We start from the raw sequence: 144,179 nt of genomic DNA on the forward strand, positions 1-144,179 counted from the left end.
TTCTCCCTCTCCCCCTCACCCCACTTGTGCTCTCTCTCTCTCTCTCTCTCCCCCACTCTCTCTCAAATAAATAAATAAATAAAAGCTTAAAGAAATAAAGTGATATTCTTGTTGACTCTACTGATACATGGGAACTTAAATATTAAATAATGGTAAACAGAAGAGGCAGAACACAGAAGCACTAGTGAGGACTAATTAGAGGTAGTTTCTAGTAACTGTAACTGCAACCATGTGCATTCACCAACTTGGAAGTGATTTTAGAGTAAGGCGGGCTTTGTGGCTGCATAGGATCTTTTTTCCTCTGTGAAATGAGGGAGCGCGATGGGCAGAGGGAACTGAGGAGGTGGAGTCACGTGACTAGAGGTTGCGTTCCATTATGCCATTTACCTTTTCCAGACCTTTTCATGAAAAACACTGAGGATTATCTCAATTATTTTTTTCTGACTATGTGAGGAATGTCTTCCTCGCCACCGACATGATTCCAAAATGTTAATGGTGTTACGATAGTCCATTCTGTTGAAATGTCAGAATCTCAACGACTCTCTTCTTGGGGGACTTTGTTTCTGTATTTTATTGTTGTAAATTACTTTCTAAAGAATGCCTTGTACAGACACTGCAGCCCACATTTCTGATCACTTTTTAGGACTGAGTCCTTAAAGAGGAGTTACCAGGGCAGAGAGTATGATTATTTTCAAGGTTCTGGAAGCTCATTGCCAAAGCAACTTCCAGAAAGGTCATATGATTTATATTCCTCTCTCACTACACCTTTGTAGCATCTGGTGCTATCAATCTTCCTATCGTTTTTGCTAATTTGATAAGCAAGAGGCTGTATCTGGCGACTGTCTTTAATTTCTCAGATTACTTTTTTATGGCTGAATAGCTTTTCGTATGTGAATTTGGCAGGCATTTCTATTTCCTCTTCTGTAAATTGTCTCTTCATAGCCTTTACCCATTTTAAAATTTTGTTTTCTTATTGATTTATACAGATATCTTATGTAGTAAGAATATTAGTCTTTTGCCTGTTATGCGTAGGACTCACACTTTTCAGTTTATTGTTTGCTTTTATTTTATTCTTTTTATCTGGACGTTTAAAATCTTTGTGTGATAGAATCCGTTAGTCTTTTCCCTTAGGACTCCCTGTGTTGTTTTGTGCTTGGAAAAATGCTTTACCCGATCTCAATGCAGAGATTGGATAAATAAATATTTACCTACCTTTTCTTAGAGTAATTTTTAAAGTAATTTTTGGGTATTGTAATTTCGACGTGTTTGGCATTTATTTTATTTTGTCATGTGAAATGAGGGTTTAGATGTTTCCTGCCCCTGGAGAGCCAGTTTTCCTAAAATTACATTTGAACAATGTATCCCTTTTTCACAGACTTGTGATACCTCCTTTATTAACTGTGAGGCTCTTATTAAAGGGCAGATTTTAGAAGCTCTAAAATGGAAATAATAATCTGTGACCGGGCACCTAGAGTCGTCACGAAAATCGAATGAGATAGATCTGTGTGAAGCGGTTTCGCAGATTCTGAAACATTCTACAAATGCTTTGGTGGCTCACAAAATTGAGGAAAGGAAAGCAAAAGTAGATGCCAAAGTGCTCATCATTTTTGTACAGAAAACACACATGATGATGTCCAGGCAACGATGGATGCCCTAGGGTTGGAAGCACCATGAGGATTGTAAGGCCTTTTGTATTTTCCCGTTCCATGATTGTGTCTCTCTTTGCTCATATTCACATCTTGCCAAAGCCAGGAGAGGAGAAGGTGGACTGTTCTTTTCCCCAAGTCTTATAAAAATGGGGAGAAAATGGTTTTGGGGGGAAAAGGGTGGGAGGTTACAGCACAAGAAGAAATGAACTGCAGAAATTAAATTCAGGCACGGTCTAGAGATTTCGCTGTCCTTGTGCCCCAGGTCTCCAGATGACAGGTGGCTGGGTTCAGCAACTCAGTCAACTGCACAACAATGGACTGAGAGTCTGCTGTGAGCACTGAGCGAGGGCTTGGTGAGAGACACGTGCCATAGGACAGACTGTCACGTGTACAAGGAAGGCAGACCAGCCCGTGAAAAAGCCAAGGGCACTAAGGCAATACACAGCCAAGGTCCAGATTGGGTCCCAGAAGAGCCAGTGGGAATTGTAAGTGCTCCTGGTGATGCGAGGTAGGAAGAAAACAACCAATGAAGAGAAGGGCATGAAGAAATGACAGCAGTAGGCAGGTTCCAAGTGCAAAGAAAGATGGCCTGAGATCAGGTTTAGGTGCAATCCCCCCACCCCCAGGGGGTGGGATGAGAACAGACGGGTCTGCAGAGGAGAGGTAGTCCCATGCTGGGCTGGTGTGGACACTCTGAGCAATGAGCAGATGTGTTTGTCAGTTTCTAAAAAAAAAAAAAGCTGTTCCTCAGGAGCAGAAACTTAGGACCAGGAAGTGGGTTTGCCCAGAGAAGTTTGAGCAGAAAAGAAGGCGTGATGGAAAAACGGTTGGACCTTTTCATGGCATTTTAGTTCATCATGCACACTCTTTTTTTTTTTTTTTGTAATGATTTCATTTATTTATTTGAGAGACAGAGTGAGAGAGAGCATGAGAGAGGAGAAGGTCAGAGGGAGAAGCAGACTCCCCGGGAGCTGGGAGCCCTCATCATGCAAACTCTTAGTCCAAAGGGGTCTTCAGAAGATTACACGCTTCAGGGCTGAATCAGCTCTGGCCTGGAGTACTCCTGATGAACTTCCTCTGTGAGTTTTCTGGAATACATATCTCCCTTGGGTTTGACAGCGCCCCAGGAACAGAAAATGACCGACACGCTTACTTCCTTATGGATGTGAGCACATCCAAACCCACAGTACCTCCCTTTTTCCTCTTCCGTTTCAATACAAAAACAGTCATCGTGCTCAGTATTCAGAAAGCTGTGGGTCTAGATGGGGAATTCTTAATTTTTTTTTTTTTTTCGCAAAGGACAATGGTGGAAGAGCTAATATCCACTCCACATGGCCATGGGTAATTTTTTTTCTGTCATCTTTAAGGATGATGCACAATGTGTGAATATGGCCCACAACTGAGGCCTAATTATGATTCTCCAGTGAGAGTGCTGCATTTTGGAGGAAGTCTTAACCGAGCACTTAAGCAGTAATGCCTCTGAGCACGCCACTGTGGATTTGGAGGAGAGCTTCGATTCCTGCACCGGGAGCAGACGGCTCCCACGCTGCTCCCACAAGCACTTTTATCACCAAGTTATTAGACCATTATGGTCTACGATTGTCTTTTACCGCCTTTGATTTTTTCTGTTGTCAGACGTGGGGAAAGTGATGTGTAATATGATCCAAAATGCTCTTGTTTGTTTTAATCTACTGTTTTAATATATTATGGCTTCCTGCCATTACCCTTCTCTGGCAGGGCCCTAAGGCCCCTTGGAGATGGTGCAGGCCTGGAATATGCTGGGCAGTTTGGGGCTTTGGCCCAAAGTATGGACATGCATGCTCCTGCCACTCAGGGACTCCGCCGAATGAATGCTGGAGGTCCCCAGGAAGGAGAATGGCCTGGGCACTGGACAAGTGGAAGTGGTCCCCCCAAGGATATCTCATAAGCTCTGAGTACCAGCCAATGCTTGCATGACTTTGGGGATCACAAGTAGGCAGAGAGACAGGCTGAGGGGGCAGGCAGAGAGAGGGGGGAACAGGCTGCCCACTGAGCAGAGAACCTGATGCAGGGCTCGATCCCAGAACCCTGAGATCATGACCTGAGCTGAAGACAGAGGCTTAGCCCACTGAGCCATCTAGGTGCCCTGGGTCCAAAGCCTTCTTGGGCTTGAGGTGGTTTAGGTCAGTTTCCCGAAACCCAGCTTGGCATCGTCAAAAAGGGATGCCTCCAAGAAGTGTTTCAAAATAGTAGGACTTTCATGGGTTAGGGCATGGTGCCTGGTGATTTGTGACAATTGTATGAGACACTCTAGTTTTGGCTCTGTCCCTAACTGGGCAAGTCCCATTGCCATTCAGGGCCACTGGGCCCTTATCTCTAAAAGAAGAGTGTGAGACTTAATGACCCAGGGTGCTTTCATAATTCCCAACCTTTTCCTGTAGACCCCGTCTCATCTTGCCAGGCTTCCTGGTGGTGCATGAGTACTTTGTACATGGGAAGCTGTTGGCTTGTGAAGGCTGTGACCAAAGCTATCTACGCCTACTTTGCTTTTGTGAGGATCATCAAAGTCCTTCTGGAAAGTTCTCTGGGAGAGCTGGCAGAGCCTGGTCCACTCTGCATGCCAGCCTGAATGCTGTCAGGGAGGCTGATCACCACTGTCGACCCTTAGCAGTCAGGCCCTTAGAATAAGACACCTGCCTTGAACCATTCATTTAATCCCCAATAGGGGAAGGGGTATAGGGAACTGCCAGTTCACAGGAACTGAGTTCACCATCAACCACCACCATTGCCCTGATGCAGGTGAGGGGCCAGGTCATGTGTGCAAACGCACACCCTCCTGGAGGGAACCCATCATGGCTTCCTGAGTTAGTCTGCTGAGCGTTTCCTGCGTAAATACCAAGAGCAATCCAAGTCGGCGAAGGAAACAAGCAGCACACGGAGAAGACGGACGTGAAAAATGACACCCAAAGGTAAAAAAATATCTCAGGAATGAAAAGAGTGTTTTTAACTGAAGTATAATTGATGAAAGAAGTTTTAACAATCTGATGAGAGTCCTCAGAGAGAGCCAAGATCTCGTACCCACAAAGAAAGAACAGGCTGAGACGAAAAGAAGCCTGCAGAAACAAAAAGAATTATTGAAAAGAAAATATACGACTGCCAGCATAAAAATCAAATACAATGGCTGAAGATGAATTTCACGAACTCTCTCAGAACAGAGTAAAATGGTGAAAAGATGAAAAATACAAGAGGAAGGGGCGCCTGGGTGGCTCAGCGGGTTAAGTGTCCGGGTCTTTGTATTGGCTCAGGTCATGAGCTCAGGGTCGTGGGATCAAGCCCTGCCTTGGGCTCTACCCACAGCACAAAGTCTACTTGTCCATCTCCCTCTGCCCCTCTTCACTGCACTCCCCCTCAAATAAATAAATAAGTGAAATCTCTTAAAAAAAAGAGAGAAGAAAAATACGAGAGGAAGGAGCGCCTGGGGGGCTCAGTGGGTTAAAGCCTCTGCCTTCAGCTCAGGTCATGATCTCGGGGTCCTGGGATCGAGCCCCGCATCGGGCTCTCTGCTCAGCAGGGAGCCTGTTTCCCCCCACCTCTCTGCCTACTTGTGATCTTTCTCTCTGTCAAATAAATAAATAAAATCCTAAAAAAAAAAAAAAAGAGGAAAATTAAGACAGAAAATATCAGTACAAGAGCTCCAGCCTTTAAGTAATGAGAGGTCCAGAGAGAAGTGATGACGTAAATTATGGTATGAGCATCTAACAGAAAAACACAAGTTTTAAAAATTATAAGTCATACTAATTTCTAGGCAAGAAAGTGGGAAAAACACCCACATCTTTAGGTGAAGCGATACAGCACAAAGATAAAGAGAAAGTTCTAGACCTGCATTGTCCAATGGCCGGAGGCCATGTGTGGCTCTCGAGCACTTGATATGTAACTAGTCTAGATTGAGATATGCCACAACTACAAAATACACACTAGACTTCAAAGGCTTAGTAGGAGAAAAATAATGCGAAATATCTAATAAATAAGTTTTAACTTTTTTTTAAAGATTTTATTTATTTATTTGACAGAGATCACAAGTAGGCAGAGAGGCAGGCAGAGAGAGAGGAAGGGAAGCAGGCTCCCTGTTGAGCAGGGAACCCAATGGGGGGCTCGATCCCAGGACCCTGGGATCATGACCTGAGCCGAAGGCAGAGGGAGAACCCACTAAGCCATCCAGGCGCCCCAAGTTTTAACTTTCTTAATATGGCTGCTAGAAAATCTTTAAATTATGTATGTATGAAGTTAAAAGAGACAGTTTTCCAACCATGCTGGGTTCTGAGCAAATCAGAATCTTTATGTACCAAGATATCTTTCATTAATACACTTATTTGAGGGTGTCTTCTCCCACGAGTACAGGAGAGAGAGAGAAGCAGCTATGGGCCCAGGAAAAGTGGTACTCTTCTAGATTTCAAATGGAAAGCATCCCAGGGTGACCTCTCCAGCATAACTAAAAACCCAAATTAAAACATAAAGGAAGTAAACCCTAAACATTGCTCCAAGACTAGAATGGGGATCATTTAATAGGTAGGACAATTAAGAAGCTGGGAGCTCGGGGCGCCTGGGTGGCTCAGTGGGTTAAAGCCTCTGCCTTCAGCTCAGGTCATGATCCTGGGGTCCTGGGATTGAGCCACACATCAGGTTCTCTGCTCTGCAGCGAGCCTGCTTCCCTTCCTCTCTCTCTGCCTGCCTCTCTGCCTACTTGTGATCTCTGTCTGTTGAATAAATAATAAATAAAATCTTAAAAAAAAAAAAAAAAGCTGGGAGCTCTTAACCCAATGAGGAAGAAGAGTTAGGTATTTTTTCTCCCCCTTTTGGCAAGAAAAAAGAAGCACAATTAGAAATGCCAAGAAAACTAATGAAAAACTAGAGAAGAAACTTTTTTAAAAAAGATTTTATTTTTTTTGAGAGCAAGCAAGCATGAGAGGGAGGTGTAGAGGGAGAGGAAGAGGCAGGCTTCCCACTGAGCTGGGAATCCGATGTAGGACTCAATCCCAGCACCCTGGGATCATGATCTGAGCCGAAGGCAGATGCTTAACCGACTGAGCCACCCAGACACCCCTGAAGAAGAAAGTTTTGCTTCAACACAAAGTAGCAAAAATGTGTCTCGATCTTGAGTGCTTGATGGAATAGAAGAAAATCCATCTAACCTTAGCCCTTGGGACATTCTCCTTTGAGAGGATCAGTGACATATTTTTCAATGGAGCTAACCACCCAATTTCTTTCCTTTTCTTTTCTTTTTTTTTTTTAGAGAGTGAGAGAGAGAGTATGTAAGGGGAGGGGAAGGAGGAGGAGGGACAGAGGGAGAGGGAGAGAGAGAAACCCAAGCAGGCTCCATGTCCAGGATGGAGCCCGACACGGGACTTGATCTCACAACCCTGAGATCCTGACCCTACCTGAAATCAGGAGTTGGATTCCCAACTGACCGAGCCCCCCAGGTGTCCCCAATCGCACAATTTCTGCTGTGACTAATGACTATGAATCGCATTCACCCAATCACATTCACACAGTCATAATTAAATGGTTACTAGTTCCAGTTTTTATAATCAAAACAGAAGCCTTAATTGATGGTATAGAAAAGCAGGCATGTGCAAACAATTGACAGGGTAAAGGCAATGCTCCTGTGAGTTCCAGTTGGCAGCCGGGTGCGGGAAGGAGAGTGAAGGGTGCGGCTTTCCCCGTTTGACTTCGGGATGAGGCAAGAGATACCGGGTAGGGAAGGTGGAACAGAGAGGATGATGTATAAACGTGTGTGTTTAAGAGCATCAAGGCCACTGACAGAGGGAGTAAATACACTGGCGTAACTGACAAAACTCAGAGGAGGGAGAGACGAGGGGACCTGTAGGGTCAATTCTTCCTCTCTCCCAGAGAACAGAAATGACTTGATGTTCTCTACCCTCGGGAATTCCAGAAATTGAGATCTGGGCATATTATTTAGAATTATGGTAGAAACCTGGCAGAATGAAATACCAAAGGTTAACAGGGGTTTCCTCCGACCTGTGGGACTTGGGTGGAGGTAGGGAGGGTGAGACAGATGATTGTACTTTTCATTTGATGCCAGACCATGTGGTTTGAATTTTTAACTCTATGCATGTATTATCTTAGAATATCTTAAAAGTACACACACTGGGGAGGGTATGTGCTGTGGTGAGTGCTGGGAATTGTAGAAGACTTATGAATCGCAGACCTGTACCCCTGAAGCAAATAATACATTGTATGTTGATTGGCTTTAGTAAAGATACAAAAAAATATGTATTTATAAAAAATTGGTGCTAACAATCGGTGTAAAGAAAGCCCTAATTCAAGAATTGCTTTTCCCTGCTGGTGACGTTTGCTAGCTTGAGTCTTTAGCTAATGATGTATTTCCTTGTCCTTTGGGGAGTCCCTACTCTGCGGCTGAATTCCTTTTCTTTCCGTGGACACTCTCCATCATTCTAAATCAACGCGTGCACTTAACGGTGCTATTTAAGCCTTAATAAATATTGTATCAACATTCACAGGGGATGGTATGGAGAGATGGGAGTTCATGAGAGACAGACTCTCATCATGGCCATTGTGTGTGTATTTGTCAAAGAGATGGGCACAGAAAGGAAACAAATTTTCACCGAGATTCTGGAAAATCTGCTGGAGAAACTCACAAGGTCCTTATACATTTCCTCCAGAAGGGGAATAAGGCCAAGGGCTCTCTTGGCTGCCCAGGGCTCATGCTTCTGGTCTCCAACAAATGCACCTTAGTCTGTGTCTTGCATCAGGCTTGTAGGATCTGAGTGTTCTCAGCAACGTGGTCATCAGGGGCCACAGCATCTGGGCGCTTCTCAGAGCCTTCCCATGGGACGTGGTGCCCCGCCTTCGTGCCCTCCCAGCGCTGGTGCTTGCCCGAGCCATAGGATGGCATGTTCCCCCAGAAGCTAGCTAGCGCTTCGTGGCGCAGACTGACCTGAGGCCCAGGGCCCTGCTTCTCCACAGAGCTCCGCTCACACCTCCTCTCTACTTTGGTCAGTCCTCTGCCAACTAATGTGCCGCTAACACTTGTTTGATTCTTGACCTCGCTTCTCTTGCTTGGTTGATTGGCTCTTGGCTCCTCTCCCCAGTGGCCCTGATCCTTCCTAGTCTTCTCATTTCCCACTTGCCTCTAGATCTCATGTCCTGCCATATACAAGATAAGATGCCGGTGATACAAATATGAATACGATTCAGCCCTTACTGTCAAGCCAGGAGAACCAATCCCTCTCTCTCTCTCTCTCTTTCTCTCTCTTTTTTAAAGATTTTATTTATTTATTTGAGATACAGAAAGAGAGAGAGAGCATAAGAGGGGAGAAGGTCAGAGGGAGAAGCAGACTCCCTGTGGAGCTGGGAGCCCGATGTGGGGCTCCATCCCAGGACTCTAGGATCAGTGACCTGAGCCGAAGGCAGTTGCTTAACCAACTGAGCCACCCAGGAGAACCAATCTTGAATAGAGGGTTGGAAGTTTCATTTCTACCTGTAGACCTCCTGGGAGGTAAGAGGGGCTGGAGATTAAGTTCATCCACCAGGGGACAGTGATTTAGTCCATCATGCCTGTGTAATGAAGCCTCATAAAAATCCAAAAGGAGAGAGTTCAGAGAGTTTCTGCTGGACATAGGGAGAGACAGGGAGAGTGGTGTGCTGGACAGAGAGGGAAGCTCCATGCCTTTCCCCCATACCTTGCCCTACCCATCTCTTCCACCAGGCTGTTCCTGAGTCCAGTGAGTAAAAGTTCTCTGAGTTCTGTGCATTACTGTAGCTAATGAGTGGGACCCGAGGAGGACCTGGTGGAACGTCCAGTCTGTGGCTGGTGGGTCAGAAGCACCGTGGTTAATTGGTGTCGACAGGGAGGGTAGTCATACAGCACTGAGCCGTTACCCTGTGGCATCTGATGCTGTCTCTGAGAAGACAGTGTCAGAATGGAGTTAAATTGTAGATGCCCCACTGTGTCTGAGAAGTGCTTGCTTCTGGGATGTGTGGGAGCCCCTCCTGCACTGGAATTTGGGCATAGAACTCCATTAGTACGTCTTAGAGCATTTGCTTAAAACACAGTCCCGTTACTATATTAGGTTATTTAACCATATTATGTATGTACCTTGCCTCTTGATGGGATTATGAACTTCTGAAGGAAAGTGGACCACGTTACACTTCGCACGTGGCATGGCTGCTAACATAGGTGAGGGGCCCACGTGCAGAACACCCATAATTATCCGTGAAAGGAACAAGGAGACAATGTACTTGTGAGAATAGACAGTAAGTGCTATGTTGTCCGCACTTTTACCAACGGGAAATCTCTGGGAGTGGGCGTTTTGTTTTGTTTTATTCTCTCTTGCAAATCGCTGAGCACAATCACTGAAATTCAGCTAAAGGGCTGCCACATTTGAAAGAGGTCTGGGGATGCCTGGGTGGCTCAGTCGGTTAAGCCTCTGCCTTCGGCTCAGGTCATGATCCCAGGGTCCTGGGATCGAGTCCCGCATCAGGCTCCTTGCTCCGCAGGGAGCCTGCTTCTCTCTCTGCTTCTGCGCGCTCTCTCTCTCTCTCTCTCTGACAAATAAATAAATAAAATCTTAAAAAAAAAAAAAAAGAAAAGAAAGCGGTCTGATCAAAACGCAGTCTCTGTACGGCTTCTCCAGTGACTTCAGCTCAGTAAAAACAAGCCTAGGGGGGAAGATAAACCTTTTCCTGAAACTTCACACCGGGAGAAAGTGGAAAGTTTCCCAAGTTTCTGAGAAATGACTCGTAGCTCCAAAGTGGAGTTTGATTAGGAACTCGAGGAGCCAACGGTGGCTGGCAGCCATGGTGGGGCTGTTGGGAAACCCAGGTACTGAAAGTAGGCTTGGAGAGCGAGAGACAGAAATGCGGATCTGCACGGAATGCAGCTCCCAGATCCCCTGTGACACGGAAACACTGGGAGGCAGAATCCATTTCTCACCGCCAGGTGATGCCTGCATTTTCTACAGGCTGGAAGCACAGAGGTAGGTAGCTTTCAAAGGTCTCCAAAAAGGACAGGTAAATAGCCTCAAAATCATTGCTTTTGCCAAACCATTCTCCCTGGCCTCTTTCCTCCGCTGGAGAAGGTTTGCTGTTTCCATCCACCCTTCCGGCCCAGGCTACAGTTTTGCAAGCCGAACTACTAATCGGTTTGTGATGGAGTCCTGGCTCAGGAGGCGGGGGAGGGGGGCTGCCAAGAGATCTAGGGCCAGTGGGGTCAGGCCTGGGTGTGGCAGTCAGCACGGGGACCCGCAGGCCTCTGGGAAGAGCCTGAAAGAACAGTGAAAGGGCATCGAGGCTAAATTGCGTGTGCTTCAGAGTTTAGCAGAAGGCCCGCTCTGCATACACACTGTGTGTGTGAGTGTATGCGTGTGTGTGTGTGTGTGTGTGTGTGTGTGTGTGTGTGTGTGCATGCTATTGATCCGATGACTGTTTTCTGTTTGCTTGTTTGTCTTTTCCTGTGTTGGGGACTAAAGCATATTTAGAAAATGCTGTGCGGAACTGCTAGGACTGGAACTTTGCTGGGAACTCTGGGACGGCTGCCTCCAGGAGATGAAGAGCGACAGGTGAACTATTCAAAAACACAGGGCTGCCCCTCTCCCGTGGAGCTTGGAAAGCCCGGGGGTGGGAAGGGAGCGAGCTTCGACTCTGTGGCGGCTGGCTCCTAGCCTTGGTCTAGACTTGAGCTGAGCTGGCAATTCTGAATATCTGGGAAACCAGGAGTAGGGAGTGGATACAAAGAAAGACACCTCGTTCCTTCAGTGTGACTGCCTGTAGTGACCGCCTTCCAAAGAGGATGGCGTAGAAGGGGGAAGAAAGCAGCTTCCCAGAGGGGAAAACTGATAACACTGCCTGGAAGCGGGGAGTGGGGGGGTGGGGGGTGTCTGCCGTGACCAGCCAGGGGGAGTTTCAGTGACCATATAAACCCTTGATTTGATGTGAGGAGGATGGAAGATGGCACTTTACTTCTGTGATCTTCCTCCCCCAAACCCTTAATCCTGGTCTAATCATAAAGGAAACATCAGACAAATCCCAATGGAAGAACAGCCTACGAAATTCGTGGCCAGTACTCCTCAAAACTGTCAACATCATTAAAAATAAGGAAAATCTGAGAAACTGTCTCAGCTTAGAGGGGCTTAAAGAGACACAACGCTTAAATGTAATGGTATCCTGAAGGAAGAAAAAAGGCTATTAGACAAAAACTAAGAAAATCTGAATAAGATATGGGCTTTAATTAAGAATAATGTGCCATTATTGAACCATTCATTGTAGCAAATGTACCATCCTAATATAAGGTGTTAATAAGAGGGGAACCTGGTTATGAAGTATGGGGAAACAAACTCTCAGGACTATCTTGGCAATTTTTCTGTGAATCTGAAACTCTTCTAAAAAAGTAAAGTTTAGGGGCACCTGGGTGGCTCAGTCATTAAGGGTCTGCCTTTGGCTTGGGTCATGATCCCAGGGTCCTGGGATCGAGCCCCATATCGGGCTCCCTGCTGGGCGTGAAGCCTGCTTCTCCCTCTCCCACTTTCCTTGCTTGTGTTCCCTCTCTCGCTGTGTCTCTCTCTGTCAAATAAATAAATAATTTTTTTAAAAGTAAAGTTTATTTAAAAAATTAATGTCCCCATGAGAAGATTCTCAGCATTCTTGGTCATTAAGGAATTGCTAATCAAAACCGGAATGAGACGTGACTTCACATCCAGTAGGACGGCTATGATCAAAGAGACAGACAATAACAAATGTCAATAAGGGTGTTCAGAAACTGGAAACTGCACACGTTGATGGTGAGAATGTGAGGTAAGGCAGCTGTCAAGACAGTTTATCCCCATAAAGGGTATCCTTTTCAACAAATGGTGCCAGAAGAATATGAAAAGGAGTAAAGCTGGACCCCTGCCTCACTCCATATGCAAAAATGAACTCAAAGTGGATCAAAGACCTGCACAAAAGAGCTAAAACTATAAAACTTAGAAGAAGGAGTACCTGGGTGGCTCAGTGGGTGAAGCCTCTGCCTTCAGCTCAGGTCATGATCTCGGGGTCCTGGGATCGAGCCCTGCATGGGGCTCTCTGCTCGGCGGGGAGCCTGCTTCTCCCCTCTCTCTCTGCCTGCCTTTCTGCCTACTTGTGATCTCTCTTTCTGTGTCAAATAAATAAATAAATAAATAAATAAATAAATAATCTTTTAAAAAATTAAAAAAAAACTTAGAAGAAGAAAACATAGGTGTAAATCTCTATGACCTTGGTCTAGGGAATGGTTTCTTATATATGACATCAAAACTACAACCAAAGAAGAGGCTGTGTGAGGTGCGGGGAGCAAGAATGAGCTGGAACCCACGGGGTGAGCTGGAATCCTCATCTGTCCCTGTCTCCAGACCGACCTCCCTGATGAAGATGGGGGAAAAGCTGATGCCCTTCACCATGGAGCCTAGTCACCTGCTGATTTAGAGCAGCCGAAGGAAGATGTGGGACAGGAGTGACAGGATGGGCATCTGCCCCCTACAAGCAAGGAGAATCAGCAGATCGGCAACCCCATGTTTGATCCGCAGCAGTGCTAGAGCCCTGCATCAACCTTCTTACTTTTAGCAGAAAAGATGTGGGGAGCACTGCTTTACTTCTGGCTTCTAGATCTTCTGCAAAATATCTCTTATGGCTCAGCTAACCCAGAATTAGGCAGGTAAGGAAATTCTGGGGAATAAGGATCTAAGCAGACACATTTCCAGTCTACAACAGGACCCTAGCGTCCTCTCAAAGAGCTCTTCTCCACTACCGAGCCCCAGTATCAGGAGCCCATAATGTCTTATCTCTTCTGGCGTTCTGTTTCTGCCACTGCACTTACTGTTCCTTGCACTTATTACTCTACATGCTCCTTGGCTTAATGATTTATTAAATATCTCCATGCTACCTGCCAGCTGTCTAGAAGCAAGGACTTTGTCTGATTTATTTCTGGATCTTTAGGATCTAATAATCATGATGATGAAGATGTTGAATAATGGTAATCATCTATTTCTTTCATGTGCTAGGACCACTGTAGTGTTTATGGATATGAGTTTTTGCTTATTGAACATGGAGCCCAGTACCTGGCAGAGAGTAGGTGCTCTGCTTCTGACCTGGATGCCTATGGGATGTCCAACGGGATCAGCTCAGTTGCCTAAAGACACGTGGGAGTGGATTAAAAGGGTAGCCTAGTGGTTATCCCTTATTTTGAGAGGGCAAAACTCACTAGAAAGTGACTTGGAGTTTTTGCAAAATCCTTTTTCTGACCCAAAGGAGCTATTATTCTAAAAAGGTTTTTGTCTTTACCCACCTCTGAGAACATTTGGCCCTCAAAGCACAGCTATTGGGAGCACAGTCCCCTTCTGGGGGCTCTCTGCTGTCTGGCCAGGCCCTCTGACACCCCTAGATGGTCTTCTGGGCTGCTTAGTCCCATCTGCCTGACAACCAGAGCCCGTTGTCTGCCACTCACTAACTCTGCAGGAAGGGACTTCAGCTTCAGGACATTGGAGATGGCCATTTTCAGAGTGGAATGTTTTTGAACCTTCTTTAAAAGTTGCCTACTTTAAAGACTCGTTGCTCATATATCACTGGTAGGCATCTATTATTTTTGGTTATATCACTTTATTGATCCCCACATCCCATGGGCAAGCTGAATGACTTAAGCATGAGTAATATCACAGAGGAGCACCAACACCTTTAAGAAGAGTCTGGTCTCCGATGTGCTTCTGTTTCTCTAGATGGTTCCTCTTCATTTATACTTGAAGCTGTTTTTGGAAAAAGGAAACACCCTGCAAAACTAAAATTACCTTAGAAGTTAAGAAAACACGTTTAATAAAAGGAGATACCCCGCGGCCTGCCAAAATGGATGGTAGCACATTCATGGGTGGAGGAACTTCTCCTGGGGTAGAAATCTCTCTTTGGGTCCCCCCATTTCTTCTCTTCTGCTCTGCATTCCCTGTGGACTTGAAGCATCACAAGACCTACACTCTTGATCTCCTTTCGCCTCTGCTGGACTTGCTGGAAGATGCTGAGCAAGCTGAGGTCCAGCCAGGAGAGAGGCAGTTGAGCAGTGGTGGGTGGTCATGAGAACTTGTGGGCAGAAAATGGTTTTGGAAGCTGCCCTTGGCTCTGGAATTGACCTCACAGCAGAACTTAGAGAACACTGATATTTCACCTTGGGCAATTTTTCTAGGAATGGAATGTCCCTAATTGTAGATAGGCCAGTGTGTGGGGGAGGGTAGAGGACTTTGATGCTCCTTGTCAGCCTTCCTTTGCCATAAAATCCACTGGAAGAGTATTTTAGATCTTGTGAAATTTAAGGCTTATGAACGTATGTCATAAGATTTAATCCGTATGGGTGACCTTGATCTTGGATATTGTGGTTGGAGTAATGTTGAAGACAGTTTTGGGGACACAGCCACCCTTGATACACCTCTGGAAAAAGAGGCTATAGAACCCAAGCCCTTACTTGCCAATTCCAGGCCCTACAGCATTATAATAAGTGACACACCATCTTTCTCCTTCACTCTCTTCTCTTTTTCCCTTCCCCCTTCTCCTTCCCCACCTCCTGTTTCTCCTCTTAGCTCTTTATCCTCTTTCCACAAAACGTTAAGAGCAAATTATAAGAACATCTAAAATGAAGCAGAAAAAATATAAATGACTAATTAATTAACTATATAACCAAGAGGTCTTGATCAAAGTTCAAGTGTCCAGTGACCAGGCACACTTTCTCATACTGACTGTTAATGGATTGAGTTGTATTCTCCAAAAACTCATATGTTGAAGTCCTAAGTGTTGGTACTTTTGACTGTGAACTTATAGGGAAATAAGGTCATTGCAAATGCAATTAGTTAAGATCAGAATAGGGGAGGCCCCTAAGGCAGTATGCCTGGTATCCTTAAAAAAGGGGGAATTTTGGATCCATACACAGAGAGGACATCCTGTGAACACATGAAGGTAGAGATTGGAGCCATATATGTCTACAAACCAAGGAAGATGAAAGATTGCCAGCAAACCACCAGAAGTTAAGAGATGAGCCAGGGAGAGTTCCTTTCCTAGAACTTTCCAAGGGAGCATGGTCCTGCCAATACCTCTGGACTACTGAGATAATAAGTGATTGTTGTTTTAAGCTGCTAAGTTTGTCTTAATTTATTATGCAGCCATAGAACACTAATTCAAACCCCAAATCTTCAGTCCCAGATGACCAGCCATATTCCAACAGCAGGGTGGGAAGGGAGCTAGGCTAAGCAGGTTGGGGTGGCCTGAGCCATTATAATTGGGGGCATGGAAAAAAGGGGCTACCTCCTTTGATGGTGTTGTCTCTTGTTCCATGATTTGCTTTCACTCTATTTTTAACATCTGCTTGTTGTCATCATAAACATTGTGCTAATGAAAATATCCTTGGAAAGATATTAGTTTTATAAGATATGCTCAGGAATAGCAACAACTTCCCAACTTTCTATCTTCAAGTCGGTTCATACCCCATGTCCATCCCCAACACAGGCTGGGGATGGCTGTGTTCTCCTCTTGGGGGACATATGGCTCCCAGCACTGCCTCCCATACTACCGGGTGGACTCAAACACCCAGAACCTTCAGCCTTTGGCCAATTTGGATCCCACTTCTTGTGTCACTGAGTCACAGTGTTAGTTTGGCTTATGTCTTAGATATTTAAAGAGGATAGAGCCTCTTAATTTTTTTTTTTAAAATCTCTGATCTTCAAGAGCCCTATTCAGGTGCTTTGGGGGAATAGGTCAGGAACTTAGTCTTATCATTTAATACCAGCTCTGTCTCTTACTGTTCAAACAATCTACTTTAGGAACTAGTTCAGTCTTATAGATTTCTTCCCTTTTCCTTCCTCCTCCCTGAGTTAGTGTCTACTTTTGTTAGGGGAGGGGAGAGTGGAGTGGAGGAAGGCATATCAGTAGGTGTGTTGGGTTAGGTTCTCTGGGAGGAAGACCTGAGACTCCAAGGTCCACAGGTTTACCAGGAAGTGCTCTTGGGAGCAGCCACTGGGAGGGGCAAGGAAAACAGGATGGAGAAGAGGGAAAAGTTGGCTGGCGGTTTGGGGGAAAGGTTCAGTTCAGGAGGATTATATTAGGAAACACCGTTAGTCACAAATATAATGCATGTTCTCCAGTTCAGCTCTACCAATAAAATGGATTAAAAAAAAAAAAAAAGACTTTCATTTCTGTGTCTCATTTCTCAATTAGTTCTGAGTTTAGGAGAAGACAGGAGGATTTTTTATTGGTCTGAAAATCCAGCCAGAGTGGTGAAAGAGAAGGTAATGTGACAATAACTATGACAAAGACGGTGAGGATCATTTAGTGCTCAGAAGAGGTTATTCAAAAACAGTTCCATAAGGAGAGGTATTTGTAGCCTCTGCTCGTACCAACACTGGCTGCTTTCTTTGTGGTTTCAGTTTTGTAGCTCTATTAGCATCCTTTAAAGAGTCATTCTTGGGATGCCTGGGTGGCTCAGCTGGTTGAACGTCTAACTCTTGATTTCAGCTCAGGTCATGATCTTAGGGTCATGAGATTGAGCCCCACGTTGGTCTCTGTGCTCAATGGGGAGTCTGCTCGAGATTCTCCCTCTCCTTCTGCCCTCTCCCCACTCACATGTGTGCACTCTTGCTCTTTCTCTCTCTCATAAATAAATAAATCTTTAAAATAATTAAATTAGGGGTGCCTGGATGGCTCAGTCATTAAGCGTCTGGCTTCGGCTCAGGTCGTGGTCCCAGGGTCCTGGGATGGAGCCCCTCATCGGGCTCCCTGCTCTGCAGGAAGCCTGCTTCTCCCTCTCCCACTCCCCCTGCTTGTGTTTCCTCTCTCGCTCTCTCTCTGGCAATTAAATAAATAAATAAAACCTTTAAAAAATTGAATTAAAATTCACTTTTGTGGACACTTTGAGTACACACAGCCAACAATGAACTCTTACTCCCACTCCGTATGCTTCTCTGTGGTTGAGAAGTCCCAAATCTTAGGTGTCCACTCCCTAGAGTTCCAAGAGCATGTCATGGATGGAGTTCCCCAAGGGCGAAATGAAGACTCGGAAACGGCAGCCAGTTCCTAGTAGCCCTAAACTATGGCATCAAGCTGTGAGCTCATTGTATGGAGATGTTGGAAGAGCATTTGAAATGTTTACCTTCACTTCTACCCATGTCTGTTCCTTAATAATCAGGATTTCCTATTGAAAGAATGTAGGAACAGGGGGTCCCCGGCTGTGAGAACTAGTCTAAGCTCCACTAGGAACTGAAGGAAACTACAGAAATAAGAACTTCGCCTTGGAGTCAGGCTGCTTGCTAGTGACCCGCAGCAAGTTACTTCATCTCTGAACACCAGTTCCTTCGAACTGTAGTAGTTCGAAGTATAGTAGTATAGTAGTTGGGAGAACAAGACGAGATAAACCGTGTGAAGAGTTTAGCACAATGCCCAGCACACAGTAAACAGCCATCCTCCTAAGCTGTTATTAGATGAGGGTGAAGAAGGTAATTTAAACTCTTAGTACTTAATTATTCATTGGGAATAATAAGACCTGCCCTATAGGCTGTAGAGAAAAATGAGATGAATAAAAATAAATGCAGTGTAAAATGTTATTATTTATATTGAAATTAACAAATGCTATTCCATCTTTTCTAACATAGGATGTGGATAAAACACAAACTTTTGCTGTAATGACAGTGACTTTTTTTTTTTTAAAGACTGCATTTATGTATTTATTTGAGAGAAAGATCGGGGGGGCACGGAGAGGAGCAGAGGGAGAGGGACAAGCAGACTCCATGCTGAGCACAGAGCCTGACGCTGGGCTCGATCTCATGACCCTGTGGTCATAACCTGAGCTATGATCAAAGTCAGACACCTAGCCAACTGAGCCACCCAGGCGTCCCATGACTGTGACTTATTTTAACAGATGTTAGCAGAGATAGTTTGGTGTGATTTGTGTCAGTTTGTTTGTGCTTCCGTCTGGGGGCAGTAAGTTGTCTTAATCAAGGGTGTACAGCCGTGGGTGGTCAGTGAACATCGTTTCTGAAAGGTCTCACTCCGGGGCAGCTACCACTCACACCAGTACTTCAGCTGTCCACATCCCAGTCAACGCCCAGCTCGGCTAATTAGCATACTGAACCCAGAAGTGGAGTTTTATTTTATTAACTAACTAACTAATTAATTTTTGTGTACAGAAGCAGAGTTTTAATGGTGAAAATAGTAGACTATCAATTATCATGAGAAATGTGACAAAAGGATTTTGTGTTAGGTAAGATGGAAGGTATTTAAGACAGTGGGTTGGAGAACCCCTCACACCCTCTCCTGCAGGCATAAGGTGTCAGAATCCAGGGAAACCTTTAGCCTGCACAGCTGGGGAATATCCAGGAGGTCTGATACCTAAGAGACCTTGTGTTTCAACCTTGGTTTTGGAAGTTGCTTCTTGTCTGATGCTGCCCAAGGGCTAACAATAGCCTGCCCCTGGAATGCTGCTGGGTCTGCGTAGGGTATGTTTAGAGCTCCCTACAGGACAGAGAACTTGGGCTTCATTGAGGTCATAGAGCAGGCAGTATGCCTAGCGTAGTGACTAATTTGCTCAATAGAATTTATTTAATTCTAATAATGTGTGTCACAGTGTTTGGTCTTAGGCTCACTTTCTGTAAAATCTGACAGGGAGTTTTGGGGAAGTAGGTAACTTTTGCCCATCTCAAAGCCACCAGAAAGAGCCTAAATGTTGTGCGTGACCAAATTGGCTTAGTCAATTCATGACAATTTTTATGAATAGTCTTTGCATGGTAGAACAAGTGAGTTTACTCTTCTACTAGTTACATTTCTATTGTCAGGGCTAATTGTTAATTAATGCTTTATGATGTGGTGGGCTTTGCTGCAAGTACCAAAACATGCCTCACCTTTCCCTTGGGGAATCCATGTTTCAATAGGGACTTTCACATGGACTTTGAAAACTCACAATCCTGGGCTCAAATCCTGGCTCCACTAGTGTTACCTACGACAACTCACCCAACCTCTCTGAGCCTCAGACTTCGGTTTTTTTGTTTGTTTGTTTGGTTGTTGTTGTTGTTGTTTTGTGAAATGATAGCTGTCTTTAATAGCGCATATCCATATGTACCACATTGCCTAATATTCCCAATAACTTTGTGAACTAGGTAGGGTAGTAACACACTGTTATATTCTTATTCCCAATATATGGGAAAACTGAAAATTAGAGAATTTAAGTGACTTTTACATATTGGTAAGTGGTAGACCTAGGGCATGAATTCAAATCTTCTGACTCAAAACCTTGGTTTCCCTCCTGAATCAGAGCTAGAGGTAAAAATGAAAGCCTGATTCAGAGATCTAAATATTAATCATCTGAAGAGAATACTATACATTAGAGGTTAGTTACGCAGGGGGAGGCATGTCATCTCTTCCCCCAAATCTAGATTTCTTGGCCATGCTTGAGCTGTGCTTGGTTGAGCTTGTTAATAAAATGTAATATGTAGAAATCTATAGGAGGTGAGAGAAGCCTTTTTTTTTTTTGATCAACCCAGATTAGAGTGGTCCCCACTTCTTCTGAATTCTTGGCATTTAAAAAAAAAATTGTTTATGCCACTTATTTGGAATCTAGCAGAGATGACTATAGAGTAGTAGTGACTTCATGGTCTATGTTTTATCAGCCCAGAGAAAGCATGCCACACTAATCTCCAGGTCCTTGTGGTGCAACACTGAATGACTAGGGAGGTACAAGAAGATCAACTCTGAGGTCTAGGTCTGAAGGTTGGTTCTGCTGCTTCCTCCTTATATATATTGCTACATCCCCACTCTATTATTTGTGAGAGGGCCATGAGGAGCCCTGCCCCAGCCTGCTGCACGGGGTTGCTGTGCTGTGCAAGGAGGGAGGGTTGTGGAGGTGACAGCAGGATGAGTGCTTCCAGCGTGGGCTACCACCATTATTAGCACCTTCCAGAAATAATTGTTGTCCATGAGAAGTTGTGGACTGACCACTGTTTCCTTGTGTTTGGTGGGTATACAGGGATTTGTTTATTCCTGCTTTTTATTTTCCTTTCACAAGTACTCCCCCCCGCACAAAAAATAGACCCATTTAAGGAGGGAAGAGTCCAGGAAGCAGATAAGAGTAAGAGAGGGGATTTGTCAGGACTGTGGCTAATAATTTTGGGTATTTTGACTTAAGGATACCCCATCCCATCAAATGGCTTTAACCAAAAGCTAGACAGATGGCCTCATGAAAAAGTATTTTCCTCAATGAGCCCAATTCAAAGGGCCATTCAAAGGGTCCACCTAGACTGTGAATTTCTTTTGTTTCTGCTATCCTGACAGGGCTAAAGTGAGACCAGAGGTCTCTTATCCTTGAAATTTTCCAACTTTAGCTATTGCTTAACATTCTGAGTAACACTGATGGATTATTTGAGGCAGCAGATATCAGAGGTGGAAGAGGTTTTGGAGATCATTTAGTTTAGACTTAGCCTAGCATGTTTATTCTCTAAGATGATTTTCTCTGTCCAGTAGGCTGAATAAATAAGGGCAAGCCATATGGGGACAAAGGATGCCAATAGCAGATAAGAGGGATTCCATCTTAGAGCCAAAGGCCATGCTGTTTCAAGATCTCCACGATTAGCCCCAAGGTTGTGCTAGGCCCAGGGCTGTTACTTGCATGTGGCTGGGGAAGCCCAGAATTCCTCCAGAGTGTCCTAGCAGGAAGAAGTCCGTGCCTTTCCAGTGCTTCCCACCAGCTCTCCACATGGAACGATCGGCTTGGTGAGCAGACACCAAGAGCTGAGACTAGGAGCTCATCTGCCAAGAAAGTGTCTAAATCATTTGGTCTGTGGCAGATTTTTTCAATTATATAAAGTCAGCCTATAGGTGATACCTACACTGCGAGTTTGGAAATTATCAATAGTTTTTTCATAAAATGAGTCCAAGGTGTTTGAAAAAGTTGGCACAGACTAGGGTTGGGGTTGTGGAAAAAAACAGAGACAGAGTAGGCTTTACAGTAGTATTTTACAAGTTTGCCTGGACATTGGACTCTCTAGGAGAACTTTAGAACATGTAGATTATAGCAGATTGCAAAAAAGGACTGCATTATTCCACTCCTCCTTTGGCAATGTGATTATGCACCTCTTCCCATCAAAGGTTAGAGTCTCCTTCCATTCTTCTCCCTGTGAATCTGGGCTAGACCTATTACTGTTTTCTTGGGTCAGTAGGATAAGACAGAAGCAATTATACCAATTCCATTCCCAGGCCATAAGGGGTCCAAAGAAATACCATCCTAGACCAGCCAGTCCCCCTGGGGAGCTGACATGTGGATACATGAGCCAGACAAGACCAGAAGAACCACCCATTTGAGACCAGTCCAAATTGACAACCAACAGAACTGTGACCTATAACATGGGTGTGTGTGTGTGTGTGTGTGTGTGTGTGTGTGTGTGTGTGTGTTTGAACATGTTTGTTTCTTTAAGTCACTATGTTTTACAGTGGTTCATTATATAACAAAAGCTAATGATACATAAATGGTTGGGGTCCTTTCAAATATGATTGGTCTGTGATGAACCTAAGTTCAGTATATTTTAAAAGCTCTCTAGGTGATTCTAATGTAGATCCGGAATTGGAAACCACTAGCCTAGATAAAGGAACTTAGTGCTTTGTGGGCTGGGTTTTAGGTGGGTCTTCTACTTTAGGCCAAAGGTTTACCTAATGAACTCCTTTGCAGCTTGGGGATACTTAAATTTAAAATGAATAAAAGAACTCTTTAACTCATTAACTTTAAAAAAATAATGAGTCAAGATATGACCTACAGGAAATTATAAATATCTTCAAAAATTTTAACAAGAGATGTAAAGGACTTCAGATATAACCTATCCTAACCTTAACCTTGTTGGAGAAATTGAAGCCCAGAGAGTTTAAGGGACTTGCTGAAAACTATATAATTTACAGCAGAGCCTAAATTCCACACAAGGTCTCTGGCCCCAGATGTGTGTGTTTGTTTTCATTTGTTTCATATTCTATATGGTGACAGTAAAGTGATACCCTTTTTGAGTCACCACATGTGACCTCATAAGGAATCTGTACAAGGACAAATTTAGGCTAGGTCATCTCTAATGTTTTAATGGGTTAAGAATAATTCAGTCTTTACAAGGCATCCCTAACCTTTTGTGGTTGATAACATGATTGACAGATTTGTTGATTATAAAATGTGCCTCACATCCTGTGAGAGGTCATGAAGTTGTAATCCTACTAAGCCGAGCAACCTTACTGTTCTTTAGGAAACTACAAGGGGAGGCAATAGGAGAAGGATGCTTAATCCTTTCCATGAAAAGAGAAAGAAGCCAACTGAGCCATGGTCAATGGATGAAAGCAGTTTATTTGACATTAATTGCAGAATTTACAGCACTACCATTTAATGATAAGAATAAAAATAGAATCCAGTGTAAGCAATGTTGTGGACAAAACATCAGGGCAGGAAAGGAGCAAAATTGAAAATGCAATTAACACTCAAAGAAATCTTGCAAAGGACTGGGAGCTTATCAAGGGGTGAGCAGCCCCTTGATAATGGTGTGTGATCCTCATCCCCACCAGGATTTCAGGGCGGTCACTGAACATATACCCTGTTGACCATCCCTGGGATATCTTTCAGCACAGTCTGACTTAACATGTCTGAGATGGGGCGAAATCTGTGTTAGAAAATGCTTTGGAACTACAGCTTGGGGTGTAAGAAAAGAAGAATGTGGATTAACTAGTGTGTGGGTTTTCTTTTTCAAAACGGAAGGGAGTGCAAATTTTAGGGGGGGGGTGTTTTCCTGATTTTCAATATAAGAGGTGATGTCAAAGGGACTGACTAAAAATAAAGTTTAAAGCTTTCCTCTGTGATTTTCTTGGAGAAAATATCTGAAAAACCAAGAAATAGGACAAGAGATGTGCATGTGACTCTTTGATCTCTTGTCCCTTTGGAATCTGGGCAGAGACCTGTGAAAGGTAGTTGGGTTTCTACTACAGGACTGGGTTTCTAGAAGAGCTAAGCTAGAAGCCACGTGGCAGAGCATGGGTTCTGAACGAGTACAGGGGGTAGTAGCCACTCTACAGCCATTTTCCCCATGGCTTCATAAGTCTCTTCCTTACATTTTAAAACTTTAAATAGAGCTGGGGCAGATCCTTCTCTCTTTTCCTCTTCCTCCCTTCTCTTAATCTTAGTCACTTTTTAAACCATAAGACAACCAATGGATTGCAAGGAAGGATTCAAGCCCCACAAGCCAGCATGTGAAATTAAAAGGTGTTTTAATTCCCCGAATCAACATTTGAGGTCAGGGCCTAAAGGGAGAAAATAGCTAGGACTTACTCAATGCTGAGAACAAAAGCCCATGAAAGAAAAGATCCTAGAACTTCTTGTCATTCACTTTGGTGGAAGGATAGTTTCTCTACTAAGGATTCATTGACCAAGAAAGAATCTACTGTAACTGTACTAATAAAATATTAATTTGGATAGAGCTATTAGAATAGGAAAGATGGAAAAAATCGGCCATGCTCTTTCTCTGCAGTCCAGGAAAACACCTTCTGGGAGAAAAGCAAAGGATGGAGAAGAGAACTAATTGAAATGTTGGTCAATTCCTAATGATATCTGTCCATAAAATTGTTTGGCATCCTAGGCTGGGAGAGAAAGGCCTGAACTGCCCTAGGACTTGAGGGGGGGGCGGATAAGATCTGGTGGTTGGAGATATGGATTAAAAGAAAAGCCAATGCCGATACTATGACCACATCACCCCAGTCCCTGCCTGCCAAACTTGGATGTTCTTTATGATTTTTTTAGTGTGAGAGTTGTCTTCCTGTTTCAGGAATTCCAATTGGACAGATGTCTTACAACCTCACATGGTAAAAAGTTCGCTGACACCATTTAGACACCAAATAATTTAGCAAAGAAAGGAAATTATATTCTGCCTTCAAGGAAATATCAGTTAATGGTATGACTACCGACCCAATAGCTAGTCTTTGAATACTTCACCTTTTTTCCTAGGAAGCATAATCTGAAAAAATTTTATTCCTGGGTAGACATAATCTGAAAAAAACCTTCACTTTCTTCCTAGGTAGTCATCATCTGAAAGTTACTTCACCTTCTTTCTAGGTAGTCATAATCTGAAAAAACTTTCCTAGAGAGTAAACTAACTCTTGAGCTAAATGCCAAGTTGAGTCAAAGCAAGGAAGATGGGGGAAACTCCACGTTCTTTTTTTTTAGTAGGACTTTCCAGAAGAGACAGGCCTGTTCTTGGTTGACTCAGCCTATCCCCTATAAAAGATCAATACCATGGGCGATGTACATTGCCCCTCTCCCTCAGAGAAGAGCAAGGATCAGAGAGGAGGTGGGGGTCTCCTTTGCCTTCTGGTATCCTTCCCGATCAAAGACCTGGGAATAGCTAAAATACAAATTAGAAACAAGATGGCAGAAAACCTATTAATATTTTTGTTTTCTCAATAACTGTATACAAAGTTATAGATAAAATAGCTAAATTACCAGGATGCAGAGAAAGAGTGGTAAGGGGGATTCTGTTTTGAAAGAGCCCCACTGGATTGTGGAGACCTGGATGCTTTACAGTAGTCAAGATGGTAAAGCCAACCAGATGGCCCACCCATTGTCCTGGCTGATAGAGCCCAGCTTGGGGAGAGATGAGATCCTGGAGAGCCACCGAAGATTTGGGATTGCTATTTTTTCTTCCTTCCCTTTCCTGTACAAATTGGGGTCTGTTTTCATGCTGGCATGGGCTCAAGACCAAGGGATCTCAGAGAAGTGCTGGGGTCGAGAGAGAGAGAGAGAGAGAGAGTAAGGTTAGTGAGCTTGGGCCCAGCTCTCTTTAAAGTGACACTCAGGCAGATCTCTTCCTAGTGCCCAAATCTACCTTCTAGCCCATGACCTTGATTTCCCAGTCTGGGCCCATGTTCCCCCATGACAGCAGATGTGAAATCCAGGCCAAGCTGAGGGAATTCCATAGTTCTGTGTCTCCAAGGAAAGGACATCCACTGGCACAAAGCATTGAGTAAAAACCCTTTAATAACAAAATAACATTCACGATGTAGCTACTTCAGTTGTCTGAAAAACTCAGCTTACACTTGATTCAACATATCACTTTCCACAAAAGTTAAAAAAAAAAAAGACATAAAATGGCATAACAAAATATACCTTGAGTTTCATAAGACAAGTCTTCTTGGCAAATCCTAGTGAGCCAGACCCAGGCGTTGCTTGTAATAAAAAGGGCTGGGCACGCTCATGTCTCAGACACTCCTCTGTTTACTTTGGATCGAAGATGCATTTGAACTTCGTAGATATTACAGTATCTGCATCAGGAGGAATAGTTTGTGGGTTTGTGAGTGTGAGGAGAATTTCACTGAAACAAATTATCTGTTTGGTTTATTGCGGAAGATCATATAAAGCTTTCTGGAAGATCGAACACTATTACAATCATTAACTGTCTTACAAAAGCCAACTTAAAATTCTGATATCCATTCCCATCTTTGGCAAATTAATCAGGGGAAAAATTAAGAAGAATATGTATTACAAAGCTTTTGTGATCACAATCTACTTTATAAGGTCAAATAAAAAATGTTTGTTTCTCTTATTAATGAAAGCACATTCCCCCAAATTCTCATTGACTGGTATTCTGAATGCTCTATTTTTGGTGGTTTCTGATATTTTACAGAGCAGACCTGGTTCTGCTTTCCCACCACTGTCTCCCAAACTGCACTCTCCTGTGCGGAAGAAAGGGGGCTGGGCAGTTGGTTTGGTTTTATGTCAAGCACAGTGGTTTGGGAAATCAGTACAAAACTTGAGAATGAGTTTCAGACCCCAAATGTAAGAAAGAACAAGTTTGCCCAATCCACTACAACCGTAAAATACTTTCTGAGATAGAGAGGCTTCAGAAAACGGGGGAGTTTAAGCCAAGTTGGTTTTCCAAAACTGGGGTTCAAAACTTCTTATACTCCCTTTAGGATAGGCGAAACCTTGTCGGGTAGGAAACAGGGTCACCTCTGACCCTCAAGAGGGAGAACCATGAGATGACTGCACAGGGGATGTTTTGGGGGAATGGCCATCGATTTTTACCTAAATCACTGGGTTGTCCAAGAGAAGGGGAAAAAAGCCCAGAATAATTACTGATATGGACACCATTTGAGTTGTTTTTGAGAACTGACTTGTCCACAAAATACAGGAAGAAACTAAGCACAAAGTGGCCATTCCCAAGCAGAGATGTCGGAGAAGCTAGGGCTGGATGATTTCACATCTTCATCTACATGGTCAGTTAGGTCTGAGGTCATGAACATAAAACCAAAGGGACTCCTTTTCGAGGAAATTAAAAATGCAGAGTTGAGTTGTTTCTTCCACGCTTGTTTCCAACCCCTTCTCGAATATAGCAATACTGCTGGGCTCTGAGGATCTCAATTTGTGGAATGCACGTTGGTAACTCAAACTTGGAATGACCTTTCTCCTAAAATTTGAACTCGATTCAATTGGACTCATTTTGAAATCCCAACAGACGTCAAGGTATTTTTTTGAGGTGAGACATCTCCCAATAAAACCAATATTACCAATGTCTGAGGCTGAACTGTGTACATTTTCACAGTTTAATGTATACACAACTGTTCCACAACGGCTAACAAACGCTCGGCACCCATGCATAAATAAAGTCCATTGAACGAAAGGGGAAGATCTAGTTCAAAATGAAAAATGTTGCTATTAAGACCACAATGCATCACACTGCTAAATTTTTAGCCTCATGCATAAAATTATAGCACTGATTGGCAGTTGCTAATTATAATACTACACTGTTAACACAGAACAATTAATTGTTCAGACCAAGTAGCACAAATGTAGAAAATAATTTTTTTTTTCCGACAGAGCAAATGAACACAGATTGTTTCTTCAGCAAAATATGAAACTGTAAACTTTGGGCTCATTCTGCAACTTTCCCCAATCCAGAATAAATAAAATCCAAAGGGCGGGGGGGAAAAGAACATACATTTTTTTTTTTTTTAAGCGCACCTTTTTGTCTATTACAAAAGCACAACCTAAAACGTATAAAGCTTTTTTTTCTTTTTTCTTTTTTTAAATCACAGTTACCAAAAGAAACAGTGAATAATTTATTACATACGCTATAATAACATTACTCTAAACACTAGTATCTATGAGGTATATCTGAGAAAATTCAGTAAGGATTTGCGCGGTCTGCATTGCCATCGTGCCCAGATTCATATTAAAGCTTTGGAACCGTGAAAAACTAGAAAAGGGACAAGAACGGGGGGGGGAGGCAGAGGGAGGAGACAGAGAGAAAGAACCTTTGGTATTAGTACAAATCTTGTTCTTTGCAGGGTTGCATTGCAAAGCACCACAGTACAATGAGCGCACCCATTTACCGTATGGAGGCCCAGATGAAGCTGAGGTATTCACAGAAAGGATTAAAAAAAGCACAGAGAGGTCCAGACTGGCTAAATCATTGCTTTGGTTCAAGCAAGGCACTCGTCCTGTGGTTATGTCACACTTTGCAAGTGAAGCATGAGGCTGGGCTGGGGGTGGGGGATTGCTGAGGAGGGGTCTGCCAACCGGGGATGTTTTCTGTGTTCAGGCTGCAATTGCTCTCGCTAGGTTCCCTCTTGAAGGGGAGGGGAGCGCGGTGTGTGTGCGTGTTAGGGGGAAGGTGGGGTGTGTTTTGCTCCTAGGGGAGCACTTTGTTGCCCTCCCAGCAGATCTTCTTTATTTATGTCTCTCAGGTATTCTGAGGATTCTATTTTTAAGAGGAATTAGGGAAGAAAACCAAAGTCATTCGCTGTCTGGAAGGAAGGCCTTACCAGTTTGCCTTGTCTGGGAGGGGGAGGATGGAGCTTGGAGCTTGTCTGGACCAGAGAGAACTTGCACCTCTGTCTGTACTGGAAACTGCAGAAAGGGGTTAGGTGTCTCCTAGGCTGTCAGTCTGTCGTCTCAGTTCCTCCACTAGCTAGTCTTTGGATGCATGGGCTGGTGGGTTGAATGGTCTTTTCCCTTCTTAGCTTGTCTGACGGTCGTTTCAAAAGCTCAAAGATAACTACAGTATTCGAAGTGAAAACTACTAGTCCTCAGTAAACACAGACTAACGGTGGATCTTTGCACACGTCTGAAACCCATCTGGTCCAAAGCTGAGAATGATTCATTGGCTAACATACAAATCACTCCGATGAATGGGTCTTAACAGTGATTTAATCTTTTAATGGAATCAAAAGAAACTTAGAGAAGACCCATTAATTTTATGAATAAGAAGGGAAGAGAGAAGTAACTTTAATCATTTCTTAAATTGGCCCATCCATTTCTCTGAAATTCTAGTGTCATCTCTCATTTACAATGAATAATCCTTAAGGACCTACGGGTGCAAGGCTTAACCTTCTCATAAATACGGAGCTGGCCTAGAAACAAAGCATCAACACCCACAAGCCCAGGGGAATAGGACAGAAGCTGAACAGCATCTCTGGCACGTGTGCGGTGATGACGCCTCCTTTCTCTGATAAATATCACCTAAAAATATCTCTAATATTGAAACTCAACAGACCAAGAAGGAACTTTCTCTTCTCACTGAATTAAATGTTTACATTAGCAACACTTTGTGATGCGGGGACTCAACAGGGGTCACACAGATCGATGCATAACTTCCGGGCTCAAAACCCCTCAGTGGGCTTGAATAGTTCAGGAGTGGTCGCCTTTCCAGGCAACTGATCCTATGTGACTTTACGTTGAGATTCTAACCAGACAGACATGGAAATGCCCGTGGCTACTTCTACAGAGTGAAAAGGTTAAGGGAGAAGTCCCAGGCCCCACCCACTCACTGCTAAAGGACAGCCCCTTTCCCTTTGCCAGCATGTGGCCCATCTCGTGCCAAGGGCACTCTGAGCAATGGGTCTAGCCCTGGAGCTTGCCTGGGCTTTGCCTCTAGACGGTTGACTTGGACAACTATTTCACTCCTCCAGGCCTCTGGGGCTTGGACTAAAGGATTTCTAAGGTCCCTTCCAGCTCCTTCACTCAATGATTAGAACCTATGGTTCAGGACATTAGAAATCTGTACTGGGATAGCTCCAAAGACAGGACAGAGGTCATGGCTAAGAATGAAGGTCACTTCCAACCAGTCTTCTTCACCAATTTGGAATTGGAATTTAAGGAGTCCAATTACAGCAGCATCTGAACTTGAATCCTGAACGTGTGCAGGGGACCACGAACACATGAGAGAAACACAGAAAATATCCCTTCCCAAATTAGCAGCCACCGCCACACTGACAATTTTTTCTTTGGGGTATCTGAGCTGTGGCTGTACATACCATATGTCAGAGAGAATAATTAAAATGATAAAAGAGCACAAGCAAAATGCAGACCGCACCGAGAAAGAAATCTTTGGTATCTTTGGTGTCGTCAACACGATTAAAATTACAAATGGAAACAGTCAGTGAGGTAGCCTTCTTTGGTTCTCACTAGAAATAGAAATTTTTTCTTTTTTTTTTTTTTTTTTTCTGCTTTTTTTTTCTTCCCTTTTTTGTTTGGTTGTTTTACACACACACAGAGTTCATTCTTGGAAGCAGCTAGTGTAAGGGTTTCTCTCTTTTTGCTGTTATGATCTTTGAAAACTTATTTTTTTTTTCCAGTTTCTGCAAAGAAGCCCCGACATCCAGGCGGGTGAAGCAGGGTCTCGACATGTGTTTTCTGAACGCACAGGTTCGGGCTGAATAGTCATTGCTCGTCCACAGACTTTACTCTGTTGTTCTCACAGCAAACAAACTGCAGTGCTCTCTACTGTTTTAAATAAAAACTATAAACTATACAGTGCACCTTTCATAGATGCTGAATAAGTTAAATAAATAAGTTACGATAGGAAGGCTCTGAGGGCCCCAATAATTAAAAGGTGACGTTTGCCTGGGACCAGGTGGGGCTACAAACTTAAATTAAATAATTTAATAATCATTATTTAAACTATTTTCAAAGTTAATTCAAGAAGGAAAAATACCTTGTTTTTTTGTTTTTTTGTAACCTGTACTTCTTTCCTGTAACAGAATTTCACTGCTTTAGAAAGCAAACCATCTTTCAAGAGAATTCTAAAAGAAATTTTGCATCTCTGATGCACCCTTGGTCTGTGGTTCGATAAATAAGCACGAGGAGTAAAATCAACCTAGGATGACATACTAATTACCAAAATCCTATACATTTGTATGCTAGAAACTAATTCAAATAAATTAATTACATTAATGGTACATAGCCTGTTGGGTCATAACCCAAAGAGAGAAGGGGAAAAAAATTGTTTCCTTTTGATGGTCTTCATTTTTTTTTTTTTTTTGATGGACAACATGTATAGCCTCTTTCGACAGTCTAAGGGAAAATAAAGCAGGAAATCATAACCTCTGAAACTTCCTCACGTTCATAAAGACCATTTTGATGTGACAAGCACGCAGAAAAAAAAAAATCCCCATTTCCCCTCTAGCTGGTGCAACCCTCACCACACCAGATCCCATTGTCTCAACCCTGGAAACCAGAGCCCACTTTTCTCCTATGAGTTTGCACTTTGCTATTTTTTTTTCTTTTTTTCCTTTTTTTTTTTTCTTTTTTCTTTCTTGTCCTTTTCCAGGTCTTTGGATTTAGCTGTTGTTATGAGAGATCCAGAATAAAGCTATTCAACCGAAGTCCTCAAGCAGATGTGTCATTCTTACACAGATGATTAAACAATATCCAAGGTTTCTTGAAAGTTGAGTTTATCTTGGATGTGCCCAAATGAAAGTAATTTCAAGTGTACACCATGAAGATGCTGGGATACTTTTCTTTCCTGCACTTTAGTCTTCAACGATATAGTAAAGAAAGCAACGTACATTGTAGAAGTCTCGCATACATATACAGTGTTGAGGGGTCACTTGAACTCATTAGTTGCAACAGGGGACAGTATCTACGTATGGCGATGTCTGTTCACAGTCTGGACACCCACAGGAAATGTGGGTTGCTTCTAAGGACGGCTGTGAGAATACATGTCGAGAGATGTCTCTAAATCCATGTTCATCCACGCTGACAGACTAGAGAAGCTTCAGACAAACTTATCTCCCGAGGTTTACACTCTGTGAAACGTCTGCTGCTGGAGATGGAGCAGAGTGGAAGGCTTCCATGGAACGAACAGACCTGTAGCGATGTATTTTTTTCCTACACACATTTTGTCTGCTAAAAGGTCTCAGCTGGTTGATCCCAGTCAACCAAACTCAAAAACCTATAAGGACAGCTTGGGCTCTAGCTTTAACATGTCTCAGACTGTCAGAGTCCTTTTGGTATCTGAGAACAATGAGCATTTCTGGTCCCTGTGGGATTCATGCAAAATAGCCCATCGGCCTCAATGATAGGCTTTGTGTTAACCTCTCAACGTAAGGCCTTATATTATTTTAATAATTATTTTGGTATTTAATAACACATTCTGAAATTTCTAAAACAAACCCCTCTCCCCGCCCCCTTGGGAAGAAATAAATCCTGGGCAGAAAATGGGCATCGGGACAGCCATATCTAAAGCCGACGTCATTAATTTATGAGACTTATATAACGAACCATCCCTTCTTCCTTTAGTAAGGATTTTGGGGCCTTATTTGAAAACTAGAATCTCCTCTTGTTTTAGAGGTGACTTGGTCTTAGCTAAATGTACAAAAGTATTAAGCTATCCAGTCTTGCATGTGAATATTCAAAAGTTATGGACACACCAGCCCTATCCCTTCCTTCTCCATCATTTCCTACTCACTCCTGGTTAGGCTAACGAGTCCAAATCACCCAGCAGCAGCAGCAGCAACAACAAGAACAACAAAAAATCTCTGATCGGTTAAGAACCATGTTAGTTATTTCCATAGGACTTGTCTTTGGGCTTTGGGGTCAAACCTTAACCACACATATTACCTCTTTTTCTCAGCTTTTTAATATAGTCCATTCTTCTTCAACAACACTGGGACTCAGTCTGTTCTTTTTATATTTTTTTAAAAATTCCTGCTATACAACCTGTGGAAAATCTGAGTTCACCATAAAGTTACATTGTCAGGACCTTGCGGTAATGGTAATCGGACACTTTAGTAATTCTACCAGCATTTTAAAAGTGGTCATGATTTTTTTTTTAATTTGTTCAACTTTAATTTACTGACCTTAATAGGCGAGTGCCCAGCACAGGTAAGAAGAAATGACGGATCATCTAAAAAGTATGTATATTTAGCTTTCAAATACACTGAATTATAAAAATGCATATATATATATATGTGTGTGTGTGTGTGTGTGTGTGTGTGTGAGATTTACCTTCTGAATTTTGATTTCACTTTAGTTAGAGATGAAAATTAGCTTAAATTTCTTATGCCCACAGTTGCCAGGAGCCTGTAGGCAAAGCTGTGGAGGAGACGCTCTGATCTCTCCAGAGAAAGTGTCCTACTGAGTCCTTCATTCCTTTCTCTCTCCTGTACCTTTAAGTGGTACAACCTATCATTTTACATTTTGGAAAAGCCTTTATATATCAGAGTGGAACTTTTATTGTTGTCACTGTTTTTCCTTTAAAAATGAAATAGACTGGCTCTTTTAAAAATGTTCCCAGAATGAAAGGATTATGTCCCCAGTACCAAAATCATGTTGAAAACAAAAGTAAAGTGAGCCTATTTCCCTCCAGAAATAGAGAAACGTTATTTTCCCACTCAATAGCCTTTAGATTTCTGCCACCTCGAGAGTGTGAATTTTGGTTCAGAACTGTCCCGAACTTCACGCTGTCCCCTTTGTTCCTAATGGCTGAGGGTGCACCTGGACTTTTTCTTGGATTGAAGAAACAGATCCTCACCTATAACTAAGTCCAAACGGTTATTTTCTCTGAAATTATTAACTTAAGTAAATTTTAGAAATGCTTGAGGAAACCCACTGGGTCAAATTTCATCACCTTTTAATTGGTGATTTCTTTTTCAGATTTTTTCTTTTTCACATTTTTCACAAATTGGAATTCTGTAGGGCTGACCATTGTGATATGTACATATAGGAATACACACGTGTACACGCATGTATTCATACATGTCTGTAAATAATTGTCTAAAAGCAAGCACCTCTCTCTGGTATGACATTATCCAGTAAGAGACATTTACATCTGGAGGGAAGTTCTTGTCTTTTGTACATTAGGATGTCCTCCTCGGGTCACCGGGACCACTGAGGGGGCGGACGTGGCTACAAGAGCTTTTATTGGTATTGAAATCTCAGGCCACAAAGGCAGGCTCTTTGGGTTTTGACATCTTCAGGGGTGCCCGAACCCAAGTGGTGAGATTAGTGTGCCGAAGGATCACTAACCAAAACCGGCAGGTCTGTTCCCTCAATCCAATCTCCAGAACATTGGCCACAAGTCACAAGGATTTTATGTAGAAATCACCAACTGGGAGCATTCCCCGGCAGAAGTACACTCTTTTCTCCGTTGTTTGACAAAGGAAACATGGGATACGAGAAGAGACAAAAGGATACAGGGCAAAGTCCTGGGACATCCCAAAGTAGGATGGAATACAAGAGCCACGGAGAGTCGCATTCCTTCCCAGCTCTGCGGCTGCTGTCCCTGCAAAGAGAGACCCCCATCTCCCTCGCTGGTGGGGAGCGAGGAGGTGGCACCACGGATGATGGGGCTCTGGGGAGCAGGACGCTGGGCTTCTCCCCAAATCCTGCTTTGCATTTTCCCTCCAGGATGGAGATAAGCCCCCGGTCGGTACTGCTGCCTCACTCCAGGGCCAGCCGTGGTTGCACACAGGCTGGTCAAAATACCAGGGAACGGCCGCCCTGAGGAAACCCGATCAGCCATTCCAACAGGAGCTGGACTTCCCCTATGAGAAGTCCCTTTGGTGGACCTGCTCCCTGAGGAGATCAGCAACCCCTGATGGGACAGGGTGGCTCCTGGAGAGATTTCTGGGCTGGCCTCATCTCCACAGCTAGTGGGACCGGACCCCCCGAGGCTTCCCAGCAGTTACAGAAGACAAGCTCCCTCCTGGCCCACGGGTGGGCCAGGTCTCATGGACAGACCTCACTCTCCACCTTGATGGTGGTTGAGGCATTCGTCTAGAGCTGACTCCAAATACAAATAAAGCTCATTTGTGCCACGAGTCCATTTATCAACAGGTTAAACGCTGAAATGCTTGACTTTCAACTTTCCTGGGAATTTTCACAGAAATCTGAGTACCCCAAATCATCCACAGTGGAAAACGGACTCTGGGATGGCATGAGAAACGAGCAAAATTCGGAACTAAGGCCTAATAAATGAAGCAGTTGACCAAAACCAGACATGGACTTGGACAGCAAGAATCTGGGGTTATCACCAATGTCAAGTTGAATCTATATATGTATTCATATATTATATATATATCTCTTTCTTTAGAAATGCAACTTTACAGCTGAATTTTAAAAAGCTAATAGAAAAGTAGAAACTGGCAATTATTTTTACGTTTCCCCCCCCACCCGCAAATGAAGCCATTAGGATGTAGCAATCACATGAAAATGAGGCTGTTGATTCCTCTATAAATTCTTTGGTTCTGTGGTTCAGGAGAGTACGTGTCACCAAGACCCCTAACCCTGACCCTCACTCCCCTTCCCTCCCCTGATGCTGAGACTCTGAACATAGAAGGAACCAAGTCTAAGGGATAAGCAAAGAACATTCAAGTGACATTATTCCCCTTGCTCTGAGGAGTAGAGGAAACAGATCAGTATCCCAACATCTTAAACTTGGAGTCCATGGAACCTTCTGGGAGATTCCAGGTTGGGGCAGAAAGCCATAAAACAAAATTAAAGGGAAACAATAAAATCAAATCAATGGCCCTTGCCTTTTGTTGCTCAGAAACAAAATTGATTACCTTTACACAGATCAATGACGCTATTAGTATTTTAGCCAGACAAGAGGAGATACTGAACTGAAACAAAAGATATGAGAAATCCTCGTCTTTGGTATTGTAGCTGTTGAGGTTTCTGTTGTTCTGTTCCGTGTTCTTTTGAAAAACTGCATAGGCACAAATTAAAGACAATCTTCAACTTCACGATTACCGATGAGTTGTCAAGTGAAGCAGGAGCCACCGAGGCTGTTCCTTATAGCTATTCCTGCCTCAACCCTTTCTTTAAAATCTGCTTCCAAAAAATGTCCTAAGAGGTCTGTTTACACACAGTGTGTCTCGCTGTTTTTTTTGTTTTTTGTTTTTTTTTCTGGCGTGCTTCCTTCTTGGTGATGGTGACGTTCACTGATTTACGTATTTATTTATTTATTCATTTTAATGGAACAGTTTTGTTTGTTGCAGAAGTAGGTGCAGAAAAAGTTTCTTTGGTTTCGATTAAGTAATTCATAAAAAAGTCAGTCTCAAGTGTCTGTAAAGAATCATTGCAGCGTTTGGCTTGCTTCGAACACCCCATGGGGCCCACCTGGGGCCATTCACTGGTAAATACGCACATCGTGACCTTCGCATCTCCCAGAGTTCTGCGGGCGCTCTTCCACGTGCCATGGGAAGGTGGCAGCCAGGAACCAGAGCTGGCGTGGCTAAGCCACTCCCTGGGTGGCTGGGCTAGCCGGTCTGCTCAGCCCGATGGTGAGCCAAATGCAAGAGCTGGATGCCATTTGGAGTTGCAGAAGTTTTCTGATTTCTAAAGGTAATCACAGTATTTTTAGGCTAGAAAATGGCAAGTAAGAAATGTCTTTGGTTTGCAGTATTCTGCTTCTTTGGTGTGCTGTGTTTTCTCCAGATTTACTCTGCGGTTTTGCAAGGGTGATTCGACCATGGAAGAGATTTGGGACTAGATGACCCTCATGAGTAACACGTATGGTGGTTTGAATTACTTTTTTTTTTTTTTTTTAATTTTCTAGCTAGAAAACACTGAAAAACGGCCCTATCAATGGGATGGATGAGGAAACAACCGAAATGCGAAAGAGCGAGAATGATTTGTGTTAATGCACAGTGGGAGGAACCAGGTGACTCTACTAACCAAGAAGGACACATCGATGACCTAAAACAATCTAGATCTTTGAAAATGCTGCATTTGCTCCATGTACCGTAACAGTTAAATTGGCCTCCTGAGTGTGCGTCTGCATTGTGTACAAACAGAATTTGTAGCAAACTGCAAAATGTGCTTGAAGCCATATTCCCAACGATTCCCTAATGACTTCACAATCAGCGTCTTGAAAACCCAGATGCGGTGAATCCAGAACCTTCCTTACTTCTCTGTTTATCTACGTTGTGCTTGATATGTTGAGCTCAAGAGAACTGATTTTTTTTTTTTTTTGATGGATCCAAGACCACGTGAGATTTCCAGGAGGTAAGGAAAAGAAAATCGTAAACTGGATCAACTTAAAGCTTTCCAAACCATTCAATGGAATGATGCCTGAGTTGGAAAAACAGGTCCTCGGATTTTTTTTTTTTTTAAATTTCTGTATTTAAAAGTTGTGCTCAGTAATTATCATTCTGATGTTTTTTATGTTATGGCTGTGAACTTTGGTGTACTGTGGTATGATGAGGCTAAGCACTGGGAAAGCAAATGAGGTCATTCTTGTTGCTAGAAGAATCTCTCATGGTAGCATCTTGGGAGCCCAAACTCAGAATCCTTACACGGGCCAAATTCCCACCGTGACACGTGGGAACTCGGACTGCAACAGGGCCCCAAGTGGGACTGTTGACACCTAAAGAGATCCTGAGCTTCGCTAACACCATGCTGAAGTCAACCAGCTCCAGGAAGCCCCCCCCCCCAATTTGGATTTCTGGGATGCTTAGCATGCTCAGAGGACAATGTCCGGTTCAAAGAGATTCATTTTCAGCTTGCACTTGGACTCCGTAGCCATGAAAAACAAAACAAGAAAAGAACACCTGGCCTATGATTACAGCTAGAATAGAAGTTTCTTTTCAAGAGAATTGTGCTTTCAAATCACCAGTGAAGGGCCCCAGCTAAGAATCCGGTGTCTTTTTCCTTTGTGTTTTCTTTTGTGTTGGTTGTCCTCACCTGGAGGGGACCTTTGCCCACCCGAGAGTCCTTCCATCACGCTTTGGTACAAGTGCTGGAGGTGGACGAGGAGCCCCCTGTGCTCAGATCGTCCTGCCACTTCTCCAGGCTGCGGCGGCGGGCGTTCATGAAGAAGTTGCTGACGGTCGTAAGCTCCAGGCCCAGCTGCTGGGAAATGGTGATCTGCATCTCTTTGGACGGGCGTTTGTTCTCCTTGAAGATGGCAAAGAGTGTTCGGCGTTGGAGGTCGGTGAACACCAGGCGGGATTTCTTCTGGGAATTGTTCCTGTCTTTGTTTGGTTCTTGCTCTTTGCGTTTGCACGCTTGAAGGGAAAAAAGAAGAAGGAGGGAGTCAGTACGAGTGTGAGAACCAGCCCCTGAGAAGGTGAGCCATTGAAAACATTGACAGAGTCGTACAAGGGGATGTAAACCGTTAAACTTTATTGTGCGCGTTGCCCAGCTGTCAATAACCAGCCTTCCCCGTTCGCCTCCCGGTGATGGAAGGCACCAGGGAATGGAGGAGGGAGGAAGGGGAGAACGGTGGGGCGGCTCTCGGCGGTCTGCTTTTAAACCAGTGGCAGCCCCCTGCCTCCCAGCACACCCTTAAAATTCTTCATCTCTGAAATCAGGCACTGTGAAGAGAGTGAGGACTCCAGGTCCCCAGCGGGAGCCTGGGCAGGCAATTCCTCTTTCATATTCAGCTTCTAGAAGTGTGCACGACTGAGCTGAAAGGACTTTTTGGAGTCAAAACTTCAAAGTGCCTTATTTTTTCAAAATCAAAGCTTCTACGCATGTGATTCCAAAAATTGTTAACAGAACGAAGGTAGAAGTGACAGAATGATGGTATCATCCCAACCCAAATCCCTTTCTTCCAGACTTTTGAAAAATTACGGAAAAACGAAACAAAACCAAAACAAGGAGGGAAAGGCCCAAAGAAATTGGTTGAGCCCACTTCACTCCGGGTAGTTTGAGGTGAAGCCAGTACAAGAGGACAGGGCTGGTGGCGGCAGAAGCGGCCCGACTAAGGGGACATGAATTAACTGATGTGTCGCTATCTCTGCCTTAGCCTACGAGTGCCTGGAAGGCAGGGAGCAGGTCTGCGGAATGTTCCCAACTGGCCCGTTTGGGAGCCATCGACCTCATGGAATGCCTGGGATGCCGAGGTCACGTGCTGCCCGGACTCTTTCAGGGGGTCTGTGTGCTTCACCGACCGATCTGGGTCTCAGAAAAGAGCCTCATACGGGCGAAGTAACATGCGGCTTGCCCGTCAAGAATGTGAACATGACTTTTTTTAGAAAAGATTTTATTATTTATTTGACAGATTGAGAGAGAGATCACAAGTAGGCAGAGAGGCAGGCAGAGAGAGAGGGGGAAGCAGGCTCCCTGCTGAGCAGAGAGCCCCATGCGGGGCTCGATCCCAGGACCCTGGGATCATGACCTGAGCTGAAAGCAGAGGCCTAACCCACTGAGCCACCCAGGCGCCCCAAGAACATGAACATGAGAACACCTGCTCAAGTCGCTGGAAAGAAAGCCCAGCTCACCCAGGGGCGTTGTGCAGCATCAACAGAGCTAACCCGGGAAAGGCAAGGAGGGAGCAGAGACGCTCCTTCTTGCATCAAACCCTACTGGACGTTCTGGGCCCAGGTTGGACATTCCTTTGTGCACTGACACCCCCCCACCCCAGAGTGAGCACTCTGGGTGCTGCCTGGATGTCTTCCCACACCTTGTAGCCCTGGTTTGCCAGTTTGACATCTGAGCCCTGGGTCAGGGCGTGACCTTCAGCAGGGAGCCGCTTGTGTGGGCGGGCGGTGGGGGGCGCTGCTGTTGGAGTAGGTGGGGGGCGTGCGGGTGGGATAACCTTCCCATGGATGGGTCTTACAATTTAACTTGAAGACCAGCATGTAGAGAGATCGCCCAACTGGCCCTCCTTCCCGGGGGCGCTCCCTGCCGTAAAAGAGTCACTCCCAATACAGGAAAAGTGAGGACACATTGCTTTGCTAAATGCTTTCTCTCTGATTTTTTTCCTTCTTCTTCTTCTTTTTTTTTTAAAAAGATTTTATTTATTTATTTGACAGAGAGAGAGAGATCACAAGTAGGCAGAGAGAGAGGGGGAAGCAGGCTCCCCGCTGAGCAGAGAGCCCGATGCGGCACTTGATCCCAGGACCCTAAGACCATGACCTGAGCCGAAGGCAGAGGCTTAACCCACTGAGCCATCCAGGCACTCCCCCCTTTTTAAAAAAGGTTTTATTTATTGATTTGAGAGAGAGAGACAGAGCACAAGCAGGGGGAGAAGCAGAGGGAGAGGGAGAAGCAGGTTCCCCAATGAGCTGGGAACCCAACATGGGGCTCCATCGCAGGACCTGGAGATCACGACCTGAGCCGAAGGCAGAAGCTTAACCGACTGAGCCACCCAGACGCCCCTCTTACTTTTTGTAAAAAATAAAAAAACAGTACCTTTGAAAATGAAATATACTCCCCTCCCGCACACAGAGACCAATGAAAGCAATTTGTTTCCACATGAAAACTCTTTCTCTTGGAGGGTCGGACTTCCTCAGAGAAGGCGAGCTTCCCGGGCAACGGAAGCAAAAAGGCCGAGATGCTGCGCACCTGTTCTCTCCTCACAGGCGCATCGCACTAAAGGCGGCCTCCTCATTCATCCCTACCAGGATCTTCCGTTTGGGTTGGATTCTGTGTGTTTACCACACCCTATCTTCAGACTCACGCTCTCTGGTCCAATCTCCAAGCCTCCTCAACACGGCTTCTCAACCTTAAAGATGCCCAGGGGTCACTGGAGACTCTGGGGCAGGCGGCCGGGGGCGGGGCCCCAGAAGCTGCATCTCTAATGAGCTCACAGGTGATGCCGGTCCTGCTGGTCCACCTGCCACAGCTGACTCCCAAGCACACACCTGACTTCTAAATTCCCAGAGGAGCACCCTGATGGCAAGGAAAGCTCTGGAGCCAGGGGAGTCTGGATTCACAGCGGGGCTCCTCCTCCAGGGCCTTGGGACCCCAGTAAACTGCTTAACCCCTCAGAGCCTGTGTTCCTCATCCAACGGAAGGAACGACGCTGACCGCAGAGGTCCAAGAGGGCGTGACAAGCGCTCCCTCCTCACCGTCCCTCTTACTGCATTTCCCCAGGAATCCTGAGGAAGCCGGCAGAATTGTTCTCATTTTAAGTTTTTTTACATTTTTTATTTTATTTTTAAAATATTTTATTTATTTATTTGCCAGAGAGAAAGCACAGGCAGGCAGAGTGGCAGGCAGAGGCAGAGGGAGAAACAGGCTCCCTGCAGAGCAAGGAGCTGGATGTGGGGCTCCATCCCGAGACTCTGGGATCATGACCTGAGCTGAAGGCGGCCGCTTCAGTGACTGAGCCACCCAGGCGTCCCGAATTGTTTTCATTTTAAAATGAAATCAGTAGAGACCTAGATTGGGTAAGTCATTGACCTGAGGTCCCATTCCAAGTCTGATGCAGACCCAGGGTAAGAATCCAGTCCTTCCCTCTCTCCAACTTTCTTTCCTTCCTTCCTTCTGTTCTCTTTCTTTCTAAGATTTATTTATTTGAGAGAGAGAGAGAGCGAGCATAAGCAGGGGGCAGGGAGAGGGAGAAGCAGGCTCCCCACTGGGCAGGGAGCCCGATGCGGGACTTGATCCCAGGACCCCGGTACCATGACCTGAGCCAAAGGCAGACACTTAACTGACTGAGCCACCCAGGCACCCCTCTCTCCGTCTTTCTCATCTACAGAAATAGCACCCACGTCGCTGTCACATTAGAGGGGATCTGTTCACAGGGCAGCCTCTGGGGCTCCGCCCCCAGACATTCTGGTTTTCACCCATGTGGGGCAGGGTTCTGGAATCTGTGCTTTTACAAACCTCCCTGGGCCCTCCTGAGACATGGGAACCAGCATGCCAGGTCACAGACTATTGTCCCCACCCCAGTCTCCTGGGACACCTAGTGCCAAGCCTTCCTCGGGAGGATTCTGCATCAAAGGTGGTGCACGGTGATCTCCTGATAACAAGATCTGAGCAAGTATCCTCTACAAACATTGGCTTGCCTCCTGCCTTGTCCTCTCTTTGGTCTTTCCTGAGAAGACCCGGTGTCCCAGGTGGGTGACCTCAGCGGTGAGTGTTGGGGGGGGTGTAGAGAGGAAGAGGGGCAGGAACAAGTTGGTTCTGTCAGGCAGATACAGGCTGCGGTCATCCTGGAACCTGCTGTCATCCCTTGACACCTGGCCCCACGGATGCAGTGTCTTCAGTCCTTCAAGGCACCAGCCCATCCCACACCACAACTGGGTCCTCATCCCTGAGTCGTAGAACGCAAGGGCTGTTGGCTGGCCCGAGGCTGTCACTGTTCACGTGGGGAGCTGGAGGCCCAGCAAGGTGAGCCTGAGCGGAAGCCGAAGGGTGGACCCTTGCAGAACCTCCTTCCCATGATATCTTGGAGCGGAATGTGGGGGTAGAGATGGAGATTCTCATCTTGCAGTGGGTGAAGTTTCAGGGACTTGCTTAGGGGGACACAACTGGCGCTGGAGTGAGGACATAGGCCCAGAGACCCCTTCCCAGCCTGCCTAGTGTCCCAGGAACCCGTGAAGTAAGAGGAAGCCAACAGGGGTCAGACTCCTCGGCACCCCCTGCTCTGGCCCTGAAGCTTCTCACACTGTGGGGTTTTGTCCCATGAATTCAGGCACCTGTTGGACAACCTCTTCTGTCTGGGCTGGATCACGCCCACTTGTTTTTGGAGAATTCAGCCCTGACCATGTGCTGCAGAATTAGTGCTGGAAGGTCGCTCGGGCTCCTGCATAATGGCCTCAATTGATGGGAAAGGAAAATGTCTCATAGAAGCGAGCTCTATTCCCAAGACTTGAAATGAAAGACTTTGTAGTTTTACTTTTCTTGGGCAACTGACAGAGGGCAAGGCCAAAATGGATGAGGGCCTGGCAGTTCCTACGGACCCAAGTGCAGAGCCCAGTTGTGTGACCTGGGTGTGGTCCCCCGGCCTCCCTGAGCCTTCCTTTCCCAAGCGCTCACCGACCCCCGACATGGCTACCCAGGACCTTCCCACCTTGGTGATGGATTTGCTTCATGGGCCTCTCCCTCTTTCTAGTACCGTGACTCTTACTGTCCCAAACCGAAGGTAGATGCTCTTTTCCTCAGTGACACCTGTTCCTCTCTCCTCTGGCAGGCAGAAGAATTACGGAAATATCGGCTGTTACCCGCAAGCTTAATATACACACCTGTGTTAATATACACAACCCGTTCTTCCTGCAAAGGCCCACACTGGGCAGGTGCCTCTTTTGAGGACACCTATCCCACCTACCTAGTGGAGAGTGGAATCAGGAGTTTCTTTTCCCTCCCAGACAAGACGCTTTGGGGTTGGAGCTCTGTGACCACCACCTCGCAAGGATCCTAGGGGGGCGCTCCTGAGTTACCCGCTGGCGGAAGGCGGCACGGGGCAGGCAGGACCTGATTTGGTCTCCAGGGGGTGCAAACGTCCGCCTCCCCTGGCTTGTCCTTTTATCTCTGATCTTTCAAATTGGATGTGTAAACCCCTGTCTCTCAAGTTTCTTCCCAGCGTGTTGCTTCTCTTTTCATGAGTTTTCAGTCCTGTCCCTGTCCTCCAGGCACCCAGCAGCTCTTCCCACCTCTGCCCTAGCCCTCGCTTACCCTCCTCTGCTCCACCCCACTCAGCACCTCCCCGCCCCTCCAGCTTCCTGTGTGGGCCAGCTTGGCCCTGGAGTCCTGCGGAAATGGCCTTGGCCTTGCAACCCTCCTCCCTGGAAACCACAAGCACACAGGACAGAGAGGTCTTTGCAGAGGCCGGTGGGAAGGTGAGCTGCTGAGCTCCTGGAGAGGAGGGGAGTCCTGGCTCTGACAGCAAAACAGGACGCTTGGGGCTGGGCAAGGGGGAGCCAACTCCAGAGGGGACTCCGCAAGGAGCAGCAGTCTCCGGTGTAGGCAGAGAAGGATCTATCTGCCCCTGGAAGGCCTGCTGCCCCCAGCTCCCCAGACTCCCCTCTGCCTGCTGGCTCATGCTGAGGGCGCCTGCTTTAGCTCAATCAGAGGGGTGGAACCCCTGCCAGACTGACTGCCCTCCTTCCTCTTGGGAAAGGAGTCATTTTAAATTCTCTGCAGCAGGGGCGCCTGGGTGGCTCAGTGGTTTAAAGCCTCTGCCTTCGGCTCAGGTCATGATCCCAGGGTCCTGGGACCGAGCCCCACACTGGGCTCTCTGCTCAGTGGGGAGCCTGCTTCCCCCTCTCTGTCTCTGCCTGCCTCTCTGCTTACTTGTGATCTCTGTCTGTCAAATAAATAAATAAAATCTTTTAAAAAATAAATAAATAAATTCTCCACGCAGCTGTCCTGCCCCTTAGTGTAAATGAGGAGAGGCTCCTAGAGCAGGCTTTGCAGGGTGGGGGGAGCAGAGGCTTACAGTAAGCAGGTGCCCCCAAGGGGGCAGAGCTGCCCCACAATGGGAACTGAGGCAGACTAATGGCAAAATTGGCCCCAATTCTTCCCTTCCCAATATTTACACCCCTGCAATGTGACTCAAATGCCCACCCCCATCCCCCCAGCATGAGATGGCATTTGCTTGTCTTTGCTGGGGATCTGGACTGGCCAGATGGTTTGCTTTAGCCGAAAGAATGTGGCCGAAGTGACAGGGTGGCAGTTCTGAGCCCAGGCCTCGAGAAGCCATGTGCTTTGCTCATGCTCTTGGAACTCTGCCTGGTGGCCACGTAGCAAGCCCAGACCCACCCGGGTCAGCGGACTGCAGGTGCAGGAGGGGTGCGGCTGAGACCACCCCAGCGGGGGCCCCGGAGCAGCCGAACCGCCCAGCTGACCCACAGACCACAGCAAAAATAAACATTGATGGCTTTATGCTACTGGTTTTGTGGTTTTGCATTATGTAGCCTTGTTGTGGTGATAGATACAGAAGCCAAGGGAGAAAACCTTCGCATTCCTGCCCAGGGAAAGTCAAATGTCGGATAAGAAGTCTCCGCCTGAAATGGAGACCTGGTTCTCAGCTGCATGACCTTGAGTCTCCGTTTCCTCATCCACCTCATGTCTAAAATGGGGGTAGGAATGCTCACCACTCCGGACATCAGGAGGCCAGCTGTAGCACTTGGAACACAGTAGGTGCTTAGTAAATGTAAATATTCTTTCTCCCTTCATAGAAAAGGAAGAAAAAAGGTGTATAAGAAGGTAAGGTTAGGGGCATCTGGGTAGCTCAGTCAGTTAATTGTCTGACTCTTGATTCCTGCTCCGGTTATGATCTCAGGGTCGTAAGATTGAGCCCTGAACCAGGCTCTGCGCTCAGTGCAGAATCTGCTTAAGATTCTCTCTCCCTCTGCCCCTCCCCACCCATGCTCGCTCTCTCTCAAAAAGAAATAAATCTTTAAAAAATTAGCAGTTAAGTTTAGGAATTTATAATTTCAAATGGTTTTCCAAGACTTACTTAATGGTAGATGTACTGCCCAGAGAGCTAATGGTAAATAAAAGGTTAAAGATATTTGTTTTCTTTGTGAAGTTGTCTCATGGTCAGTTCCCAGCCTCACAGGAAAGGTAAGACCATGATGTGTGGGGCGCCTGGGTGGCTCAGTGGGTTAAGCCTCTGCCTTCGGCTCAGGTCATGATCTCGGGGTTCTGGGATCGAGCCCCACATCAGGCTCTCTGCTCAGCGGGGAGCCTGCTTCCCCCTCTCTCTCTGCCTGCCTCTCTGCCTACTTGTGATCTCTGTCAAATACATAAATACAATCTTAAAAAAAAAAAAAAAGACCATGATGTGTTTTCATATATGTGTCAGAGATCCTAATAGGCTTGGGACCACTGCTGTTTCCTAACATCACGAATTTGTTTCCAAATACATTCTACATATGATGGGTATTGTTAGCCCCTAATAAATAATGCAGAAGGGTCATGTTCTCCTTGCATTCAGTAAAAACTTTCCCTGAATAGTTCAATGTGATCTTGCCAGGGTGCGGGGTGGGGGTGTGGGAGGAATTCATGGGGGTGTGCACTTGTCAACGGTCACTTGACCTCCAAGTATACGGGTTTGGAAAATCTGCTAAGGAGAATCAATGCCCTCTTTCAGATGGAGAGCCTGAAGCTGCCCACTTAGGAGGGCTTGTGCAAAGTTGGAGAGCGACTCTCTCTAGCAAGGAGGGAACACACGCACCAGGGCTGGAGCTCAGCTGGAAAAATCACCTGGGTTGTACAGGAAAAACCAATGACAAGCGTAAGTTCATATACATAGCTCCAACCTTGTTCCAAGAAGCCTATGGGTTTTCCTTTTTAAGTTTTTATTTGAACTCCAGTGAGTTACCATACAGTATGATATTAGTTTCAGGTATACAATATATTGATTCAACACTTCCACATATGACCCCGTGCTCATCACGACCAGAGCACCCCTGCATCCCCATCACCTCTATAGCCCATCCTCCTACCCACCTCCCCCCGGTAACCATTTCTGTAGTTAAGAGTCTATTTCTTGGTTTGCCTCTCTCTCTCTTTTTTCCCTTTGCTCCTTTGTTTTGTTTCTTAAGTTCCACATATGAGTGAAATGAGATGCATGAAAAGACGCTCAACATCACTGATCCTCAGGGAAATGCAAATCAAAACCGCGATGAGATACCACCTCACACCTGTCCGGAGGGCTAAGATCGACAACACAAGGAACAACAAGTGTTGGCGAGGATGCGGAGAAAGGGGGGCCCTCCTGCACTGTTGGCCAGAAGGCAAACTGGTGCGGCCGGGTGGGGAAACAGTATGGAGGTTCCTCAAAAAGTTGAAAATATTACTACCTTACGAGCTACCAACTGCACTACTAGGTATTTAACCAAAGGATACAAAAATACTGCTTCGAAAGGATGCTCACACCCCAGTGTGTACAGCAGCATTATACACAACCGACAAATGGAAACAGCCCAAGTGTCCACTGACCGATGAACGGATAAAGAAGATGTGGTGGATATACACAATGGAATATTACTCTGCCATAAAAAAGAATGAAATTTTGCCATTTGCAGTGACATGGATGGCACTAGAGAGTATTATCCTAAGTGAAATAAGTCAGAGAGACCTATGGGGTGCAGGTAAGAAGGAGGTAAACTCCATTTACCTCCTTGCTCTGAGGAGGTCCAGGAGGGTCTCCTGTCTTTGGAACTAAGGATATGCAGATATCCAAGAGCTTTGAAAACAGTAACAGGATCCCCCACATTCAAATAGGGAAGCAAGAATAGAGATGCTACATACTCTGATGGTACATATTTAATGTTCCAAAAGCCATCAATGTTGATAAGTCTTAGCAATGCAGACTTCTCAGACCGCAAAGACTATGAGCTGGCACATTGCTGCAGGGACAGGGAGAAGAGGGGTCTGACGCACAAGACTGAGGGCTCCAGCTCTACACATTGGCCCCTGAGGGCCAGGGTGGCACAGACCTGTGAGGTGGGAGGGCTTGATGGGGGGGGAGGGGCCGCAAGGGACACGAGCTCCTCAAATCACTGAATTATTGGGCGCCGTCTAAAATTTGGAAACTATAAACAGTTTGCACTTAAATGCTTTGCAGTTTTCCCTGCCTCCCTCTGATTCCTGACCTTGGTCCTGATCACTACAGAGCCAGTAAGGTGAACTTGGCCCCTGAGAGCTAAACTCTTAACTTCACTCTGGTTTCTGCAAATGTCCCTGGCCTGAATCAGACGAGAAACTTAATGGCTTTATCTCCAGGTTGGGAGCTGGCTTTCCTCACGGATCAGATGCCAGTCCACTCAGACCGTGGAGCCAGTGACATCCAGACTGCCATCCATCTGAGAGGCCAAGAGCAGAGACGGGGAGGACCCGCCGCACAAATGGACTCAGAGTCACTCTTGGCTGTTGCGTTCCAGCCTTCCATCATTCCCTTCGAACTGGGAGTGCAGACAAAACCCTGGCGAGAAAACCCTCTAAACCATTTGGCAGACTTTCCTGGACAGGCCTGGCAGTCCAGGTTGAAGGACTACACAGCAGGAAGAAAGCTGTTCCCTGGGGATGGGGTAGTGGGGGGTGGGGAAGGGGAGAGAGAGAGAGAGGGAGAAGGGTGAGAAGCATCCACAGAGCATGGGGGCCGTGCCCACGTGAGCACACACAGACACCCCTCATTCAGGAGACCTCTTCGGAAGGGGTTATATCCAAAATGCAGAAATGCCAGCAGTCCCAGGAGGTTTGGGGTCACCCCCGAGTGCCTGAGCCACCCCTGAGGCTTCACTCCAGACATGGGGCAAATTTCTGTCCACCTGGGTATCCCTGCAGTACCCTCTTCCCGTCTGGAAATGTGGACGATACATGATAAATCTCTGGGGTGCCTGGGTGGCTCAGTGGGTTAAGTCTCTGCTTTTGGCTCAGGTATTCTGGGATCGAGCCCCGCATCGGGCTCTCTGCTCGGCGGGGAGCCTGCTTCCCTTTCTCTCCGCCTGTCTCTCTGCCTACTTGTGATCTCTCTCTCTGTCAAATAAATAAAATCTTAAAAAAAAAAAAAAAAGAAAGAAAGGAAAGTCTCTGCTTCTCCTCTATCCCGTGCCCCTGCCTTGGCTTGGGTGTTGGGAGGGTTATCATGACAAGTGTTAGAGCAACTCCCTGATGTCCATTTATTGTCAAATGAAAGGCAGTCAGCCAGCCGCCGTTCTTGTTTCCTGCGCCTCAAAGACATTCTCTGAAGGAAACAGGTTTTATTTCCTGTCTTTACTTTTACCTTCAATACAAAGGCACTGGAGGGGACTCAGGAAACGGGGGTCCTCAGATGCCTGACAACTTTTGTAGGTAGCAGGAGAGCCAGAAAAAGGCCCAGGTGGCCCCAGAAGGTGAATCTTGGAAGGAGGGCACCAGCCCTAGGCCCGTCCCGCAGTCCAGCGCTCCCCCAGCTGCTCCTAACAGCAGGTTCTGCGCCCCCAGAGCTGAGGCGTGCGCACCCGACGTGCCTTCAGCTTCTGCTTCCCTTTCAGCAGAAGCCCGGAGTGCAGAAGGGACCAAGTTTCTAATAGCAGATGTTTCAGGACAGCTGGGAAAACCACCGAGTGCCAGAATAGCAAGGCTTTAGAGACCACGAGGTCCCATCCTTTATCCTGGATGGGGCAGGGTGAGGCTCTCAGACAGGCCACGCATAGCCCAAGACTGAGCACAGCTAGTCCGTGTGGAGTCCCGAGAAGCCAGTTTCTCTCACTTCTACTCCAGTAGGACTTTCCTTTCCCAGCTGGATATTAGAATAAGTCTTTTGGGGGCACTTGGACTTTGAAATTATAATTTCTGGTGATTAATTCTGCTGATGACAAAGGAAGAGCTTTCCTTCTGCAGCACAGCTGCATTCCTGCAGGCTATCTAGGAAGTCGTGAGTTGCTCAAACGAACACTTCATTCTGGGTAGAAACCTCTGGCTGAAAATGGCTAAGGGAGCCAGTGAAGCGGAGCCCAACTTCCCACTAAAATCATCTCAAAAAACCGAGAGCAGGAGGTAAAACTCGCCCAACTGAAAGCCAGGCCTGTAGTCGACCTGTATGAGGCCATCTCTGAGGAACGTTCAACTCAACACGAGGCCAGTGCAACTAGGTTGAAAAACAAGATCTGAATTGGAAAAACAAAATAAAACACAAAAAACCCCAAAACCTGTTTCCCCCAATTGTTCAGAAATTCAAATCAAGCAGCCAGCACTTGTCTTGGTAGGTCCGTCCTGAAACAGCCGGAGTGCTTTCCACTCCCCTCACCTACCCATTGAGAACTGGAACTCTCAGGAAATAATCAGGAGAGACAACCTGGGGGCAGGGGGCGGAAGAGAAGCACCAGCAGTGGTAGGTCACAGCGTGGAAGGCTGAGTTTCCGAAGGCGCTCTAGGCGAGCGAGGACAAGAGGAGCGGTGCGGGGTATGGGGGCACGGGGACTGGGGTGCGGGGCGTGGGGACGGATGCACGGACGGTCTTCAGCAAGCAGAGCTGAATCCAAGGCGGTCCAGCAGAGCCAAACGAGAAGAAAGCTGGGCGGATGTTAGGAGCTGGGTAGGTGTGTCCATTGGCCCTTCCATGCCGGTCTCAGAGGGTGAGTCCATGGACCTCCAGGAAGGATGTCGTCAGGAAAACACCGTTTCTGTTAACCACATCGGGCCTGATGGGGTTTTTCTCATTTGAGAATGAATCAGAGGAAATTCTTCTGATAATATCTTATAGAAACTTAAAGAGTATTTTAGAGTATCATGTGGTATCTCAATATGATGTAAAAGGAGATGGTTTCTATGAAACAAACAGAAAACGGTTAAGAAAACAGAACTCTCTAAGTAACAGTATGTAATTAAAAAAAAAAAAAAACAAAACCAAAACAGTATGACGAGGTGAGAAAGATAAAAACTTGCAGGAGAATGAGAAATACACAGCACTAGAGGAAGCACAGAGCAACACTGACGGCGTAGTCGCAATGCTAGAATTTCTGTCAGTCCGTGGTCTTGCCTGTAGCGAGACATTCTCAGGTACATGCTGACTCAGAAAAGTGTGTCTACAGACTTGATGAAAAGAAAAATAACTGAAGACACATTCTAGCTTATTTGGTATACGTTCAGAATTAAAAGCTCAAGAATGTTCTATTGCCCTCAAAAAAGAACTGGCTAACAGCCCCATGTGGCTATGAATACCCCTGAACTCAACCCAAACATCCAAAGGAATATCCTTACATGAACAAACGTCGCCTCGGGAAAGCCTACAGCAATGAATCTGTCTCCTTTTCCAACAGGATCTCAGTAATGTTTACAAACAAATAATTTCATTATTAATGTTTTTCATTATTTGAAGTATATAGTTTGAATTAAAAAAATCCTCTGGAGAAGTAGTTCCCTCTTTCAGAGTGAAACACCAGATTCATAAGTCCAGTTAAAAATGATTTCGGCGGGAGGGGCGCCTGGGTGGCTCAGTGGGTTAAAGCCTCTGCCTTCGGCTCGGGTCATGGTCCCAGGGTCCTGGAATCAAGCCCTGCATCTGGCTCTCTGCTCAGCGGGGAGCCTGCTTCCTCCTCTCTCTCTCTCTCTCTCTCTCTCTCTCTGCCTGCCTCTCTGCCTACTTGTGATCTCTGTCTGTCAAATAAATAAATAAAATCTTAAAAAAAATATTTCATGTATGTCAAATAGACAAAACAGAAAACAACTATGCCTATAACAAGAAGAAAAAAACTAGAAGGAAATGCCTCCGAGTGTTCAGGTGAGGCCTGAAAGCAGCACTACTATCCAGCATTGTGCTGAGAATGTGGTCAATGCAGTGAGAATAAGAAAAAAACAGATAAGGGAAAATTTAGACAGGAATGAAACTAATTAATGACAGACGTCTACATAATTTGAGTGCTTGTTATTTGATAGGCATTATTTGGAAGGTATTAACTCATTTAATTTTTACAATCAACCTATGAGGTAGTTTGCAGTGAATGATACTGAGTCACAGAAGATTAAGCAAATTACTGAAGGTTACAGAGTGAGTAAAGGAGCTGGGTGCAAAGTCAGGTGGTCAGATTCCAGACTCCTTGTACCTAACAGCTACCTACACTGCTTCTCCAGGCAGAAACAGAACACTAGTTATAAGTTAATACGATTTTTTTAAAACCCAGAGACCCCAAGAGCCTCAATACTGAAATTACTAGTAAACAGATAAACTATTAAAATTAATATGAAAATTTAGCAAGATTCATGGACTCAGTATCAGTAGACAAAAATCCTCTATAACAACAAATAGAAAATGAAAAAGATACCACTTATAATAGGATCAAAACATCAAGTATGTAGCACTAAATCTAACAATAGGTGTGCAAAATTTTGACAGGGAAATCTATAAGCTTTGTTGGAGAAATTAAAGAATATCTAAATAATATTATACTCAATATCCCATTACTCAATATTATAGAGTTTAATTCTCTCCATGGGGAGCTATAGATTCAATCAAATCTCTAAGGAAAGTCCCAGCAGTTGGCTCTCCATTCCTCCTTTTCTCCTTTCTTGCCTTTCAGTTTTGGGGATTTGACAAGCTGATTCTGAAATCTTTACGAGAATGCAAAAAATCAAAGGATGGTCAAACTAGTCTTGCTAAAAAGAAAAAGATAGGAAGACTTGCTGTATCAACCATCAAGACCTTTAATAAGTCTATCATGGTGTGGTACTGGGATAAGGACAAATAACTAGACCAGTGGAACAGAAGACAAAGCCCACAAACAGATCCATGCACATATAGACGCTTAACAACGAGATTTAATGACACTCGATTCAATGACAAGTGCTGTTTAATGACAATGCCGCTGCAGAATATAGGAAGAGTGTGTTCTTTCCAATAATGGAGCTGGGATAACTGGATAGGCATTGGGGCAGGGCTTAATTCTTAACCCTACCTTCACATAGGGGTTAAGAATAAGTTCTGCACAGATCACAGACCATGTTAATGGCAAAACAATAAGGCTTATAGTAGGTAATATATTAGGTCCTATCCTCATAATCATGGGACAGATTTCTTAAGACTCAAAAAGTACTAACCAAAAGGGAAAAGATTTACAAATTAGAGCATATTAAAATTAAGAAATCTGCATATCAAAAGACACGAATAAGAGAATAAAAGGAAGAGAAGAGAGAAAGGGAGAGTAAAAGAGAGCCATGGATATTTGCAGCACATAAGACAGACAAAGGGCCGAATCCAGAATACATAAAATCTCTTGGAAAGCAATAAGAAAATGTCAGACATCTCAATAGAAAAACAGGCAAAGACTTGAACAGGCACTCACAAAAGAAGAAATCCAAATTTCCAGTAATTATACAAAAAGGCACAATTATTAGTCATCTAAAAATTACAAATTAAAAACAACATTACACATCCATCAAAATGGCTTAAACTAAGTGCTGGAAAGGCTATGAGAACTCTCCTGCACTGCTGGTGGGACTGTAAGTTGGTACAACGTTTTAGGAAACTATTTGACAGCATCTCATAAGGTTGAACATACACATGTCCTATGACCCAGAAATTCTTCCTCCTACATAGACCGTCTTGTTGTAGATGCTATCATATATTGGCACACTCTCTTGGCTATCACCATTGTAGAGCATGCCAGCCCAAATCCCAATTGCCAGCACCTTTATCTCTTCGTCTAATGGCTTTCTCTGGTTACTAGACCCCGCTCTGTCCGTATACAGGTCATGCCAGGAGGCTGGGTAGTCAATGCCCCCCTCCCAGGAGCTTCTCCCAATCAGTGAATGGTGAGTGCTGCCAGATAGAGACCTCAACACCCTTGTTTTCCAGGTGCAAGAACTCTGAGGCATGTTTTCTATGAACACACAGGGAGTTACTCAGTAGGTTTAAGCTCCTGCTGCCAGCTGTGGGAATGTGCTTGATAAAACAACACTTAGTGTGTTTCTTCCTTCCTGGTCTTACTTCTCTCCTCTACCAGTGCTTTCTGGGATCACCTTTCAAATAAATGACCTGTCTTAGAATCCTTGTTTCAGAGTCTGCTTCTGGGGGAACCCAGGTAAAGAAAACTCTACAGGAAATGTATGCCAGGTACATTAGGGTCCATGTCCAAGAATGTTCAGAGCAGCTGTTTGTAATAAAACTAGAAACTAGCCAAGCGCCCATCAACAGTAGAAAGGATATATTATGGCGTATTAATTTAATGGAATACTATACAGCTTTGAAAAAGAAAGAACTACTACTATTCCTACTACATGCAACAATATGTAACAACATGAAGAGAGTGTTGAAAAAAAGAAGCCAGACAAAAAAGAAACACACACCAAGTGAATTTATTTCCATGAAGTTTTAAAAACCTGGCAAAACTAGTCATTAAGGATACATATTTGTGTTAAGAACTGTAAGACAAAGCCAAGAGATGATTATCTAAAAGGCAGGTTATTACTTAAATTTTATGATTGAGGAATGGGTTTTTTTTTTTTTAAAGATTTTATTTATTTATTTTACAGATAGAGATCACAAGTAGGCAGAGAGGCAGGCAGAGAGAGAGAGAGAGAGGAGGAAGCAGGCTCCCTGCTGAGCAGAGAGCCCGATGTGGGGCTCGATCCCAGGACCCTGGGACCATGACCCGAGCCCAAGGCAGAGGCTTTAACCTACCGAGCCACCCAGGCACCCCAAGGAATGGGTTTTTGATAAGGAAAGGAAATATGGAGGACTTCTGGGGAGCTGGCAATATTCAATCTGCTTTACAATGATTTACTAAGCAATCTATTTATGTTTCATCACTCCTTGTATACATGTTTTCTTTTATAATAATAATACATTTTAAAAAGCAATAGGTTTTCTGTACACCAGACATACCCTATTAGAAAATGCATCAGAAAGAGAAATTTACAATAATACAAGTACCTGGGAATAACTATTAGCAAAAAAATGGAAAGACCAAAGCTAAAACTTTTCTTAATGAAAATACAAACAAAAATTTGGATAAGTGAACACTCTATGCCTTATATATAATTGGAAAGGTCAAAATAATAAATAAATTGAAACTGATTCTATAATTCTTGGGAGAATGAAAGGGCAGGAAAGGCTAGGAAAATGCAGAAACAAAAGATGAAGAGGTAAAACATGCTTTACCAGATCTCAAGACTTTATAAAACAAAAACAATTTATGTAGTGTGATGTTGACATGGGAATTGATAGATCAATAATAGAGAAAAGAGTTCAGAAACAGATCCAAGTATATAGAAGAATTTAATACATGTAAAGAGAATACTGTATTTCAAAGTCTAAGAAAGGGATGAATTGTTCAGAAACTAGTGATGGATTAAGTGGTTATCCATTCAAGGAAAAAAATAGACACCAACGTCACATCATTTACAAAAAGAAATTTCTAGCAAAGAAAGAGTAAAGCTATCAGCACACTTAATGGTAAGAAATTTGAAGCTTTCCCACTAAGATGAGGTAAGAGGGAGGAGACAAGGCAAGTGGCCCCTCTCACCACTCCTTTTCAACACTATACTGGAAGTCCTTGCTAATGCAATAAGGCAAGAAAGGAAGTAAAAGGTATACAGATTGTGACGAAGGACATAAAAGTTCGTTTATAGGTAACATGTTCATCTCTGCAGAAAATCCAAAAGAATCAAAACAAAACAAAAAACAAACCCAAAAAACGAAAACTCCTGGAACTAACAGCAATTAGAACGAGGCTGCAGGATGCAGGTTAATATACAAAAGTCAATTGCTTTCCCATATACCAATAATGAGTAAGTGGGATTTCAAATTAAAAACATAATACCATTTACATCAGCATCCAAAAGAGTTGAAGAGTTGGAAGAAGTTGAAATTTATACTTAGGTATAAATCTAATATATACTACACTTGATCTTAGCCAAAAGGCTGAGAAGTGACAGACACACACACACACACACACACACACACACACACACACAAGATCTATGAGAAAAAGCACAGATTCTGATGAACAAAATCTAAGAACTATGTAAATGGACAGGTATTTCATGTTCATGGATAGGAGGACTCAGTACTGTCTAGAGGTCAGTTCTTCCTGACTTGATCTATAGAGTCGGCGCAATCCCAATCAATCCCAGTAATTTATTTTATGGGTATTGACCAACTGATTCTAAAGTTTATACAGAGAGACAAAGACCCAGAATAGCCAACACCAATTTGAAGAGAACAAAGTTGGAGGGTGGATACTACATGACCTCAAGACTTCCTATAAAGCTACAGTAGTTCAGGGGCCCCTGGGTGGCTCAGTGGGTTGAGCCTCTGCCTTTAGCTCAGGTCATGATCCCAGGGTCCTGGGATCAAGCCCCGCATTGGGCTCTCTGCTCAGCAGGGAGCCTGCTTCCTCCTCTCTCTCTGCCTGCCTCTCTGCCTACTTGTGATCTCTTCCTCTGTCAAATAAATAAATAAAATCTTTAAAAAAAAAAAAAAGCTACAGTAGTCCAAACAGTGTGGTGTTGGTGAAAGAATGACAAATAGACCAGTAAGACAGAGCGCCTAAAAATGGACCCCCATAATTACAGTCAACAGATACAATGGAGCAAAGATAGTCTCTTCAACAAATGGGCTGGAACATCTGGATATTCACACGTTAAAAAAACAAAAACAAAAACAAAAACAAAAAAGAATGCAGACATAGACGTAACATCCTTCACAAAAACCGACTGAAAATGGATAAGAGACCTACGTGTAAAACACAAAGCTATAAAACTAGAAGGTAACTAAGGAGAAAACCGAGATGACCTTGAATGTGGTGGTATCTTTTTAGAGATGACACTGAAGACACAATGTATGAAAGAAATAATGGATAAGCTAGACTTCCATGAAAATTAAAAATTTCTGCTCTGCAAAAGCTAACATTAAAAGAATTAGAAGACAAGCCACATCTTGGGAGAAAATATTTGCTAAAGACACATCTCATAAAGAATTGTTATCCAAAATATACAAAGTACTCTTAAAACCCCCACAAAAACAAAAACAAAAACACAAACACCCTCAACAAGAAAAGAAACATTCCAATTTAAAAAATGGGCCAATGACCTTAACAGAGACCTCACCAAAGAAGTTACACAGATGGCAAATGGCAAATAAGCATATGAAAAGATGCCCCATATGTCAGCAGGGAAATATGTAAATTAAGACAACACTCTGATTACCACCACACACCCATTAGAATAACCAAAATTCTAACGTCAGTCCAGAGCAGGGACGTCAAATGCTGGCAAGGACGTGGAGTATCAGCAACTCTTACACAGTGCTGGAAGGAATGCAAAATAGTAGTTACTTCGGAAGACAGTTGGGCAGTTTCTCACAAAACTGAACATACTCTTACCATATGATCCAGAGATTGGGCTCCCTGGTATTTACCTGAAAGTGTTGACAACCACATCCGCACAAACTCTCGCACACAGATGTTTAGGGCAGTGTTATTCGTAACTGCCAAAACTCAGGAACAACCAAGAAATCCCTCGGCAAGTGAATGGGTGAATGAACTCTGGTCCATCCAGACAATGGAATATTTATTATTTAGCACTAAAATGAAAGGAACTATCAGGCCATGAGAAGACATGGAGGACTCTTAAGTGCTCATCACTAAGAGAAGGAAGCCAATCTGAAAAGGCTACATAGTGTGGGATTCCAACTATCTGACATTCTGGAAAAAGGAAAACTATGGAGATGATACAAAGACCACTGGACTGCCTGGGGAAGGGAGGGGAAGAGATGAACAGGCATGGCACAGAGGAGTTTTAAGGCAGTGAAAATACTCTGTATGATGATAATGGATACGTGTCATTACACATTTGTCCAAACCCATAGAATGTACAACACCAAGAGTGAACACCAAGGGAAACTATGAGCTTGAGTGATTATGATATGTCAATTCAGGTTCCTTCTACTAAAAAAAAAAAAAAAAAAAAAAAAGAAGTGTACTATTCTGGTGTGGGATGTTGAGAGCGGGATAGGCGGTGCACGTGTGGGGCAGGAGCTATATGGGAATTCTCTGTAGCTTCCTCTTCATTAAATGCTGTAAACCGAAAACTCTTGTAGAAAAAACAGTCTTAAAAAAATAAAGAGCCAAATGTTTAAAAATTACCTAAGAAGCAAAATGTATGAAATAGAACAACACAAAAAGGTTAATTTGATCACATGAAAGTGAAAAGAAACTTCGAAACAAAAGGAGTTTGGGAGAAAATGTTGGCAGTATATAAAACAAAGGAGTATTAGCATTCAGAATCAAAAGAAGTACAAAAAAAAAAAAAAGAAAAAGAAAAACAAATCAGCAAATTAAAAAATGGGCAAATCGTGTGAACAGAACATTTTCAGAAAAGGAAATATATATAACCAGTAGGTCTGTGAAAATATTCAGGCTCACCAGAAAGAAATCATGAACATGTAAATTAGAACAACACAAAATGCCATTTTTACCCATCAAGGATGAAAAAAAAAAAAAAAAAGGAAGGATGGACAATACATGAACTGTTCGCAAGTGTGGGGGAAATAGGTGTTTTCCTGCATTGCTCAGTTTGGTCATCTCTATCAAAATTCAAACATGTGCTTCTCTACCACCCAGCACTCCAGCTCTCAGTGTCTGCCCCAGGGAGTACTTGCTCACACACCCAGGGATGTGTGCACAAGGCTGTTCAATCAACACTGCCCAGAAAATCCAGCAAACAGCAAAAATGGACAGTCCAACTGTCCATCTGTACAGGAGTGGCTAAGGAAATGAAAACAGCCACGCCACGGGGTACAGTGCAGCAGATTTGGCTTGGATGGAACTCAGTTACACATAGAAACCAGGTGGTCTGACCACTGAATGAAAGCAGCAAGCTTCGGAATGGCGTGTGCCGTGCCATGGGACTTGTGCTAAAGCAGAACACTGCGCAAACCGCGGAGATAAACATTTCTGTGGGTACCAGCCTCCGTAAATAAACACATTGGAAGCACCTGGATTGGCAGACACCACTGTAGCTATAAGAGTATCCATAGTGGGCAGTGATAAATAGACTGGAAGGGCCGCTGAGTGGCAAAGTCAGTTGAGTGTCTGATTCTTGGTTTCGGCTCAGGTCATGATCTTAGGGTTATGAGATTGAGCCCCGCGTTGGGCTCCACGCTCAGCCTGGGGTCTGCTTGAGGTTCTCTCCCTCTCTCTCCCTCTGCCACTATCCCTGCTTGTGCTCTCTCTCTCTAAAATAGATGAATTGGGATGCCTGGGTGGCTCAGTGGGTTAAGCCGCTGCCTTCGGCTCAGGTCATGATCTCAGGGTCCTGGGATCGAGTCCCACATCGGGCTCTCTGCTCAGCAAGAAGCCTGCTTCCTCCTCTCTCTCTCTCTCTGCCTGCCTCTCCGTCTACTTGTGATCTCTCTCTGTCAAATAAATAAATAAAATCTTTAAAAAATAAAATAAAATAAAATAAAATAAAATAAAATAGATGAATTAATTAAAAACAAAAAAAGGAGCACGGAATCTGCTCGAGGTTCCCTCTCTCCCTCTGCTATTCCTCCTGCTCACGCATGTTCACACTCTCTCTCTAAAATAATAAATTAATTTTAAAAAGAGACTGGGGGGCGCCTGGGTGGCTCAGTGGGTTAAAGCCTCTGCTTTTGGCTCAGGTCATGATCTCAGGGTCCTGGGATCGAGCCCTGCATTGGGCTCTCTGCTCATCAGGGAACCTGCTCCCCACCCCCCACCTGCCTCTCTGCCTACCTGTGATCTCTGTCTGTCAAATAAATAAATAAAATCTTAAAAAAAAAAAAAGAGAGAGAGACTGGGATTACAGGAGGTGGGCAAAGGAGACTTCATCCTGATCATGAAGGTTTTGAGTTTTTACACAGAGAATGTTTTGATGCATTACCTAAGTAACTAAAAAATAAATTTAATAAAAGCAAAGTATTAATATGGTTGTCTTTGGGCAGTGGAACATTTTAGGTTTTCTATTTTTCTGCTGTCTAATTTTTACGATTAAGAAAGCACTACAATATAAATGACCATCTATTTTTAAAAAATTGTGCTAAAATACATATAACAAAATTGACCACCTTAACCACTTTTAAGTGTACAGTTCATTAGTGCCTAATATATTCACATTATTGTGCAAGCAACTGCCAAAACTTTTTCATCTTGTAAGACGGGAAACTCTAGATCTGTTGAACAACAACCTCTCCTTCCTCCTCTCCCCAGCCCCTGGCAACCACCATGTCTCTCACTGTTTTTATGAATTTGATGACTTTAGATACCTCATATAAATGAAGTCACCAGTATCTGTCTTTTTATGACTGGCTTATTTCACTTAGTATAATGTCCTCAAGGCTCATCCAGAAACTTGTCAGATGTTCCCTCCTTTCTAAGGCTGAATATTACCCCATTTTATGTATATACTACATCTTGTTTATCCATCTATTTTTTTTAAGATTTTATTTATTTATTTGAAAGAGAGGGAGGGAGAGAGAGATCATGGGCAGGGGGAGGGGCAAAGGAGAAGCAGACTCCCCACTGAGCAGACAGCCTGATGTGGGGCTCGATCCCAGGACCCTGGGATTATGACCTGAGCCAAAGGCAGACACTAAACCAACTGAGCCACCCAGGCACCCCATCTATTCATCTGCTGATGGACATTTGGTTGTACCCACCTTTGACTACTGTGAATAATGCTGTTATGAACACGGGTGTACAACTCTCTTAGAGACCCTGCCTCAACTCTTTCAGGTCTGTAGCCAGAATTGGTACTGCTGCATCATATGGTCATTTTATTTTCAGTTTTTTAAGGAACTGCCATATATATTTTTTTTTTCTTAGAGGCTGCATCATTTTACATTCCCACCAATGGTGCACAAGGTTTCCAATTTCTCCACATCTATTGCTTGTTATTTTCTGGGGTTCTTTTTGGTTTTTTGTTTTTTTGTTTTTTGTTTTTTTGATAGCTGCCATCCTAACGGGTATGAGGTCCGATGAACTTTTAATGAAAACAACTGGCATCAGAACTCTGAGTGGGAAGCAGTCTTCCAGAGTGTAGTCGGTGCCGGGTCACACATCTGTGAGAACGGAAGAGAATTTGCTTGCCTTTGAGAAAGGCGGATTTCTCTGGGCACTATCCTGTCCGTACCTGAGGTTCCAGAAGAGGTTCAAGTGATGCTCACCTCCCACCAAAAAGCTCTGCCCCCACCCCATCCTCGTAAGCCCGTCCCTTCTCCCCCGTGGAAGACCAGTCCTCCCTGCAGACTTCCCTCCCTCCCTGCATCCAAGGGCAGGCACCGGGTGCAGCTGGAACTAGACCCCATCAGAGCCGCTCAAGATGTGTCTGTGGATCAGAACTAATGGCATTAGGCGATCACTCAGGGAATAGAGCTGCAATTACCCCCTCAGATGCGTTCTCCAAGATGACCACATGCAGAACACCGAGAGGGAGAGCAGATGAATCACCAAGTGAATTAACTGGAAGCTGCTCTAATTAGCGTTATAATTTTTCATGAAAACACTAATGAATATGAAATAATGTGGCCATAAAACCACTAGGACAATTAATGCCTGGGAGTAATTTGGGGTCAGGAAAGGATGCTAGAGACTGTTTAAATAGACTTGCGTGTTGAGCATTCAGAGGCCCATGGCTTCGAAATCTTCTATTAGCAAAAAAATTTGCTACTTCAGAAAAGACAACGGTGGGGTGGCTGCGAGATTCCTTGCTTTTCTTGTTAAGCCTCCTGGCTTGGGAGTAAAGATGATGGTGGGAACCAAAACAGGAGCTCGTCACAGAGTCAGACGAGAGCACAAGTGAATGCACAAAGAATGATTTGGGGACCACGAAAAGGAGGCAGGGTCCAGACATGCCGAAAGAAAAAAAGACGTTAAAGAGGGAACCATTGTCAGCACTCTTAGCCTCATAATCACCTGCGTGTCTGAGAAAATGACTTTGTGATATGACCTCCGGCCTGTGATCACGATGAGGATACAAGATGGCTGAGTCTTGTGGGCTGGGCTGCGATTTCCACATGGAAAATCGTAATGTTCTATCAGACAGAGTTTGTGCTCAGCGCATGTCACGCCAAAAGGGACTTTATCCCAACATAAGGTGGTAAGGATTCAGTGAGGACCTACTACGTGCTGAGCCGACTTCTGTGTGCTGGGCATGAGCTTCACAAAGTGTCCAGAATTGTTGAGCCTTAAAAGGACACAGGGGTGAGGGAGGAGGGGCGGAGAGGAAGAGTCAACAGTACTGCTCTGTGTCTGATCAGTCTGAACGGAGCGCATCCTGAGACCAGTGCGCTGTCTGGCAATCCCTCTCATCACAGATTCCGCCAGTGAAAATGATGCAGAGGTTACGCCGAAGAACAGACGTGTCTCTGCCAAATGGGATGGCATCTGCGGTGTGCAGCGAGCAAGAGGTAAGTGTGGTAAGTGCGGTGCTAAGCAGATCTCCCTTAGCCCGCACACCAACCACGTGATGCCCGACGGCAACCTTACCCCCATTACACAGAGAAAGTAACTGAGTCTCCCTAAAGTGAATTACTCACCTGAGGTCACACAGCTAACTAGTAAGTGGTGCAGCTGGGACACAAATTAGATCTGTCTGGCCCCAAAGCTCGTGCTCTCAAGGACCACCCCAAGCAACACTCTTTTATTTATTTATTTATTTATTTATTTGACAGAGAGATCACAAGTAGGCAGAGAGGCAGGCAGAGAGAGAGAGAGAGAGAGAGGGAAGCAGGCTCCCTGCTGAGCAGAGAGCCCGATGCGGGACTCGATCCCAGGACCCTGAGATCATGACCTGAGCCGAAGGCAGCGGCTTAACCCACTGAGCCACCCAGGCGCCCCCAAGCAACACTCTTAACATACAAAAATTACGGGAGAGTTGTTGACTCGGGCCAAATCTCCTACGGATATACAGACAACTTACAGAAGGTGATATTATCCAACGGTAACAATGATACAGAGGAATTAGCATGCGCATTCAGGTGTTCCGAGCATCTATGTGACTTAGCTCTTTGAAGGCTCACAGTAACTTAATGATTGCTGTGGGCTGAATACCTGTGGCCCCCACATTCATATGTTGAAAGCCTAACCCCCAAACATGATGGCATTAGTAGGTGGGGTCTTTGGGAGGTGCTTAAGTGAAGAAGATGGGGCCCCTTCGCCAACAGGCTTAGTATCTTTATACAAGAGGCTCCAGAGAGATCCCGTCTCTTCGTCCGCATGAGGACACAATGACATGTCTGGGACCCAGAGGAGGGTCCTCACCCTACCATGCTGGCACACAGCCCCCCCCCCACCCCCAATCTCAGACTTCTAGACTCTGGAACTGTGAGCAATACATTTCTGCAGCTTCTAAACTACCTGGTTGGTGGTATTTTGTTACAGCAGCAGGAATGGACTAAGACAAGATAAGGATAAACCTGAAGACCTTGACAGGTCCTAGGGAAGTCTGAAATGTTTAAAGGCTAATTAACAGTGCAGCAAAAAGCAGTTCTTTGGGGCTATCTTTTTCCCCAAGATTTTGTTTCTTTGAGAGAGACAGAACAAGCAGTGGAGAGGGATGGCAGTGAGGGTGGCGGGGAGGAAAGAAAGAGAGAAAGAGAAGCTGGTTGCCTTGAGCTGGAGTATGAGCTTATCCACAGGAGCCCCTGGACTCCAGTAATCCATGGAAGAAGTTATGGATTTTGTTCACCATGCTCAGACTTTCCACTGGGCAGAGAGCCTGAAGTGGGGCTCAATCCCAGGACCCTGAAATCATGACCTGAGCCGAAGGCAGATGCTTAATCGACTGAGCTACGCAGGCGTCCCTCTTTGGGACTATTTTTAAAAATATTAAAGAAGTGCCAATGGAGTGTCGGCCCTCCAATTACAGCTTTATCACCGCAGGTTCCCTTGCCATAGAATTTAATGGAGTGGCTGTCTCAGGAAGAGCTAGCTTAAAAGAGGAGGAGGGTCTGCTTTTCTCGTCTTCAGCAGCAGAGTGGGTGGAACTGGGAGATAAGGCCTTTCTCCTGTTTCTTGCTTCTAACGATACAAAACATTGAGAATCACACTTCTTCTACTGGGGATGAACCCTCAGACCACCCGCTCTATTTGCTTTCAAACCCAGTCTGAAATTCTACCCTCTTGGCTGTGCAAATACGATTATGTAGGAAGCTGGTTGCCTTGAGCTGGAGTATGAGCTTTTCCACAGGAGTCCCTGGACTCCAGTAATCCATGAAAGAAGTTATGAATTTTGTTCACCATGCTCAGGATCTGAATAAATGAGCCTGCCGAGCCACAGGCACAGAAGTGCAAGGACATTTTGGAATTACGAAGTTCAGTAACCAGGGACAGCTCGTTATAGTAACAGGAGACCACGTCTGCCTGATGAGGGTGTCATTTTTTTCCCATCTGTGGGAAGTCTACACACTGGGTATTCATTCATAGGATCCATTTCATACGTATGCAGAACGAATCTGGCCAAACCAAGTTATCTGCCCAATGGAACTCAAAAATATTTCTCCATTTAATTTTAAACAGACCTTGATGTGAAGGAAATTTAATTAGGTAAGTAATATAGAACACAATGAAATGTCAGTCAAAATTGCTTCCAAAGGTTTAAAATGTTTTCCTTTTCAGACAATGTAGTTAGAACAGCTGAGATATCTATGTTGGTACAATGTCTTGAAAAGTGGGGCTCGGAAATCAATGCAGTCACCTCTCTGAATTAAGTATGCACAAATGAGAGCAACTGAGATCCATATAAATCAGCTCAAGTAGCCCTCCGTGTGCCAGGCCATTAGGGGACAGGCAGAGAAGAAGGAAGATGTAAATAAACACATTATCTGGGGCATTCTCACTAATGGAAGGCACATCTCTTAACACCCGCATTAAGAATCAAGACGGAACTGTCTGGTGTTTTTAACATTGCTTATGTCTTAAAAAAATAATGCCCCAGATGTAGAACCTAAGGTTAAAAACAAACAAAGAAAAACAAACCTTAGACATTGTCGGAGTCACAAATGAGCAAATCTTTTGATCTTTTGGATATCGTCTCCCAATCGCTTCCATATTTGTTGGCAAACTCTAAGCAAAGTGTTTGCCATGTTTGGATTTTGTTGGCACAGAATAACGGAGGTCTAAATTGAATGACTTAACTTCTATAGGCATCAGATATTTGGTGATTATTTCAGTGGGAAAAAAGAGGAAAAATGGGAAATAAAGACTTATTTAAAAATAAAAGGGTGGGGGAGGTGCCTGGGTGGCTCAGTCGTTGAGTTGAGCGTCTGCTTTCGGCTTAGGTCATGACCCCAGGGTCCTGGGACTGAGCTTCTCATCAGGCTCCCTGCTCAGTGGGAAGCCTCCTTCTTCCTCTCCCACTCCCCCTGCTTGTGTTCCCTCTTTTGCTATGTATCTCTCTGTCAAATAAACAAATTAAATGTTTTTGAAAATTAAAAAAAAAATACCTGTAGAGTGCATGTGGGTTCCCTGGAGGGGACCTTCTGTTAGGACACTAGAGCTGCGTGACCCTGGGGATCATATGGCATTCTGGATATATAACTACATATAACTATGAACATACAACTACATGTTAGGCCCTGCACTAGTGCTAAAGGGAAGATGGAGGAAAGCAAAGCTCAGGAGGCCTGTCTGCTATGATCTAGAAGAGCCCGTCAGGCATGTCCACAAATAGACATGGTACAAAGATATATGGCTCCCATCAAGTTGGCCATAGGTTTGTTACTTGTATAAAATATAAAATAACAAAGTATACTGAAATATTTCCATATTTATTGCCAAATTTCTTTTTTTTTATTTATTTTTAATTTTTTATTTATTTGACAGAGAGAGAGAGATCACAAGGAGGCAGAAAGGCAGGCAGAGAGAGAGAGGAGGAAGCAGGCTCCCTGCTGAGCAGAGATCCCGATGCGGGGCTCGATCCCAGGACCCTGAGATCATGACCTGAGCCGAAGGCAGAGGCTTTGACCCACTGAGCCACCCAGGCGCCCCTATTGCCAAATTTCTTATCCTATCTTATCCCTACCATAGGATTGGCTTCTTGCAAAATTAGAAGTGAACTAAAATATATGGTATTACGTAGACTGCAGAATAAAAAGTTCCAGTTCACCCTTCCCTGTGCTGACGCTCCGTGCCAGGTAACCATGCGGCACCCTCCCACTGTCTCTGGGCTCAACCACGTAACATGCTTTCGCCAATGGTATGTTCCAGACTATGTTATTGCTTTTGCACTTTCCCCTTTGCCACTGCATGCAACGGACACGCTCATACCACTACAGTGGCTCCAGAAAAGGATGGGAAGCATGTGGAGCAGAGCCCCCCAAAAACACATGACCAAGCCAACTGAACAAAAGATGCATGAGCAAGCCTAGCAGGGACAAGCCTAGATCAACCGAATCCTGCAAATTTGTGAGAAGAAAAAAAATGTTTATTGTTGAATGTTGAAATTGGGGGATGGTTTGTTTCTTGGCATTGTTATGGTAATAGGTAACTGATATGTAGCATGTAATAGAATTTCAGTAAAATTTGTACTTTCCTTCCTTTCTTTCCCCCTCTTCAATATTCAAAGTCACCTCTCCTTTAGGTCACCACTCTAAGGAAGTGATTCTGTGGGGAAGTCCTGAAGACAGCCCAGCACCCTGTTACCTGACAACTGCTTTATACAGATCATCTCTAATACTTACATCTGTTCTCCAAGGTGGACATATTATTCCCATTTGATAAAGGGGGAAACCGAGACTCAGAGCAGTTAGGTTAGAGCTAGTAAATGGCAGAGTTAGAAGCAAAGAGCATTCATTCTACTGTACTAACCCACTGCTGGGTCAGGTCAGCTGGGTGAAGGGGTGGTGACAAAGGAATTTTTGGTGCCTCCAAACCCTTCCCAACACCCCAGGAGAGAAGGATCTGGGTTGTGTAGATACAGTTCCCAGGCCCTGCAGTTGACTCCCACTCTTCTTAGCTTGGGGCTCACATGGGGATATGCCTATCCCAGGGAATTTCAGAACTCTAAGGAAGCAGAACACTTGGCCTCCAGAGTTGGTATGGCTATTAGCAGAGAAGTCCACCTACTTCTCCTGTTGATTTTCCTCCCTTTCCCCTCTAATTCAATCAACTACCTACTCCCCACTCTGCCTTTATTAACTGAATTTCCAGCATCTGCCTATGGAAGCCCAAGTCCAAAACTCTAGGTGGAAAACTGGTCCGGGAGGAGTGAGTTCAACAGTTCTGCATCTGCTGGGTCCAACGTGATTCCTCTGGGTGGATGGCAGAGGAGGAGGCTGAGGTCCCAGGCATAAGAGAGAAAAGGAGAGTGTGTGGTGTTTGTCGTTAGCCCATGGTATCCCAGCTAGAGAAGAGTGTGGCCATTACTAGGTGGTCTTTAGACAGGCCCTAGGGCTATCTCCTGCTCTGCTCAACCTGCCTATCTCTGGAAAATTGGCTGGGCTATGCACGGCACCTGAAAGACAGTCACTTAACTCAACTGCTTACAGAGAAGACCTAATTATCATGCAGCCCAAAGTGCATGCAATTAAAGGCACCAGGAAAGAAGAAGTCTGGGATGTGTTAATGTTAACACTAAATTGTTTATATATGCTCGGTCTTCTTAGTTACTCATGTAATACAGAGATCAAAAAAACATAACTGTAGAATAGATAAAACATCTCAAGGCAATAAATAAATCCCACCTAAGATGGACAGCAAATTCTCTTAGTTTCAATTTGGAAGTTGAGATAACCATAAAATCTCTTTTTGTTCAATCCTACATGGATATTACAAAGGTAAACGAGGATTTCTCCACTTAAATCTTAAAAATCCAGTAAAATGGAAGGTTAAAAAAATAGTTAATTTTTCCCATTCTTTTTTTTTTTTAAAGATTTTATTTATTTACTTGACAGACAGAGATCACAAGTAGGCAGAGAGGCAGGCAGAGAGAGAAGAGGAAGCAGGCTCCCTGCTGAGCAGAGAGCCCGATGCGGGGGCTCGATCCCAGGACACTGGGATCATGACCTGAGCCGAAGGCAGAGGCTTTAACCCACTGAGCCACCCAGGCGCCCCAATTTTTCCCATTCTTAACTACTTAGTTCTGTACTGTATAGGCAGAACTGGTATATCCAGAAGTTTTTGAACTGCGGGGTTGCAAAGATTGCAGGTAATTTTGTTTACAGACACGTTTGCCAGAAAATAAGGAAATGAGAAAGGAAAAGCATAAACTTGAGACTATAAATGTTGACCTCTGGCTTTTTTCCTTATAGGTTAAATTTAAGGCAATAATCTAAGAATTTGCAGTATATGGAGTAATGGCCATTGAAATGCAAACTTAGTTTACTGGTAACTAAAATGACTTGAAAGAGTACAGCAGTCCCTCTGATTTGCTGATGTGTTTGCAGGCATCAATGTTCTAAAATATTCAGTTTTGGGGTGCCTGGGTGGCTCAGTGGGTTAAGCCTCTGACTTTGGCTCAGGTCATGATCTCAGGGTCCTGGGATTGAGTCCTGCATCGGGCTCTCTGCTTGGAAGGGAGCCTGCTTCCTCCTCCTCTCTCTCTCTCTCTCTCTCTCTCTGCCTACTTGTGATCTCTCTGTCTGTCAAATAAATAAACAAAATCTTTAAAAAAAAATAAAACATTCAGTTTTGTGTGGAAGTAGAAGAGCCCTTGTTATTAACTGGCTATCATGAGTACTGTTTTCTCCATATTAAGATTATCTCTCATTTCAGATTGACATAGGAATCTATTTTGTGGTATGTAAGCAAGAATTTATGTCAATGACCAAAACATGTATAGAAAAGAATATCCTTTTTTGAAGAGCAGAGTCTAAAAAAAATGCCAGATATAAGTCAACATGTACCTGTTCCTTGCAACAGTGATGGAAATCAGGGGAACCCGTAAAGACAGGCGAGAGTCCATCAAAGGTCTCACTTGGAAAAAAAAAAAATGCCTAATGGGGTCAGCTGTGAACCAGTAGCTGTGGGATATAATATATAATATTACAATATTACCATATCTCCTCTCCAGAGTTGTAGGGAGATATAGGAGAGGTCTAGAGGTCTAGAGACCACAGCTAAGAAGCAGCTCAGTACTTTGGAATGGAGGATTGCAGCCAGAGTTCAGGAAAGAAAGAGAAAAGAATGGGCTAGAGTAGGATGGGAACATCCAGAGAAGGAAGAACTGAGGTGGCCAGGAAGGGATGTGGAGAGAGACAGGAAATAAGGCATTCTGGGTAGGGAGGAAAAGAGTGTGCAAAAAGACATGGTCATGGCAAAAAAGATAACGTATGAGCAGAATAGCAAGGAAGACCACCTAATTGGAGCAGGTTAACTTGGGGGACTAGTGTCAACTGGTAAAATGGGTTCTGATTCTAGTGTCTAGTCATTGTCACTTTACCTCCCTCACCTCATTGATGACAATATGAAGCTTTGGATAAGATTTAACCCCACTTCAAGATTCCCTTTAAAACTCACGCATATCTATAATATCTTAGCTTAGGGGGAAAATGACATTGATGAGAACTTGATATTGTGAAATATGAAATACTGCTCTGAAATGATGCACCAATACAGATGATTCTTTTTCGAATGCCATTAACTTGGGACACTTGGGTGGCTCAGTCAGTTAAGCATCTGCCTTCGGCTCAGGTCATGATCCCAGGGTCCTAGAATTGAGTCCTGCATCGGGCTCCTTGCTGAGCAAGGAGCCTGCTTCTCCCTCTGCCTGCTGCTCCCCCTGCTTGTGCTCTCTCTCTCTCTCTCTGACAAATAAATAAATAAAGTCTAAAAAAAATTTTTTTTTAAATGCCATCTACTAACTTGAGGGAATAAAGTGGGAAGAAACAGTGTCATACAAAAGAAAAGTATTTATTAATTTATTCACAGGTCCTTATTGGCTGCCTATTATATAATATATCCAATTTTTGCTCTTGTGGAACTTAGAATCTTTGGCAGGAACACACTAACAAATTAGTAGGTGATACCTGTTTATGTTCTATGTGCAATGGGAGGGGTTGTCCAAAGGCATCCCAATTTAGGAGACTAGAGAAGACTTTCTAGAGGCAAGGACATCTAAGCCAAAATCTGAAACTGAGCTCAAGTTAGTTGAGTAAGGAAAAAAACGTTCTAGGCTAAAGGAATGGCCTGATGTGTTTGGCAAGCTAGCAGTAGTGTAGCATGGCTGGTGCAAAGTGAAGGGGTAGCAGTGTGAGATGATGCTGAGTCAGTCCATACAGGGACTGGCACACACTGCTTAGGGACCTGCACCTTCATCCAATGGTCACAGATCACTAACAAAGAGTTTTAAATAATGGTGTAATGTGATCATATTTGGATTCCAGAAAAATCACTCTGGCTTAAGGTTGGAAAATGGATGGAAGAAATCAAGACTGGAGATAGGGAGACCAGTCAGGAGGCTGTTGAAGTTGGGATGACTCCAACTAAAGAAGCAGCACAGGGAATGGAGAGACACAGACAGATATTTAGGAGGTAAAATCCATATGGCTATTATGGTTGACTCAAGGGGAAAGAGGAAAAGGAAAGAGTCCAAATTGATCTCCCAGCTTATGGTGTGTACAAAGGGGTATTACTGAAAGAGAGAGGGAATAAAAGAAAAGACTCACATATGGTTGTAGTGGTGAGGGGGTCAGAGTGAGGCAAGAACATGAGTTCACTTTGAGGTAAACTGAATTTGAGGGCATTCAGGCAAAGACGTTCAGATGCAGAAGGAAATAAGGACCTGGAGCTAGGAGAGACATCAGGGCTGGAGAGAGACGGAGAAGACCTCATCTTAGAGAGACATGGTAACCGAATGGATGAGATCTTCCAGGGTGAGTATGGTGAGCATAAAAATGAAATATCCTTGGTCAGAATGCTGAGCTAGATGGACAGAGCAAGAGAAGCCCAGAAAGGAGACTGACAAGGAGTGGCCAGAAGACTAACAATGAGAAAAAGAGAGTCTAGTATTATTTTAGAAGTCAAGTGAAGAAAGGGTTTAAAGGTGCGGGTGGTCAGCAGTGTGTCAAATGCTGAGGAAAGCCCACGTTTAAAATAAGAACTAAGAAGTGTCCATTGGGTTTGGCTACAAAAACTTCAACAGTGACACCAATAAGAGATGGTTTAGTAAACAGGGCTGGCTAGAAGCAGCCTGCAGAGGGCTGGGCCTGAAGGGGGAAGCAAAGAAAAGGCACGGAGTTAAGGCAACTCCAGAAGTGAAGAGAGGGAAAAGATGAAGTTAGAACAGGTGTTGGGGTGGGGGTGCATTGTTTAAAAAGATAAGAGAAACTGTAGCCCAAAAATGTGGATGGGAAAAAGGTAATAGAGAGGAGAGGTTAAAAGCACAGGGAAGGCTGGGGTCCTGAGAAGGCAGGAGAAACAAACGCCCGGAATCAGCTTGAGAAATTGGCCTTTATCAGAAAAGCAGTCTCTTCCTTTTCAGAAGAATAAAAGAGAAAGGAAGAGAGGCTGCACACTGGGATGAATAAAGAGTCCACTTTTGTGCCTTAAACATGAACTGAACTCCGGTATACATTAGGAGACAACTGAATCCAAGATTAAAAAAAAAAAAAAAAAATCTCTTAGATTTGGGAATCTGTCATACTCTTTCAGAAAAGCAAAAAGTTCTTTACCTCACTCATTTTTTAGTATTTGGAATAAAAAAAGACTAGAAGTCCCGTTCATAGTGCAGTCTTGTTGAAATATCTTTTGAAATGCACACAGAATTCACAAGAAAAGAGATGTAATTAAGTACAAGCCCTGGCAGTGTACTGCCTTATTTTAATAAGAGCACTGATCCATTTAAAATGGACTAAAACAAGGCTTAGCTCACTGTCAAATCCGTGTTTTACTGGAAAAGGTTTTGATGGTGTAACCCAACAACTGCTAAGAAATGCATGTCTGCAAATTCAAAGATTATACAGCTTTCAGGAACTGCTTTACTCAGTGTTTATCAAATAGATTTAAAACCAGTTCTTAGATCTGATTTAAATATGTTCCTGCTCATTTCTAGGGCAAAATTTTAGCATTTAGACAAAGAAAATTATTTCTTTTTAATATTGGCAGGGAATGCTCTCTCACATTTGTTTTGTTTTGGGCTGTATTTTCCTTCTTTTCATCTAAGAGCCACTAGGAATTTAAAGATGAATTGTTACAGGAAGGACAATCTCATCTATCATGTCCTTGACTTTCTTTTTAAAGTGGACACACTTGTCTGTTCCTGTGCCCTATCTCCCTGAGAACCACTTTAGCAATAAATTAGGCTTGAACTAAAATTCCTTGAAATAAAGCAAAAGTTCTACATTCTAATTAGCTTTGGGAGGGGCTCCTAGGTGGCTCAGTTGGTTGAGTGTCTGGCTTTTCTTTTCCGCTCAGGTCAGGACCTCAGAGTTGTGGGATCGAGGTCTGCATCAAGCTCCATGCTCAGCATGGAGTCCACTCAAGATTCTCTCCCTCTCCCTCCTCCTCTGCACCTCCCCTCTTCTAAAATAAATAAATAATTAAAATCTCTTATTAGCTTTGGGAAGTCAAAGGCCATTTTACCAGAAACCCAAAGCGGTATGAGTCGTGCAGACCAAAAGAACCCACCTGTCTCTTCTCTGGAATAAAAACACAAAGCAGAGCAACTAACTAAAAACGGTCAGAGTCGGGGGTCTGTGCCTAATGTTAGCTCTCACCCTGTGTGGCCTGGAGGAAGGGACTCGACCCTTCACCCACAGGAGTGGTGCAGAGGTGCTTAAAGAGAGCCCATCCAAGATGACTCTCAAGAAATCAAACCCAGCTTCAAGATTTATTGGAGGTAGTGATGTCCCTTAGTTGGCTTTCCCTGCAACATTACTGCTGATACAATGTGAGAATATTGTTTAATATAATGAGAACCATGTTTTCAAAAGTTAGCATGTGGGGTGGGTTGGGGTGGAGGAAAGCATCCATTTGTGCACACCTGTGTGCGAGGCAACCAGACTGTAAACCTTGAAAGGAAATCCAAAGCTAAAATATCACATTAAGAGTGGCCATCAGCGTCTGCACGAGGCCGTAACATGGAGTAAAACAGTTCAATCCCTCAGCCCCCCCAACAGAGGTAATGCTCTTCCTCTTTGGAAGGAAAGGGTCGTTTAGCATCTTTTGTCCTCTCACTCAGCATAGCCTCCTCTCCCTCTATTATCGTTGACCTCACACAGAGAACGGAAGCCATGGGGCGCCAGAGGAAAATCTGAGGCCCGTTTCTGTCTGGCGCGCTGAGATCTAAAGAGCTGGAGCTACTGATCAGGGTCCTGCCCAGACTTAACCCGAGTAGAGAGCCCATCTTTCTTCTCCGGGTTGAGATGGAAACCCGCTCAGAGCCTGGTCCAAGCGCGCAGGCTCTGGGGCGCTGTTCGTGGTGCTGACGCCCGCGCTAAAGCGCGGAGGCGGCAACCCACCCACAGGCGCTAGGCAGCCAGGGGCGCTGGGCCGAGATCGATGTGAGGCGCGTCTGGAAACAGCTGCTGCCCACAGACCTACAGCCCGCTCCACGGTTTGGCTCCACATCTAGCTCACTGGCTCACTTCTTTGCAATTGCAAAGCGGCTGGTTCACTTTTTCTCATCCCGGGGGATTTCACAGGGCCCACCTCTGGCTCGCTGATTTGGCATATCTTTCCTGACGTCCTCCCTCACCAATACTAATTCTCTCCAACCCCCTCTCCTTTGTACAATACATTACTTTTGCAGAGCACCTTACAGCTGGCACAGCTCTCACTGGCATCACCAGCTGAGCCATTTCTCCTACACACATAACCATTCCTCTTCTCCCCCACAGATATTTTTTGCTTTCTCCATCCCTCCTCTCCCAAGCAGAAGGAGACTATCACCTCAACATGCAGGGTGGGCAAATCACCTCACTCACCACAGCAGGCCCACCGATTTCTCTTTGATGACAAATTAGGAGAGGGAGAGGCTAGAGTCCCAACGGACAAGAAAAAGTCCCTCAAGAAAATGTGCGTAGTGGTCTGGAGACTGGGGATGGGGACACACACTAGAAGTAAAGCAAAGGAAGGGGACACATGCTAGAAGCACCTCGGGGTGGGGGGTGGGGGGTGGGGGGTTGGGGGTGAGGTTCAAGGCTTGTTGCAGTGCGAAGACTCCCGGCAGGTGGCACTCTAGCCCAAGGTGCTCTCCACAGAAGCTGGGACTGTGCTGGGGCTCCACCTCAAACCTTCTTTCTGCTAAACACCTCCCCCACCGCGTCCCAGCCATGTTTGCAGGTCTATCTTCCTCTTGATCCAAGCACTTACCCAGACTATATTCCTGCTAATAAGCACCGTTTGCACAATTCTACTTACTGTAATGCACAACAAACAAAACATAAATAGAAAAGAGAGAGTTAGTGGGAGGACTTTTTTTCCCCTAGGGTGATTGATGGTGCTCAGATCAGAACTGTTTAATCATCAATAACATGATTCAGCAATTGGGAAATGTAAACAAATTGTGCAACTGCTTGCTGCAGTAGAAGCCCTGAAGGGGCCTACAGCCCTGAGCCAAGTGTGGGGAGGGCAATGCCAGCAGAATGCCCCCTCCCTCCCACCAGGGCAGAGCTGGCTATGCCTACAGCCTGACTGGCGTGACCTTTGGCTTTTGCAGCACACACACGATTGGGCTGGGGTTAATGGCACTTTGCAGGGAGCTCCAATTGAGTAAACAAAAAATGCCTTGCCCTGTTCTAATGGAGCACATTATTAGGAGGCCTAAGCCTTCATCCAGGCCCCTGCAGCTGCTCTGCAGGTCAGTGCTACCAGTAAAGCAATTAGCCAATGAGAAAACTCTTCTTCCCCGAGGGGGACTGTGAGGGTTTTGTTGCAGTTGCTGTGCTTTGCTTTGGGTTTTTAAACAGGCAATCCAAGTTGATCTGAGCCTCTTACATCAGACTCCAGGATGAGGACAGTGAAATTGTGTGTTTGCTGAGTGTGATATTTTAAGGGACTGGACCCTTGCTCAACATAGCCTGGAGAGCTCACTGCTTCCTGTTCAATTAACCTGAACCATAGCTGAACTCTGCCCTTTGAACTCACTCAGCAGATAAATACATTAGCTCACCTAAGGAATCATTAATATTTTTCAATCACAGAAAACAAACATGAATGTCCGAACACAACCTAAGAGATAGTCAATTAGGAATAATGCATGTACCATGTTGGAAAAAAAAAATCACAAATGGATGTTATTTACAGAACAAAAAAGGGTCAAGGAAGAAATGAAATGGATTGTGCCAATAGTTCTGGAAACAAAGGGGACTTTCATTTTCATATCTGCAAACATGAGGGATACTGGGGAATATTTAGCAATTCCTATTCCATCTACACTGCTCTTTAAATAAATTTTTTAAAAAGGGTGTCCCTTCTGTTGGCCTGGTTTCTACCTACTTCCATCAGAACACAAAACTCCAAGCCCTTTCTCTTCTGGAGTGACTTCAGTGTCCATGCTCAAATACATAACCGAAAATGTTGCATTTCTGGGGAAAGTTTTATTCCATTCCTCATTTGCTACAAATGAGCCAAAACAATTTTTATGGAAGTATTAACTTCTTTTAAGTACCAGTTTGAATGAACCAAGCTAGTGGCTGATTGAAATAATTTTATAGTAGAAAATGATGTTCCTGACTTTGTGACTCTAGTATATAAACAGATCTGTGTTTGTGTGTGTGATGTGTGTGTGTAAAAAAGGAGACAGAGAGAGAGAGATGCCAAATGCATCTATTTTGTTCTTAACCCTGCATGTCGTCTTAGAAGAATGAGGAAAAAACATCTCCAACCGACTCATTACACATTTCAGTTTGATTCAATTTCACTTCCCACAATTCTGCCTCCTGACCCCTCCCCTCCACCCCCCTCTACTTTTCATTTTTGTTTGGTTTGGAGTGTGGGCTTAATGCCCAGCTATCCTAGATGAGAACACTTAAAGGAATATCACAAGCACGAAGGGTAAATCTATTGAACGAGGGTCTTTAACTATGTGGTTTCCTTAAAGGGAAAGGTTGGATCAATAGGATCAATATGAAAGGTTTCCCTGGCCCTGCATAAAAGGGTAAGGGCTTCTCTTTTCACTGGTTTAACTTTACTCTCTGACAAATGCAAATCAATGGATCTGTGTTTACAACAGATTCCCTAACAGACTCAACTTGGGTAAAGCCCAGAGCCTCGCCCTGGGGGTGGGGAGTCCGGGCTTGCTCCAGGAGGATGCTCTAGGGCAGAGCTTCAAGCTCAAGGCCCTGCGGGTAGAGTAAGGAGTGAGCTGCCAATAGCTACCACTCACCGTTAAAGAAGGGGCTCCTGGCCCAATGAGATCCTGATGCTGCTGCCTGTGGAATACCAAATAGGTTCCTCCAAGGATGTCTCAACCCAAGGATAGAGCCCAGATTCCTAGGACCTTGTGAGCCAGTCACTGTTCTTTCCTACCTATGTAGATTTGTGGAGTTAACTACACAGAGGGAGTGGGAATGAAATATCTAAAATCAGAGCAGCCCTTTCTTAGACGGTAACTGGCTCTCTTAGCAATGGCAAGGCAAACCACTAAACGTGGGGGTTCTTTTCTTCTTAATTTTACTTCTCCCGTTAAAAATGTGATGCTTTCCAGAGATTACATGACTTCAAGTCAATACCAGTTACAGAGAAATTATTTTTCTTCCTGCAGGAGAAAGTATATGTATATTTGATTATACGAACCAAAGTCCGATGCTGATTAAATTACACTGGAGGTGTGCTTCCAACCCAAACAAAGTCTGCATTCTACAGAAGAGTAATGGATCTTCCAATGGCAACAAAAGCACCAAGGTGGAACGTGGAGCCTCCCTTCCCTCGGGGGCAATTTGCGTGCAGACAGCTTTCCATAAAAATGTCCACAACTTCTAGGAACCCTGCTCCCCAAGGAAGACTATCTATCTGTATATGCATGTCGCCAGCCTGCCTTCGTGTTTTGCCCATCCTGTACCTTGTTGGGCACCAGACGGGCTGAATTACCCAGTAAGTTTCCCTTCCTCCCTTCTCCCTGCACTTAGGAGAGAACCTATGCACATTTTCCAGAGTTGTTGGCATGAGTGAGACTTGGGAAACAAAAAGTCTTTCCCAAAGGCAATGAAGTGGGGTAGAGGGACAGAGTGGGTGAAGAGGGGTGCTGATGGGCCTCCCGCACCTGAAGGAGGCTCTGCACATGATAGCCTAAATGATCCCATTAGGCTTCTTCATAAAGTTCTTTCCCCACCAAGAAAAGTACCCCCTGGAGAAAGTGACTTTCCCTAGGCCAAGAAAAAAAGAAAATAATAAAATGTCTCTGAGATGGCAGGGGTGAGGGTAATCCAGAGAATCTGTAGATAAAGTTTAAGGCCCAGGGTGCCTCCATACTCACCCTTTCCCCCAGGGTCCTTTATCCAGGCAATTATTTCTATTTATTCCCTTCTCATTTCCCTTCCTTTGGCAAGACCCCAGAAATTAAATCTCTCTCCTTCTCCTCTGAGGTTTTCATTCCTCTAGGGATCCCCCGACATGATCCCACTCTTCCTGAAGACAATTTCTGCCAACGTCAGCCACCAGCTATAGTGTGGTGGGGCTCAGTACATTCTTCCTTCAGCCTCTTTCCTCTGCTGTTCCTTTAGAAATAGATACTAACGACCAGAAAATCAAGAGGCGGAAACAGAAAGAGAGGGAGGCTCTCCTTCCCTCCAGGTTCAGGTTTGGAGCTTGGGACCTGCCCAGAGCCCTGTTAACTCTAGACCTGGCTCTAGAAGGAAGTAAAAACATTTCTCCTCTTGGAACCAAAATCTGGGGAGTCAGTTTCCCCTCTGCCTTACCCTCACCATTCACCAGAATCCCTGTCCTATTTTGGGATTCTAAGATGGGTATGGAGGAGAGTCTAAGCTCACTCACCCCTCCCAGAACCTAGGAGGTCTTCCAGTGGGGACTCTGGGGAGAAGGACCATTGTCTCCCTGACCTGAAGGACAATACCCACTCTTCTTGGTTTCTTTATCTGGTCACCTGACCCAGGAAACTGTAGTTTTCAGTAGGGTGTTTGGCATATTCTGACTAGAAATCAAGCTGTATCAGAGCTCCCTTCTTTAAGAAGTCCACTGGTGGGAAGATGAACTCCAACTCTGTGAGTGACAGGAAGAAATTCCAGTTCACCCTCTGGCACACCTCAAAGCAGAACCATGAAAGATTTTTCTTCTTCTCTCTTCTTCCTTTTTCTCGTGTCATTCTTGGAGAAGGAAGGAAAACACTCCTTTCCTTCCAGATTGAGACCTCCTCTTGAAGGAAAAGCTTAGTTTTTCCCATTCGTAGGATTTAGAGTTTCATAAAAACCAGAGCAATTTAATTCTCGTCTCACCCCCACTATCCACCCCAGCTCTTTCATTCTTTTCAGTAAAATTCACCTTAGCGTTCCTTCTAGACGAATAAGCCACCATTTGGCAAGGGAAGCCAGTAGGGCATGGTGTAGACATCTCCCCGGCAGGAAGGAAGGAAGAGCTCAAAAGTTGTCTTCTCCAGTCAATGCACGTGCCTTAGAGAAAACCTTCCATCCCGGGTCTCAGTGGATAAGTTCTCTCCAGCTGGTGGGAAGGGGTGGGGTGGGGTTCCCCAGTTTGATTTTCTTACCTTACTGCCCCCGCCCCTACAGAAAACAAGATTCTGCCGTGGTTGACCCAATTAGCCCACAGCAGACTGTTCTGAGAGATGAAGCCCAGGTCTTTGTCACTGGGGCGGTGTTTAATTGCCCACTTAATGCAATAGTGTAGAAAGTCTGTGAATGCGAACACTCTGGTGTGAGTGATTCCTTTTAATGAAAACAAGGAAAGATGCGAGGGGATCCGAGGATCCGGAAGCTGCGCGGTTATCATGGCAGCTCGAGAGACGTTTCCAAGTTGCGTTTGGTCGTTCCCGCAAATCGAGAGGTAGGTCAAATTGCCTGGATGGTTTAGAAGAAGAAAAGACGTTTTCCGGGCCCTGTTTGACCAGACGAGGGCCATGGGGACCGGGAGCGACGGTCCCCCGAGAACGAGAGAGCTGGGAGAACTCCGGCGCCCTCCGGAGCAGCCCTTTCGCGGACTCAGTCCGCCGCAGAGCCCTCTGCGGGGAGCGCAGGACGCAGAGCGCGCGCGCGCGCGGGGACTACGGAGATGGCTGGGAGCTCTGCGACCCGAGAAAGCCTCGCGAAGAGGCAGGCTGGGATCGCTCGGGGAGAAGCCGCGGCCTGACCTATGGGCCCGCCGGGAGCAGGGAAAGCGGCGCGGCGGGAGCGCGGGGGAGACTGGGCGCTGGGGAGCGGGGGCGCTGGCGAGCGTTCTGCTGGGAAGAGCGCGCCGTCGGGCTTACTGGAAACCCGCCGGATCAGGTTCCAGATCAATGAGATCTGGGTCCACACGTTTACGTTATTGTTGCCAGCATTAATGCTCTTTTAATCTTCTAAACATTATCAGCATCGATCTCCCTCCATATACACATTTGTTTGAAAAAGTGACATAACCACACGGTGGAAAGCCTGGAATAAAATGCACAGCCGCTCGCGTCGAGGGCGCCCAGTGGCCTGGACTGCTTCTCGCGCTCGACTTCACTACCCTTCCTTGCCTTCTGTCTTCTCCGCCCGCTCCCGCTCACCCTGATGCGTGTTAGGAGGGTGTTCTCCAGGCACCCGGGACTTGACCAAACAAGGACAGTATTGAGCTTTTCAGTTATTAATCCGACCAGCCAGCAGGCGAAAGTATCTTGCGCTCGGTACGGACGCAGGTTTGTGTTCGGTCTCTCGGGCTCGGATCCCGCACTAAACTGCGGGGAGAGAGGGCCTGAGCTGGGCCGGGAGCCGGAGCAGCAGGAGGGACGGTGGGGTTCCGACAATGAGGTCCCTGCCTCTCCACTTAGAAGAGGCCAGTCGGCCGCCGGCATAGCCCACGACTATCCTGGCGCTGAAGGAGAAACGCCGGCCCGTGGTGCCCCTGGCAGGAGCCGCTGCGTACTGTCCCCGGCAGGCTCTGCCGCCGCAAGCGTCAGCTGGCCCAGGCAACATCTTGGCAGGTTGGTGAAAGGCCATCAGCTGTCTGAACAGAGTTGCCTCCAGACTGGCCTCTGGGAGTTGCTGTCTGAAGAGGACCGTGTGTCTGTCCACCGCCGGGACATGTGGCAGGTTCCGAGCAGGCCTCCCCCACCCTCCCCGGAGCCCGGGTCTCGGGAGGCGCAAACCTTGGCAGGTGGTACCGTCAGAGGCTTCGCTCTAGCTGCGGGGCTTTGGAGGTAACCACTCCCGCCACGGAGGCCCTGATCTTCCTCCGTGAGCCGCCAGTCCCAGGTTTTGCCTGGGTTTTTCAGTCCCTCCTTCTTCGTGTCTGTGCTTCGTTCAGAGGCTTCTTGGGCTCTAAGTCAGGAGTGTTAGCGTTCAAACCCGCGGGAGTTTGTCCGAGCCGCTGCGTGCGGGGCGGAATACAAACTGCGCGCGGAGCGTGCCCTGAGAACCGCCGAGGGCACGGCGGCAACCCCTGGCGGCCTTGGCCACCCTTTCCCAACGAAATCGTGCTCTTGGAGTCCGTTTCTCTGAAATCTAGTGCTGGCGCGATCTGAGTTTCCACAGGGTCTTATCCCTTTGAAATGCCACCCTGAGCTGGGGACCCACCAATGGGCCCAAAGGAGACGTGGGGGAGGCAGGTGGGAGAGGAGAGGAAGGACCTGCTTCTGTGGATCCGGAGTTTGCTTCGCCTAAGGGTGAGGTCTGCAACATCTGGTCCAAATCAGACATCCTGATTCTGAGGTCCCTCAAACCCCTGCCTGCTTGAGTCTCTGGCAAGACCCAGAGCGGGCCAAAATGAGAAAGAGAAAGGGAAACTAAAAGGAGAGGAAGGGAGAGAAAAGAGGCCTGGTTGGGACAAGCTGGAGGTGCCCAGGCTGCTCTTGGAGGCTGGAGCCTGGCAGGCAGGACCAGCTGCCCGGTGGAGCCCTGGGCTTGTTTAAGCCCCAGAGCCTTGCCGCGTGGGCCCTCAGTGGCGTCCCTGCAGGGATTCCGATCGATACTCCTGGCGGGGGAAGACCTCTGCTTTTCTTCTCCATTTGCTCCTGTCCCCTAGCGCTCCTGAGCACATAATACCTACTTACCAGTCCTAGCTTCTGTGTCAGCGTCTGAAGAGACTGATCTACTGACCCCATACTGAAAAGCCTCCTATGTAATAATAACCACTCAACACACTTGTAGTTGCTGATAAAATGGCCAGATAAAAAGGCTAAAGCCCTTGTCCCTTTTCAACTCGGGGTAATAAAACAGACACACATTTGAATGCTTGAGCAAAGCGGGGGTCCTCAGCAGGAATTTCCCGCTCGCTGAAGGAGGCTTTCAATTTCCTGTGGAGGTGGCTTCAGCACTTCTCCTTGGAAGAGCCTCTGTGCTTCCCGGGGCCAGCCTCTGAGGAGTGTCCCCCACCCCGACTTTCCTGGGGTGGGTGGTGGGACCGGGGAATCCCACATATGCCACACTTTCTCTTATCCCAGCAATGCTTGGGGCTAAGGTGGGCTAACAGGTCAAGCATTACTCGCCATGTCACTTTCAGACACACATAGGCACAAAGCACACAATCTATTTCTCTTTCTTTCTTTCTAGCTCTGTCCTTTGCAGGACAGGCGTGAGGGGGCGGCAGCGTTCTGAGATGGTCTGGAATGGAAAAGCTGTCATCCTGCCTTTAACTGTACCCTCCACTCCAGCTGCCAAGTTTCTTCTGGCTGCCTGTGCCAGGGAAGCCAGCCGCTGCTGCAGCTCACCTGAGAGGCACTCGTGGAGTTTTTGGGGGCCAAGACAAAGGAGTACTGCACTGTTCAGAAGTGTTAGCAAGCCTCTAGTTTATTTCTGGCAACACCGCTGCCCTCTATTCACTGCTTAATCTTTTCTAGGAACCAGGGGCAAATAAGAGAGAATTGTGGTAGAGAACGAAGAGTAAGCTAAAGGAGAAAGATTACTAAAAGCACACAAAAGTATTAGGAGTCCATAGATTTGGGGAAGCTTTTGGGGGGATAGTTTTCTTTACCTTTTCAGATCAATACCGAGGGGGCGATTACTGCTTGGAGATCGGAATCCTCCAACAGCGGGGAAAGGCGGAGGCTGTCAGAGTGGAAACGCCCCCTCCCCAAGCCTGGGTGAACACGCCCCCAGCCCCGTCCCGCGTCGGTAGAGTGTACCCCGTAAGCTCGGTGGTGCGAGGAAAGCCCCAGGGAGCGGGAGAGGAAGCCTGAGCTCGCCGCTCCGGAAGCGCGTTGTGTGTAGCTGGCTCGGACCATGCCGGCCGCACACAACGCACATCCCACTTTCCGCACCAATGTAAATCACTGCTACTAAGAATTGTCCCCTCGGTGGCTCACGGATCCGGAGAGATGGCCCCGGTCCAAGAGAAACTGCCCATACAGATTTGCAGTAGGATACTGTGTATCCTCCCCAGTGGGGCGCCTGGACCCTTTGCTCCTCTGGACCCATGGCTAAGTCCTGGAGGCAGCGCAACTGCCACACGCACCGCGCTTGGTCTGCGCGCACAAAAGCGCGCAACTGTATGTCAGTCGCAGCCACGGCTGCGTCTTTCTCTCTCACTCCCGCCGCCCACACAGGAGGTATCTGTGCTCCTAGAACAATAGAGGGCTGTACCTCGCGGCTTGGCCGCTAGAGGAGGCACAAAGAACCAAGCCCGCTCCAGAACAATGTAACCAACGCGTCGACCGGTCCCCTCCCGCGGGCCGCCTGCCCTCCCCGCCGCCGCGCTACGCGCACAATCAGCGTCCGCTTAATGCAAAGGCGGAGCCTGTAGCCAGTGGCCAAGATGCTTTAACTAACCTGCATCTTAATTTTCAGCACCTCTCCTCACAAACGCCCAGCCTCTCTCCGAGTCCAGCCAAACCTCGGCAAATGCCAGCAAAAGCTGGGCGCCGGGCGAGCGTGGCCGGCGAGTTAGGCAGCTCTCCATTCTTAGTTTTTCCTCCCCCATCCTCCTAGAGGTGAATGTATTAGTCCCAACCTTCGTCCTTGCACCCTCCCCTCTCGGTAGGCAATGACACGGGAACTGGCCCGAGCCTGCTCTTTCGGTCAGAAACTCCCCGAGCCAGCGCCAAGGCCGGAGATGTCTGCAAAGCGCTGTTGTATCCTACCATCCGTTCCCCCGCGCGGTCAAGATTGTGACTCCTGGTAATAACTAAACAAGTTTGCCTGGTGTGGTGGGTAGGAGAAGAACGGAGATTTCTTTTTTCCTTTCTGAAGAGCAAAGTGCCTCAACTGCCTCCATTCAGGGAAACCAGGCAGCCTGGAAAACTGAAATGTATTGTCTAAGCTAGAGTTCAAGTGCACAGGGCCAATCCTGAGTCTCTGTGAGTCCTGTAAAGAGAAAGCTCCTAGTAGACACAGCGCACCCCCTCCCTTGTCCCACAACTAGGGAAGGCAAAAAGAGTGGGTAAAATTGGCACATTCAGGGGAGGGTGAATGAAATGTGGTGGTGGACCGTGGGTCAATGAAAGCTTGGAGTCAAGGAGGGAGGAAGAGAAGTATGAAAATGCGAAGAAAAAAGGACAGAAAAGGAACAAGGGAGCAGAAGGAGGAAATGACAGAACAAGAAATAAAGTGGAGAGAAAATAGGAAGTGCGTAGCGGAGAGGAGGGAAGAACCGAAGCCAGGCGCGCTGACCTGGGGCCACAAACACCCGGAGAACTCTCCCCAGCAGCCGGGGTCCAGGAGACCCTCTGTGCTTACCTGCCAGGCGCAAGGCGGACATGCGCTGGAACTCGGGCTCCTGCAGCCACTTCCACATCCTGCGAAAGGTCTCCCTGCCAGATTTGAGTTTACTCCACGGTTTTGGGTTCCGGAGCAGGTCGGAGAGAGTCCCCTGAGACCGGCACAGCACCCTCTGCGCGAAGATCGCCTGGGGGATGCTGTAGCGCTTCAGCTCCGCGGTGATGCGCTGGGCCACCTCTTTGGTGTTGATCTCCTCCAGCTGGCCCGATGTAGCCACCTGCGAGCCAGAGGAGGACGAGGGTGGCCGCTCGCGGCTGGGCGCCAGCACCGGCCCATGGGACTGAGCATGGCCCGGGTGGTGCAGGCCGTTGAGGTGCGACATCATGGCCGCGGGCGGGGTGCCCAGGCCGCGAGACAGGTGCTGCTCACCGCGGGTCAGCATGGCAGTGTGGTGCGCGTCGAAGTTAGGGCTGAGCATTTTGTCGTGGCCCGGCGGCCCGTAGTTGGGCAGGCTCTGCTGCGCGTTGTGGAGGCCGCCCAGCCCGTTGCCCAGTGGCGTGGCGGCCAGCGGGGACAGGCTCTGGCTCATGCCGGGCATCTCCTTGTAGGGGCTGTAGAGGTTGTTCATGGCCGGGAGCCCGCGCTCGTCGCGCATGAGGGTGAAGCTGCCGCTGACGTTGCCCGACAGGCGCTGGTGGTGGTGGTGGTGGTGGTGGTGCGGGTGGTGGTGCGGGTGCGGGTGGTGGAACTTGTCCGACACTGTGGAGATGGGCGGCAGCGGCTGGAGCGGCGTCAGCGTGGTGTAGGTGTTGCTCATGCCCATGCCGGGCGGGGACGAGTCGCAAGACATGCTCATGGCGTGATGGAGCGGGATGGAGAGCTCGGGCCGGTAGTCGCCGCCGTCCAGGATCGAGGCCATGCTAGTGACCATGGCCGAGCGCGACGCCGCCGCCGCTGCCGCTGCCGCCGTGCCCAGCTCCTGGTGCGCCGTTGGCGGCGGCGGCGGGCCCCGCAGCGAGCCAGCAGCGCCGCGGCCCGCGTGGTGGGGGCTGGGGCTAGCCAGCAAATCCTGCTCATGGCTCGGGCCCCCGCCGCCGCCCCCGCCGCCCCCGCCCCCGCCCCCGCCGCTGCCGCCGCCGGCCGGCCCGTGCAAAGTGCCCAGACTTTCCATTGTCAGCTCCGGGTTCATGGCGCAGCCTTCTAGGTCTTTGGTGAGGCATCGATAGGCGGTGTAGGCAGCCTTCATTCAGTCCATCGGGGCCCGGGGGCGGCGGGGGCGGCGGGGGCGGCCGGCGGGCTGGCAAGGCGCGCGTGGCGGAGCTCGGTCGCGGGAGCGGGGGAGGGCGCGGGAGTGCGTGAGTGTGTGGAGGGGAGCGTGCGTGCGGGTGTGCGCCCCGGGCTGCGGGCGGGCAGGCGGGCGCGCCCGGGGTGGGGGTGGGGTGGGGGCGGACGGGGCGTGCGAGCGGGAGAGGGGAGGGGGCGGGGAGGGAGGGAGGGATCACCGGGCCCCACCGCTCGGGCCGGCGCGCTGCCTCGCCATGTCCGAGCCCGCTCCAGCGCCGACGTCTTCTGTTTGGGTGAGCGGGAGCTGTCCAGAAGGGCTCTGCCGCTCGCCGGGGCAGCCAACCTAGCCTCCCGGACCCGGGGCGGAGCAGCGCCCGATGGGCGCTGAAAACAGCCATTCCGAGGGCGCTACTGCCCTGGGGGGCGGGCCTCCTGAGTGAGGTTGCCAATGGCTGAGGGGGGGGCGGGGCCATGTGTTTCAGGTTTGGCTGACGGCTCTGTGCCTTTTTTCCTCCTTTGCCACTAGAATCAAACGTCAAGGAGAGGGAGGGAGGGGAAGAGGGTGCAGTGGGGAGAGAGAGGCGAGAGTGCGAGCGAGGGAGAGAAATTATGTTAAAGATGCCGCTCTGTGTCCCTCTTGAGCAGCTGCGATCTGTAGAAAAGAGCATTGCTTTAGTTCCCTTTGCCTCACCCCACAGCTTTTCTGGAGGCTACCAAGCCGGTCTGTGAAAATACAAACCCAAGTCTCCTGGCGAGCCACTTCCCAAGCGTCTCTATCTGAGAGCCAGTAGTTTACCCTTTTAAAATGCAGGCGCTTAGGTATTCTAATGCAGGGTAAATTCCCGAGACCGAGGCTTGCATAATCTACCGGGCGATAGGAACCCCAGGACCCTCGCTGCCTTGGAGCTGCGACCCGCGACGCGAGCCCACAGGCGGCGCGGGCCACCGTAATCCAAGCAAAGTTAACACAATAACATCATTTAATTACCCGGCGAGCCCATAAATCTCCCAGTTATGAGGCTTCAGAAGGGCCCTGTTAGATTGCAAAATAAAACTAGAACTCTAGGAGCTGCGGTTTCAAGGTGACCAAACGCTCCTCCCATTAGCGTCTTGTAAAGTGGTTGTGGGTGGGGGGCGGCAAGACTGTTCCTAAGGCCTGTAGTGAGCAAACTTCTCCTGGGAGCAAGGAGTACGTAAACCTTCCAGGACGACACCCGCGGATTTTTCTTCTATCGTGTGTGTGTGTGTGTGTGTGTGTGTGTGTGTGCGCGCGCGCGCGCGCACACACACACACACACACACACACACACACACACACACACGCACTCGAATCCCGAGAAAGGAAAGTCCCAGGTTGGGGCTGTGGGTAGATGGCACGGACCCTCGGTCGACATCTGTATATCAAAAACTTGTTTCTGAAAAGACCAGAACCCTGGCGAGTTTTAGAAGGCTCTCGAGCCGCAGCTTTAAAAAGTGCACCCAGAATTTCCGTTGTTTGCTCACCCTGGGTCGGGGACTGGAAGTGGAGCTGCGGAGAGAGGAGGTGGAGATTTCCGAGGCCTGGGTTGGGGTGGAGGGGTGGCTGAAGACAGGGAGCTACCGGGCATTGAAACCCTTAAAAGTAACAGATTCTTCCAAAGCAGGTTGCGTTCTGTTTGCCTCCGAAGATTCAAGCTAGCTGAGGTTGCGCAGATGTTGCCTTTGTTTAAAGAGACAGTAATTAAGGACAGGGTGGACATAAGTTTGAGAAGCGTGACCTATTTTCTTTTGATCAGCTGTCAAAAGAAGAGCGGGGGGTCTCCTTAAGACAGCCCCCTCCAACCACTTCCAGCTGTTAGAGAAAACTTGATAAGAAAACAAGGACACACAGCCTGGAATACTGTATTTGCCTTCCTGGTGCTAGAGAAAGGTTTGATTCATTTGGAAAATAGTTCTTAGTCTTGGTGACCTTTTCCTGCTGCCCTCCTTTCCCTTCTAGCTACAGAGCAAAAAAAGAAAAAAGAAAAAGAAAAAAAATCCACCCACTCCCACACCATTCTGTCACACGAATGTACAGTGACGTTATTGATAGATCTACTTCATTGAGCTCTGGCCAATACATTGCCAATTATTCACTTAAGTAGCTTCTTTGTGATATCAGAGCCTGAGTAAGAAAGTGGACGTTCCTCTACTTTGCTAAACATAGTTTTCTAGCTGCTAACATTTTTTAATGTCACAAAATTAGGTAAAATAACCGAATTTTCTGTTTCTCTGTCTTTCCTCTCCCCCTCAACCCTCTCTTACTGTCTCTCTTTTCACTCCCCACCTTATATATGGCAGCAGGACAGTTGGGATAATTTGAAACAGTTAATGTTTGAAAAACTTACCGAGTTGAACAAAAGTTCACAAGAGCGCAACCTCCTGTTGGACTAGGAGTGCTCAGAGACTGAAATAGGGCGAGAGAGCAGCAAGTCTGGGGAATGAGTCTGATATGCCCCAATGCTGAATACAGCCTTCTCTGCCTTGGCTTCAGGCTTAAAGAGTGGCCAGGGACCCCAGGCTGGGACATTGAGTAGGCACCGCCTTCATACAGAAGACTGAGTATATAGATGGCCATTAAAATAATTTTTCAAAATGATAAACTCGTTTACCAGGCTACCAAGATAAATCTCCTGGGAATTGCATTTTGGTGTGCCTGGGAGCAGTCACATGCTGGAGAGTTGAAAGGTGAGTTGCATATTCTTGCTGCCTTCCTTCCTCCCTCTCTCCCTCCTCCCTCTCTCTCACCATCCCTCCCCCTTCCCTCGATCAATATTGGCGATCTCAGGGAAATCATGAAATCGTATTGGCTTCTTTGTGTATAATTTCATTGGGCTAGATTAAAGCAGATTTTCCACGTTGTTTTTCTTAATGATGGTTTGAGGTTTTGTATGTCAACCTAAAACCCATTTAAAAGGGAAATTAATGTGCATTTTTAGTCAGCATCCTAATTTTTAGTAAATTAGTCTTGCATGCCTTTTCCCTTTCTAAAAAGGAAAAAAAATTTTCTACTTGAAGATAATTTTAAGAATATCAGTATTAATAAGATTTTCAAATATGTTTCAAAATGTCTTTGATGTTCCTTTCTCTAAGAAAATAAAAGGAAAAGGTACTTTCTAACTGCCCCTTATTTACACACGTACTCTAACATTCAGAAGTTGTGTAACTCAGAATTTAAAAAAAAAAATTGCAGCTACACTCTTGTTCCCCTTCCCCTCAGCATTTGATTCACAAATAGATGGTAGCAGGCATGCTATTTCACAACTGTTAGAGTCTGGACAAACTGTTACACCAGCCAATATATTGAGATCAGGAAATCCCTTTCTTAACATACCACATCCGCAGATCTGATTTTCTTCAAAATCAGACACTTAAATGGTCAAAAGAAGTCTGTAAATAAAATACAGCTTTGACAACAAATGTAAGGTACTGCATTATAAAAGAAAAAAAAAAACACTTGAGTTAGGAATTGTAGGAATAGACTGGAAATTTTTACTGCCAGAGCTTTTCATATGTGTTTTCATATTCAAAAAAATTTTTTAGGCTCTGAGAGAGAGAGAAAGGTGAGCATTCAATTAAAACAGAGACCCTATAAATTATTCACACACACACACAAAAATACATAGACCACAAGTAAACCCAGTCTGGATAAGGGGCCCAACAGCTTTGTTTCTAAACAACAGTAACCACAGCCCAAATCCCAAGAAGAGGGGGGCTGCTTATTTCTACCCAAATGTTCAAAATCCTGAGGAAGGTTTTGTGTTGGGAGAACACATTTGTGCTACAACTAGGTTTATCAAAGCAATACAAAAAGACATAATGGTGGGTTGATTTGGACTATTTTATTTTTGTCCTTCCCCAAACCATCTGGCGCGTGAGTGTAGGGGTATTGATCAGGATCTGTGAGCTGCAGACCCCATGCCAATCCATAGCGTTTCTGGCAATCAGTGTCGCCCATGAATTGCAGCTGTCTGTGTGGCTCCCGAAAAGAAATCTTCAGAAAAGTCCCCCCCTTATCAAACACTTCATCCGTTCAGGGGTAAGTCAATATCATTTCTTTGTCATTTTGTGGGCGAGGATTATGCAGGAGAAAGTTTTTGTTGTCGGTTGTAGCTGCTGCTGAGCCTTTTTTTTTTTTTTTTAAGGAAGGAGAGCAATTTTCTAGCCATTGAATGGTAATGGTTTTCCAGAAAGGCCTCAAGCGTTTGTATGAATCGTACAACAAATGCTGTTTCAATATTGTGGGGGAATTTTAAGGGGGGGCGAATTCTCATGTTGCTATACACAAATAATAATAGTGATAATAGAGGGTTCCTTTTAACGACGGAGAAATTTCTCCCCCTTTTTTTCGGAGCCTCTAGTGATGAAGACACCGCAAGTCTCTGTGATTACACTTGCAGATGGACGGTGGGTGCTTGTGGAGGAAAGGGAGCCTTCGGAATTGTGGCTCTGTTTGATATCTCCATTAGCTTCAATTTTATTCTGCCTGAAAGCTCAGGCTGGTTGAACACAAGGGGAAGAAAACTAAAACCGAAGCCCGGCACCATTGACCCTCTTCTGCTTCTCAGCTCAGAAATTCTCTGACACTTCGCGGATTCCAGTCGAATCTAGGAAAGTTGTTGTTGTTTAAGTGTTTTAGGTGGTGAGGTCCCATGGGTCCTTTTTCGTGAACTCGCTTCTCCTCCGCGTCAATCTGGTTAAAATCCGAAAAGCCGGTTTAGTTAGGAGCTGTCAGGGACTGCCCTTAACTTTTCGGGTGACACAGTGCGCCAGGACGGAGGATCATTTGGAGTGTGATAGTGTTCTTCCCACCTTCCGCTGGTCTCTTAGGAAAAGAAAAATGAAGCTGCGAGAGCTCTGTCAGCTGGGGGAGCCTTCTCTCACAGCCCCAAGCACCGCCTGGGTTCGCAGGTGGGGAGTAGGGCTGCGGGGCGAACCCAGCAAAACCCACCCAAGCCTCAGTAGTGCGGGCGCGGGCAGTGGGCGGGCTTGAGGGCGGGGAGAAGGAGGAGACCCCGAGCCAGAAGAGCCGTCACACCTGCTCCTGGGGCAACGAGTCTGGAGAGGCAGCGGCAGAATCCTCAGCTCCGCAGAGCTAAGTAGCAAGCGGGTCCTCCTGCCTAGTTTTTTTAAAGAAAGCCAGAGACTAGGTCGGCGAACCTTGATCGTTACCCCTCCATGCCCACAGATAGGAAATTGTTGGAGTTACTGTGCCCTCAGGGATGCACACACACACACACACACACACACACACACACACACACACACTTACTTCTGTCCCTCTCCATTCCGGTTCTGGCTTGGTTCCCCGACCCCCTCGCGGGAGGAGTTTGGGTGGAAAGCAGAGCCTGGGCCTCTGATCCGGACTGGAGGCGACTGTCGCCGTGGTTGAGTGCTGGGATTGCAGACCTTGCCCAGGACATTTTCCTTCTCCCGAATTCGGGGCCCACCACAGAACCTTCTTTGGAGCCACCCTTCTGGTTCTGTTTTCGCGGCTGCTACCACTGTAGAAGCTCGTGGCAGAAATAATTTGACTGTTGGGGAAAATGTAATTCAAAAAAGTGAAGGGGAATTTGAGCATTTGGAACTGCAGCGATCAGAGGGCTTCTTTTTCTGAGGGGAGGGGACGGTGGGAAGCCTGGGGTGGGGGGAGCCTGCAGGACGACCCTCAAACGGAATACAGCTTTTTCTGTAAAAGAAAGTTGCACTTTGAGAAAGCAACTTGTTAGCCTGAGAACGGAGAAGAGTTTTATCGCCGCGGCCTTTAGTACCTGTTCCATTATTTCTCTCCACCAAAGCCCTGGAGCACCGGTTTTGAGCCACGTGAATCTGCAGTCGCATTTTCTTTTAAATGGGTTTCCAAAAGTACAATTTTGGATTTCCAAAAATACAATTAATGTATGCTTAAAATAAAGTTTTCCTCTCCTCCAGTTGTCACCCCACAAAAGAAAAACTGGCGTGAGGTCCTTTTGTTCAGGTTAAGTTGTGCGTGAAATCTTTTTTGTTGTCCTTTCAAAGGGAAGGCAAAAGTTGCAGTTGATTGTAAAAAGGACAAATTTAACTCTCTGAAAGTAGAACTGTTTTCAAGTTACCCTGAGACACTAAACACGGGCATTGCCTTTTATTTATTACTGTCTTAAAACGATCATTTATTTGCTCTGGACATAACCACTTTTGATTGAGGATTCAATATTGTTTAGGTATTAATACAAATATCCACCACTTTTACCCTCTATGAAAATGGGAGAGTTTAAAGATCTTTTTCTGTAATTTTAATCGTCTCCCTACGATGTAATTAAAAAAAGAGGACAGAGTACCGAAAAAAGAAAAAGAGTTAGCCGGCTTTTAAACTTAAATATTATTTCCGATTTCTAAAGATAATATTTCTATTTGAAAACTAACAAAAGCAATCGAGGGGTTTAAAATATTTATGCGAGGCAGAAGATATATTTATAAAAAATCACATGGTATACGTTTTTTAGATTCCATGTGTATATCAGCTCCTAAAATAATTAAATAACTAAGTGAGTCTGCGCTGATCTTTGAAGACGACACGATCAAAAGTAATATATCATATGCAGATTATTATAGGAGTATTTTATCTCGGGAAATCGCTTCGGTGCCACTCTTTTAGAATTTTGAACTGTTTCACTTCCAAGCGTGTAGGAAAAAGCAACTCTGTCCGACCACAGGGTTCACGGGCGGCGATTTCGTAGCTGTGGGGGCCGTGGTGGTTGGGGGAGCCGGACGCGGTCCCCGCGGGCCACTCGCAATAGCGCCGGGGCCCGGGTTCGGGCCCGGCCAGACACAGGTGGTTTGGCCGCTTCTGGAGAACCCGGGCTCCGAGGGCGTCGGGCCGCCGGGGCTGGGAGAGAGGATGCGGCGGCGCTCCTGACTCGGGAGAGACTCGGGAGACCTGTTGGCCGCGGCGGAGCGGTGCTCGCGCCGGCCGCTCCCGCGGCGCAGAGGCGGGCGTCGAGGCCGCGGGCGCGGGGTGGCGGCGAGGGGCTCCCCCGGCCGGCCGTGCCCTGGTGCGGCTGTCGGCCCAGCCTCGCCAGCCCGGCGGAGCCGGCCGGCCTCCGGCCCGGAGGCGAGCCTCTTCCCGGGGAGGGGGCTGCGCGGCCCCGTGGCTCGGGAGGCGGAGGGAGCCGGCCAGGATTGATGTCTAAATCAATGCCGTTTCTAGGCGCTTCTCTCTGCGCCTCTCCATCTTCCTCAAAGGCAAATCGCCTCCTGAGGATGATTTCCTCTCCCTTCGCGACGTCGGCGTGAGGGGAGTGGAAAGCGCAGCCCCACGCGAGACACTGCGGGGCTGGCGGATCTGGAACAAGCCCCCAGATGGAGCTCCTCGGCGGGGTGCCCTCCTTGTCCCCAGGCCACGCGCGCTTTCTCCCTGCCCCGAGCTCCTGCTGCTCACGCGCGGCCGCTCTCCCGGCGGCGGCCCAAGGCGAGGCCTGTCCCCTGGCTGCCCTCCCCGCTCCCAACTGGGCCCCCAGTTTGATGGGATCTGCTGGGGGAGACCCCTAGTCTCCGACGCCAAGCCGGGCCCTGGCTCAGGCAGGCCTGGCTGCTTCTGATTTAATTATTCACTGATGAATTAGACAGCTGCAATTGTCGTGAAATATCAGCGGTCACTATTGATTCCCGGAGCGAGTGGGGGTGGGGAGACCGCGGGGTGCGCGCACGGGAGGGGAGTCGGCCGGGCCCTCGGGTGCCCTCGACCGGGCGCCCTGGCCTGGCTCCCCGCCCGGGCCCGGGCCCGGGCCGCGCACGCGGCAGGGTCGGGCCGCCTGGGCCCGGGTTCCTCTCCTCGAGCTAGGCCCGGCGGGGCCGGGGTCTGGGGGCCAGGCTTGGATCCCTCCTCCGGCCTGCTCTCGCCCCCTCGGGAGGAGACCGAGGGAGGCGAAGACACTGGGCCGGGGGTGGAAAGAGGCTCCCCCGGAGGCCTGCCGGGCCACGCCAGCAGGCGCCCCAGGCCTGGCGCGGCTCCCCGGCCCCGCGCCCGCGTTCTGGAGGCGGAAGGGCGGACCGCGGGCGCTTCCGGTCCCCGCGCTCCGGGCGCGGGTTTTGTATGACCGCCGCCGGCTCCAGGCCCGGCCCCGCGAGGCGCAGAGGCTCTCAGGGCCGCGGCGTCCCCTGCGCGCCGGACGACCGGCCTGGGACGGCGGGTGCGGGCACATGCCGTCCTCCTGTGCGCAGGGCGACCCGCGTTCGGTCGATAATGGTGAGTTCCCGCCACCCGAGCAACAAGTCTCAGGTGTCCTCGAGGTCGGAGCCAGGAGCCCCGAGGGCAGGGCAGGCGGCTTCCCTCTCCTTTGCTCAGGAACTGGGTCGGGAATGTTCTCGGTGTGCTCGGAGCCGCGAGCCGACGCAACCGGGCGGAGAGTACATGCTGAAGAAGCCATTATGGCCCTGTAGACACAAAAATGTAGAAGGATTTGATGTATTCAGATAGTGTAGGAAGAGCTCCCCTCCCCCTCCATCTAGATCAGAAAAGCACTGGAAGCCAGTTTGGTCTATACAGTTTATGTTCTCTTGGGTCGTCTTAAAGCCGTGTGGTTTACTTTACCATTTGAAATTGCTTTTTATACCACATTTTAGAGGAATCACAAATTATACAGGAAATTTATAGGCTACGTAAAGCAAAAGTAATAAAACGTTTAACACTCCTTATCCCCAATATTTCATTTTTCTCTTTCTCTCTTCTTAAAACTACTTTGAAGTGTTTACTATCCACTTTTGTTTGGTGAAATGTGTTCTTCAGACTTTATCGGGAAAGAGTTGAGCTCAGGCTCCCTGGAGACCAGATATAGAGTCAAAAAGGCACTACATTGCCTGCTTCATAATCCATGGGGCTGAGTATAGGTCACTGAACACAAAATGGCCTTTCCTCTCTTGCTTACTGAGATGGTTTAATGGATTTTGTAATGGTTTCCAACTATCAGCCAGGGGAGACCTGGTTTTGGGGCTTTGTGTTCACATAAACCGAATACAATGCACTATGTTAATAGCACTTTGCCTTATCAACGGAAATTGGTAACAAGGGAGTGGAATTTCTCAGGGCAATTCTGAAACATCACATTTCGATACGCCACTTTTCAAACGTCGCTTCTAAGTATAAATGTGCAAAGTCTTCAGAATTTTCCATTTGGTTGATTCCAGGCGTGAAAGATTTCTGAAAGTCCTTTGAATAATCACATACATCTGCTAGAAAACTATGATACTGAATTTGAAAGCAGTTTTCTGTATTAATCCCCTCTCCCCCTTCTTTGAAATCAGGGGATTTTGTGGGGGAAGGGATGAGTTCTGGTTGATTTCAGCTTTCAGTGGAGTAGAGCTGGAGTGAATGGAAACATTTTTAAGAATTCACAAACCAAGTAGGTTAAATAGAGCCATCTGATTAAAGCAAAGATTTTTGTGTTGTGAAGGGACACGGTTTTTGCCTTTGCAGATGCTGTTCCTTCCAAGTCCCTGAACCGTTTCCACCCACAGTGCCCCTGCCCAATGTCAGCTCATATCTGAAGTTTCAGTTGCCTTTTTTAAGACTTTTTTTGAATCTATTTCCAAATCTAATTTCTTTTGAATAAAATTATTTCACTTTTTTCATTTTTAATACTCATACTTGGTTCTTCTCCCTAGCTCTTATTTTACACTTCTGTTTTAGAGGTTTTACATAATCAAATTACTTATTACTTACACGGTATACTCATAGTAGTAGCTGATACCAAGAGATATTATGGCAGACCTTGAGAAATGAAGTCTAACCCTTGTTTAGTTAAAAAAAATTTTTTTTATTTGATTCTTGCATTAAGAAAAACTTGCCTTGGATAAATGTCATAACTTAAATATTGGAACATAAATGCAGTAGCAACCAGATGCAGAATATTGGGGAGTTCTTGAAAACTGTAAGTGTTATACAGAAAATTACGATGGTGGTTAATTGCTTTATTAATTTATTTGTTCATTTTAGAAATATTTACTGAATGCCTACTATGTGCCTATTAGAGGTTTTGGTTATAAGCAGAAGCCACCTTGAACCAATTTAAGTAGAAAAGAACTTTCATGGCAAAAACCAGGTAGCTCACAGAAGCAGTAGGAATGTAGCTTGGAAAGCAGTGACCAGGGGAGACTAGAAGACACTGTTGTCTCTGTCACTGCTGTCAAGAGTAACTTCTTTGCTATCCCTGTGTTTTTATGTTGCCTCCACAAGAACCAGTTGGGGGCTGTCAGAAGGTGAGAAGAGGGTCACTCATTCTACCTATACTGCCTACTGTAGGGAATTACTTTAAAATAAGAAGGGTATTTGGATCATGGGCAGCAAAAATCAGAAAACAAGCAGAAAGAACCCAGAAATATGTTACCACATAGATGCTGGGGATAGAGTAATGAACAAGTTAGATGTGGACCCTGCTCTCATGAATCCTCTACTTTAGTGGAATATTTTATATTTTCAAATATTTATATTTATAATATTTAGTATTAAATAATAAAACATTTAAAATATTTACACTTTAAAAACATCTTATAGTTGCATACAGCTTTATGTTTCTTGTATAAAGGAGGAAAAAAAATCCAACTATTCAGATCTCATCTCGAAGTAATAGATTCAACTTCCTTCTATTTTTACTTATTTATTTGTTTTCTTCTGTTGTCTTTTGGATATGGTTCGATGTTGGTCAGGGTAAGTCAGAAAATACTGATGTAGGAAGTGCTGTGTGTAGTCCTCTACCCTCAGTCTCAAGGTCAAGGATGTGGTGGAAACAAACTCTGGATCTGGAGGAAGAGCCCTGTGTTCCAGTCGCAATCCGATTATTGTCTCTTGTGTGACTTTGAGCTCCTTTCTGTAGACGGTCTCGTCAAGTCTGATTTGGTAGGGATCCCCTTTTATCAAAATAGGGTCTTTATGATGATTGGGTTAATTTTCCGAGGGCTTTCTTTTAGATATTCTAAATCCGAATCCAAATAGTTATGGGGCTTATAGCCTTAAAAAGCTACTTCTTTCTTTCTTTCTTTTTGAAGATTGTATTTGTTTATCTGAGAGGGAGAAAAGAGAGAGCGTGCGCGTGGTAGACACTTAACTGACTGAGCCACCCAGGTGTCCCTTAAAAAGCTATTTCTGTCGGGATAAATTTGTAATGATTAACTTCATATTCCAAAAAGCTTTGAAGATTTTAATTTTCAAACTGAATTTTCTTTTATTTCTAATTCCACGTGATCTACTTCAGTGAATGGGCTTGTTGCTTTCAGTTTCGAATTACATTCTGGGTTTTTGGTTTATATTTCTAACGAATTTTCAGCCCAAGAAAGGCAGAAGGAATAGAAGACAGGATGAGAGAACAGAAACTGTCATGACTCAAAGTTATTGGGGAGTCTAGAATTGCTTCAGAGTTGTGTCATTTTTTGGATATTTACTAAAAGTTTTTGAACAGGTATTGCGTTTGAAGAGAATTTTAAGTTTTATGTGAAAAAAAGTTACTTGATGTGACAAAATCCTTATTTAAACCCTATTTCAAGGTGAAAAGATGGTGATATTTACTATATCATCAAAATGTCCTGACTGGAAAGATGTGGGAATAGTTTCAAGGGTCATGTTTCACATTAGGTTTGTTACACAATATAAGCAAACAGAGGCAACCCTGGATATTTTGTGTTTGTGGTATTCTCAAAAAAACTGGGTGTCAATCACATGAACCCATATTAAGCCAGGGTCACTTGCCTTGTACATGAGCCTTATGTGTGATCTGTGATCCATTTTATTTTATTTTATAACTTAAAAAATCTTAAAAGATTTATTTATTTTAGAAAGAGAGAGAAAGAGAGAGAGAGAGAGAGAGAGTGAGCAAGTGACTAGTGGGAAGAGGGACAGAGGGAGAGAATCTTCAAGACAATTCCCCGCTGAGCACGGAGCCCCACCTAGGCTCAAACTCATGACCCTGAGATCATTACCTGAGCCAAAATCAAGAGTCAGCTGTTTAGCAGACCGAGCCACCCAGGTGCCCCTGTACTTTTTTATTTCTTAGAGTAATCTCTATACCCAACGTGGGACTTGATCTCATAACCCCAAGATCAAGAGTTGCATGCCTGCACCATGGACTAAGTTAGGCAGGCCTCCCCTGTATGACTGATTTTAAAAGTGAGTAATTCCTTGGGAAACCAGTCATTTAAAGACATATATACTTAAGATGATTTCTGCATGTTGGGGTTGGGTGGGTGGAGTCAAGGTGGCAGCAGGAAGAGTTACATCTATAGGAGTTGTAGATCCATAATGGGGCAAGATTGTTTCCTTTGCTAATTCCCCCATTCTTTGTGACATTTCAAAATCCTACTCATCCTTTAATGCTGGGTTTGTAAACTTTCTGGGTGAGATCATTAGTAGGAAATGGCTTTTATGTTGCAAATCTAGTACAGATATATGCACTTTCAGGAATGAGATACATCTTTTTTTTTTTTTTTAAATTTTTTTTTTTTTAGAGAGAAAAAAAGAGAGAGAGAGAGAGAGAGAGCAGGCATGAGCCCACACACAAGGCTGGAAGGAGCAGAGGGAGAGGGAGAAGCAGACTCCCCGATGAGCAGGGAGCCTTGGAGGCTGTGCCTCAGGACCCTGAGATCATGACCTGTGCCAAAGGCAGATGCCCAACCCACTGAGCCACCCAGGTGCCCCTGAGATACATTCTTTTAAATTTTAGTTACTAAAATGTAGAGCTTGGTGTGATGGTTCTGAGCTGTGTTGTTTTCTTCTCTGTATAGCATCTGTTTTTCTTACTGCTCATTCAATACCTGTCAACTAGAGCTTGGTATTATTATTTGTGTATGGAGTTCATTGGCTATTTTAGATGGTAAGCACTTGAGGATGCCATCCAGGAGGGAAGTCTCCAGTGGCATGCCATAAGGCTCTTGATCCTATCTTGTTCAATGTTTTTATTAAAGTCTTTACTGGAGGTTAAGGACTGCTCATCAGATTTGTAGGTGACACAGAGCTGGAAGCCATAGCTAATATACAGATAGGTGAAATCAAGGTTCAAAGTGAAATGTAAATGTTGGAATGAAAACCAACATGATGTAATTTAACCAGTAGAAAACCCCTTTACTGAGACCGAAAAATTTAAATCAAGGGAGATGTAGAGATTCATATACTATAAATGCAAAACAATCCAAAAGAATCATGCTGCATACAAAAAAAAAAAAAACTAATGTAATTTTAGGCTGCATTCAGGAACATGATATATAGCTTACAAGGAAGACAACAGGTTCCCTGTGTTCTGGGCTAGAGATTGATGTAGCTCTGGCTACCTTGTTTTATTATACACATTGATAAGTTAGAGATTGGTATGGGCTCTCAGGATGTAAGGGAAGAGGAAACTATACTTTATGTGGAAGAGTTAGAGCAAATGTTTAGCCTAGAGAAGAAGCGGGTGATGTGGTATGTGGTCACCACTTCAAATATTTGTCTAGCTGTCACGTGACACAGGGGCTAACTAGAGTAGCTGTTGTTCCTGCTCCCCAGGGCAGAGTTAGGACTAAGGGGTAAAAGTGACAGAAGATCTGACTTTGATCCTCATACTTAAGGTTTTCCAAAAGTGCAGCAAGTTGCCACATGAAGGAGTGAATTCTTCACCCATAGGAGTATTTTGCCAGGGCTGAGTGACCGTCTGGATAGGAATCTATTCGCAGGGATCAGCTGCATTAGGTAGCAGTTTGAAATAGATGATCTCTCTGGCTGAATTCCAGAATTTGCTGAACTGAATACTAAAAAAATATTTTGGAAGTGATTTTAGATAGATGATTTAAAGAGAGTAATATTAATATTCAAACTTATAAGAACTTTGCATGTACACAGTGAGCATTTTTTATCTCAAGGCACTATAGACCCATTCCCCTTTTTATGAAAAATACAACTTTATTTTTATCTGCATTTTTAAAATCCTAAAAAAGCTCTGTAAACCAGAAGTTTTTTGAATCTTATGTTGAAATAAACTTAACTGAACTGATGTGAGACTTTCCTGTTTATTCCCCTTAGACTGGACATTCATACACACTTCTGCAAAAATAATTATTGTGTTTGATTGCAGGGGGCTGTCCCAGACCATGCTGGGGATTCTATAATATACGATTTTTACCATGAACACCTTTCAAATAAATGAAGCACTTTCAATTTTAAATCTATCTCCAAAGGATTTGGTTAAGGGATTGTTACTATTAGCTATCCTACAACCAGGTAGGTCTTGTTTTCTCAGGGTAACTTGAATCCATTGGCCAGAAATCTACATAAGCTACGTTACTTCTCCATGCTAGAATGATTCTCAGTAACTATTATCTGGTCCCTAAAACTTGTCACAGGAGGAATTTGCTCTATAAGCCAAATTTATACTATATAATGAAACAATTAAGTTGCTCTGCCATTTCCATATTTATTTTATGAAGAGGTCAGTGGCAGAAATTTTCAGTGTCAATGGTCTGCTCTCAAAGCACATTTGATATGACTTTAGGCTGGCTCTGGGTGACAACATCACACTTTTCTGGTCTAGGTGGAGGATATAGTAGGATCAACTAATTAATGGCTTTCATTTTGCAAATCTTTTCTATAGCGATTACTCATTCTGTAGACATTTATGGAACACCTACTCCAGCCAAACCCTAAGCTCGTCAACAGTGTTACAAAGATGAATGAGATGAAGATAGTAGCCTTAATATGCTCACACACTCATTTGATCCTCAAAACCAGTGTGTAAGATAAGCAGGGCAGATATCACTGTTCTCATTTTAAAGATGGGAAAAAAAAATGGGAGGCTCACAGAAGTTGAGTGACTTGCTTAGGATCACACATTTAGTAAGTGGTAGAATAGGACTTGAATCTAAGTCTTTAGTCCAATCTACTTAGTATTATTATTATTATTATTACTGGTCATATAGCACTTTTATTTATTTATTTATTTTTATTGTTTTATTTTTTAATTAACATAGAATGTATTATTTGTTTCAGGGGTACAGGTCTGTGATTCATCAGCACTCACCACAACACATACCCTCCCCAATGCCACCCCATCCCTCCCAAGTCCTTGCGTTCCAGCAACCCTCAGTTTGTTTCCTTTGATTAAGAGTCTCTTAAGGTTTGTCTCCCTCTCTGGTTTCATCCCGTTTCATTTTTTCCTCTCTTCTCCTATGATTCTCTGTCTTGTTTCTCAAATTCCACATATCAGAGGGAGAGCATATGATAATTTTTTTCTCTGATTAACTCATTTCGCTTAGGATAATACCCTTTAGTTCCATTCATGTCATTGCAAATGACAAGATTTCATTTTTTGATGGCTGCATAGTATTCCATTGTGTGTGTGTGTGTGTGTGTGTGTGTGTGTATACATGTATATATGTATATACACATTGTGTGTGTGTATATATGTGTGTGTGTATATGTATACATATATATATATGTATATATATGTGAAATGTGATATATATATATATATTTTTTTTTTTCTTTATCCGTTCATCTGTTGATGGACATCTAGGCTCTTTCCATAGTTTGGCTATTGTGGACATCGCTGCTATAAACACAGGGTGCATGTACCCCTTTGGATCACTACATTTGTATCTTTAGGGTAAATACCCAGTTGTGTGATTGCTGGGTCATAGGGTAGCTCTATTCTGAACTTTTTGAGGAAACTCCAGTCTATTTTTTTTTCCATATATATTGAGAACCTGTTGTTTGTATACAAAATGTATCTTCTTACTTAACCCTTATCATAGACATTTACTTTTATTTGGCTGCTCAGAATTTGTAGCTACCTTTTGTTTGGAAAATGCTGTGTGAAATGAGTTTTTATGGAAGATGGGTCTCCACCTCTTCCTATGAAACCCAGAATGCCGACTTTCCCCTTCATCATCCTGCCGTAGTTGGGACTCAGGAACATCAACTAAGCTCAGCCAATTAAATACACTTCTTTGGAGGGAAGACACCAAAGAATGAAAGCATGGGGACAGCCTAGAATTCATGCTGTTGATGCTGGTGCAACAATAGCTCTTTATCAGTCAGGCTGGGTCTTTGGCTCTGACTCCTTATACTTAAACTTCATTGATTTTAGACCATTTTCTGGATTTGGTTCTCATACCCTTTGTTCTAGTCTATGAGCCATCTGATTTCCTTTCACTAAATTTGTGTGCAGTTTTAGTCCAAGTCAGTTTCTGTTGTTTTCAACCAAGAATTTGACTAAATGAGATCTATCTTCTAGATGAGGTGATGAAATTGGTCCTATTTTGGATATATTTGGAAAAGAAACTTGACAGAATTTGTTGAGGGATTGGATATGGAATGTGAGAGAAAGGAAGCAAGGATGACTTCATCATTTCTGGTATGATTAATTGAAGGAATCAGCTTGCTATCAGTTCCAGTTTTTTATTAACTACAAACCACCCCTAAACTAGTGGACTAAATCAACAATGGCTTCTGTTGTGTTTTAAAAATGTTACCAGCTTGGGCTTTTTACAGGATAACAGTTGAAAAGGAGATCTTCCCAAGGGTGAACATTTCAGGAGAACCAGGAAGAAACTGCATGACTTCTTATGACTGAGCCTCAGAACTCAAATAGTGTCACTTCCCCTATATTCTATGGCTAGAATTATGCACAGGCTGGTCCACATTCAAAGAGGTGGGGGCATTGAGGTATCAAAGAACTTGGAGGCTTGATTTAAAACTATCATGCCATTTATTAGAGAGTTCTTAGAAAGTTTTCTTTCTTGCTCTTAGAAGCCCCTGGAGGAAGACAGAGAGAGGAACAAGTTGAGACGGGGGATCACGTGTTTGAATGTGTTAGGTGTAGATGTCTGTCAAGTGTTCGAGAGAAGATATTAGGTTGGCATTTGGATATGAGTCAGGAGTTCAGGTAAGAAATTGAGGCTAAAATTATATATTTAAGAGTTGTATGTGTATGAATGGTTTGTAAAGCTATGGGACTAGTTGAGAGAGATCATATAGAGATGTAGTTTTGTAATGGTTTGAAATCAGAGAGTATGTTATCTCCAGCTTTGTTGTTCTTGCTCAGAATTGCTTTGACCATTCGGGGTCTTTTGTTGTTCTGAATGAATTTTAGGATTCTTTTTTCTATTACAATAAAAAATGCCACTGGGATTATTATGGAAACCGTTGAATCTTTTTGGAAAGTATCAAGTATCATTTTGGGAAGTATGGATATTTTAATAATATCAGTTCTTCTATTTCCTGAACATGAAATGTCCTTCTATTTATCTGTGACTTTTAAAATTTCTCTTGTCATTGTTTTGTAGTTTTTAGTGTACAAGTCTTTCACCTTTTCTGTTAAGCTTATTCCTAAGTATTTTATTTTTTTCAATGCTATTGCAAATGGAATTGTTTTCTTATTTTCCTTTTCAGATAGGTTGTTAGTGTATAGAAACATAAGTAATTTTTGTATGTTGATTTTGTATTTTGTTACTTTACTGAATTTGCTTAATCTAACAGGTTTTGTAGAGTCTGCAGGGTTTTCTATGTACAGAATCATGTCTGCAGGCAGATAGTTTTACTTCTTCCTTTCTAATTTGGGTGGCTTTTATTTCTTTTTCTTGCCTAATCACTCTGGCTAAGACACTTGGTACTATATTGAATAGGAGAAGTGAGAGTGGGCATTCTGGATCTTAGAGGGAAAGATTTCAACTTTTCCTTGTTGAATATGATGCTACCTATGAGCTTTTCATAAATGGACTTTATTGTATTGAGGTAAGCTACTTCTATACGTAATTTGTTGGGAGTTTTTATTATGAAAGTGTGTCGAATATTGTCAAGTGCTTTTTCTGCATCCATTGAAATGACTGTGTGATTTTTAGCCTTTGTTCTATTAGGGTGGTATATCACATTGATTGATTAGCATGTGTTGAACCATCCTTGAATACCAGAGATAAATTCTACTTGGTCATGATACATGATTCTTTTCATATGCTTTTGCATTCAGTGTACTAGTATTTTATTGAGAAATTTGCATCATTGATTTATCAGGAATATTGACCTATAGTTTTCTTTCCTCATATAATCTTTTTTTAACCTTGGTGTAAGTTTGAAGCTATCTTCATAGAATGAATTTGGAAGTGTTTCTTCTAATTTTGGAAGACTTTAAGAAGGATTGGTTCTTTACCAAACATTCTTTAAATGTTTGGTAAAATTCACCCATGAAACCATCTGGTTGTGGGGTTTTCTGTGTTGGAGGTTTTTTGATTACTTTTTTAATTTCTTCATTTGTTTTTGGTATGTTCAGACTTTATATTTTTTCCTTTATTCAGTCTTGGTAGGTTGTATGTATTTAGGAATTTCTCCATTTCTTCTAGATTGTCCAATTTGTTGGCATAGACTTGTTCGTAATAGTACCTTATGACCTTTTTATTTCCGTGGGATCAGTTACAATGTCTCCTCTTTCATTTCTGATTTTGAGTCTTCTCTTCCTCTTTCTCTCTCTCTTTTTAAAAAGGTTTTATTTACTTATTTAAGAGAGAGAGCACAAGAAGGGGGAGCAGCAAAGGGAGAAGGAGAAGCAGGCTCCCCACTGAGCAAGGAGCCTGATATGTGGGACTCAATCTCAGGACCCTGGGATCATGACCTGAGCCAAAGGGAGATGCTTAACTGACTGAGCCACTCAGATTCCCCTCTTCCTGTGTTTTTTTTTTTTAGTCTAACTGGGGTTTTGTTGATTTTTTCTTTTCAAAAAACTCTCAGTCTCATCAATTTTATTTATTTATGTATCTATCTATCTATTTATAAGATTCTTATTTATCTGAGAGAGAGAAGGAGAAAGAGAGAGAGAGAGAGAGAGAGAGAGAGAGAGATCATGAACAGGGCGAGCGGCTGAGGGAGAAGTAGTTGAGCAGGGAGCCACTAGTGGGGGGCGCTCAATCCCAGGACCCTGGGATCATGACCTCAGTTGAAGGCAGATGCTTGACTGACTGAAGCATCCAGGTGTCTCTCATCAATTTTTAAAAATGTTTTTCTATTTTCCATTTCATTTATTTCTGCCCTACTATTTATTATTTCCTTCTTTCTGCTAATTTGGTGGCTTTGTTTGTTCTTTTTCTGGTTCCTCAAGTTGTAAAGGTAGGTTGTTTATTTGAAATCTTTCTTCTTTGTTAATTTAGGTGTTTATTGCTATGAACATCCCTCTTAGTACTGCTTTTGTTGCATCTTATAAGGTATGTTATATTTTCATTTTCATTGAGCTATTTTGAGCTGTTTTCTAATTTCCTTTTTAATTTCTTCTTAGGCCCAGTAGTTATTTGAGTGTGTTGTTTAATTTCCATGTGCTTGTGAATTTTCCTGTGTTCTTTCTTTTGTTGACATCTAGTTTCAATCCATAGTAATTGGAAAAGATACCTTGAATTTGCTCCATTTTCTTAAATTTGTTAAGATTTATTTTATGATCTAGCGTGTGATCTATCCTGGAGAATGTTCCATATGCACTTGAATGAATGTTCTGTTGCTGTGAGGTGGAATGTTCTTTATATGTCTGTTAGGCCCATTTGATATGCAGTGTTGTTCAGTTCTATTGTTTCTTCACTAACTTTCTGTCTGGATGGTCTATCTATTTTAGAGAGTAGGTATAGAAGTCTCCCATTATTGTAATGTGCATTTCTCTGTCCAGATCTGCCAATGTTAACTTTATATGTTTATATATAGGTGGTTTGATGTGTGTGTGTGTGTGTGTATACACATATATATGTATATATATTTATAATTATTATATCTGCCTATTGAATTGGTCCTTTTATCATTATTTAATTGTTTTTATAGTATTATGTAATAGCCTTCCTGTTGTATTCACCCTTTTATCTTACATAAGGCTTTTGTCTCTTGTGGCAGTTTTTGACTTAAAGTCTATTTTGTCTGGTATAAGTATAACCACCTTGCTCTCTTTTCATTTAAGTTTGCATGGAGTATCTTTCTCCACTCTTTAATTTTCAGCCTATGTATGTTCTTCAGTCTAAAGTGAGTCTTTTGTAGACAGCATATAGTTGGGTCTTATCTATTTTATCTATTCAGCTGCTCTGTGTCTTTTGATTGCTGAGTTTAGTCCATTTACATTTAAGGTAGTTATTGATAGGTATGGACTTAGTATTGCTCTTTTGTTACTTGTTTTGTAGTTTTCCTGTTGTCTTGTCTTTCTTTATGGTTTGATAATTTTTTGTTGATATGGCTTGATTCCTTTTCTTTATCTTTTGTGTATCTAGTGTACCATTTTTTGTTGGTTATCATGGGGTTCATATTGACCATTTTATAGTTAAAGCAGTCTGTTTTAAGCTGATAACAACTTCAGTTGCATACAAAAACTCTTCAGTTTACCCCCCCATTTACACTTCATGTAATCAATATCAGATTTTACTTCTTTCTGTATTGCGTTGAATTGACAAATATCTGTGGTTATAGTTATTTTTACTACATTTACCTTTTGATTTATATAACCAGTGTTAAAAGTGATTTATTTGCTACTACTGTAGTCTTAGAATATTCTCTTTGTCTTTATATTTACCATTAGCAGTGAGATTTTTGCTTTCAGATGCTGTCATTTCATTGTTTAGTATCTTTTTATTCATCTTGAAGAACTCTCTTTAGCCTTTCTTGTAGGGCTCATCTAGAGGAGATGAACCCTCTTAGTTTTTGTTTGTTTCCTACATTCTTTTTTTTAATTGTCTCTAAGAAATGGACTTTATTTTATTTTATTAATTTAATTTAATTTATTTTTTTTAAAGATTTTATTTATTTATTTGACAGACAGAGATCACAAGTAGGCAGAGAAGCAGGCAGAGAGACAGGAGGAAGCAGGCTCCCAGCTGAGCAGAGAGCCCGATGCGGGGCTTGATCCCAGGACCTTGAGATCATGACCTGAGCTGAAGGCAGAGGCTTTAACCCACTGAGCCACCCAGGCGCCCCAATTATTATTTTTTTAATTTAAATTCAATTAGTTTATGTATAATGTATTATTTGTTTCAGGGGTACAGGAATGTGATTCATTAATCTTATATAATACCCAGTACTCATCCTACATTACCTTTTTTTTTTTAAGATTTTATTTATTTGACAGAGAGATAGATAGAGAGCACAAGTAAGCAGAGTGCCAGGTAGAAGGAGAGAGAGAAGCAGGCTCTCCGCTGAGCAGGGAGCCTGATGCGGGCCGTAATCCCAGGACCCTGGAATCATAACCTGAGCTGAAGGCAGCCACTTAACCAACTGAGCCACCCAGGCACCCCACATCCTACATTCTTAAATGACAGTTTTTCTGGGTACAATATTCTTGGTTGGCAGGGGTTTTTTTCTTTAAGTACCATGAATATAGCATCCCATTCTCTACTGGTTTGCTAGGTTTCTACTGAGCAATATGCTTTATAGGGTGTGAACAATTTCCCTTGTGTGTGACAAGTCTCTTTTTTCTTGTGGCTCTTAAAATTTTATTTTTCTTTGAAAATTTTTATAAAGATTTTATTTATTTGAGAGAGAGTGAGAGGGAGCATGAGTGAGGTCAAGGAGCAGAAGGAGAGGAAGAAGCAGATTCCCCGCTGAGCAGGGAGCCAGACTCAGGGCTTGATCCCAGGACCCTGAGATCATGACCTGAGCCAAAGGCAGATGTTTCACTGACTGATCCACCCAGATGCCCCTCCTTTAAACAGTCTTAAGCTATTTTAGTTCTTTTGTTTTTTCATATACATTTTAGGATAATCTTATTTGTATCCACAAAAAATCTTCCTGAAGTTTTAGTAGGAATTGTGTTAAACTTGTATACAAATTCAGGACTAATTAAAAAAATAAATTAGGGAATAATAGACATCTTTATTATGTTGAGTCTTCTAATCCATAAACATAGTATGTCACTCAATTTATTTATATTTTGTTTGATTTATTTCATCTCAATGTGTAGTTTTCTACAGTTCTTTATACATTTTGTTATATTTTCCCTAAGAGTTTCATTTTGGTGGGTGATTGTAAGTTATATTTCATTTTTAGTTTTGGTATACATGTGCTCGTTGCTATCTATAAATCTATGGGTTTTTTTTTGTGTTTATCTTGTCTCCTCCAACCTTGCTGAACTTATTTATTAGTCTTTTTTTTTTTTAATTAGTTCTTGAGGTTTTCTATGTGGACATTCATTCTCATCTTTAAATAAGGACAATTTTGCGTCTTCCTCTGTGATCTATGAAAATTTTATTTCTTTTCTTGCTGTATAGTACAGGCTAGAACTTCTAGTAGTATGTTGAATGAGAGTGGTGAGAATGGACCACCTTGTCTTGCTCTGAAACTTAGACGGGAACACATTTAGCCTTTCATCATTTAGTATAACATTACTCATAGGTGCTCTTTATAAAGTTGAGGAAATTCTCCTAAATTTTTCTTTTGATAGAGTTTTATCATGAATGAATATTGAATTTTATCAAGTAATTTTAGTCATTGCTTGATAGGATCATATGATTTTTCTTCTTTCGTTTGTTAATACTGTGGGTTACATTGATTTTCTAATTTTGAATTAGAAATCATCTCTTGCATCTCTGGAATAAACATCACTTGGTCATTGTGATGATTATTTATGTGTTTCATTATATATGTCAACGTTATTGGACTAAAGAATACCCGGATAGTTGACAAAATACCCAGATAGTTGACAAAACACTATTTCTGAGTATGTCTGTGGGAGTGTTTCTAGAAGAGGTTAGAATTTGAATTGGTGAACTGAGTAAAATAGATAGTCTTCCTCAATATTATAGACATCATCCAATCCATAAAGGGTCCAAATAGAAGAAAAAAAAAAAAGCAGAGGAAGGGCAAATACTTGTTTAAAATAAATCAAAGAGGGAAAAAGAAACATAAAGTAGGCGGAACAAATAGTAAACAGATAATAAGATGGCTGATACAGGTAACATCAGTAATTGCTTTAGATGTAAATGGACTTAATGCTTTAGCTAAAAGACAGCCATTATAAGACTATATAAAAACCATAATCCTATGAAGTGTTACTCAGAAGAGATATACCTTAAACATAAAGATTTGAAGATTGAAAGAAAAAGGTTGGAAGAATATATATCTAATATTCAACAAATTAGACTTTAGAGAAGAAATATTATAATATTTCACATAAGCAAGATTTTGTGAAGACAAAAGGGTCAATCCAGTAGAAACATAAAAGATACTGGGAAATTTTAACCTGTCTCTGTCAATAGTTCATAGTATAAACAGATTAAAAAAATCAGAAATCTTTTGGAAGGCCTGAACAACATGCTAAACAAACTTGACTTAATTGATATGTATAGAACCCTGCATTCAGGGGGCGCCTGGGTGGCTCAGTGGGTTAAAGCCTCTGTCTTCGGCTCGGGTCATGATCTCAGGGTCCTGGGATTGAGCTCCGCATTGGGCTCTTTGCTCTCCGGGGAGCCTGCTTCCCCCTCTCTCTCTCTCTCTGCCTGTCTCTCTGCCTACTTGTGATCTCTGCCTATCAAATAAATAAATAAAATCTTTAAAAAAAAAAAAAAAGAACCCTGCATTCAGGAATAACAAAAATGAACCTTAGATTCAAGTACACGTAGAACATTTATAAAAATTAACTGTATGCTGGGACATAAGTCAAATCTCAACAGATTTCAAAATTTTAATCATCCGGGGTATCATCTCTGACCGCAGAGGATTTAAGCCTGAAATCAATTATAAAGATAACTAGAAAATTCTTCAAAGCTTTGGGATTAGGCAATGTGCTTTTAAATTACCTTGGATCAAAGAAGAAATCACAAAATGTTTTGAATCAAATGTTAATGGAAATAAGATTTAGCAAAACTTGGCAAATTCAACTAAAACTATGCTTGGAGATAAATTTATAGCATTAAGTGCAAATCTTAGAGAAGAAAGACTGAAAATAAGTAATCTAAATATCCATCTAATCTAATCCATCCAATAATGGAAAAATAATAGGAAATTAAGATCAAATAAAGGGGAAGGATTCACGTGATAAAAGAAGAAACCAACAAAATAGGATTCAGGTTGGGCCTTCTAGGACATTTGCCACACCTAAATATACCTATTTGGAGGCAAGTTTATACTCATATTTTCAAAAAGAAAAAGAGGTCAAGTTAGAGCACTTTGGCTTGATATAGTGGAAGGTCTCTGGCTTAGACATTAACATGCCTGGCTTCTAATCAGGGTTCTGCTGTGACTGAGCCACCTGACTTCCTCACACCTCACGTTTATCTTTTTGTCAAATAGGACTATAGTACCCAACTTATTTCACTGGGTTTTAGTTCTTGTTATATTGGGATAAATCAGAAGACTAGGTGGAGACTTGAACCTAGAATCCTAGGTTCTAGCCCTGCCTGGGTTACTGACTGTCTGATGTTAAGTTACTTATACTGAATGTCTGTTTTCATCTATAAAATAAGAGGGTTACACTCCTTTCTGGCTTTCTGTGTTAGGAAGAAAGATGTCAATCGTTCCCATTTCGCAAGTGAGGTATTGTAAGATACAGAGAGACTAAGTCACTTGTCTGAGGGCACACAGCTTATTGGTCAGTGACGGGACTAGAAATAGGTCTCCTGCTTCCTGGGCATCTCTCTCTCTTTCCCATTCCCTTTTGATTTATTCAATAATTTGACTAACATATAAATGTTTTTAAATTCATGCAGAATATGCTTGACAGAAAAGTGACCATCTGTATGGTACGATTTGAAGGACTGATGGTCTCTGAAGTTTTTTGTTTTTTTTTTTAATTTGACAGACAGAGATCACAAGTAGGCAAAGAGGCAGGCAGAGAGAAAGTGAGGAAGCAGGCTCCCCGCTGAGCAGAGAGCCCGATGCGATGCGGGGCTTGATCCCAGGACCCTAAGATCATGACCTGAGCCAAAGGCAGAGGCTCAACCCACTGAGCCACCCAGGCACCCCGGGTCTCTGAAGTTTTTGCTGAAAAATCGACTGTTTCCTTGGCTTGCCAATGGCATTTGAAATTTCCATCTTTTTTCATTTCTTTAAGTTGAGCCACTGAAAACCTTATGAAAAAAGAAGTACACTGAGAAGGCACACAAAATCTACCATCAAGACTTCAACACCAAGACTTCCATCGCATTGTTCTGGAACAGAGCTGCGAGTCCAGAAATGGAACGCAGCTAGGATGTGTGCCATGGCTGCTGGGTTGGGAATTAGTGTCCTCACTTAGTCAGGTAGGAGTGAATCTTATGGGTCTCTCAGTGTGGGGTCAATGTAGATCATTCATGGGAAGAAACGTTTTATAAAGAAATGAATTTTTAAAATTTGGCCATATGTTCTTTTGCAAAATGGAAACCTGTCATTCAAACACTCAGCGCAACTCAGTAATGGTAATTTGTAATTATTACATAATTATTAACACAGTTTGCATGAGAGCCCTCAGTCCTGTGGCAGGGAACCAATGCTGAACTGTTCCTGGTCTGGCCTCTGGAGCGCTCGGTTACATGGGGGAAATTCCAGGTTTCACAGAGGAGGCTAGATTCTGGAAATTCATGTGTACTCGGAAGGCCTAGGGTAGGGAGTGAGATCTGAGGTGACTCTGGGAAAGAAAGCTGTTTGCTGTTCAGAGGAATATACAGGGGAGGGAGGCGGGGTTGCTAACATAGATTGAAAAAAAGGGGGATGAAGGATAAGGAAAAAAGTTAGCCTTACTCACAGGAGGAGAATACACGGTTTAGGGCCATTTAAAGATGAGATTAAATGGGATGGATTGGATTGATGGAGTTTTTCCAAATCATTTTGATCTGGTATTTGTTGGAGTGTTTTTTGGATTTTGGTCATTGTGTTTCCTCATAATATATGTGCCAGCGCTGAAGTGTTCAGTGGCCTGGGGAGCCGGCTTCCTGGGCTCGCTCTAAGAAGACAGATAGACCTGGTTCTCACCGTGCCGCTATTTGGCCACAGTGAGGTCCCACTTAAGAATATTACCCGGATTTAAGATAATCCTCGGAGGATTTTGGTTCCATTAAAAATTTTGAGCACAGGATAGATGTAATCCTTGATTCCTCATTTAATAAAATATAAAGATAAATTGGTACACACACACCCACACCTGAAATAAGAGATGATTAGAAATAACTCGATGGGAAGACATTCAGACAGAAATACATTTCAGATCATGGGGTGGCGTTTCAGGGGGCTTGGGGAAATGCAGTTCCCCCTCGTCTTTTATAATCTGATGCAAAAAAACAAAACAAAACAAAAACCTCTCTCCCATAGGGTATTATAGAAATCATTTACACTGATTCCTGTCTGGCGAGTTAGGGGAAAGACCTTTACTACCAACTGACAAACACTGTGCTAGTGGTTTTGGAGGCAAATGAAATGAAAGAGCAGGACCCTGTTTTTTGGTTAAGAAGATAAAGCCTCTGGGAAGATGTAAAATATTACCCATTAGTGATACTATTGTAATCGTAATTGTTAGTGTTTTCGTAGCATGTTACAGTTTCAAGAAAGTTCTGCAAGCAACCTTGCATTTGATTCTTGCTGTATATGGACTGTTTACTATGTTCCAGATATCATAAAATATTCAATTAAATGACTTCCCTAAATTATTTGACCTTAATGACCTAGTTTCCCAATTTTTTTTTCTAAATTTTATTTATTTATTTGACAGACAGAGATCACAAGTAGGCAGAGAGGCAGGCAGAGAGAGAGAGGGAAGCAGGCTCCCTGCTGAGCAGAGAGCCTGACAACCCATGACGTAGGGCTCGATCCCGGGACTCTGAGATCATGACCTGAGCCGAAGGCAGAGGCTTAACCCACTGAGCCACCCAGGTGCCCCTCCCAATGCTTTTTCATGTGAACTTTCTGACTCTAAGTATCTTTAAGTACTATCTTTTAACCAAGTCTATTTCAATCTTTATATCTGTAGTCCAACATTTTGTGTTGGAAGAAATGGGTTACTTTGTAACAGATTTATTTTTTCTAAAAGATTTTATTTTTATGTATTTGTAAGTCCAACATGGGGCTCAAACTCACAACCCTGAGATCAAGAGTTGCATGCAACTGAACCAGCCAGGTGTCCCTGCATCAGGTTTTTTGTTTTTTGTTTGTTTGTTTGTTTTAAATAACTCGTATAGTCTTATAGATTCAGAATAAGACTTGAAGGGACAATAACTCACCCAGATTTTGGGAGGGCAGGTTGAATTGATTAAATGAACTCACTTAAGGAGATAAGAGCCAAAAGGAACAACTTCTGCTCAAGGTTCCAGTGCAGTCTGTGTAGGCCATCTGATGGGGGCATCGCTTGAAACTTTGCCTTCTGGGAAGAGTGCTGTCTTCTGGGCTCCCCCAGAGTGGGCGGTAGTGCAGCAGCAGCTAAGCCCCTTCCCTCCTATGTCTCTAGAGCCTGAGAAGCTCTTCACAGCTGTAGGATGGGGGCTGGCGCACAGGTCCTGGAGGGCCCGTGGATTTGTGCCCCTACCTGACGCAGCCTGGCACGTGCTCTCTGAACCTGCTTATGCCTGATCCCTGTTGGAGCACTTTCATTTTTAACCAGTTCTTCTTTCTTTTCTTTTTTTTTCATTTCGAAAAGGTGATGGTACCATGTTATCTAGGAGGATTCAAAGACCTAATAAATTCTGTATTTCCTGGCTTAAGGATTAAGCAACAGCTTCCAAGAATAAATGCTGGTAACAATTGCCCATAGTTGAGCTGCATCTAGGAAATCTGGCTAAGGACTAAAATGAATTTCAGAGAGAGCCAAAATACCTCCAGTGTCCAAACAGCTAAGGCTGGTTGAAGGTAACTTGTGAAGGAAGCAGAGTTTGTTTTTTCTTTTTCTATAGTTTTGTACTGAAATATTTTTGTAGTTAAAAATTGGAAGGTACTTGGATTTTGCTGTATAAACAACCCAGATTAAAATCTTAGCTCTATTATCTTCCAGCTCTGTGATCTCAGGTAAATCATTATTATTTTTCAAAAGTTTGTTTGTTTGTTTATTTTCATGATCTCTACACCTGACATGGGGCTAGAACTCACAACCCTAAGGTCAAGAGTCATGTGCTTTACTGATTGAGCCATTTCTGGAGAGCGGCCATCATCATGCTAAACAAAAACCAAAAAAAACAAAAAACAAAAAACAAAAAAACACCCAACCCTGAAAAAAACAAAAAACCAGCAGAATATGCATCTGTTGGGTCATTATCATGTGTCTCTTTAGACCTTCCAGCAAATAAACAAGGGGGTCCCTGTGTGGAGAACCCTGATTCATTTCCAGTGTGCGTTTGGAGACATGATGTTGCTTCCCTGAACTTCAGTTTCATAAGTTGAGAATATTAGGTTTGATCCCTAAGGTCTTCTCCAGTAAGACAAGTACATGACTTTAGGAAGTAGGAGGGCAATAAATTATATGCTATAAGTTCTTTGCATAGCTGGCTCAGTGTCATTTAGGTCCCCTAGTCACTCTACCATATGGCCCCAGATTTTAATTTTGGATGGTGATAAGTCGGAGAAAGAAACGGCCAGCCTTCCTCCCATCCTTCCTTCCTTTTTTCTTTCCTTCCTTGTTTATTGGTTCATTGTCTGCCTCTCTTCACTAAAATGTGAGCTGCGGGGGTTCAGCGCCCATGTTTTATCCGGTTGTTTCCCTAGCATCAACAATGGTGCCTCGTGTGTAGTAGGTGCTCTGTAAATATTTGTTCATTGGAAGAATGAGGTCCATTGAACTGGATAAATCCAACTGTATTTGGACCATGAATAGCCAGACTCCTTGCCAGTAGACGAGTTCTAACAGTTCGTCCGGTCTTCTGTCTAGAACTGCACAGCAGCTGGGCAGGGTAGGTGGGTTTCCTCATGGCCTCAGGAGCAGGAAGTGCCACCACGCCTTTAGTCGCTTAGGCGTTATGCTTGTCATGCTGTGCCTTTGGCCTTTTATGTCAGGCGGTGGCTTCTGACAGCCCAGGCTTTAGGAACCGCACATGATGGCGGCTCCGGCCTTGAGAATACGATTCGAGGATTTTTTAATTTATGAGTTCTTTGGGCCAGTCCTTCCTCGCTTTTGAGAGCAAGTCTGGAGCCGTCACTTTGTGAATCCTCCTGATCCGTGTTCATCTCCCATCAGCTGGTTCATTACACTGCCTGGTTTACATGGTCTCCCCATGGGTTGTCAGCTCATTTGTATGGCGGCTTGTCTGTCTACAGGGCGTCATGGTTTTCAAAGAAGAGATAGTGTTCACCAGCGAGCGTGAAGGCAGATCTTGCTCTGCTGAGATTCTAGAGATAAAACAGCTCCAAGGATGAACGCTTGCTTGAGGCCCAGGGCTAGTGGAATTTCATGCCTTTCTGAGAGTGAGCATTTGGAGTAGGGTGGTGATCTGGGACAGCTGGGACCTCTGGGGTGGAATCAAGCATCAGTCTTAGTCGAATCGTAGAGCAAGGGCAAGGGGAGGGTGGGAAGAAGGGTGAATGTGTACCGGGGACTGTGCTGTGCATGATTATCTCAGTTAATCCTCTGGCAAAACAGGAGAAAAGCAGTGCTCATTGATTTGTTTATTTTTTATCATTATTTTTTTTAAATTTGGGGCACCTGGGTGGCTCAGTGGGTTTAAGCCTCTGCCTTCCGCTCAGGTCATGATCTCGGGGTCCTGGGATCGAGCCCCACATCAGGCGCTCTGCTCAGCGGGGAGTCTGTTTCCCCCTCTCTCTCTGCCTGCCTCTTTGCCTACTTGTGATCTCTCTCTCTCTCTGTCAAATAAATAAATAAATAAAATCTTAAAAATATATATATATTTGACAGACAGAGATCACAAGTAGACAGAGAGCGAGGGGGGAGCAGGCTCCGTGCTGAGCAGAGAGCTGGGATATGGGGCTTGATCCCAGGACCCTGGGATCATGACTTGAGCCAAAGGCAGCAGCTTAACCGATTGATTTAAATACCTACAGTGAATAGGCTAAGCTAGTGACTCAACACAGACCTGGCAGATATCAAAGGCCGTGACTTTTTCACTATAGTGCGCTGTGCCAAGAATAGTACCTGATACATCATATTGAATGAATGAATGAATGTTGACCAAGTTTGGTTTACTTCTTTGCAATTTCCATTTTGATGCCTTCTTTTCCATCCTATTCCAGAACTGCTGGCCTCTTTGCCCCTCTCCCTAACTTTGGTACTCTCTGTGGGTCCGCTATTCTCTTAACTCGCTGATCCATTCTTTACCTTGCAAACTGGGCTCTCCACCCACCAGACCTTCCAGTCTTGCTCCTACTCTTTTCAGGACCTGTGCTAGGAGTTTGCCTCAGTGTTCATGGTGCTCATTGTGCCCCTTGCAGGGTCCTTCTTAAAGACGTGCTTTGGCACAAGATAGATCTCTTGTAGCATCTGTTTTGGGGACAGTTGCTGGTAGATAGAGGGGGTAGATTTTGGGGGGGGAAGGGAATTTGAATGTCTTTCAAGTTGTTGTAGGCCTTCTGCTGCTTCTACTTGTGCTGATGAAACAGAACTGAGAGGGAAACCCAGGTGTGAGGAGAGTGGTTGGGAGCTAGAAGAGGAGATTGAAGGATATTCCAGCTGTGAGGAAGGAACCATCAGCGGGCAGACCAAGACTTTTAAGCTTCTAAGGCCGCAGAATGAAAACAAGATCTGTACTCCAGGCTTCTTCCCTAGATTTTCATGAATTGGATGGGGGATTTTGTTTTTCTACCTTTTAAGAAAATGTGACACTGTCTACAGCCATTTATCCTAAAAACCTACCCATCATAAATAGGGAGATTTAGGAGCAGAGCTTTGAAGCCTTACAAGCCTCCCAAAGACTGCATCAGTGGTACTCACTTCACTCCACTGCCCGCCTTTCAGGGGTGCCTGCTCGTGGCAGCCCAGCCCCAGGACCTGAGAAGTCTAGAAGCTTCCAGGGCAGCCGCATTAATTGTTTTCAGGTAGCAGGCTTAGGAAATCCTCTTCTGTGACTTCCATCCTCCAACCTGCCTACGGCCCTGGGGAGGGGAAGAGATTCAGTGCTGGCAAGGCCCAGCTCCAGCTAGCTCAGCCCGCTGAGGGTTAATTATGCATGCGGCTCTGTCTGCAGAGGGAAGGCGCAAGAGGCAGTGCAGAATTAAAGTCACAGAAGCAGCACCTTCTAGCTGACCGTCGTCCGCCCCACATCCCCAAACGCAGAAATGTGGGTAAAAGCTACAAACGCGGGTCACAGTTTTTCCGTTGACTGTGTGGCACATTCTCTGTGGCTGGGCTTCTGCATCTTCATTTGGAATTTTTGGCTCTATGTCAGCGATTCTAAGCACCAGAACAATAACCCCTGCTTTCTAAATCTTTCTCTTTGATGAGGAGTAGCACAGGGGAAGAATCCCAGAGATCTAGATTGTTCTATAATTGATAAAGAAGGAAGAGCCTTCTGAAATTTTTTGCACAGTTCTCCAGTAAAGTCACTGCACATAACGTAGCCGTAATCACTGAATTTGATTAGTCATCGATGATAGAGTCCAACCTTGAAATGGTCTCCATTGGACACAGCGTCATTTGTGTTTAGTTGGTATTTACTGAGTGTCTACTGAGTGGATAATCCAATTGCTGCTTCTACATGGAAGGTGTTGTCTAAGTCACCTGTGGGGTTTGAGACTGAGCAGGAAAAAACGTCAGTGATATTAGTCAGGTCATCATAATTGTAGCTGCCATTCATTGAGTGCCTACTCATTAGGTAGATACTACAGTATCTATCTGATTTATGTAACCGCTGCTCTGCTACCCCTCACGGTGACATCCTTGCCAAATGACTATTATCAGAGGGTCTGCAACCAGGATCTGTCAGAGCGGGGGCTGCAGTCCAGGCTCTTCTGACTGCATAGCCTTGGGTCCCTCTCCTGGAAGTCACCTTGCTTCCCCAGACGGACGGGGGCAGGAACCAGTCACAAGGCAGCATCAGCAACTTAGTGCTGAGAACAAGGTGGTTCTGTCCAGTCCACACAGTCTCACTGAGCGTGCAAATATCTTGTAGGGTGAGTTTAGTCTAGGCAGACATCATGGAGGCGGTGTCTCCTTGGCAAATCATACAAGGAAGGGAGAATTCACATTCATGCGAAAATCAGCCTGGGCTTGCCTCGGTTTTAATTTGCTTCGGGATCAAACATAACTGACAAATGGAAAAGCTACTGTCCCTTTCTCCCTTCCTTTTTTCTTCAGTAAGGAGAAACTCTAACTTAAAGGAAGGGATCTTCTCCCTCTGGCTCTCTCTTTTTGCCTGTGCTGAGGTAGGAAAAGCCATCTTCCTATTCATCTTCTTCTTCCCTCTCCCCCCAGACTAGAGTTCCTGTCCTGTACTTTGTGGTTTTCACTTAACGAATGTTAATGAGACGGCATTGTAATCACCGGATTTTATAAATATCTCATCCACAAATTGGACCACAAAACCCAAATGAGCCAGCTGAGCATCTATATTCCATGAGCCTGTGTTTTCCCCACAGTCTTAACCGAAGGATGTAAAACGTGTTCTTGCTTTGAAGCTGTTCAGGCCCATGGGTGTTAGATGCTGAGGACAACCGCTGTTTGCCAGCCTGAGTCAAGTGGCTTGTTGGGTACGAGCCTTTCACAGAGTCTGGGGTGATGTAAGGGATTTAGGCTTGATCAATTATACCCTTTTCAAGTTAACGCTAGAAAAATGAGAAATTGATTTTTTTGACGAAACAATATTTTAGAAATTCAGGATATAAAAATGGGATTTGACCTCTCTTATCAAGTCAGCTATCATCATGATGATTACAGTCTACAATTATGCCATATTTTGTGTGTCACGGCCTAACGCGATCGGCTTGTCAGATTTGTGCGGGGAGAGGGCAGAGCAATGATAAAGCATCCAGCTGTGCCTGCTTTGTGGTGTGAAGGGGAGAACCTGGAAGATCCATCTTCAGCAGATTTGCTGAAGTGAGCGTCCTCAGGCGTTGGCATCAGAGTCTAACCATCCTGCTTAATCTCTCAGAAGAGATCTAATAGGCAAGAGCTCCATGGGATGATTTTTTTGGTATTTCATGTTTGTACCTGGTATTTCTCATTTTAATGCTTCTATTGTTATACCTAAATCATCACCGAGCAATAAGCGAAGCGGTAATGTATATTTCAGTCTGTTTACTCACTGATAGGTTAAACAGCACTCTGAAGGTGGGATTGAACCTTACGTATTTTGTATCCCCAGTACCTAGCACGATGCTTGGTCCACAGGAAGGATTGAAATCATAGTCACTGAATACTTGTAAATAATAGCCCAGCCTTAGAGCTGTCTGGAAAACTCCATCCTTAGAGCCCAGGCTTCTCCCCTGCAGTGATAGAAAAGAAATCCCAGTTCTTTAAAATTTGCCCATAAAAAATGATGCTTGCTTTGGGTAAGGGATTGTTTGCAAGGTGGTTAGTTAATCCAGACATTTGAGTGGTCTGGTGAGTGAAACAAAAAATAAATATAATGGAAGGAGAACTTGAAAGATTTTGTTAAAAACAACCACCATCACCGTCACCTCCCTTCACATATGGGAACCTGAGTGACTGTAACTTTAACTTTCTTACTATTAATTTCCAGGTACTTCTGTATTTTTCAATACCATTTATTTAATCGCTAATTTAAAATGTCATTATAATCATATACTGAATTCTCTGATATGTTTTCAAAATTTCTCTTCCAGAACAGAATATATTGACTTTTTTGTCTACTCATTCACTAATAATACATTTAAAAAAAAAGATTTTATTTATTTATTTGACAGAGAGAGAGAGATCACAAGTAGGCAGAGAGGCAGGCAGAGAGAGAGAGAGAGAGGGGGAAGCAGGCTCCCTGCTGAGCAGAGAGCCAGCTGTGGGGCTCGATCCCAGGACCCCGAGATCATGACCTGAGCCAAAGGCAGAGGCTCAACCCCCTGAGCCACTCAGGCACCCCAATATACTTTTTTAAAAAAAGATTTTATTTATTAATTTGACAGAGAGAGATCACAAGTATGCAGAGAGGCAGGCAGAGTGAGAGGGGGGAAGCAGGCTCGCCGCTGAGCAGAGACAGGGGCTCGATCCCAGGACCCTGGGATTCATGGGGCTCGATCCCAGGACCCTGGGATTCATGACCTGAGCTGAAAGCAGAGGCTTTAACCCACTGAGCCACCCTGGCCCCCCCAATACACTTTTAATTATAGAAACTCTTTTATATGTTTTAACATCTGCCAAGGCTTGTCATTCATTATTAATCGTTCTTCAGTAATTTTGGGGGGTTATTTTTGCTTAGCCATTTTTTAGGCTAAACTTAGTAGACGTTCTGTCAAGTTAAGTTGTTTTTTGCTTGCTCTCTGCCTTCCGTTCCCAAGATTTGGTTGGAATTTTTATAGGAACTGTGTTAAATCTATTTATTAATTTGTGGGAAAATTGACCAATTTATGATGTTTCATCTCTCCATTTGATATTCTGTTTCCCAGTATAGAGGCAACACGGCAGCAGGGAAACAACCAGACTAAGAATCAAGCACATGGATTCTAGTCTCTGCCCGGTTGTAACTATGTACCTGTCGATGTTGTTTTCTTGTCTCAGATGTTGAAAAATATAAATACATTTACATATCTGCAACTTTAATATTTACCGTTTTTAAAATGATTTACAATCCTTTGTTTGATAGAATGTAGATATCCTCTCCTTAATTCTAGGGTTTTGTGTCACATTAAAAATGAAATCACAACTCTATATCTAGAAGAATTCTAAGACTGGTTAGGGGATAGGAAATTACAAGACACCATTGTTTCCACCCTGCAAAGGAGAGTAAGCCAGATAAGCCACAAAAATCATAACTTTAAAAACTCATTAGACATTATAGCAACCCAAGTATCCATGGAGGGGTGAACAGATAAACAAAATGTGGTATCTCATACAATGAAATATTCAGTCTTGAAAAGAAAGGAAATTCTGACACATGACGACCTGGATGGACTTTGAGGACAATATTCTAAGTGAAATAAGGTAGTTCCAGAAGGACATAGATCCTTGGCTCTGTTTGCATGAGATGTCCAGAGTACTCAAAGTCATGGAGTCAGAAAGTAGATTGGTTGTTGTCAGAGGCTGGGGAGAAAGAAAATGAGAGCCGTTGTTTAATGGGTACAGAGTTTCAGTTTGGGAAGATGGGAAAGTTCTGGAGATGGTTGGAGGTGCTAGTGCCACAGCTTGAATGTACTTAATTCCATGGAAATGTACATTTAAAAATGAGTCAAGTGTTAAATTTTACGTTATGTATATTTTACTTATTTATTTATTTATTTATTTATTTACAAAGATTTTATTCATTTATTTGAAAGAGAGAGAGAAAGTATGAACAGCGAGAGGGACAGAGGGAGAGGGAGAAGCAGGCACCCCACTGAGCAGGGAGCCCAATCGGCTCTCCATCCTGGGACTCCAGGATCATGACCTCAGCCAAAGACAGATGATTAATCAGCTGAGCCACCCAGGTGCCCAAGATTTAATATTCCTAGATATGCATACATCTAAGATGAGAAGTTCAATATTATGACACAAAATTGATCTTTCTAAAGGAAAAAATAGACAAAGCTACACTCATAGTTGATTTTCACACCCTTTCAATTGATAAGAAAGTAGACTGAAAATTAGTGATCCGGAGCTTCTAGATCTCTGGCTTGGTGTAATTAATTTTGGAAAGTTCTTGGCCATTACTACTTCAAATATTTCTTCTCTCTTTCTTATCCTGGTGTTCTAATTCTCCTGGTAGTCTTCTTCTCCTGGTATTCTAATTACGTGTATGTTGTAACTTTTGATATTGTCCCACAGTTTTTGGAGGTTGTGATCCCCCCCACTCTTTTTTTCTCTTTGTATTTAGTTTGGGAAGTTTCCATTGACATATCTGCAGGCTCACTGATTCTTCCCTTGGCTGTGTCCAGTTTACTGATGAACCCATCATGGCATTTTTTATTTCTCTATTTCTGTTACAGTGTTTTTGATTTATGGAATATCTTTTGATTCTTTCTTTTGCTTACATCTCTCCCCCTCACCCATTTATTCTTGAATGTTGTCTTCTTTTCCATTAGAACCCTTAACATGATCATTATTGTTATTTAAAATTCCCTGTCTGACACTTTGACATCTCTGTCACATCTGAGTCTGGTTCTGATGATGGTTTATTCAGACTTTGTTTCTTTTTTCATTATGGTTTGTTTTCTAATTTTTTCTTGAAAGCCATACATATTATTTTGGGTACTACGAACTGAGATAAATGGGGCTTTAGTATGAGGATTTAACATGACTATGATTTGGGTTGTTTTTATATGTGCCATAGCTCCAGGTGCCAGAAGTTTCAGCTTCTTCTAGCGTCTTTGTTTTTGTGTTCTCTTGACTTTGGGTTTCCCTAAATCTTCCTCTCCAGTGAGCACCTGTGGCTTGCAGCTCTTTCATTCACTGGCATTACAGGGCATTCTCCTGGTGTGGTGGTAAGGTAGGGGAAGGAGGAACATGCTCTAGTCTAAACCTCAGTCTTTTAGTGGACCTGTGTCTCGGGGCTGTGACTTTTACACCTGGTTTTCCAGCGGTACTCTTTTTTTTCTCTGACCCTTTCCTCCCCTACCTGGATACAGCACTTCCAATCTATTTTTGTGTGTGTTTGTGCAGCTCTGACCCCTGTTTATTGCATTTCCCCCTTTTACGTGACACAGGAAGGCTGTAGGGGGCTGGAATGGGAGGAATTCCCTTCCTTCAGCTGGTACAGTGCTCTGCCAAAATCTGTTCCTTAGAAGGTGGACCTTTGTTATAGATAAGGCTCTAGCTGGGTGTATTGGAAATGATTACTCTTCCTTTCCCCCTTCTAGAGCTGTAAACTGTAGGATCCCTTTCACATGAAGTCTAAGAATGGGGAAAATAATCTATGGTCCTGGAAATCAGGATGCTTTTGTCTTGGGGTGGGAGAATTGACTGAAAGGGGATAAATGAAAATTTCAGGATTCATTGAAATATTTTATATGTTGTTTTGGGTGTCGAAATCATGGGACTGGGGCACCTGGGTGGCTCAGTGGGTTAAAGCCTCTGCCTTCAGCTCGGGTCATGATCCCAGGGTCCTGGGATCGAGCCCCGCATTGAGCTCTTTGCTCAGCGGGGAGCCTGCTTCCCTCGTTCTCTCTGCCTGCCTCTCTGCCTACTTGTGATCTCTGTCTGTCAAATAAATAAATAAAATCTTAAAAAAAAGAAAAGTCATGGGACCAAACAACAATTTATGTACTTTGTTATATATAAATTATACTTCAGTAAGAAAAAAAGAAAACTAGCTGATAGATATGGAAGAGCACAGTAATGTTAGCGAAGTGTGCATAGTAACCATGAGGATACAGATGAACGGAGATCCTGGTACAGGCCTAGGCAAATAGTTTGGGAGAGGCAAGTTGGTATCAATCCTTTACTTTGTGAACTTGCATCAGTCCCTTCACTTACCCGGGTTTGAGTTTCCTCCTCTAAGAAAAGAAGTAGCTAGACCAGACAATCAGTAAGTAGGGTGATCTTATGTATTGTCCATATCTTGACATTCTTGAAGGGGACATGCAGCTCTCTTAATAATGATGCCAGGAGAAGAATCATGAAACCACTCCTATCCTGGGCTATGGGGATGAACCATCCTCTTCTCAGTGAGGGTCTCTAAAATGTCTCAGACCATGGGAGGTGGCAGCCTGGGTATCAGCAGGAGCAGAAATCTAGGAGCTGGATCTCATGAGCCCTTGTGGGTTCTGTTTGATCTGAGGACGTGTCAGAGCCTGTCAGTCCAGCTACTTGTAGGGCAGGAAAGGGATTTCAGAAAGGCTTCCGGCCCTTCTGGTCAAGGACTACTATCTTCCATGTCTGTGGAATAATAATTACTATCTAATAGTAAGACATTGACATTCCTAGGCTAAAAACTATTGTTGAAATGAAGCTAATTTCTCAATAGGATGAAAAATGGGTCCTGCTTTTCGCTGCTCTGATGATATGAAAATAATGGGTCTCCTTTACAGACTACCCTCCTTTTTTTCAATCTTCAAAGGCAGTTGATTAACTTCTATTTATTTATTTATTTAAAGTTGTTTTTTTTTTTTTAAATTTATTTGCCAGAGAGAGAGAGAGAGAGAGTGAGTGCACAAGCAGGCAGAGTGGCAGGCAGAGGGAGAGGGAGAAGCAGGCTCCCCATTGAGCTAGGAGCCCAATGTGGGACTCGATCCCAGGACCCTAGGGTCATGACCTGAGCTGAAGGCAGCCGCTCAACCGACTGAGCCACCCAGGCATTCCTATTTATTTTTTTTTTAAAGATTTATTTATTTTTTGAGAGAGACAGAGAGTGGGCAGGGGGAGGGGCAGAGGGAAAGAGACAGTCATAAGTAGACTCCGTGCTGAGTGTGCAGGGCTGAATCCCAGGACCTTGAGATCATGACCTGAGCTGAAATCAAGGGTCAGATGCTCAACCAACTGAGCCACCCAGGCATCCCGATTGACCTCTATTTATAAAACTCATAGAGATTTTAAGGTATTAGTGTCATCTCCGTGCTGCCAAAGCTTTGAGGGGACTAAGAAGTTTCTAAGTGACTAGGGTTCTAGCCATTCTGAAATATAATAATGTAATATTGGTGGAATTCACTTTACTAAGAGACATCTGACCAGAATCCACTCCTAGAAGGAATCTAGTGGGTAGTACAGACTTTAATCCAGAGATAAGATATCTAGGAGGTGACTGGAAAATGCTCCAGAAGTTAGTGAACCTCCCCTAAGATCTAGGAAGGGAGTGGGATTTAGATAAAACAAAGTACTGTGCTCAGTTAGGTGGGACTGAGAAACTTATGAATAAATAAGTTTATTTATAAATGAGTCCAGTCTCCAAGATAGTGAGAGCAGCAGGCAGCTTCCAATCTGTATGGTGCTTAATAGGAACTCTTTGTCTGCACCCATGCCCTGGGGGATGTGTCCTGTGTTGGGAATCAGAAGGGGAAGATTCCAGTGCCAGGTGTGCCCTGGGAAGGTCAGATTGCATGCAGGCTAAGTGTATGGACTTCATTAGCATGACCTTAGCAGTTAGTAAACACCTTAAAGGATGGTAGAGAGGTAAAGGAGATAATGTTTTAAAGTCCTTTAGTGTACTGACTGGTACATCATTCCATAAATTCCACTACTAGAAAGCTACTCTCAGATTCTGCGAGGTGCCTCTACAGTTCTTAACCCTTTGTGTGCTGCTGGATCTCTCTGACAGTAGAGTGAAGCCTGGTGACCTTGTCTCAATATTTTAGAAATGCAACTGTAAATAGAAAAATGTACAGAAAAAACTGGAAATTTGTAAGCCAAAAAAAAAAAAAAAAAGGAAATGCAGTTGTATGGCATATGACTATCAAAAGTAGCAAAAACAACATTTTTGATATAGTAATATGAATTTCTTAGATTAACGCATTAAATAAGATTTAGTGGTGTCTCTAATACCCATTCATTTCAAAGTAGTGATGAACATATGATAATTTAAGATGTCTGCTGAAAGTTGATATGAAAATATCCGGAATTTCTATTGTTGATCAGGGCAGTGATATTGCTAATATCACTGTGATTTGTTGCTTACTTTCATTATTGAATGCAATTTGTTAATTTTAGTTGGAGGTTAATCAAATTGAGAGGTAATTTGTTTCCCATCCAGATTCAGGGACCTCTTGAATTCTTTGTAGAATGAGGGACCGTTCCCCATGACTTAGGAGTTCTAATGCTAAAATTGGGACAGTCCCATGCAAACCTAGATAGTTGGTTTCTTAGTGAACCCAGCTTAAGCATCCCTGTTCTGGAAGCTCCGTGATAAGATGTAAATTTCTTTCTCCAAGGCATCCTATTACCCCACTTATTACCTTTTCATCTATCAGGAGGAATTAGAATTAGCTTCAGTGACCTGATTTACCAAGTGATATAGTTCCTTTAAATCTACTCTGTTTTAATTTTTTAAACACTTTCTTGATTTTAATTTTCAGTGGACTCCATTGTGTTTTTACTGTTGGAAGCTGGCAAGTTCATTACTAATTACAGCATAACAGTGGTTGTTTCAAATCTAAACCTGTGCCTTTTGATTAGAGAAGTCAGAAAGTCATGTCCAGCACAGGTGTGCACATGGAAAAGCTGAATAGGGCCACGGCAGCGAGGGGTAGAAGAGGTGGATGCCCACAGGGATGCAGGGAGGCCCTTTGTTTCTGATGTCCCCATGCTTTTTTTTAGCACAGTCATGCAAAGGGGCCCAGTGCTAAGTAAGATTCATGGGACTTAGGCTCCTGGCTTGCACCTGTCATTCACTGGCTGTGTGACTCAGTAGAAGTCAGATCACTCCTCTGAGCCCCTGAAATTCCTTCCAATGTCAATATCTTCCGGTTGTCAATCTGAGAAGCCATACCTTTAGTGTCCATTCATCTGGGAAGTGTCATCCCTCAGCATCCTCTTTCTAGATGGAGGAAAGGAAATATACAAGGGCGCATGTCCCTCCTCACTCCCCACTTTGAGCCAGGTCTCAAAGTGCCATTGGTCATGGTTCATGGAGCTTCTGGCTCCTGGTCTATAGGCTCCCCATAAGGAATGCCATGGAGTATTCATGGAGAACCATTGGTATTCAGCCCACGTGGGTTATTTGGGACAGCTCTCTTTGGAGATTGATATTCCTGTGTATGGCTGTAAAAATGAGTGGGCCTACTGGTTTTAACTGTTTAGCTTCTGATTGTTGGTTGAACATTTTATCTGATGAATAAAGACACCTCACTCTGGCTCCAAGTGCCTCATCTAGCCATGGCTGTCACTAAGGGGTAGGGCTGAGCCAGACCTAAGGCTTCCATATCCCATGAGGGATGTTTTTAATTGTATTCTGAATGGAATCATGGCGTTTTTTTGGTGGGAAGAAGAAACAAAACAATCAAACATTTTTTTTCAAGTCACAAAAATAAATGTTTATTGGAGAAAATGTAGACAATTATAAAAAGGTACCAGAATAGCACCATGCAGTGATAACCACTGTTAAGTAAGATGCTGGTATCTAGCCTTCTAGGTACAGATGTGAGAGAAAAGCCATCATGGAATATCTGAAGGGATTTCTGAATGTATCTACTCCTGAAACTCTCTCTACCAGCCAGCGAGCTTCATTCTGAAATTAAGTAGTATGTGCTGACTCCTCAGAGCTCTTTACTTAAGAAGAAAAGAATTCAGTGGGGAACGCAAGCCTTATCAGAGGAGCTAGGGTCTGTAGCTGGATACGGGAATGTTCAATTGGGACACTTTCTGTTTGCACACCGTCTTTTGGTGACATCTATTTGTAAAAGTGTAAAGTCTAGGGGTGCCTGGGTGGCTCAGTCAGTTAAGTGTCTGACTTGGGGTCAGGTCATGATCCCAGGGTCCTGGGATCGAGCCTGGCATCAGGCTCCCTGCTCAGGGTGAGTCTGCTTGTCCCCCTCCCTCTCCCTTTGCTCCTTCTCCCCAGTTCATGCTCTCTTTCTCTCTCTCAAATAAATAAATAAAATCTTTAAAATAAAATAGAAGTGTATAGTCTAAGGTACTGTATTAATTTGAGTGAGCTAGGTTATGATTTGGTAATAAATTAACCCCCAAATCTCCGCGGTTTAACAACAGGAGTTGACTCCCCTCACTTGAACACTTTTGGGAATGCAAAATCACGACTAGGTTTCTGAAGATGTCATTTTTCTACGAGGCTGTCAGGAATCTGTTTGACTTCTCCGGCTTCCTGCCTCCCTTTCTGTGGCCACTTTCTCCCTGTGCAGAGAGACTAAGTTTATTTTTCTCTCTTCATCACAGTGCTGCTGCCTATGTGATCCCTTCAGCTTCTCCTGTGCGCCTCCAAACTGGCAGCCAAGAAGGGCCAGGCTCCTCATTCCCAGCACCCAGGCTTATTTTCATAATTCTCTCCTTACATGGGCTGCGGCTTGGGGGCACTGTGGGCTTGCGCAGTCCTGTCCCAAGTGCCTGACTCAGGGAGCCCCATCGCAAGTTTGAGGTTATTATGGCTCGTGCATCTCAAGGGCAATCCCTGGTTTGAAACCAAGGGAAAGTCTTGGAGTTGGAATGAGGACACCAAGCTGGGAGCTGAGTAGGAGGGGGACCATGGGGAGTTGCCATGCGAGGAAGGTCGTGTGCTCAGAAGGAAAGCAGATGGGGAGAACTTCCCTGAAGCGGCATGCTGAGACCATTTAAAGGGGCTGCCAGAGAGTTAACTCTACTCACAGTGGGGAAATAGCCTAGGCACGCGGCAAAGGAAATATAGGGAATTACAAAGGTTAAAGAGAACGACAAAGTTCTCTGGTCCTTTGTCCCTGGTTGGTAGTTAGATGAATCTCTTCTTCAGGGAGTAGCCAGGTCAACCCAACCCTCTCCCTTTTATACCAAGGTCTTACTGAACTTACCTCTTCCATCATTGGTTGTCCCTGCTCGAGTATTTGATCTACATGGAAAATACCTCCCTTAGCTAGGGCTGGATCAGAGAGTGAGAACAGACTGGCCTTGTGTGTTCTCTGGACCAGCATTTTCTGATCTAGGCCATCCAAGTTCAGGGCTTGGGAAAGGGGGGGATGTCTCCTAACTGGGAACTCTCAGCTTCCTACAGGAAACACCATTTGGGCCATTTCTTATAAGAAGCCTTCACATTCGTGTAATTTTGTCTCCCAAGAATGCAGGCTCCAAGTAGTCATTCTGGTCCTGACATACTTAAAGCAGAAAACTTTCTTGTGCTGTAAATGTCCTATTTTGGAAGGTGTAATACTTCCAAAAGGACAGAACAAATCTATGTGTTCAGTTTCTGACTTTCTATGTAACTCTGACTTTTCTCTCCTTTAAGTCACTCGATCACCCTCCTTTATATCCTCTCCGTTTTGTAAATGATAAGTTTCCATTTCTGAGAAAAATATCTCCAACTAAATTTCCACCTTAGTTGCCACCAGGCTTTGTTTGCTGATCAGGTCACAAAGGTTTCTGGAAGCGAAATCAGACATATTAGTGTTTGTGAGTAAAGTTGTTTAGATCTATATCTATGTATCTGTGATATCTGCTGCAAGACGAGAATGAGTTAAATTGATCTTTAAGTGTTGAACAGCTGTGTCTCCTGAACCATTTCAGACATTTCTTCTGAACTTATCACTTCATGTCATAGGTTGGTCAACTTTTGTATTTTCACTACACACCTTTTTTTTTTTTTTTAAACTTTCGATATGGTTGCATGTACCCCAGCCAGAAAACTCACTTAACACCGGATCAGATTCCCTGGCACTGAGCATCTCTAGGGTGTTGGAATGAGTTCTTGTATATGAGTAACGTCTTGAGGATTTGTTGATTTTGGAGGTGATGTTTGATTTGTCTCTGAATCCATTGTTGGAAACACATCCATTTACTGTCTAGACTGGAGAGCTTTATAAATGTAATTTGAGAACATAGCTTCCACCACCCAATAATGCTTCTGGGCTTTTACTGTATGGGATTGTTACCTTCAAAGGGGAAAATGACCCCACAGCACATCTGAGTCTGCATCAGAGAATTGTGTTCCAGGGTCCCTTCTCTATGGGTCCCCAGATGACTTGGTGGGCGGGGTTAAAATATAAACAGATATAGTGGGTTGAGCTGTGGCCTCCAAAAGTTCTGTCCACCTGGAATGTGACCTTATTTGTAAAACAGGTCTTTGCAGATGTCATTGAGGTAAAGATCTTGAGATGAGATCCCTCTGAATTATGGTGGGCCCCAAACCCAATGGCAAGCCCTCAGAAGAGAAGAGAAGAGAAGGGAAACAGATATAGACACACAGAGAAGGCCATGTGAAGATGGAGGCAGACTGGAGTTATGTTCCTATAAGCCAAGGAACACTGGGGTTACCGGCAGGCGCCAGCAGCAAGGAGAGAGACCAGATGACTCTCCCTCAGAACTTCAAGAGGGAATCAACCTTGCTGATATCTTGATTTCAGATTTCTGGTCTTAAGGACTTTCAAGAATACATTTCTGTTGCTTTAAACCATGGATACTGTGGTAATTGATTATAACAGCCCTAGGAAATGAATACAATGGAGGTTGTCAAGTGAAATATTTAACATAAAGAACATGTTACTTAAAGCAAGGGTTGGCAAACCTTAATGCCACGGGCCAGATCTGGCTGCTGCCTAGTTTGTAAATAAAGTTTTATTGGGACACAGACATATTCATTTATGTATCATTTCTGGTGCTTTTATGTCATGATGTCAGATTTGAGTGGTTGCGACAGAGACTGTAAGACTGACAGTGATTAATACATGTACTAATATATTTTTTGTGCAAATACAGATTTACTTAATAGAGGGACAGCGATGGGGAATAGGGAATTTTATAGTGATTTCCTCTTGTCAGCCACCCTTAACACATCTGCTTTGAAAGTCTATGTGTTCGTATTTCCATTTACTTTGAGTCATATCTCTCCTATAGAAGTGGAGATATTGATTAAAAGAAAGTTCAACAAAAACAACTGATCTATAGGATTTGTGTAGCCTCAAGGTAGATTGTTAGTTCATCTCCTCATTTTGGGTTCTCGGACTTAATGTGAATTGGAAGCATTATTAGGTTGGTAGGATTGAGTAAGCAATAAACATCCTCTTGGAATAAGGGAGAGAGCTATCTATCATTGTATTGAAGGTTTGTCTTTCCCAGATAGTCCTGGGTGCTTTTTATTTGATTAGCAATGAAAAGCAATTGGATGGGCTTTCTCTCTAAATGTGTGAAGGTCTCCTTTCTCCTGAACAGGAGAGGCAGTAACTGAATGCAAGTAGCACACACCCGTACCTTAGTTATTTATGCTAATATAGTACATAAAAAGGCATTACCGCTGTGTGAAGAAGTCATCTTCAGTGATGACACATGCTTTTCTTCTAACCTTTTTGCCTTTTCTAAGCCTTTTAAAGTTTTCTAGGGAAATAAAGATTTAGAAAGTTGGTCATTGACCTTCCATTGAACACTTCTGACTGCCTTTGAAAAAGACTCCTCTTGCAAAATTTTTTCATGTCTCTTGAAAATCTACTTCAAGGGATTATTCAGGGAAATAATCGTGGAGGTTCAAACATTGTTACAAAGATGTTCATCAAAGCACAGTTTATAGCGATGAATAATGACAAAGAACCTAAACTTAAATTTGAAACAACAATAGAAAATGGGTTAAATAAATGCTTTCGTCCTGTGAGCTTACCAAAGAATATTTAATGACAGAGAAAGATGTTCTTGGTATATTTTGAAGTGGGGAAAAGGCAGAAAACACATCAAATGCATGGTATAGAAGAAGCACACAGGTGATCAGGTCAACGTTTTCGGTGTTTTTTAAATAGTTTTGCTTATCTCTATTTCCTAATGGTTTTTCAAAGAATATTTTTATGATAAGAAGAAAAAGGAGTTAGCTTCAGATGAGCAGACTGTCCTACCCAATACTTCATTGAGAGTTGAGAATGTTGGTTGATAGAAAAGTAACTTTCTTCTCCTTTTGCTTCCCAGAAGAGCTGAGAAAGTACTTAAATCATTGCTTGCTAGCAGAGAACCTTCGGACAAGTGACTTTCTCCCCTGAGTCTTGGTTTCTTCATCTGGAAATGAGAGCTTTGAATTCACTGAATCCGGTCACCTATGACTAAGTGACGTGACACACCGTTCAGATCAGCCTTTGTCAGGCTAACTCGCTCACTAAGAAACGCGCACTCGAAATGGGAGACAGGTCAGTTGTTGAGGCCGGTGTCAGCCACCCCCGGCCCTTAGACCCTGCGCGAGACCTGCTGGGTGCCTGAGCCCTTGCTTCCACTGACACAGAGGGCCTACTTCCTTGACTGGCTTGGGAGTGTTGGGTCAGATTGGTCCTTTTATGAATGGGGTTTCCTTAATCCTCTTTGTCTTGATCAAGCTGTGGCAATGCATTTTCTTAGGGGAAAAAAAAAAATCTACTTTTAAAATTTAATTTGTACTGAGCGGCCCCAGGCAAAGAGGGATGCAATAAACTTGGTGTCAATTTCATGTTTTGCCAAAGTTTGTGAAGTGCTTTGTTTTAGAAGAACTTACCATTTCTCTGTTGGGGCAGGTAATCATCAGACTGGCAAGTAGTTTTCAGGAAATAGTAGTTTTCAGAAAATAGAAGCCTTAGTAGTTTTCAGGAAATAGAAGCCTTAAGTATTTACATTTGGCCTTTATAATTTTTATTGTGTTCACTTCAATGGGGCCATTCTTTTCTCTCTCTCTCTCTCTTTTTAAGATTTTTATTTATTTATGTGACAGAGAGAGACACAGTGAGAGAGGAACACAAGCAGGAGGAGTGGGAGAGGGAGAAGCAGGCTTCCCGTTGAGCGGGGAGTCCGATGCGGGGCTCAATCCCAGGATTCTGGGATCATGACCTGAGCTGAAGGCAGACACTTAACGACTAGGCCACCCAGACGCCCCTAATGGGGCCATTCTTTTTTTTTTTTTTTAAGATTTTTATTCATTTATTTGACAAACATCACAAGTAGCTAGGGAGGCAGGCAGAGAGGGGGGCGGGGAAGCAGGCTCCCTGCTGAGCAGAGAGCCGGCCATGGGGCTTGATCCCAGGACCCTGGGATCATGACCTGAGCTGAAGGCAGAGGCTTTAACCCACTGAGCCACCCAGGTGCCCCTAATGGGGCCATTCTTTTTTCTGTCTGCCCCTTTCTATGTCCCTTACCTGCATCCCAAAATTCCCTGGCACTGCCCAGGATGAAAGATATTCTCTTATAATGTGTTGAACTGTAAGTTCCTTCAGGATAGGCATCGTGATATTGTATCCTGTTCCTGTCCTGCCCATGTTGTACATAGTGACCAATAAGAGCTTTTGGTGTGAATTAAAGAGTGTTACAGCTGGCTCTTCCAGATGGGACCCTGTTTCCTAAAGGCAGAGTCTTCCTAATAATGTGATATTTTTACCTTATACGATTTCTTGTTTTGCTTGAAATTATAATCAACCAAGTACAAGAACAGGATGCACTTTGATGCATGAATACGCTGGAACATTCTTGATGTTGGAGCAGGGATGTTGAGAAAAACAGTTCCTAGGACGATTCATTCATTCAATCAACACATAATATTCATGGTATTGAGGAGCTCAGTCAGAACAGAGTGAGGACTTTTGGTGTCTGTGGTGTAGGCATCAAGATGGGAAGGGAGATGAAAAAGAGAAGTGACACACAGACTCTGGTGTATCCATCCATCCATGCATCCATCCATCCATCCAACAGAGATGATGCGATAGCCTACTCAGCTTCCAGTACTGTAATTGGCACTGGGAGCAGGGTATGATTAAGACAAGCAAAGTCACATACTTTGTAGAAGGCAGAGCTTATAATAAGTGGGAGATGCAGACAACGGAGTAATTAAATACTGTCATTTCAAACAAGGAAAGAAAATGCTGGGGCTCCTAGGTGGCTCAGTTGGTTGAGCATCTGACTCTTGGTTTTGGCTCAGGTCACGATCTCAGGGTCGCGGGATTGAGCCCTGAGTCAGGCTCTTTGCTCATCGTGGTCTGCTGGAGATTCTCTCTCTCCCTCTCTCCCTCTGCTCCTCCCCCTGCTCACACACACTCTCTCTCTCTCTCTAAAATAAACAAAATCTTAGGAAAAAACCCAAGGAAAGAAAATCCTATGAAGAAAAATAAAACCATGTAAAAGGATGGAGGCTGATGGAGACATTGAGGGAAGGCTCTGTGGGAAGGTGGCCTGAAGAGAGACTAGAAGGGGTGAAGAGGCAGGAGAATGCCGGACTGGCATCAGGCTGCAGTCTCATTTTAACTCCACCACTGTCTGTGCAACAGGGACCAACTCCCTCAGTGGCCCTCCCACCTGACTCTTGATGAATTTAAGTAGGGTGTGTGACTGTACACTCAAGACGAATGTATTATCATTAATAATGTTGAAGGCCTGTTGCGTGATTTGCATCAGGGACCTATGGAAGGATGGTGTGCGGGGGCGCTTTTACTATTCGCTGCTCCTTCATGGCTGAAGGCAGCCATGCCCAGCCTTCCTGGCGTGGTCCACCTCTCCGAGGAGAACTTCTCAAAACACGGGGACTGAACAAAAGGAGGGACGCTTAACCTCTGCATCGGATGGAGCGTGTTTGTGTGGGGGTGGGGGTGGGAGGGTCTCCCAAATGGGACAGAGACACCCAGCCGTGTTTCCTAATGCACACTAGAAGAGTTTATTCAAAAACAACGCATTCAGTACTGTGTTTGGCACATGAGGCAACGAGGCAGGCATATTCACACGGAACAGGTACATCTGGGGAGCCGTCGAAGCAGATCACTGCGTTTTTCTTCACGTACTACAGTCACAAGGTACACACGATCACCTCTACAAAAGAAAGACGGTTATCCTTGTTTACCAAGAAGGCAGAAGCTATTTACATGTTCCTCAGTCCAGCAGCGCTGGCTCCTTTCAGGTCTCCGTGGCCCCGTCCGTCTGTCACCTTGTTGCTCAGGACAGCTGAGGCTGCCCGTCCCAGGGGAGGGGGTCTGATCCGAAGGGCCGCAGCTTCTCCCCAAGAGCAAGGATGCTTCTGATGTAGTTGAAAAGGAGCGAACTCCTCAATGCCAGTCTCTCAGCGTAAATCAGCATTTTCCAAAATAAATGCATCAAGTATGTGAGGGGAGGGTTAGGGTTGTGACAATATAAGAAGCACTTCTTTTCCCTGACGCATGCTTCTTGCTCATTTCTTCAGTAACTTACATTCACTTTTCTCCCACCTTTTGGTTTCATCATCACTCTGAAAAGAGCTTTGTTCCTCCTTCTACCTTGGTATAACATTCTTTAAAAGAATGCTGTAATGAAGTGGTGAAAACAAGTAGGTCAACTGAGAGAAGGTATCACAAACATTCTTTTGTCTTGATCTCTGATTTACGCTTTACAATGGGTTGTCAGCTTCCCGTCTAAAGAACGGAGGCGGCATGGTGTGCTCTAGTAGAGTCAGCGGTTGGCGGACCGGGACTCTAACTGCAGTTAACTAGTTGGGTGGGTAAATAGTTTCCTACCTTCCGGACCGCAGCGGTCTCATCACCATGTTGAAGATGTTGATCTGGAATCTAGACCTGAGATAATGTCTATAGCTGGAATGTTCTGCTCTGCGCGTAGTTGACTCTCCTCTGTGAGCATACGAGGCTGCATGGTGATGGTTCAGTATTTTTGTTTTGTGTCCTGGGAGGATTTCAGCACTAATTGCTGATGCTTGGTGATTGGATCTCAAATCATCAATAAACCCCTCCCAGGGCTCTTGGCTGTAAGGCTGCTTTTTGCATAATAAGGGCTTAGATTTGGATTTTGAAATGTGGTTAAAGGGTGTTTTGACATGGAGACCAATTATTCTAAGCCTTGCAAAATGATCTAGGTTCCAGATTTCAGAGGGAAACCTCCCCTTTCCTTTTTGTAAGTACTTCAGTGACTTTATTCCACATCTGCACGTTGATCAAACCTCTCTCCTCATCTCTCATCTCCCAATTTTTCTAACCTACTTCCTTAGCTAAAAATATTGTGGGAGTGACTGGTTCCTCAAGGCTGGTTTTGCTGTGAATTTGTTCATAATAAAATAGGGCCTACTGTCAAGTCCTTTCTGCTTGTAGCTATGGACTTATCTCTTTGGTGTCCACAAAAAAACCAGGGAATGAAGGTATATTTTGTGCCGAGGCTACATGCAATTTGGTGAATACAGAAAGACCTCTGAGCGGGTACCTGATTTATTGAAAACAAAAGGTAGCTTATTCAGTATAAAGAAGCAAGCTCGTTTCAAAGACTGTTAAAGAGTGCAGAAAACAGAGGGATACCCTGGCCTTTTAAACATAAGATAGACAGTGTTCAAGTTGGGTTTCGAACATCTGTAGTCTAGAAATGCCTTACAGACCCTGAAGGATATTTTACTACAGTAAGGAAAGTAGATTTTCTCTGTTATGATCTAATTTTGATTTACTACATACAGAATAAAAGCCCATATCCACTTACGATGTTTAAGGAATTAAATCCATTCTTTTTCCAGTGTTGTCTTCCAAAGGATTGAATCAAATCTACCTAAGAATGATTTCCATCAGAAAAACCTTTAATTAGCAAACAAAGCTTGTTCTGTGGCTCACCAGAGTGTCTGATTTCTAAACACTCTGTTAAGTAGGGCATTCACTTAGAGCCAGTGGGAGGAAGAAGGGAAGTTGTAGTACTACTGCTCAATGCCCAGGTAACGTCAGTGGCCAAACATTTGTTAGTAGTTTTTCCCAGGGTCCAGCCTTACACTAGCATAGCTAAGGGCGAGGCGTCACCTGATGGCTCCCTCTACAAAGTTTACCCATTAGTGTTCTTATTTGTAGTCTTTATTGCCCATTAGAAACTTTCTGTGGGCAAAAAACCCCAGCCGAGTGCATACTCAAGCCTTGGGCATGAGGCTTAGCAGATGGCCCTTGGTGGGACAGAGACCTTTGAACCATGGAGCCTCTGCAGGTGTGGTGGGGCCAGCTGAAACTACTGGATGGATGTCTGTTCTTCCCCTGTTCCTGTGCAGGCACTGATTTCTGGGTGCTGTGTCAGAGAATGAGGAGCAAGTGAACCGGGAACATGAGAGATTTGGGGAAACAGGCAATGGGCTATAGGATATAAGGAAAGATCAGCCAAACATGGTTGGAACTGGCAGTTAAATGAAAGAACGTTTACCTGGAAGCTCACCCAAGGGACGGAGTGGTCTGTTGAGAGGTTCTTAAGAGTCACATGGCTAGGAAATATTTTGCACATCTTAGAGTCCTTAGCCTCAAGGACCCAATGGTATACTAAAAAGTAGTAGATTTAACTGAAGTAGAAATGCCTCCTTGCGGGGAGGGGGCACTTGGGAGTTTCTCCAAAGCCGCTGCTAGCCTCTCCTGTTTGGTTCTTTCTGACCCAGAAGATGCTCAGGCAGTCCCGGGCTTGAGCCAGCTCCTAGTGGTTCCTGAAAACGTGTTGTTACATATTCACCTGGTTAACGGCAAGTTAGTAGCTTGAAACAGTCAATGCTGAGAGTATGGATATCATGGGGATCAGCAGGTGCTATAGGTCAGGGCTCCCCCTTCTCCAGAGCCAGCTGTTACGTGTTTAGCAGCATGCCAAAGAGCTACGATCGTCTGAATTTCCCAGAAAGAAAATCAAAGGAGCCCTTTAGCGTCTCTGATGATGTATAATTTGAAGGCTTTGCATGTGCACAGCTGGCAAAAGGAGCCTGACCAAAGCTTCATCGGCACGGTGGCACCTTATCCAGCAGAGGCTGGCCCAGGGCAGCCAGGGACCGCTAGCTCAGTTGCTCCTGGAATTTTACACTCAGTTGGTCTTAGAATTTTAACTTCTTGGCATTTCCTTTTTTTGATTGGTTTTGTCGGAACCTGAGGATCTTTGCATTTGGGTCATTACCTGTCGGTTGAGAAATCAGACCCCTTCAGGAATAGTTTAGACTCTGGGAATGACATCCAAGTAGAATCTGAATGAATCATTTAACTTCCCTGTTTCTCAGTCTATCCATTTGTAGAGATGAATGACCTGAGATCTGCCTCTTCATGTGAAATATCAAAAGTGAACTATAAACTGTTGGCCTTGGGGTAGAGTATATTAAAGCTATGTCCCTCAGTCCAGCTGTCTTCAGGCGTGTGTCCATTCTGACTAAATTAACCAGTTACTATTTGCTTACAAATTAGTGACAGTTCAATTCAGCCGAAACAGTTGAATAGTTGAGTCACTAAGACTGTGTCTGTATCACTGTGTATTATGATACCTTCAAGGAACAGATGTGATACTAATTGCCTGAGGAGTGATAAGCATTCAGCTACTCTGGTCAAAATGGTCTGTATGATTTCGCTGTATATTATTTGTTTCCAAATGCTGGCGACATCAGAATCACCTGGGAATCTTTGTAAGCTTAGTTTATCCCAGGACATTCTGAGTCAAAGGTCTGGGGTGGGGTGCCAGAGTTGTGTTTTAAAGAGCTCCTCGTGTCCTACAGCTTTGTTTGCTGGTGGATCAGCCACATAATCCAGGTCCTAACCCCATAAACCCATTGTAATCTCAGATTGGAGTCAGCTTTTCTGTGACAGGCTCTTCACTGTGATTCCACTGTAATTAACAACATGAGAATGGGCTACATTGAGGATAAAAACATCTATTAAAATACATATCTTCAATAATAAGTCAACACAATAAAAACAAATTTTAGGAAATACTGTGTAATACAATAATGACATTCTAAAATGTTTCCCATTTCCAATGTTATGTCTATGTGGCAAAGCAATCAGAGCGAGAGAGGCGTATTTAGTCATTTTGGTCCTTGGTGTCAGTTCACCCGTGGCCTTGATTAATTGGGCCACAGAGCCCCGATAGGTCAGGCAGGTGGCCCAGGGGCTTTAAGTCTCTGGCACCTGTGATGCTCCATCTGGGTTTTTCAGCCACATACACACAGTCCCAACAATCTTCGTAAGCAAAAGGACAGTTCTGCATATTCAGGGAGAAGTAGAGGCTGAACAGATACTTTTGCCTGGCACATTTAAACAACCAGAGGAAAAGGACTTAAGGATCCAGGTTTATACAGAAAATTGCTTGGTCTGTTATTTTGCACATGAAGACTCAGCTCAATGTCATTCACTATTATTTGCACATCTTCTTAGCATATTGAACTAACGCAATAGTGCAAAATCTGCTGTTGAAATTACAATGTGGAAAGCATTGACAGAATCTATTCCTGATCTTAACAGACCCCCGCTGAAAATAATACACATGGAACGATGCAAAAAGTGAACTGTTTGGCGGTGTTTTCCAGCTTAAATAAGCTGAATAAAAATTTTAAAAAGAAGTACATGACTATTCTCAGTATTCAGCTTCAAATTATACATCCATATTGCTAAGACAAGGTTTGATACGGTGAACACTGAATTACTGGATAAGATTCCAGCCGTCAAATATGAACTGTTAATAACTAAATTGTGATTTACCAGAATCATGATTGACCAAGGGGGTTTTCTCTCATTTCAGGAGAACACGTAGGTGATTACCAGTAGGCTGTTGTATGCCTAGGCAACAAATAAGTACTACTTTACACTGACAAATAAATACTTTTTTTCCAGGGTGGGAAGAAGAGAATACATTTTCCTCCTTTACAGTCTGACTTATTTTCTGTACCATGAGGACCCCAGACTATAATACATTCTTTTTGGGCCCACCTTCATTTAATACTAATATGGAGGAGATGAGGAGTCACACTTTTTCTACTGATAGTCTGTGCAATCATGGGAAAATCACTTAGCCTCCCTATTTCTCCATATCTCATTTGTAGCATCAAAGATTAGGACTAGAGAAGCTGAAAGGCTCCTTGACTTCCCCGAATCCTATGGTTCTACAATTCCATCTCTGCTTCCTCCAGCCTCAGGTTAAGCTTTCTTTGCGTCTGAGAGTTCCTAATAACTACTGCTTAGCCCAAAGTCAGAAAAAAAGCTCTTCCCTTCTCTAACTTCCCCACCAAATTAGGTTAGTCATGGCACTAACATTCGTGGATAACTAGAGGCCTGGGCACAAGGAGGCCGAGGAACCTCTCCCCTTGCACGTCCTGGCTGGCAGCCCCATCAAGGTCACATCAAGGTCACAGGCAAATGGTACAGCAGTCACAGTCAGCACTGCTAGGCACACAATACTACTAAACACACAGCACTTTTCAATGGTCAAGGACACTTGAGACGTGGAAGCAAAGGCAGAGGTACTGTAACTGTTTTAATCATCGAATATGGGGAAGATACCTGGGTGTGGGAGAAATACTTGGTATCTCATTTTAGCTCTTTATCCCCTGGTTTAAATGTCTGCACATGACTCTCAGAACAACCAATGAAATATGGTTGAGGGACTGGCATTAAGCTGTTCATGAAATGTGGGCTTTTTTCTCTCCACAACTGACGTGGTCATTTGTGTTGGTATCATACATACATGGCCTTGAGGGTTCTATGGTGAAATTTATTGCAATAGCTGAGGGTGAATTCTGCTGTGAGGATCCCAGGCAAAAGGATGCACTTAGCCTAGAACAAATAAAGCAAGGGCAATACACAAGCCAGGGGTCTGTATCTGGGTTGAATCGGGTGGGGGGACTATATAGTCCTGTCTGCCCATTTCACTGCTCTTAACCACACAGCCCCGGAGTTCTGGTTACTTATACCACCGCCTTTTGAATCAGGACTCATGGGACCTGCCAACTCTTTTGGTGGCGACAGTGGTTATATAGGTTTGATCTTTGAAACAGTTTTTAAAAACAAGAAGAGAGGGCGTATGATCAGCTAGAGGCTGAGCTTCTCTGTGCTGGAATTATAGGTCAAGGGTACAACGAACAAAAGGAACAACAGTAGAAGCTACCATATATTGAGCGCCTACTACATGCTGAGAACTGGGGTAGACGCTTTACCCACACTCGGGGTCTAATGTTTGCAACAGGAGGGATATAGGCTGTGCAGAAAGAATTTATAAAGTATGAGAATTGTGGTTAACCACTACGGCATGGCCCGAGGCTTTCTTCAGAGATCTTTGAAGAAAAGGGAAGGGTGGTCTTTTGGATCAGTTCCAGAAAGTCATGCCTGGAAACAGGATAAGCCTGATCTCTAAGCCCTCTGGTTCTGGGAAACCAGCCTGTTTCCTCAGTATTCTGAGTTCTTGTGAAAGCGACAGATGAAATGATGTTGGAAGATGGAAAAGTCCTCTCACTCTGATGTTAAGACGGAGCCAAGAGCAGCGTGAGATGTTAAACATCTTCCCGAACTTGAAAAGACAAAAAAAGCCCAAAACCAAAAAAAAAAACCAAAAACAAAACCCAAACAAAAAACCAAACCAAACCAAACCAAAACAACAACAACAAAACCCAAAAAAAACTGCAAACCAAAAATGGCATTATGATGAGGTCTACTTTAAAAGTACAATAAGCTGTTTTTAGGGATTCTGGTCTTTTTGCTCCTTCAATCTGCCTGGTTCAATGTGTCTACATATTTATATTTAGGGAAATCTAATGTGCACATTGGGAGTAAAACTCTAGAGTCAGGATCTGGACCATGTAACACTGGCATTTATATCACTTAGCTGTAACCAAATGAACTAAGTGCTTAGGAAGAGCCAACTAAACACTTCTGTCAGTTATCAATCTTGCAGTGATCCTAACAGAGCACAACACGGGCTCTGGAGTACTGTCCTCTTCACAGTGACAGGGAACAAACATGGGGGGGGGGTTTGATGCCCATCCAGTGATACCAGTGAATTTAAAAATGTTTTTTACTGTCTCCTCTTCCAATTTTTTCAGGTATTGAGCTGTGTTAATGTTTCCCATTTTGAAACATCCATTCCTCTTTTTCCTGTCTATTTGGATTGCTATTCATACAACATTTTAAGGTGTGTCCTGATTGGTAACACATTCGAACCTGTACAGTTTTTCTTTCACTAGTTACCATCTGGACCAATGGAAGCTGCTCTGATGAGCTTTCTGAAAAACATAAGAACAAGACAGCTGCCCTTTTGGACCAGGAGGCAGATGAGCCTAAGAATGATGTCTTTTCTTACTGTATGCGGTTTAACTTTGGGGATGATGATACCTTCCCAAAGAGGGACAGTGAGCTGATGACGAACTACAGCAATTATTTCAAACAGCATTTGTAACATTACAAGCAATCTAGAATGAGATTTCTGAAAAAGAACAAGCTACCCCACCCAGATGTATTACAAATGTGCTTGACTGGCATTTGGAAAGAAGAAAGAAACTCTTATTAAAATTTAACATCAACTTGGCCAGACTTTGGGCTGAACTGGAACAACAAAGTGCTGCTCAGTGAAAAGCCAGGGATGGGAGTGATGTGATTTCTACTTCTGAGGCGGATATAATAAAAGAAGAAAATGGCCAACTAATTCCTTCATGCCAGGGCTAGACAGCTCAAATTCCAAGGGTTATTTTGTATCAAATCCTCTTATTACCCAATGGTTTTTCCTTATGAAATGCTTAATTTTTAGATATATAGATTTAGACATACAGATTCCAGTAGGAAAAGGGAGTAGCCACAGTCTACAAGTGTCTTGCAGGGAACAACTAGTTCTGAGAGGTGCTGGTGGACACAAGGATGCTGAGCGTGACCTCACCTCAGCCTGTTCACATGGGACCTGTCCTGGTCAACTTCGAATCTTCTATTCTGTTCTAACCCTCCTGCATTTCAAAGACTCTGAAAGGGCACCAGGCTTACAAGGCTTTAGGGTACACGGGGATTCCATAACAACTTCTCAGCGTTCTTCCTTTTCCTCTATGTGTTCCAGGCTCTTAAGCTGACTCATTGCCTCTATGTTCTGAGAGAATTCCCGGCCCGGTGCTTGGGCTGAGACTGGGTGGCACCAGACTCAGGCTGGAATGTGCTTGCAGATGTGGCAATAGAATGATTTGCCGTAACGGCACTAATGTCAAGAGACGCAATGCCACCCACGACATGAATTTTCTTTATGATCGGGAAGGATGCACTGCTTTCTGTGCCACTCACCACGGAGGGACTGCTCTGTGGCGGAATGACTGCGCAGGCCAGTGAGAACTTCATAAGAGGCATATCTTATCAAAGTCATCCTAAGGGGATCCATCATGATTTCGTCAGTCAGTCATGAAACATCAAAGTTACCCAGAGCTTTGAACACATCCAACAAGTACAGATGTAACACATACAGGCAAAGCTAATTTAATAGGATTCCTAGCAAATTATTAAACTCCACAGTGGTGGGGCAGGTGGAGGGTTGTAGGGAAAGAGATGGAGAACAACAGTGAGAAAGAGAGTGAGAGATGAGCTATGCAAACGATTCTTTTGTTTGTTTGTTTCCATTTTGAAGAGTCCGATCCCACCCAGGCAAAGCTGAAATCCTGCCCAAACTATGAGGCCCATATCTCAAAGCTGCGGGAACTATAGCTCTCATCCTCATAAAAAACGGGAGGCCATTTATTATCAAAATACAAACACGAAAATACTTCAGACTGTTTCATTAGCAGCATAGTTCCAAATGCAACATTCCCTTTATCAATCAAGTTTAAATCATGTGGCTTCAACTCATTTGTCTTGCCAAGACCCTTAAAAGAGCAGTGCAAAAGGAGGGAGAGACGACATCTTTCCTTTTCAATGGCAGACAATCTTTATAAGGAAATCTCTAGGGTTCTATTCTGAAGACTATTCCATTTGATTTGGGGCACTTTTTAAATGGCCATTTGGCACTTTCTGTTCCAAGTCTTAGGCACAATGTGACAGAGTTAGCTTGGTGAGCCCCTCCCCATGCATTCGGTACAGCAGCTGGAACTCGGCAGGCAGCTGGTGGGACTCCTGCCACTTGGTGGTAAATTTGGTTCCTTTTTTGTCATAGTAATGGTATGGAAGATCTTCCCTTGTGTTGGGGTCAAATCCAAAAGGCCAAAATCCATACAAGTGGATCTCTTCACATATTGCTGATGCCAGGGTGTACATAAGAATGCCTGTGCTCAGCCGTTTGGGTGACAAATGTTTGTTTTTCCAGTACCTGCGGAATAATAAGTACATGTGGTTTCAGAGGCCAGTGTTGGTTCCACTCCGAGAAGGTCACTGTGACTGGGCTGGGAGGTGGATTTGTATATGGAACTTAAATAGTCCTTGCCTTTTTCTCCTCCCCCAGAAATAGTACCAGCCTTGAGTCTGTCTTTTAGACCACAGAACAACTCGGGGCAGGACTGGCTATATAACTTGTGAGACCCAGGGCAAACCACTGAGAATTTCAAGAGGGCGGTAGCTGAGCATTAAACCAGGCCCCGGAGCCTCCTGAGCACAAGCTTCTGTGTGACCATATAGGCCGTTCATGTTCCATGCCAGCCCTTTCCCCTGGCTGTCCTCAGGAGTGGTGGCTCTGCCTCAGTGGTGACAGCTCAGAAGGCCAGCACTGAGAATGACTCTGCTTCTCATACACAAAGGGCCCTTGGAAGTGGGGAGGAGGTTGTTTAATCTAAGGGCACCTCCTGTGTCACTTTCTTCTCCAAATCTAGAGACTAAATCCTTCTTCTTTGGTCTAGAAAGAGTGTGGGGACTTATTTTTCTGTACCTTCTTATAAAAAGTCACGTTCCCTGTTCTGTTGTTGTCTAGCTAGATGGTCCTGAGCCCTCCTTTAGCATGGCAGGGCCTAAGAAAAGTACTTGAACCCTTTCTGAATTAAAAAAAAAATGCTGAATTATGGCTATTTTTCCTTCCATATTTAGACAGTAGTTTGAAGCTTCCTGCCTATACCACCACATATTTGAGACCACAGGGAGTGTGTGTGTGTGTGTGTGTGTGTGTGTGTGTGTGTGTGTGTATCATTGACTATGCAGCAAAATGAAACTATTAATGAGTCAGGTTTCTATGGACTGTATTTCCTTCGAGTTTTCATTGAACCAATGTGTTTGGTTCAAGCCTGAGTGGCTGTGAAGCATTACAGCTAACTCCACAGCCTTTTGGGAAAGCTGGGGACAGGGTAGGGCACACCAGGCCCATTTCCTGAAGTTTCTAAGCACGTGTAGTTCCTTCTTTACTACTGAAAAGTTTCACACACAGATCACTCCCCATTCCAGTTGAAATTTAGAAGTTTAGTCTCAATCTTCTTACCTAAGGAGTGAGAATGACTTCTGATGATTCTTTTGGTATAGCTGAACTTAACTACAGCAAGAGGGGAGCAAAACGAGGAGGTCAAAAGACCACAGGAGGAGAGGTTAACAGGAAGCCTGGCTTCAAATTCTGTTTTTGCCCATTTTGGGCAGTGACCTGTTGTAAATAACTCCTTTTCTTTGTATCTCAGTTAACTCATCTTTAAACTTAGGAGTTGGCCTATATTACCTCTCAAAAAGATGACCATACATCCCAGGAAGTTAGGATAGACCCAAATTATGTTTGTTATCCTGCTGTAATTATTAATAGCACCTTCTTTCTCTCAAAGACAAAATTCCAGTTTGGGCTGCACATTATGGTCCTAACCCTACCTGTTAGACACATACCACTTTATTAGATGATGATTCGTTCTTCTGTGAGAGGTCAACTAAACAGATCTTATGTTTGGGAGGTCTTAGAGTACTACAGGATGGGGACAAAAGTCTTTGAATTCCCTGGCTGCCAGTCCCCCCAGAACCCACTTTAACTTGTAGGATGATCTGGACAGTATGTTAGGACATGGAGGCTACTTACACAGGGAATATTAGGATTGAGGTAGTTTCCCCAGATGGTTTAAAGGAAAATGAGTCTTACAATTAATTTTACTTTATAAAATGCCCTGGATTAGTGGCTCCCAATTCTGACTATATATTAGAATCATCTGGGGAGTTATTAAGGAAAACGGGTACCTGGGCCCTTCCCCTCCTACCTCCAGATAAATTACATTAGAATCCCTTGAACTAGAGCCCAGGCAACAGTATTTTTTTTTTTTTAAGTTCTCCAGGTGATTCTAGTGTACAGCCAGAGTTAAGACTCATCAGAAGAGATGAAAATATTGTCTTTCTGGTCAATCTCTCTATCAAATTATAAGGGATAACAACAAGCTCATAAAATACCCTTCACATGTTTTGGCACTGAAATCCCAAATGATAAAGGCCGATTATACAATTTATGATCTACCTAGGTGGTTTTCTAATCTTGGACATTGACAAAACTCCCAAATATCAAATAAAAAGAGGCATTTTAAGTCAATTGCTTTTTTTTCTTTTTTTTAGAAAACTGCTTGGTTTGCCTTATTTCGCTGTTGACATTATGGGGACCTAGCCATCCATTTGAAGAAAATTCTTGATTTTGGGGGATTTCTATGACTACCTGTTAGGCTTACCACCAAGGGGGGAGACAGGGAATAGAGAGGGGAGGCTGATGAAACACCAATCCCCCCATTTGGCACTCTGTTACCAGCTGGGGGTAGAAGATTGCACTTCTTACCTAGAATGATTCATTCTTTCTTTACAAAAACGTAAGAGTTTGCCCTAAAGTGCTAAGCTAACCACAAGTAACTAACCGGATACCTCCCACCCCCAAGAGATTACAATATTCATTTGCCATCTGGTGGGGTAAGACTTAAAGGCAATAAAATATACACACCTGTTGACATGTTGCATTATATTTCCAGGCCAAGCCAATTGGACCTTTAACTGACCTCTGTGTTCAACAAAAAAGTCAACTAATGTCCTGGTAACAGTTGCTGAAGTATGGAAGAAAAACGCAGG

General features: G+C 44.3%; 3 protein-coding genes across 3 annotated transcripts in view; all 3 read right to left on the reverse strand.

Annotated features, from left to right (window-relative positions):
• Positions 1-37,353: 37,353 nt before the first annotated feature.
• Positions 37,354-83,972, reverse strand: LOC111154304 (one cut homeobox 2). The gene is made up of 2 exons (XM_022513814.1): positions 82,745-83,972; positions 37,354-37,931 (listed from the first exon to the last, which is right to left on the reverse strand). The coding sequence occupies exons 1-2, from the start codon at positions 83,970-83,972 to the stop codon at positions 37,645-37,647; spliced, it is 1,515 nt and encodes a 504-aa protein (XP_022369522.1). The 3' UTR covers positions 37,354-37,644.
• A 6,751-nt stretch (positions 83,973-90,723) lies between these two features.
• On the reverse strand, positions 90,724-92,208 carry LOC111154284 (collagen alpha-1(I) chain-like). The gene is made up of 2 exons (XM_022513788.1): positions 91,698-92,208; positions 90,724-91,349 (listed from the first exon to the last, which is right to left on the reverse strand). The coding sequence occupies exons 1-2, from the start codon at positions 92,206-92,208 to the stop codon at positions 90,724-90,726; spliced, it is 1,137 nt and encodes a 378-aa protein (XP_022369496.1).
• A 48,460-nt stretch (positions 92,209-140,668) lies between these two features.
• LOC111154295 (ST8 alpha-N-acetyl-neuraminide alpha-2,8-sialyltransferase 3) overlaps positions 140,669-144,179 on the reverse strand; it is an 8,210-nt gene continuing 4,699 nt past the window's right edge. Inside the window, exons 3-4 of the mRNA XM_022513801.1 lie at positions 144,055-144,179; positions 140,669-141,495 (exon numbers count right to left, since the gene is read on the reverse strand). The exon at positions 144,055-144,179 is cut by the window's right edge and continues 433 nt beyond it. Coding sequence (XP_022369509.1) covers positions 141,213-141,495; positions 144,055-144,179 — 408 coding nt within the window. The 3' untranslated portion in view covers positions 140,669-141,212. The remainder of the gene's footprint in view (positions 141,496-144,054) is intronic.

Source organism: Enhydra lutris, unplaced genomic scaffold, assembly GCF_002288905.1.
Source record: "Enhydra lutris kenyoni isolate GAN:26980312 unplaced genomic scaffold, ASM228890v2 scaffoldscaffold36, whole genome shotgun sequence".
In the NCBI taxonomy this organism is placed as follows: domain Eukaryota; kingdom Metazoa; phylum Chordata; class Mammalia; order Carnivora; family Mustelidae; genus Enhydra; species Enhydra lutris.

Coding starts and splice junctions, on each gene's coding strand:
- LOC111154304 (XM_022513814.1), bottom strand. CDS start 83,972: ATGAAGGCTGCCTACACCGCCTATCGATGCCTCACCAAAGACCTAGAA. Junction 37,932..82,744: donor GTCCGCCTTGCGCCTGGCAG/GTAAGCACAGAG, acceptor TTTCCCTTCAAG/CGTGCAAACGCAAAGAGCAA.
- LOC111154284 (XM_022513788.1), bottom strand. CDS start 92,208: ATGTGCCCGCACCCGCCGTCCCAGGCCGGTCGTCCGGCGCGCAGGGGA. Junction 91,350..91,697: donor TCCCGTGCGCGCACCCCGCG/GTCTCCCCACCC, acceptor GGCTTGTTCCAG/ATCCGCCAGCCCCGCAGTGT.